The following is a 144,179-nucleotide window of genomic DNA, read 5'->3' as shown; positions in this document are numbered from 1 at the left end:
TTTTATTCAATCCATCAATTACTTGTGCAGCTCGCTGTGGCACACACACCGAGATATCACTCACAACAACTTAATGTGTAACACCAGACCATGATTATAGAGGTCATACGATGTCGCGGTATGATATTGAAATGCGGCTTCATAAAGTGACACTTGCTAGTGCCTCCTATGGTATTAAAAAGTCGGACCATCATTCGTGCAAAAGCCGCTAGAAAATTCGCAGACCTGTTAAGCGTTACTGTGTAGCCAAGATGGGGTGTGCTAAAAGCGGTTAAGATAAACACACCGCTGATTATTCCGCATCCACTCGCTCAAGCCAACACGCCGCCAAAGACTTCAAACTTGTGTCACCGTCCTAGCGCCCGCACAAGGAAACAGACATACTGAGCCGGTGAGACCATGGGCAGTCATTTCTTACCTATCCGTCGGTACTTCAGAATCGGCGTCCGAGCCGATCGGGGAGGTACCGGCGGATGGGAAGTCTGTGGATTATATCGTGTAGCGCGAGTGGCCGGAACGCAGTCACCTGACACAATAATGTCACTCAGATGTTCCATTACTTCTGATAGGCTACAAAAAAACACACCAGCCAATCAGAACGATATGTTCGTATGACGATACTGTGTCTTTTGTGTTGTTTTGAAATCATTACGTGCCGAAAACTTTATTTGGCGATTGTTCCACAAGCATATTACATCAAAGGGGGAGCGGACAGAATATGTCCTATTAAGCCCCATACGAACAAGATGTTCATCAAACAATCGTGTACCAGATGTATGGAATGTATAAAATAGATCTATCATCCAGTTAGTCACGGTTCTCCACCAGTAGTCACAGCCATTACGTAACTTAACCTGATTGGCTTATTGGTGTGTTTCGCGCACGGATTGGCTGGTTTTGCAGATCAACTAGGAAACATTTACGATCATTCTGAATTAAGCGGATTTGATTAAAAACATGAGTTATTTCTGCAAGAAAGAAGAAAAGAAGCTTACATGGTTTCAGAAATTGAAAAATATATTTTCACCTGATAAGAAAATTGAAACACGAGGTGGAAAGTTACTTCATAAGTACAAAACACCTGCAGCCTATATGGAAGGAGAATATGGTCATCATACTTGCTTTTGGTTTGATAATTGGACGGATTATACCAAAAATGATGGTGTGTTAGCATGGCCAGAAGATGGTTCATTTAATATGAGGGTTTTGAAAAATTTGAGAGAAAAAATGATGGCTCTTGTGCCAAAGCCTAGACCTACTCAATTTGAGGCTTTAGTTGAATGGGAGGATGAAATGTTTGAACTTCAACGCGAAACAATGAGAGGTGTGTCAAGAGCTCCAAAATCAAATGCTTATGGAGAAACCCATGAGGATAGAATTCGTCGATGGAGACAGGCAGACAGGTATGATGATTTATATCCAGTAAGAGTGATGGTTACTGAAATACCAGGTCAAAAGAATACCCAAAAGAAAAATAATATTGAAGAAAATGAATTAGAAGATCTAGTGTTAGAGGAGATTTGTTTGACAAATAAGAAGCAGACTCCTTTAAAACCAGCTTGTTCATGGTCTACCCCGATGGTTTCTCCAGGCACCACAGCAAGTACACCTCCAATTGATGAGGAATCACCCAGATTTTATCCGAATAATCCAGAATCTCCTGAAAGAGTAGAAACGAGAACTAATTCTAGTGCATATAATTTTCCTGAAACCCAAAACTTGGGAAATGAGGCTTCTAAAAATTCAGTGGGAGCAGGAAGAGTTGAAGGAACTCCAAGTACATCAGAATATTTACGATCAAAAGAAGAATTAATTTGACAGTTAACTAAAGGCATGGAAGCAGTGACAGTACCAGTAACGATTGGTCCTGTTCAACCAGTATTCGATCAGGGAGAAATTAGCAATCCAGGATTGACTATTCCATTAAATGCAGAAATTCAGAAAGTGGCTGAAAAATTTTACTCAGATTTAACTGAAATTCACAGAGAGAAAACAATGATGCCTGATTTAACTTTTAATCAAAATTCATCATCCAGAACTCCAACAGGTGCAGAGTCAGATACTGAATCGCCAGAAAAGAGTATTGAGAAAACAAATTCAACCCCAAAGCTTGATGTTGCGAGACTAAAAGCAGATTTAGAGGAATTAATCATTGGCACAATCGGTCCTGACAGTTTGAAGCATTATCAAGATGATGAATTGTTATTCATTTGCAAAAGTGTACAGTGGAAAACGAAAAATAAATATGAACAATTAGAAGAATTAGCTGCAGAATTAGAAATTGATTTAAGCAGACAGAAACATTTGGGAAAACATTACAGATTAGACTTTACTGAAAAAGATATTGAGAATTTTAATACAATGGGAAGAGTTGTGCCTTTTAAAGATTTGATTGTGTACATTAAATAATTGGGTGACTTTAGAAAATGGAGGGTGAAGTGGACTAAGAAAAGAGAGGAAGAAAAAAGAGAAAGAATGGCTAATCAGTACCCAATAAGAGAAATAACAGGAGGTGGTTATGTTCATGTTCCTTGGTCTAGACAAGACATTTTGTTGTTCACAAATGATTTTCCTCGGCTGAGAGAAAAGCCCGTAGAATGGTATCGGCAGGTGGACAGATTTATAAAAGTTTCGAAAGTTCTGTGGATTGATCTTGATGGATTCTTTGACATTGTTGTCCCATCAGATCTTTGGACAGAATGTAAAGTTGCTGTAAGTTGGCCAAAAGTAGAACCTGCTCGAGATACAGTAAGAAGTGCTCCATCATCAGAAGTCATGGGACTGTATGACAAAGTGATTTACTGGTTGAAAAATAAGATTCCTCCAAAAGAAGTTGATTGGGTCAAAATAGAACAAATCAGGAGCCAAAAGAATCAGTTCATTGATTCTATGAAAGATTACTGTTGGTTTTTAAACAGTACAGTGGCTATGAAAAATTAAGTGAAAAGGACATGAGCCATTTTATTTACAGATTTGTTTATGGCTTGAGAAATTGGAGAAATGATTAGAAATGGCATTGTCGGATGGCAATCACTCTCAGTTGATGATATATTGAGAAAAGCTAAATATTGCAGTGATGAGATAGATGCGAGGAAAAAGAAACTTAAGGAAAAGGCAATGTGGGCACAGGTGAAAGTAGCTGAACAACAGATTGCAAATCTAGAGAACAAAAATTTCAACATTAGTCAGAATCAGAGTCAAGGAAAATGTAAGGGTAATTTTAATAAACCAAAATTTTATGTTAATATTGAAGAGCTAAAACAAAAGTTACCTTGTTTTAATTGCGGCGAAATTGGACACTGGAAGCGTGAATGTAAAAATCCGCCCAGAAATTTAAAACATGCATCATTAAATCCACAGATGCAGAATGATATAAATCTGCAGCAACAGCTACAGCGACAATTAAATGAGCTAAATCTACAGCAACAGCTACAGCGACAGTTAGTGAATCAGCAGAGTCAGATTCCACAACCAACCCTTCCTAACTGTGTGAATGGTCAGAGATACAATTCGGAAACAGGATTCTGTGGAGGTGATCAGGTAATAAGACCGCAAAGAGTGATAGTGCCAAATGTTTCTCAACAATATTTGATGACAGAAAATGGTGGAAGTGATTCTGAGGATTATTTATGACGGTGCCTGAGAGAGGGGGAAGAGTGTATGCTTGGAGCCACTCTCGAGGTTGACCAGTCCGATCCATATGCAAATGGTAAAATGAATGATGTGGAAATCACTTTTCTTTTGGACACTGGCGCTACCCGTTCTACTGTTAGATCAGTGGAAATTGAAAACCTGCCTCTCTCTGGTGATAGCATCCAAGTAGTTGGCGTAGCTAATCAAAAATTAAAACAGATTTGACAGAGCCTGTAAAGGTAGAAATTGGCAAATTTAAAAACAAACACAGATTTGCAGTTTGTAACAGCAGTCCTGTAAACTTGCTGGGAAGAGACATCTTATGCAAGATGAATTGCAAAATATATTGCTCACTGGAGGGTATTGAGCTTCAGACACTAGAGGAAGATAGGCTGTACAAATTAACAATGTTGATGGTTGAAGCAGAGGAAAGTAAATTATTTCCTGCATTTGATAAAGACAATTTACCTGAAGAATTAAAAAAGACAGTCAAAGCTGAAATTTGGGATTTAACAGGAAATGAGATGGGTTTTGTGAAAAATGTAGACCCAGTTAAAATCACAGTGAAACAGGGAATAGATTTTACAAACATTCCTCAGTACAAAATGAAAGCAGCAACAATTGAAGGTGTCATTCCTGTAATTGAGAAATTCATAAAACAAGGTATTCTAAAAGAAATTGAAAGCAGTCCTTGTAATTCACCGATTATGGGGATCAAAAAGCCAAACGGAACGTACAGGATAGTTCAAGACCTGAGAAAGGTTAATCAGATAGTTGTTCCATGTTGTCCAGCTGTTCCAAACCCAGCAGTGATTCTTTACCGAATTCCGCATTATGCAGAATGGTATACAGTCATTGATCTTTGCAATGCGCTCTTTACTGTTTCATTGCATCCAGACAGCCAGCACATTTTTGCGTTCAGGTTCCAGGATCGCATTCTAGCATGGTTTTGCATCCCTCAAGGGTATACAGAGAGTCCATCTATCTTTAATCAGTTGCTAAAGAAATCTTTGGAGAATCTAGAGTTACCTGGAAAATCGACATTGGTCCAGTATATAGATGACCTGCTAGTAGCAGCAAAAACTCGAGATAACTGTGTTACAGATACAATTACTCTTTTGAATCACTTAGCAGATGAGGGACATAAAGTGTCACCTGCAAAATTACAGTTTTGCAAACAAGAAGTAAAATACCTTGGTCACAGAATTGCAAAAGGAATTAGACAAGTTACAATTGAGAGAATAAAAATGATTCAGGGAATGCAACCTCCAAAAACACAGAGACAGGTCAGAATGTTTCTAGGAATGGTTGGCTATTGTCGCCAATGGATTAGTGGATTTTCAGTAATTGCAAAACCACTGCAGAGACTAACAAAATCTGATATAAAGGACCCAATTGTTCTCACAGAAATTGAGATGCAAGCTTTTGAAAAGCTAAAAAGAAGTTTGTGTGAAGCTCCAGCTTTAGGCATGCCAGATTACGAAAAAGATTTTGAGTTGTATTGCAGTGAAAGAGAAGGATGTGCATTGTCAGTTCTAATTCAGAGACACGGAAAACTGAGAAAGCCTATAGCATATTTCTCAGCAGTGCTTGATCCTGTTGCAAAAGCATTACCAGGCTGCTTAAAAGCAGTAGCTGCAACTAGTGTGAGTCTTGAGCAAAGTGAAGGAATTATTATGGGATTTCCTGTAAACGTTTATGTACCACACTCTGTGGAAATTCTCCTTTGCAGAAGCAAAACTCAGCATTTAACCAGTAACAGGCTTACAAAATACGAGAAAGTTATTCTGGGATCAAATAATGTCTCGATAGCAAGGTGTGTGAATTTAAATCCTTCCACATTGTTGCCTGATGGTACTGTAACAGAAATCAGAAATGAAAATGACATTGACCATGAGTGCTTAGATGTTTTGGAATATTGTACCAAGCCTAAGGCAGGACATTAAAGATGTTCCTTTGCCTGTGTCAGATTTTGTTTACTTTGTTGATGGTTCTTGTATAAGAACAGAGGAGGGTTTTCTGAGAGCAGCATATTCTGTTTGCACCTTTGCTACTGTGATCGAAGCATCATGTCTCGAAGGAATTCGTTCAGCTCAAGTAGCAGAATTGATTGCTTTGATTCGTGCATGTGAAAGAACAAAAGAGTTAAAAATTACTATAATAACTGACAGCCAATACGGATACGGAGTTGTTCATGATTATGGTCAGCTCTGGTCTCAAAGGGGTTATTTAACAACTGCAGGAACACCAATCAGAAATGCAAAATTGATCAAGAGATTGATCGATGGCATTCAGTTACCAGAGAAAATCGCTGTCGTGAAATGTACAGCTCATACAAAAGGTGAAGATTTTGTTACGAAAGGAAATGCTTATGCAGACGAGATAGCCAAGTATTGTGCGAGAAACAATTGTTCAACTAATCGGGAAAAGGATGATGAACATATTTTGAGCTCACTTATGCTAACATCTGTAGTTGAAACATGGCAAGGGGTAAAGGATTTACAAGATGAGGCAGACGATGAGGAAAAAGACACTTGGTTAAAAGCAGGTTGCAGACAGCGAGAGGAGGATGGAATTTGGTTGTATAAAGATGACAGACCTGTTTTGCCAAATAGCATGATTGCTGACATGGCAAGGATGTATCATGGTCAGGGTCATATTGGAAGAGATTCTATGATTAGGCTAGTCAGACAAACTTGGTATTACCCAAAGTTCAGGATAATTGCAGAGTCTCTTTGCCAACGGTGCTTGATTTGCCAACAAATGAACCCCAACAGAAAAACAGTTGTAAGCATGGGAACCATAGGACGGGAGGGTGGTCCTTTTACCAGGTTACAAATGGATTTCATTGAAATGCCACAACATAATAAGCTACGCTATGCATTAGTGATAGTTTGTTTGTTTTCAAGGTGGGTTGAAGCGTTCCCCACTCGACATAATGACTCAGTTACTGTTGCAAAATTACTTTTAAGAGACATTATACCTAGGTACCTAGGTACGGATTCCCGGTAACTGTGGAAACTGATCGAGGAAGACATTTTGAAAACAGATTATTACAAATGGTTTGTGAAGCTTTAAGTATAGAACAGAAACTGCATTGAGCATACAGACCAGAAGCATCAGGTGTTGTTGAGCAAGTGAACGGTACTATTAAAAATAGGATCGGAAAAATGTGTTTAGCTACAGGTATGAAGTGGACAGATGCATTTCCTCTTGTTTTGATGACACTAAGAAGTACTCCTGATAAAAAGACAGGTCTAAGCCCACATGACATTATCATGGGCAGAGTCATGAGACAAGCATTTATTACAGTAGGAAAGCTGATGACTATAAATGATAGCGTCATTTTGGCTATTGCAAAAATCTATCTGACGTCATGACTTCTGTGTTCCATCAGGTGGGAACTAAAGTGCAAACAAGAGAAAAAGACCAAGCACATCATCTGTAACCAGGTGACTGGGTAAGAACAAAAGTCCATCGAAGAAGAAACTGTCTAGTACCCAGGTGGCAAAAGGCAAGGCAAGTCATTCTTGTTACAACTAATGCAGTAAAGTGCAAGGGTTTGAAGAGGTGGATTCACGCAAGCCATACCATTCGGGTACCTCCACCTGAAAATCCTGACGAAGAAAGTGACACCACTACTGATTCTGATTCTGAAGAAGAACCTGAGAAAAATCCAGATCCTGAAGCTCGACAAGAAAGTCGACATCTGGAGAGTTCAAATGAGAATGAAGCATTGAATGAAAAAGATTTGGAAATTGTGATACTAGACTCTGAAAATTATGAAGAAGTGCTAGAAAGAGAAGCAGAAAAAGAGTCTGCTCAAGTTGTGGTTGATGACCAGGAGAGTATTGAAAAGCAGAAAAGTAGCTCTGAAAGCAGGAATAGAAAATCTGAAACTGGGAAGTTGAAGGTAATTGAAGAAGAAGAAGAAGACGAATTACCGAGTACCAGCTATAAAGATAATGTTCCTAACGGAGTGAAGCTGCCGAGTAAAGAAATTCCTAAGTACAAGTTTCAAGTATCAGATACAGAATCTGAAGAGAGTGATGAAGAATCTGATATGAGAAAATTCAGAAAAAGAGCTTGGAGAATGGAGTGTAATGTAACTGAGCCAAAGAAGAAATTATTGAGAAAAGGTGATAACTGGCCAAGAGAAAATGAAGGTCTGAAATTCAAATTGATAAACAGATCAAAGGAGCAAGTTAACGAAATAACAAGTCAAAAAAGTGATTCAGAAAAGAAAACTGAAACAGGAAAGAAAATAGAAGTCATTAGTATTAAGACAAAAAGAATTGTGAAACCAAACCAGAAATACAAGTCACCTGAATGGACCTATATTATTATTCTGCATGTAGTGGAAATTAGTAGCAGTAGTCAGGAGGAAATTGAGGACAATAGTGACAAAGATTGAAGTGTCTTCAGTAACATTTTAGGGTTTTTGTTTTTGGCATAGGGCTGAAGAAATTGTGTTAGGTGACACAAGGTCGAAGAAATTGTGTTAGCTGGAAAAACACATTGTTGTAAGACGAAAGGTCGAAGAAAAGTTGTTAGAAAGTGGAATTTTATTAAAAAATTTTTTTTTAAAAAGGCTGGTGTTAGAAATTAGAAATTTTAAATTTTTTAATTTTGTTTTCTTTGCAAGGCTTTGATAATAGAGTGAAAATGCCTTACATTTTTCTAAATAACAATTCAAGATGTTCCATTTTTAGAAGATGCTGCAAAATGTCTTTAATTTGTGTGGTCCTGATAATCTTGCTTTGGTTAGTTTTAGCTGTCATTTTCCCTTTTGGAATTGACAAGGAGATATATAAGGCTAATATGAAAAGCAAAGCTTCAGTTAAGCAAGATAAACATAGTGCAATAGGCAAAACTAACAGAGTTATTGATCATAATCCAGAGATTCGCCAAGATAGATCTGTTGGTGATTTTTCTAGCAATACTTTTTCAAGACTCCTGGCTGAATATGTAAAGGTCATGGAAGTCAAAGATTGTTACATTTGTGTGAAGTTGCCTGCTTCTGTTTCGGAGGGAGTTACCTATAACATGCTTCCTCTTACTTATGGCATAACCTGTAGTGTAATAGCTAGCTTATTTTATCAAACTGGTGGTTTAGAATATTATTATTCAAATTACGACGAGATCTTTGCAAATTTGAAGATTGAAAAAAAGCCTAAATGAGCACAAACAAGCCAAACAGATGAGGGAATTTTTCATTGTGACAAATAAACTCACCTATGAGTATGCTTTTAAGAACAATTTAACATGTAAATTGAGATCTGAGGAAAAGTCTTTCCTGAATTTAGTTGAGGAGAGAAGAGCAATTTATAAAAGAAATGAGATTCTCAAACAGACCAAATCGAAATTTTGGCAGACAGAGGACGAAAAACGTAATGGTAAAACTTTTGAAAATGTTGCAATCCACATTGACAAACCAATTAGTGGCAAATTCTGTATCAGGAGAGATAACACCTTGTTTGATCATTATTTTGTGGGTGCGAGTCATTGTGAGGACACTTATCAAATCATGGGGGTTTGGGGATTCAAAGGTGGCAAGGATCCAATCTTCCCTGTTATTTATTTTGTATGTGGAGACAAAGCTTATTACAATCTCCCAGACCATTGGTATGGGACGTGCTTTGTTGGAAATGCAGAAGGTTCATTTGAAATCAGCAATCACCTAAATAGATTCAAAAGAGTGAGTTTCACAGAAATTTTGGGAGACATCTTTCAAGCAGTAATACCTTTAGTGGGTATAACCCTGAATGCAGGAAGAATCAGAAAATTGTCCACAATTGTTGACAGGTTGCCAACTGATACAGCAAGTGGCTTTCAATTAGTGGATACAGAGCTTATTGCTATACGGTCCATGGTAATGCAGAACCGTCTTGCTTTAGACATACTGCTAGCAAAAGAGGAATGAGTTTCTGGCATCTTGCATGTCCAACACTGCTGTACCTATATTCCTGACCAGAGTCAGGATATTGAGATGTATATTAAAAATATTACTGAGTTGCAATCAGAAATTGTTCCCTTAGAAGAGGATGATTTTTCAGAACGCCTGAGCAAGAGATTTGAAACAATTAAAACCTAGTTTCAAGAGATTGGTGGTTCAATTCTTGGCAAAATTCTGACACCTTTATTAGTTATAGTCTTTGTGATACTGTTGTTGAAGATCAGTTGCATGCTACACAAGAGAAAGAAATACTTGAGAGAGAAGAAGAGATTTTATAAGCTCAGAAAGGAACAGGAGAAAGGAATAAAACTGGAAGAGTATCGTATAACTCAATATGAGAGTTGCAGACAAACAGCTGAGACAAGACTTTAGAAATACTAACTCAGTGAAATTCAAAGCATGTTCATCTTTGGGATAACATTTTGCAAAATGTTTGGGTATGGTTTGGTGATTTTGAAATCACCAGATGAGGGAGTTGATAGAGCGAGATTTTGTTTTGGCTCGCAAAGTTAAACTCTCGTAATAAAAATTAATTGTATTAACGTGTGTGGAATGAATATTATGAATCAACTTAGATTAAAATTGCAAATCACGATACATGGGGATTAACATGTGTGCTCATATATGTGCTTTATGTTGCAAATGATTGTTTGTGGAAAATAATAAGTTAATCTTGTCTATTGTTATGTCAGAATTAATTGCGGCTGTTTTAATTAATGGCATGTGCTTATTTTCACGTGCTTATGTTTTGTCTTTTCGTCTTTGTGTAGCTTGTTCTGTTTGTTAATAAAATGCTTTTGGCTAGGTAACATTTATTAATGGGCTAATAATTAGCAAAGATGGGTGGGTAAAAGAACGAACTTTATTTCTTTCATTAATTGATGTTTTGTGTTTGTTTATGTATTAGTTTTACGAGTGGGCCAAAAGAAAATGGCTGATGGTCCTGCAGTCCATGAAAGCTTGACCAGAGTAAAGTATTTACTCACGTGCCAACGAAAGAGTCTTCTGTTTTGCTGAACAAACAACATTTAACGCAGAAACAAATATGGTCGAGTCAAAAGTGTTCTTGGAGACTTTGCCAAGGACAGGATGCTGTATGGCCTGCTAAGAAAAGGAAGTGAAAGTTTCTCCTCGAGGAAAAGTAACTTTTTGAGGAAGCAAAGAGGATGGTGAAACTAAGAACAATAAGGGCTATGATGAGGCCCCGGACTTGGTCAGGAGCAATGACCTAATAGTGGACTGACATGGCTCAGCCAATCATGAGTTTGGATGACAGAAAAAATGTCCGATATAGATACTTTAGTTAGTCAGAAAAGGTATAAAAACGGTCCCCATGGGAGGGAGGGGGCTCTTGGCTCTTCTCGCTTCCCAAATCCAGTTGGGTGTGACGTGCTGACGGACGTCTTGGATCACGTAAGGATCAATAGGGTTAAATGACTTTTACCTTTTATTCCTTTAGGCAAAGTGAGTTTTAGACAGGGAAAATAGGGTTTAGGTGATGAAAAACTGTTTATTCTTCATTTAATATGTTATTTGATTTTGCCCGAAACTGACAGACTAATTTGCAAATCCTCAAACAATGCTGCTTGAATAAAGAGATTCAAAATATAATGCGCTCTTCTTTGAATAAATAGTTAATAACAAGATTTTTGAAAAGACAAGCTGGCCTTGTTATTTCACAATCTAGTTACCATCAGTTGATCAATTTGCCTAAGTGACTTAATTAAATGCAAAGTTTTATAAAACCATGATAAATCCATTATACTGCAGTTGTATATAAATTTATATATTTTGTGAATAGATTTATTAATTAGGTCACATGATTCAGTTGCCCAAAGATATGTCCTGTTAGTTTATGGGCCTTGTAAGTGTTTTATGATTAATGGTGAGTATTGTGGAGTTGGATTACATAGTTATGACATATTTTCTATAGGGGCGCTGGATCAGGGGCATGGGCGCCCTCAACTTATAATGGTGCTGTCATCCCGCCAAACTCTAAGGGGCATATTTATTCCTTTTTTGCACAGCAAGGCACCTTGATGGGCTGTGCTGCATCACAGGCAAAGGGCAGGAATGCACAGTACTTACTCAAATACTTGGCATTCCTCTCCTTTCCCCTGCGCTAGCACACAATGGGATGACTAGCGCCAACGCAGGCACCTTTGCACCATAGGGCCGGGGTGCCTCTATTGCATTAAGGATATTCATTTTTCTATGTGTGCTGCAGTATGTAGCACTCATAGAAAGAGGAAGTAACATGGAGAAATAAAGATATTTCATCTTGTTATGCCTCCCTTGAGAAGGTGTTTCTTTTTGCCGCATTTCAGGATCTACCAGTTCTGGTAAATCTGGGAATGCATTAACCACTTCAGCGCGGTGCGAATTTTCGCGCTGTGCTGAAGGTTCTATTGAGCGGGCGGGGCCATGACGAAGTGGTTCCGCCATTAGCACAGCCCAACCGGCGCTCATGACAGAACCACTCCCTCATGTGCACCGAAAGGGTTAAAATATATGGGAGTAGCAAGGGAACACCCATGAAATGTTTTCGTAGGGCAGAGTAACACAATGCAGAGATTTGAGCGACGCTGTGGTACTCCTGATTTATGAAGCCACCCAGGGCCATACAAAGTGGCCTTGCATGGCTTCATAAACAGCATTTTTGGGTTGAGTTGCACATCTACCATATTGTGTGCTGCAAGCGCAAAAAAGTGGACCTAACCATTTGAGGATATCCAGAGTCCTACTTTCATTTCATTCAAACATATACGAGCGTCAAATAAGAGTAACTGTGGTATTAGTATGGGAAAACGATACTCGGACCCCTTTCTTCTCATAGCTGAACAGTAAGGGGTGTCAAAAACATTTCCGAGTGAAAAAAAGAGGACAAAGTAACAGTGCAATGGTGCTATTTACCAGAACACTTTGCCACGTGTATGAATTGTGCTAAGAGCTGTTTTCAATGTAGTATGCCTGGGGTAGTTTGCATTACCCAAAAGGGGCAAACAGACCTTAGATGTATTTCAGGTGTCCTAATGACTTCCCTATTCCTTGTGAATCAGAACCCATGTACTTATCAAAGTTATTGACGCTTGGAGGTGTGGTTACTTTTCCAGCCTGGGTAATTATTTCGCATTCACTGCACTCATTTCTATGCAAGGACATTCGGCATTAAGCTGAAGCGTCATTTCTAAATTTGAGAAGTGTGTTTGCATTTATGAATATATTGTAATTATAAATCTATTTTTTTTTTATCTGGCAGAGTTATGGCTTTTATTACACATGTTAAAATGTCATGATCATTTATTATCCAAATTCATTTTAATGTGAATCTCAAAAGTGCAATTTTCTTAAAGGGAAGAAAACATATGGGCAAAAGAAACAATACATGTATTATCGGTAAACACAGAAAACAGTTTCGGGACATTTGCCAGGTTTTCTTTCGTAATGCTTTTCTAAAGAAAGCAAAGAAAATAATGAGCACACATACGTAGTTGGTAAAATATTGCTCTAAATATTCACATCACCCTCTATATTTCCATATGTGACCATGCTTTCATCTAACTATACCATATGCCTCCCTCTACTATGACGCCCAACTCTTACTCTAACTCCACTTTAACTCTTTTTTTCAGCTTTGCTCATTTCTAATAATTTCACATTACACGTTGAAAAGGTTAACATGGTTTATTTTTTACTCGTCATCACTAAAGCAGTCTTCATATCATTTGGCTTTCATTTTGGGAGAATTATTAATGTAATATTTCTTCATTATACTTCCTTAACTTTCAAATAATGTGAAGGGAGAATTAGTCTGAATCTGAAATCGGGTAATAGAGAAATGAATACGATTTTGTATGTAGAGATTCCTAAGGAATGTAGAAAGCAGGTGTAACTGCAGGACCCATCCTTTAGTTAGTACTACAATGGAGAGGGATGAGAAAACTGCAGTTGGAGCTATATAGATCATATTGTACAGCCAAAATGTACTAGGAATGGAGCATTGTGAAACAGTGTGTGGCCATGCCACCTGTCTATTGGTTATGAGAAAGTGCAATGGCTGGGTCCAGGGAAGGGAACAGATCAACACTTTTGAGTTTGACCCTTCCTGCAGGGTCACCCCCAAACCTTTTGCCTTCACCCTCCTATTTTTGCAGAATTTACTTTTGTTAGACTTAGGAATCTGCATACTTTACCACTGCTAACCAGTGTGAAGTGATTTTGATCTCCCCTTTAAACATGGTGAAATTACCTACACCTAATTGGCACAGTTCATTCACTTGAAAGTCCCTTGCTTGCAAAGTGGTACAACATATACCAAAGGTATGTAAATTAAAAGCCAGTAGAGGGCTTGCAGCACTACTTGCACCACCCACTTAAGTAGGCTTTTCAAACATGCCTTAGGCCTGCCATTGCAGCCTGTGTGCAGTTTTAAACTGCTACTTCGGTCTGCCAAAATAAACCTTTTGCCAGGACTTAACTTTCCTTTTTAATACATAGCAGGGACCCCTAAGTTGTGCCCTAGACCGTCCATATGACAGGGTGCACTGTAATAAAAAGGTTGCACATGTCATTTTAAGTCTTACATGTCCTGGTAGAAACTCCTATATATGTTTTTCACTTCAATGAGGCCACCTCTCCCATAGGATAACATTGCGATAACGTATTACAATTAATAAGTGATCACTTTCAATTGGGAGCTGATACCAATTTAGAGTTTGGTGTCTATTGAACTGCAATTTAAAAACCACTTTCATGGTAAAGTCAGATTTTAAGTCACGTTTCTGAAAATGGCACTTTTGGAAAGCTGACATTTTCTTGTCCCAACCATTTAGTGTCTGCAGTCTGTATTATGGGTCACATCAATAGGTGTAACGGACAACTTGTTTTTTATATTGCTTCCAGACAGTGAGGCAAAGGAGGAATAGGTGTTATAGAGGGTGGGTCATTTTTGACTTGATGAGAGGGAGGACATGTCACTTACCACCCTTGCACATCACAAAGCCTCTGCCAGAGCACAATCACAAAGGGTTTGACACTAGTCTTTTGTGTCTCCATACAAGCTGTGGCCAGGGCATGGAGGCAGGAAATTCCAAACGCCTCCGGAGGGTGGAACATTCCAGAACCTTCTCCTACTTCAGAGTGGGCACCAGGCATACATAATGGACCCTCAGACCAAACTCTACAGTACACATCTGGGCCTGTGGAATACCCAATAGGACTGCTGTGATGCTCAGCTAGAAGGACTGCTAAACTGCTGCACTGCTGCTTGAGTGAGAAGGACTGGACCTGTATTCTAAACCCATGGCCACCAGAGCGACTCCAAGGGCTAGTAGGTTGGCCTTCTGCTCAGAGCCTCAGCGACAGAAGAGGCTCCAACCACCTTGAAACCAGCACCTTGACTCAGCCTGCAGGGAGTCTTGCAACCCAAGTGGTGCACCCCGTCCTGGATCCTTGAAAGTGGGCCTAAAGGTTCTCTGCCAGTCCAGCTATGGTCCTGTGAGCAGAACTGCCACAGCACAACACATCCTAAACTCAGGACCTCACACCACAGTCCTGCAGCTCCCTCTGTACCACCAGTGCATGATGCATCCTCGATGCAGGCTTTGCATATTAAGCCCCTCATTGACTCAATTCTTGACGATGACGCAGGATTTAGCATTTCGGCCCACAGTTATCTCAGACCACTGATGCGGGACGCATCCTCGACTCAGTACTTCTATTCTCAAGCCTTTTCTCAATGGGACCCCAAATGATGATATGAGACCCTTCATCCCACCCAAACAGCTTCCTCGGACCTACCGCTGCACGGTGCATCCCCGACGCGGGATCTTCCAGTACACGCCAACCACGATTTAAGGTACGTTGTTCAATAGACCAACTTGGTCCCTGAATCAAGCCTATGATCCATGGCTGTCGCCTGTCGGTCTGAACCTGGGACTTTGTCCCGTTCCAGTGCAATCATAACAAAAGTTGGTGCTTTGAGCTTCTAAACACTGTTTTAACTTAAATCTTTAGAATGGCATATTCCAGTTCCACTGATTGGAATTTTGTCTATTTGGTCCACATACTTTATTTACATCTTACTCTACCGTTCTAAATTGATGTGGGTTTTTTCTTGTGTTGGCTTTTCACTTTATTACTGCTTGAACTGCTGCATAAATACTTGTTATATTGTCTATAAGTTCAGCCTCTCTGATTTGTGCTAGGCTTCCAGAAGGTTGAGCCCAGGGTATTTTGGGGTTTTCTTGTGTTTCACCCTAACATAGATTATGGTTGCTGTTTGAGTAGGATTACCCCACCCTACTGGTAATTTAGGTGAGATTAGGACATCTGTTTGTGCAGGACAATGCAGTGTTTTATTGTTGCACTTTAATTCCAAATACATATTTTTATACCAATTAAAGTTTTTCTTTTTTTTCCAATGATTGACCCTTTTGCTTTCCCAAGTGCACTCTCATTCTGCCTCACCATATCTACAGCAATGGGATCTGAACTGGCCAACCTGGATGGCTACACTATTGTGGACCTCTTGCAGTTCTGTAAGGAAAGGGGACTGCCAACCATGAAAGGCACCAAGAAGGTAGGGCTTCAGAAAGCCTTGAGGGCCTGGCCAGAGGTTCATCAGTTGCTGGCAGCAACATATCATAGAGATGCGGAGGATGACATGGAGGGGCAGGAAGAGGGCCTGGATGCAAGCCCTGAGATGCTGCACTCAGGGAAGAGGGGTGACTTGTCTTACTGAGTTGGAACTCCCTGCCAGAGGGTAAGCAGAGTGTCTTGATAGGCCTCGCCCGAAAGGACCTATCAGACAGAAAGGTTGAAAGGGAGTTTAGCTGCTGATTGACATGTTCAAAATGGAGGAAAAGAAAGGTGAGGCAGAGATAGCCTTGACTGAGAAGAAACTGGCCATGTAGGAAAGGAGAATAGCCCATAAGCTAAGACTCATACAGTTGGACATAAGCGGTAGGAAAGCAAAGCCCAACAATAATGTTGGCAGCATACCCATAGTGCCCTCTGGAGACAAGAGGGTGCATATTTCCAAGGATCTGGTGTCTAATTTTGCTGTGAGGGGGGGACATTGATATGTGGTTTGAAGCCCATGAGGTTGCTCAGGAGATTCATAAAGCCCAAGAAAAGGGTTAGGGGACCAGTCTTTGGAGGTGCATACCAAATGAAGGAAGGAATACCCTACTGGGTTGGGATCAGAGGACAGGATGAACTACCCCTCCATGAAGGACACCTTCATCAAGATGTAGTGCCTCACTGTAAAGAAGTCCAAAGGTAAATTGAAGGGTAAATTAAGTATTTAGTATAGTATAGGATCCCATCCACAGGATAGCTGTCATCAGTAGAAAGGTCCAGGCTTAACTGCCTACATACTCTAAACTAAACAATGTCAGAACCTGTACAAAGCATTCTAATGCATGTGACAACCTGCCAACAAGCTGCATTAGCAGGATGCCACACATCTCCCTTCCTATAACAAATAGCAAAATACAGAAAAACAATTATTTTACAAAATCATTTAAATGAGTGGGTACACATGTAATCCTTGAAGATCTCCTGGCGATGACAGGATCAATGTCAGCCCGATGTGACGAGGTACCTGCAGATGAAGAACTTGACACAGGAAACTTAGAGTTGTCATTAAATTCCTTTTTGATCACCACAACCCTGTTCAAGTTCCAAATGCGATGATCAGCTGTTTTGATCGCATTACCTAAAACTTTGATAACTTGTATAGGTTTCAAGAATGAAGCAGATAACATTTTGTTTTTCTTATAAGGATTTCTTATGAGAACCCAATCACCCACATGCACCACCGTTTTTTTAACAGAATGCCTCAAATCATGAATTCTCTTCCTAGCTTGAAGCTTTCTTTCCTGACCTACCTTCCACTCGTCATTTCCAGTTGATCCTTTCAAATGTAAATCATTTACCCAAGGCGGAGTAACCATAGTGTTGGCATGCCTACATCTGAAGAGCTCAAATGGTGTTCTACCCATTGTGGCATGTGGTGATAACCTATAAAGCGTAACCTTTTTAAACACATCTGACCTCCAATCTGAACCTGCAGATTTAGACATTTTTGCACACGGTTAAACCTTTCCACAGTGCCATTCGTCTCTGGGTGGTACAGAGAAGATTTTTTATGCTTTATACCATGTTTAGACAAAAATAATTCCATCTCCCTAGAGACAAGTTGACTCCCATTGTCCGTTAAAATTATGTTAGGAATACCTTCTCTAGCAAAAAGTTTCTCCAAAAAACTTATCACATGCTTAGACTCTATTCCACGAGTGATGGCAATCTCTGGCCATCTAGAAAAGAAATCTATTAAAACTAGAACATACCATTCAGACCCTGCTGAGTAAATAGGCCCAAGAATGTCTTAGCCAACTTCTTCCCATGGCTTGTCTGGTAGTGTTCTAATAACCATGGGCTGGATTTTGGGTTTCGCCACCTTCTCACTTAAAGCACACTCCATGCAATCTCTAATTTTCCTCTCCACTTCCAAATCCATGCTAGGCCACCAGTACGACATCCTCAAATTCTCCTTTGTCTTTGAAATGCCCATATGCCCACTATGAGCCAGTGAAATAAGCTCACTCCTAATAGTCATTGTAGGAACCAACCTAGTACCTCTGACAAGTAAGCCATCAAGGTCAGACAGTTGGTATTTAACATGCCAAAACTTCTCTAACATGTCATCATCTTTTGGCTTGACCTTCCATCCAACCTTGTAAAAAGGCAGAACCGAAGTTGACCAAGAACCCTTCAGTATTTGCCCAGCGTTAGCCGCTTCTCATACCATTCAATATTACCAAACAAAGAGGCAGGCGCTGGAGGCTGAAGGCAGGAAACAGGAGTTTATTCCGACGGAATCAGAACACGTCAAATCAGACAACAGGGTATCTTCTCGAGGTGCTCTAACCGCATCTCTGAGGCCTGGCCTCTTATACACAAGTTTATGGCTTTATTACATTTATGACATCCGTGGTATTGCTTTGAAGTACGAAAAAGGCATCTTTGGAATCCCCGGTTCAGGCCCATTCTCACACATATCTACAGTAGGGGTCCCCACCCAAATCTCAGCATGATGGCTATCGCGCAGCTGGACATTCCGCTGGGAACAGGAATGCGGACGATCGGTCGGATCTAGGGGTGTGAAGGCATTGATTAATCCCCGCTCCTTTGATGTGAGGTGAGGTCCTACTGTAGGGGGCAATAAACTGCATCTGTTGGGCTAGGTGATGGCCTGGGATCAGGCCGGACAATCGGGCAGGGAGGAAGAAGTTATCAAAGGGCCTGTTCTATGAATGAGATGAAAGAGTGGAGGGGTTCAGCACGGGATGTGGCTCGGAGACAGTGTCGCGCTAGAGGCGCGTTTATGGCCCAAACAGGAGAGACCGGGGGCTGTCGGGTCGCCGGGAGATGCTTGCGAGGCCGGGGAGTGAGGGGGAGAGACGCGCGGGCTATTGGCAGTGGGAAGAGAGGCTATGGCACACAAAATGGCTGCCACTTACGTGTATGAAGGGGCCTACAAAGGGACAAGAAGGCGTGGCCACTGTTTCACGATTTTCACTTTACTTTCAACAGTGGCTGTGGTGAACATAAATGAACGCCGCTTATGTATACCTAATTTAGGGGCATATTATCAAGGGGCTTTATCTCCGCTTTTTTGGCTTTAAAAGCCAAGAAAGCGGAGATAAAATTATCTCCCTATTACCAAGCTGTCGCTAACACCAGTTAGCGACAGCTAATAGGAGATAGTGACCATCTTGGGCCCCGCTTTGCATGTCAGTGATATTTATCACTAATGACATGCAAAGTGGGCGTGCCAAGATGTTAGCGACTGAAAACAGTTGCTAACATCGCTATCTCCTATTACCAACTTTTGGAGATATTCGCGCTAAGCGCGAATATCTCCAAAAGCTAACACCTGCCCTGAGCAGTTCTTAGCCATGTTATCCAATGGGAGGTGGATAACATGGCTAAGAGCATTTGCTCGATAATGCATGAATATCGCTGACTTTTCAGTGATATTCATGCATTGCGGCCGTTTTTTATCGCATTTGCGATAAACCTTGCTAATAGCAAGGTTTATCTGCGATAAAAATCGCCGATTTGCGGCGATAATTTTTGTCTCTAAACAAGTTAGAGAACAAAAATTATCTCTATTGATTGGTAATATGCCCCCTAGTCATTTTCCACAGTCCCCAGTTTTTATCATAAGTTAGTTCATTTCTGTTCATGTCACAGATGAGGATGTACAAGCTGACATTAGTTATACAATTTGCTTTGGTAGCACATATGCATTACGGGCAGATGGAAATAATTCTGCTATCAATGCTGACAGACTCGTACATAACCATATGTAGTCAAGGTGATAGGCGAGGAGGCAGTGCATACAAAATTAAATTAGCTGTGTCATACATTAGACCTGGAAATGGGGACATTACTTAGATGATGTAGGGAACTCGTTCGAATACAAACATGATGTTATACAAAAAAATGTTCTGGCAAAATAAGGGCTATTAAGTACATCACTTGAGGCCTGGACTCCGTGGGGATCAAACTAGACAGCATGTTCATGTGTATGACTGGTGTTCTATAATCATCATGATACAGAGTTGACGCTTTCTTAGTTATCCATGCACAGTTGAAAGTGACCAATGTAAGGTTTCGAAAGCTCAATTGGGTGATAATCAATACAAAGTGGTTGGGAGAGGAATTCAACTTAATACAAGTGACAGTCAAGGGGTGGTAATGTTCAAAAAAGGTTCTTCTTTCCAGTGTCTTATTACAGCGAGCCATCACTGGTAGGCTCTCATTGTTCTTCCTCTTTTTTCGTTGGCACTGTTGAGCACCGGCGGTGGAGCTATGCGTCCAGCTCTAATCCAGATTTCGTGTTGCAGGGTGTGGCCATTCTTTGCTCTCGGACCACAGTCCTGATTGTCTTGCTCCTAACTGATCTATCATAGGTACTTTAGGCGGAGTACCCGCATTCCGTTCTTCTTTCGTGACAAACCCTATTCTACCTTTGTGCTGTGTTTCTTCTTGAAGTCAAGTTAAAAAAAATCTGCATATGGAAAGAGGGGGGGGGGAATGGGGGCGTGCTTTGGGAGGCCGAGGGAAGAGAGGGTGGAGCGGGATCAGATCTGAAACGGACCAAGGAGGGCAGAAATCTCAAGCAAGTGGGCCCATCAATCGGGCTCAATTGGGCTGGGACTTTCGGCACGAGCTGGTCAACATGCAGGGGCTTCTGGACAGCCCTTCTTTCTTTCATTTTCCATGTTGAGAATGGTGCCTTGTCCCGCATCTCTTTGCTCTGTGGCTCCGCCTTGGTCGAGGTCATAGATGTTCCCAGATCTACAGCCAGGCTGTGCGTCACGTCCGGCCCCTCTCCTCCGACGACTGCATGTTATCTTTAAATAAGTACAAAAACAAGTCTTAGAGAACTGGCAGGGGAAGACGTTCACATACTTCAATTTCTCTCCCAACCCCAAGTAGTTGGGGAAACGTTTATCGGTCACGATAGGGTGGATGTTTATTATCGGGGTATGCTATTAACTCATGAATCATTGCTGCGGTGCAGGTTTGCAGGCATTTTTACTATTTTCCATCATCATGTCTGTTTGGTGTTTATTCCTGTTACATTCGCTAACGTGATTTATCTTTAAAAACAAGGTCATCAGCTACACTCTTTAAGGTTTTCTGGGATGGCTGGTACAGAACTGGGACCATTCTGAAAAAACGGGGACGTTTCGGACACTCTACTTTTGTGCAATGGGCGGTGGTAATCTGAATGATGAAGGCGGTGTTACTAAAGCACTAAAAACCACTGACATATAGTTCCCTTTTAAGGGCCAGATTAGGGGACATCAGTCGTCTTACCTGTCCTTTCTTTCTCAGCCAATTAAGTTCCATCATTTTACAGAAAGGAGAGGTAGTAATATGGCAAGATACGATCGTTTTGTTTCTGTCAATTTGTTCAAACACTGTCGTGTTCAAAGCCAATTATTCATGTACCAGCGAGGTAAAGTGTCGACAGTTATTCAAAAGGGAGCAAGGGAGCCCTCAGAGGGAGAGAGCGTCGTGCGAACCAAATAGGCTATTAGTACACGTACAACATAAAGAGAAAGAGAGAGGAGAAACGTGCATAATAATAGGCTATTCAGTGCACACACACACATAGAACAGTACGGGTCAGTTTTACGTGTAAAAAACACAAGCTGAGGGAAAACATAAATTCCTAGTTTACGTACACACAAATACCAGATAGGGCGCGACAGTACATACGTGAAGTACGAAAACCTAAGACAAGACACAGAGCTATTTTGGGCAAAAGGACTTTGTCATGCGTGTTGCGTATTCTCAGTATTCCCTTTAATTCATTTGGGGGTCGAGCTCTTTTTATTCTCCTCCCTTCCTAATAGTAGACAATTTTTGTTGGTAACCTCGCTTCAAAAATACTTACTCCTTTTTAATTGGTCGGACACTAGTCCAGACGTGCTTATACTCACGGTGGGGTCTTCCAACATCTAGCAAATGATGATGATAATGGTACAATTCCGTTTTTTCTATGAGGATGGAAGAAGAAGGGGTAAATCTAAAACATGACAATGTCCCTAATTTCTGGGCTGAGTGGGATTTTGGATGAACCCCGACCCGGGGTACTCTTAACTTCTCTTATTTAGTCAGCGCATAAATTAACTCACTGGTGCGCATTATTTTGGGTATACATTTGGGATATCGGTTGGGGTCGGGTTCGTTGTACTGTAGTAACCCTTCAAGTTTCTGGTGTAGGCCACTCTCCCATTTACTAGCTCCGGAGAGAGAGTCGTCTCTAATTAAGGAATGTGCTATACTCTTATTCGTCTTTCACATGCAGGTACCATGTTCGGGCTTAATTTTCCTAGCCCATTAACCGTTCGATCAACACCTCAGTCATACAAAAAGCATTCTTTTGTCAATCCAGACGTGTGCCACACATAAGCATTCATACGGCACAATTCAGGGCCCATGCACACATTCATACTATACAAATTTTTTCACGCTCCCAGAGGTAGCTCCTGTATACAATGTACCATCTCGCAGATCTAGCCTATTTTTCTTTTTGCGTGGAACACGGTGCGTTTTAGGTCTTCTCCATACTTCGGCTGAAATTCCGATATTAACCTGCAGAAAAAGAAAAGAGGGAGAGGGGTCAGCGTTCAAAGCACATCAGCGCGCATAAACACGAAAATGTTTTTACCTACCACGTACCTGACTTATCTCTTTGGGATGCAGTACCTTGCATCTCGGCATTGAAGCCCAGAGGAACTGGTAGTGCGGCAAAGACAACCGATGATAGGCTGTTTATTACATAGATCGCTCGAGGGTGGTAGTACAGACCGCATGTAGGAAAGGGTCAAAAGCCAGGGGTATTCAGTATAAGGTGAGGGGGGGTGACGGAGTCATGTTTTCATTTGAAGGAAAGAAATGGTCTACAGTGGTATAGGGTCGCTCCTAGTCGCAGAGTATGGAAACTATTGGGGGTGGCAAGTTTCACTAAGGGCTTTCGTGCCTTCAATAGCATGCGTTTTGCCTAACGTTAGACTAGAGGGTATTCCTCTGGTGAGTTTCAGGAGCGTTTAAGAACTCCTCTGATACACGGGGTGGGTAAAACAAGGATTATGATGTTTAGGATTCCGAGGACCAGAATGCGCTTGGGGTTCATCACTAACAATACTTTGGGTCAATGTACTTCTTCGGGGAATTTACAACTGTAGTGTAATTAAAGATTCCTAGTTTGAAAAAGGCGCGCTTTCGATCCACAAGGGGGCTGTGAGGTAAAAGAGGTGTGGTCTACTGTCCTATTCATAGATATATCTAAATATCAGGATCTCTACCTATTGCTTATGCTGCAGGAATGTAAAATATGACAGATCTTGACTATTCTTTTCGCATTATTTCTGTGTACTATGTCCTTTTAATTTTTCATAATCAAAATTGCTTCATTTTACTTGCCCTTTATTTATTTGAGGATAGTAGCCTTTATTCAAAAACTTACCAATCTAAGTGACTGTTATGATGCTAGTTCCATATATTTAAAACAACCTTATTTGTGAAGATGTCAGCATTCAAATACGGGCCTCCAACCATATAGGCCGGTCACGGAGCAGACAGGAAACGTATGAGGTAAGGAGAGATTACACTGTAGTATAGAAGTACATAACGGGCGAGCCATTTAATTAAAAAAAAAACTAAACGTGATTAACGGTTGCAGGATCAGTGAAGGTTTAATTTTATAATTGGAAGTATAACAGGATCAGTTACAATAAAATCGTCCATACGCACACCATGGGCGAATATCATGAGTAACATTACTTCGAAGCTTTAATAATACAATAATCAATAATTAATAAAAACCCACATCAATAGGGTTGTCCACATGCCCAGTCAGTACCCTTCCCCGCCCGCCGTGTGCACAAAGACTGCATACATATCCCATAACATCAAGGCTAAGAAACTAGAATGTCATAAGGGGTTGCAAGTCCCGCCTATACTGGCGCCATTTTGGTTGAGGCCGGGCAGGTCCAGAGTATAGTCCCAATGCCTCCAATAACTAGCGGTCAGACCAGAATCCCTTTCGGCAGTTCAAAAAAATTCCGTTAACGTCAACGGAAAGGACAGGCGGCATGAACCGTGACTTAAAGGTGAGGAAGGCAGAATCTTCCCTACCGGGCCATGTTGAGGTCCCACCGGAACTGATCGAGTTGGTAGTCTACAGTATCTCTTAGTAATTTAGGACAAAAGCTGGCGTTAGCATGAGAGCACCACCATCTCGTGACAACATCGTGGCCACTCCGGAGAGCGGGACAGCAGGCGTATCCCTCCGTCGATGCACTGAATCGTCCTCCCTCACGGCACCAGTTGAGGGTAAGGCAGCGGTCACCCCCACCGGAAGCCCGCGGGAGTCGGGGGCCAACGACTTCCGTAGAATCTCTAGAGCTGAGAGAACGTCTTCAAGAGTGGGGTTCATGCCTGAGCAGGCAAGCATCCAAGTTCCATGGTAGCCCAGAGCCATCTTAGTGGACCAGGCCCAAATCCGGGGAGCCGGCCGCCATCTTGATAGTCCAACAGCAGCTGCCCTTCACCACAGCCACCGGAGCGGCCCTCCCCCCTGTCAGCCAGCCACGGGGGACCCGCAAGTGGAACGCGAATGGCAGTCTTGGTGCAGGAGAGGAACCTCCATCTGGAGGGGAGGGGGCCGTCCGCGCCGCCTCTCCGCGGGCGCCCCACGCCATCTGCGGGCGCCCCACGCCATCTCCTGGCGCAGGTATACAAAATGGCTGGACCAGGCAACAAAGGGGGGAGCCATCAGCAAGACATCCCCCGCACACAACTTGCTGGACATCACCTCTGGACGATCCAGGGACGGGCCTCGGCGCGTTGGCTTGCCTCCGGCTTATTCGCACAACGGTCCCTTTTGGTCGGCCTCCATCCTCCACCCCGGGCCGCCACCGATGTCGCCTCGCCGGCTGATGACTGCAGGCAAGGCCCCGGTCTCCACGTGCCGGAGGCCTCATTTTCCGGACGAGCGTAGCTGCGGATCTGCTGCACTCCGGAGCCCCCAGGACGGATGGTAGGTATTAAGGTTGTCGTTATTGGGCAGGGTGGGCGGCAGGATAGACACGTTTGGGCAGCGGGGTCGGCGGAGCCGAGCTACCTTGCGGCCATCGCGGTGTCGAGCTCGGCTCCTCCGACTAGTTTCAAATTTCTCATGAAGGGCTGTTCCTAGTGTTTCTTTTTTAGCGGGGTCAAAAAGATCCCATCAGTGGCCTACTGACTTTGCTTGATTCCTTTTGTTTTTCGTAGCGATTTTTATGTCATAGTTTGTTGAAAAGATACAACGGCTAATCCGTATTTTATATACATGTCCTTTTTATTAGGTGTGCCCTCCGGTGGAGCCGGATGATCTACTTCTAATAAATGGTCCGGGCTGAACCAACTAGTGAACAATGGGGAGAAGATAGGCATGACGGGTTACAATGGGGACAAAAGTCTGCACTACCTATCCTTCACTACTTTGCGAAGACTAGGCAGAATATTTCTATTCTACAGTATTCGCAAATAGGGAATACCCAAAGAGAGAACTAATTCCAAACAGTCAATGTTCGGACAAACAATCAATCAATCAAATGAGGAATAAAATAGGCGCGACGGGTTACAACGGGGGCAAAAGCCTGCGCTACCTACCCTTCACTATCTGCAAAGAGAGAGGGAAATTCCTGTTCCTCCTCGTTTGTAGGCAGAGAAGATCCTTTCAGAGAACCAATTTCGAACAGTTAATGCTCGAACAAACAATCAATCAATGGAGAGGGAAGTAGGCGTGACGGGTTACAACGGGGGCAAAAGCCTGCGCTACCTACCCTTCACTATCTGCAAATGGAGAATACTCCTATCCTTCCCCGTTTGTAGACAGAGAATCTCTCAGAACCAAACAATCAAATGCGTAATACTAGTATTTTCCAAGACAATCAAACAATCAATTCGCAATTCGTCGTGTTACCCGACCTTACCCGGACCGCGTGGACAGTTTCTCGTCTTCCGCTTCCAGCGCCTGATCGTCCTCTATTCTCCGTAATTGCTGTGGCACTCCTGATGGTTCCCAGTCAGGACCGTAGATCACTCGAGAGAGGTCTGCTCGGAACCGGTGAAGTTCGGATGATCGGCTGCCAGACGAGGGTCTATCGGGCAGGTGCACTTCCCGATCGTTGCAGTCATTCACCCTGTCGTTGGGACCTCTCCCACTGGATCCACGTGTCGCTGATGGGCCCCACGTTTGGGACGCCAATTGTAAAAAGGCAGAACTGAAGTCGACCAAGAACCCTTCAGTATTTGCCCGGCGTTAGCCGCTTCTCATACCATTCAATATTACCAAACAAAGAGGCAGGCGCTGGAGGCTGAAAGCAGGAAACAGGAGTTTATTCCGACGGAATCAGAACACGTCAAATCAGACAACAGGGTATCTTCTCGAGGTGCTCTAACCGCATCTCTGAGGCCTGGCCTCTTATACACAAGTTTATGGCTTTATTACATTTATGACATCCGTGGTATTGCTTTGAAGTACGAAAAAGGCATCTTTGGAATCCCCGGTTCAGGCCCGTTCTCACACATATCTACAGTAGGGGTCCCCACCCAAATCTCAGCATGATGGCTATCGCGCAGCTGGACATTCCGCTGGGAACAGGAATGCGGACGATCGGTCGGATCTAGGGGTGTGAAGGCATTGATTAATCCTATCCCTGCTCCTTTGATGTGAGGTGAGGTCCTACAGTAGGGGGCAATAAACTGCATCTGTTGGGCTAGGTGATGGCCTGGGATCTGGCCGGACAATCGGGCAGGGAGGAAGAAGTTATCAAAGGGCCTGTTCTATGAATGAAATGAAAGAGTGGAGGGGTTCAGCACGGGATGTGGCTCGGAAACAGTGTCGCGCTAGAGGCGCGTTTATGGCCCAAACAGGAGAGACCGGGGAGATGCTTGCGAGGCCGGGGAGTGAGGGGGAGAGACGCGCGGGCTATTGGCAGTGGGCAGAGAGGCTATGGCACACAAAATGGCTGCCACTTACGTGTATGAAGGGGCCTAAAAAGGGACAAGATGGCGTGGCCACTGTTTCACGATTTTCACTTTACTTTCAACAGTGGCTGTGGTGAACATAAATGAACGCCGCTTATGTATACCTAATTTAGTCATTTTCCACAACCTTGATCAACCTCAAGATCTCCATAAGACTCAAATCTTCTTGTGAATCTTCCAACCACTTACACTTATCAATGACACTCTCACCTACTGCACAAACCATCTCATCTTCACCTTCCCAATCATCCTCCAGATCTAATTCTTCTTGAGAAACAAGGCGAGATAAGGCATCTGCTACTTTATTCTCAACACCTGGTAGATACTTGACCTCAAAGTTATAATCTTGTAATCCTACAACCCATCTTGTGATTCTACTAGAAACAGCATCAATCCCTTTGGTTTTTAAAATCTCACATAACAGTTTGTGATCAGTTCTCACTTCAAAAGTACTTCCTCATAAGAAGTTTTTTAACTTCTTCACAGCCCAGTAGACTGCTAACGCTTCACGTTCCACTACGGAATACCTCATCTCTGCGCCCCTTAAACTTCTTGATAAAAACAAGATGACTACCTCATGTCCTTCAATTACCTGTGTAAAAACTGCCCCTAACCCTTTTAAGCTTGCATCTGTTATCAGAATAGATTTCCTCTCTCGATCGAAACTATTCAATTTGGGGGCATTGTTCAACTTTTCTTTTAGAAAGATTAACTCTTTTTCACACTCATCACTCCACACAAACTCACATCCTTTCTTCAACAATGATCTCATGCTAACACACAAAGAAGCAAAACCATATATAAACTTACTACAGTACTCCGCCATACCTAGAAAGCTAACCAATTCTTCCTTGTTCTTTGGAGAAGACATCTTCATCATGGTATTGATCAAGCTAGCTTTTGGCGAAATACCACCTTTCGAGATCGTGTGACCAAGGTAATCAATAGAGTTCTTTTTAAATTTACATTTTTCCATCTTTACCGTCAGACCAGATTCATACAAACGTTTCAAAACATCACCAAGTCTAAGATCATGCTCCTCATCACAACTTCCAAAAATAAGAATATCATCCTGATATACCCTCACACCTTTTAAACCTTTTAAAACACCTTCCAGAGCTGTTTGAAAAACTGAAGCAGCTGACACCAGCCCAAACAGAAGTCTCACAAAGCGAAATGTGCCAAATGGTGTTACAAACGCAGTTAGAATCTTAGAGTCCTCATCAAGTCTTATCTAGTGATAGGCGGACCTCAAATCCACCGTGCTAAAGACTTTTGCCCCCTTTAATAACATTAACATGTCCGCAATTTTAGGTAAAGGGTAGTGATCTACCACTATGCTTTTATTCAACTCCCTAAGGTCTATGCACAAACGAAGAGAGCCATCCGATTTCTTGGCAGCTACAATCGGAGCAACCCATTGAGTTGCTTCAACCTCCTCTATGATGCCCTCCTTGACCAATTTTTCCAACTCTGCTTTAACTTGATCTCTAATAGCAATGGGAACACTACGTACCTTACAACAAATAGGTACGGCATCCTTCTTCAACTTAATATGGTGATTATAGTTCTTCAAACAACCCAACCTTTCAGTAAAAACATTAGGAAAATCCTTTTTCAATTTATCTGAAAAAGACTCATCACAGTTTTGATTTACATTGACGGCACTGGCGTTAACAAAGGGAAGATCCTTCAAGATGATGGGGGAGAGGAATTGGGATCTAACATTACTCCCAAATCTTTTTGATCAAACCAACTCAAAATGTTGTCTCCTTTTTGTGAAATATAAACTTTCGAGCTGGTAAGTCTCCCTTTGTAATCAATGTTTCCTAGAAAGTACCCTAAAAGCTCTATTGGTTTCCTGCCGTATGCAAGTGGTCTTATATTAGGATGAAACATTTTAATTTTCCCCTGTAGATTTTTGAGATAAAATTCTTTTGCCACAATGGTGATTTTGGCACCTGAATCAAATAACACCCTAATAGAATGACCATTAACCAAAATTTAATCAGTAGGACAGTTCTTTGGTTGAGGACCAAAAACTACTTGGACTAAAACTTGACTACAGTCAACATTTTTATCACATTCACTTGTCTCATCAAAATCATAATAAATCTCATTAACCTTGCCTTTGTACTCCCTCCCCTTGCAAGCGACAGAGAAATGTCCCTTCCTCTTGCACTTGCTACAAGTGGCCTTCCACCCAGGACATTGCCTGTCGTTCGCAAAATGTCCCATTTTGCCACATCTAAAGCATTTCACTTGCGCAAAATCAAACTTTTTATCTGGTTTACCATTGAGAAGATTGTTACTGGTTATATCTCTCATACTACTTCTCTGACTAGCATTCTCTTTTACTACATTCGAAGTTTTAACAAGATTAACAGTACTTTTGTCTTTGCTTTCAACATTCTTTTTTATGACCTCCACACATTTAATAGAATGTTCAATGCTTTTTGATATGGTAATCACATCATCTAAGTCAGGCTCATCTTTCTGCCATAATTCTTCTCTAACACGTTCAATGCTGCATCCCAGCATGAACTGATCCCTTATTCTTTCGTCAATAGAGGCAGCAAATTTGCAAGATGATGCTAACTTTCTCAGCGCAGTTATATAGTTCTCTATACTTTCTTCTTCAAGTTGTAATCTGCGACCAAAATGATATCTCTCTAAAATAGTAGATACCTTTGGGAGGTAATGCTTGTCAAGCATTGCTATACAAATTTCATATTCATTTAAATTCCTATCTTGTAGTTCCGGAAGGTGATCAAACACCTCCTGGCCCTCTGATCCCAAACAGTGCAGTAACAAAGCTGTTTTCCTTTCCGCACTTAAGTTGGCCCCACAAACTTTTGTATACCTTTCAAAGACCTTACGCCACTTTTTCCATCTAATAGGAGGATCCCCAGGAGATTGTAAGAAGAACGGAGGCACTGTTACGTTCTGCATTATATAAACTTCACACAAAATGTATTAACAACAATAGATGCAGTAAAAGAAAAATAAGGAAAAATTATGTGACACAAAGTAATAATAAAAATCCCTTTCTGGAACAGCAATAACGTTTGACCAAGTGTAGAGATGTAAATAAAATCGTTTTCCAATATAGTCTTAGTGTCTTTTTCCCTTAATTTTTAAAACTCAAAGTAAGTTACACAGTTGGATACCTGTTGCTCTGCCATGCTCAGTTCACCCAGCCGATATTTTAAAGAAATAAATACAGAGTAATCGAATTTACTACAGAGAGATCAGAATGTTTGTTTCCTCGTCACGCAGAAACGTCTCATCTCTCAGGGGTATATCTGTGTTTATTTATTTATTGATTTAAAACATTTATATAGCGCGGCTGTCACCTTGCAGGTATCCTGGCGCTGAACAGAGAATTACTCCTCAGAAGGAAAATAGGGAGACTGAGGGGGTAGACTAGAGTAAATGGTTAGGGGAGGGGTTAGGGGAAGAGACTAAAGTGAAATGGTTAGGGGAAGAGCCAGGTCTTGATGCGTTTTCTGAAAGGAAGGAGTTGCTGTGTTTGGCGGATGTCCAGGGGCAAACTATTCCATAATTTTGCCGCTGCAACTATAAAGGATCTTCCCCCAGTCCTGACCTTGTTGAATCTTGGGACTGTGACAAGGTAGGCTGATGCTATCGTCTCTCTTTTTCGTAGTGTATCTGTGTATCGTCTCTCTTGGGTAATCGTAGTCACGAAAGTGCTCCCGTGAAAAAAACAGAAAAAAATGGTGTCTACGTCGTCGCGAATGCGTCAAGACGCTCCTGCGTGATGAGAATTACCCAGAATGCATTCGCGAGTCAGTCAAACACAGTCCGTAATGAAGAACGCTGTGGCGCCGCGCTGGAGTTTCTCCGTCAGTGAGGAAGAACGTTATGACGCTGGTGAGAGCTCGAGCAGAAGAAACGGTGAGGTTTCAAAAGATGCCGAAGTCAAGGCTGAGATGTTAACCTCCCGCTCTTTACTGCTAGTTACAGAGCACTTAAAACAGGAACTGTAGGCAAACGAGCGCCGTGTACAGAGACTGCCAAAAGGGTGAAACAAATTGTCATGAAATAGCATCACCACAGCGGCTCGAGCCACACAATGCGTTCACAATGCGTTTAAAATGCCTGCGTTCAAAATCAGGATTGTCATGAAAAGTCAGGCAAAATATCAGAGCGTTAAATTTGCTGAACAAAAAGTGTAAAAAAAATAACAGTACCTTTTGTGAATTTCCAAAATAAAGAACAAGATATTCTTGTTGAGATCCTTTCTTCTTTTCTTCCTTCATAAATCCCGTCCTGTCGCCAATGTAAAGAAGTCCAAAGGTAAATTGAAGGGTAAATTAAGTATTTATTATAGTATAGGATCCCATTCACAGGATAGTTGTCATCAGTAGAAAGGTCCAGGCTTAACTGCCTACATACTCTAAATTAAACAATGTCAGAACCTGTACAAAGCATTCTAATGCATGTGACACCCTGGCAACAAGCTGCATTAGCAGGATGCCACACTCACCCCAGAAAGAGGGGAGGTTTACAGATAGCAAGAAGCTCACCATCAGTCCTGGGTGGATTGTGAATTACTTTTGCAAGGCACCGAATGGTTGTGTGAAAGGCAGTGATGTGCAGGATCCCCAAGGGCTTTATATTTTGATGTCAAAAGGGTACATGTTCAGTCTTCATTGTGCAGAGTTGCACCAACACCTAGTTTATAGTAATCTCTATGACCCCAGGGAGCTTACTAAGGAGGCGACTGCTGGCTCAGAAGCAGAGTTCGCAAGAAGATACCTGGGAATTACCCCAAGAAGGGTGTTTTATGTTCCCCCAAGCAGAGTTAGGAGGGGGTCAAGGAAGGTACAGACAAGTCCCAGAGTAAGGTGGGGGAAGGGTTCCCATGCCCCTTCTGAGAAACAGGGGGGAGGTTCAGGTGGGCTATAGTGTAGGGCACCCCATTTCCAACTGTGCTGCTTTTAGTGTTCCCAGCTAGGACCCAGGCAGGGGGACTCTATCTGCCCTAAGGGGTGGCCAATGTGGCCTTAGAAGTAAGTAGTTCCCAGGGGTAGGAGGTGGACAATACCCTAATCTCCCTTAAAGGAAGGTGATCTCAGAGGGTAGGCTTGTAATCCATGAAGGTAGAAGTCGTAATTTCCACAGGCCAAGGTGAAAAGGATCCCTGACACTGCTTTGAGATTCCAGGGCCACCCAGACCATGGTGGTGGAGGCTGATTTCCCCAGGGCAGTCAACCAGACAGGTGTATAGGTTGACACAGACGAAGGGACAGGGGTTTTCCTGCAGCATGGTTCTGGTATTCTTGAATTAGGGTGGGAAGGTGACCAAGAGTTAGTTAGTTCTCAGATACCCAATGAATCCTTTCTGGGGTTGGAAGAGCTGGAAGGGGCTGCTGTCGAGGGTGGGCTGAACGCTTTGAATTCTAGAAGTGCCACTCTCAAACGGAGAGTATAGAGGCCCAGGTGGCAGGACGGGGAGGAAGGACTCACTCTGACCCCTCTTCTGCCTCAGGCTAGATACCCTGGGCTGAGTGGCCAGTCTCTGGCTACCACCCCATGACTGGTGGGAGGGAGAGTGGAAGAAGGGAGAGTGGAAGAAGGGTACCTAACACCAGGGGCTGTTGCCCTCCACTCTGAGAAACCTCAGAGGGAAGTGAACTCTGGATTGCCTGTGGCCTGGGTCCTTGCTCTTGACTCTGACAGCTGTCATTGGCTGCTGTTGGTTGCTGCCCTTATGGGCAGTGCTCTCTTTGGGTTGGGGACAGAAGTCAGATCATAGGAGTGGAATGGGCCACCTCACTTTGTTGGCAATGTCAGTACTGCCTACCTACTAAGATGAACATGTGAACAAGATAAACTTAGGTGCTGCACAGATGGGATCCACAGGTGGGGAGGAGGGTTCCCAATGGAGCAATTCAGTGGCTCAGGAGAGGGTAGATAGAGGGATCCAACTGAGTTCAGAGGGACATAGACTGGCAAACGACTCTGCAGTAGAGGGCCATAGCCCATGTTCTGTCACCTAAGCAGAGAAACCTATCAAGGAATTGGTTAGTCTAGCCTTGCTTTCGACTGGAAGGGGGCATTCTGATTGACATGGCCCTCTTTGCAGGGTCATCTTCAATATTTTTGCCTTCATCTCTACTATTTTTGCTTAATTTGTTTCTGTTGGCCTTAGGACTCCAGGACTCTGTACATGTTACCACAGCTAACCAGTGCTAAAGTGCTCATGCACTCTCTTTTAAACATAGTGACATTTTCTCATTACCAATTAAGACATTTAATTTACTTGTAAGTCCCTAGTTAAGTGGTACAACATGTACCCAGGGCATATAAATTAAATGCTAGTAGTTGGCCTGCAGCGCTGCTGGTGCCACCCAAATAAGTAGTCTTTTGGACATGTCTCAGGCCTGCTATTGCAGCCTGTGTATGCAGTTTTAAACTGCCATATAAACCTGGCAAAATAACCTTCTGTCGGGCCTAAACCTTCCTTTTTAATACATAACAGTCACCCCTAAGGTAGGCCCTAGACTGCCCATAGGGCTGGGTTGATTGTAATTAAAAGGTTAGACATGTAATGCTAAGTTTTAGATATCCTGGAAGTGAAAACCACTACGTTTGTTTTTCGCTACTGTAAGGCCTACCTCTCCCATAGGATAACATTGTGATAACTTATTACAATTAATTAATGAAAGCTTTCAATTAGGAGCAGATAGGAATGTAGACTTTGGTGCCTATGGAATTTTAATTTAAACTGTCTGATTTTATGTCACAATTCTGAAAATGGCACTTTTGGAAATTGGGCATTTTCTTGTCCCAACCATTTGGTACCTGCAGCCTGTATCATGGGTCACATTACCAGGTCTGAGTGGCAGTCAGCCTTTGTATAATCCTCCCAGATAGGCCCACAATAGAGAGTTTAAATGTCCCTGGAGGAGCTATCTCAGGTAGGATGGGCCATCTCAGGCAGGATGGATGAGGAGCTAGGCACGGCCACACTTGCAATTCAATAGGTTGTGCTCTGCTCACACACAAACGATTTCACACAAGCCTACTTTGCCAGTAGCCAGTCTGGAGCCAGAGCAGGGAGGCAGGACAGTCCAAGCACTTTTGATAGAGGGACCTCTAGAAATATCTCTTACTTTACAGAAGGCACCAGCTATAAAAAAGGACCTTTAGACCCACTCTTCCGATTACTTCTGGACCTGTGGACTCCGTTAGGAAAAGTGACAGCCCAGCTGTGAAGTCGGCTCTGCTGACCTGTTTGCTGACCATGGACTGCTTTTCTCCAAGAAATCACAAAGGATCAGTATGCTGGCCCCCTTTTATAGCCACAGGGTCACAACAGGCTAACTGGAAGTCAACACAACTATTTGCCCAGCGCACGCTGCTCATTCTTGATGGTGGCAAATTTCAGTGCAATTCCTCGCAAGCCCCAAAAGCTTCTTCGAAGCATATGCAGCCTGACACTGACACTGGCAGTGACTTAGGTGGATGCATCTCATCATCAGCACCAATAACTGCAGTGCAAGTTTTTACAAGCCCCACTGACTTGCCAGATAATGGCGCAAGATCTCGCACCCTCAAACTCCCATCGATGGCTGCAGCACAACAAAGTTCCAGTTATGGCTAAAATTTCACCTGCACACCGTTTGTCCCTGACATTTCTAAAAGTGCTCACTCTTTTGGGTCAACTGAAAAAAACAAATTTCTACATACAATTTCACAATTTTGAGGAACACAATAATGTTGTATTAAAAAAAAAAGTCCAGAAAGATCTCTTACAATTCACAATGCTTGAAACTCACCTATATTTAGGATAAATGACAGCAAAAGACATACTAGTCATACTACACACAAGTTAAATTCACATCTGAATTGTTTTTCATCATCTTTATTTTCCCAAATTTTGTGATAAAACAAGAAGACAATTCCAAGATGGAAGCAGCCTAAGCGTTTCATTCCTATTCATATGGGACTTCTTCAGGGAAACACTCAAACTTGTGGGAAGTCTTATCTTTAATCAACAGTAGGATGCTGAGCGCTCCTAATACACTATTGGAACCTCGTATATCTCCTCTGTAGATCCAATGTTTGTTAAACACATCTACAGCACAGTCAAATTTGAGTAGGGTATCTTGTTTCTTTTCACACTCGCCTTCCAATTCCTTATTAAGTAATCCAAAGAGGAAAGGATATATAAATGTTCACTCAAAAAACATCTTCTTATCGGGCATCAACTTCTATCAGCCCATTCCGCACTTTCCTTTGACCAGCAGGGCGTGTAGTGCCACCTGGTTCTCGCAGGAGTCTGCTGTCACCAGTATTCCTGATGGTGACAAATTTCAGTGCAATTCCTCGCAAGCCCCAAAAGCTTCTTTGAAGCGAATGCAGCCCGACACTGACACTGGCACTGACTTAGCCCGATGCATCTCATCCTCAGCACTGATAACTGCAGCCCAAGTTTTTGCAAGCCCCACTGGCTTGCCAGACAATGGTGCAGGATCTCACTCCCTCAAACTCCCATCGATGGCTCATTGACTCTGCCAACATCTGCCTCATCTTGATGTAAGACCTCGCACCTCACCACCTTGTCGATGACTCCTCAACTCTGGCACATGTTGCTCAACGCATGGACTTTGCATCTGAATGCCCAAGCCTCAAAGTACATTTTAGCTGATTGAACTGCGTCCTGTAGCCTAGCCCCCGAGCCAGCCCCCGCTCCATCATGGTCGACCTGAACTCGTGACTTGGACCCGGCTTACTGCAACCAGATGATTGCGGTTGGCACTTTTTGGTTATTAGTGCTTAAATTCTATAAAGCCTTTAAAATTCCATCTCATGGTGCTTCTGATAGGATTCAGCCGCAGCCAGTAGTGGGAGTACCGGCTGGGCGGTGACTTGGGGAGGGGGAGGGGGAGTGGCACGGTGGGGGGTAGTAATGTATGGATTACAGAGTTTAACAGATAAGTAAACATATAAATAAATAAAACGAATTTTGTTGCACGCACTGCATCACATTTGGTGATGCAGTGCACACAACAAAATTTGTTTTATTTATTTATATGTTTACTTACCTGTTAAAGTCCGTAATCCATACATTACTACCCCCCACCCTGCCCCTCCCCCTCCCCACTCCCACTACCGGCCGCGGCTGATAGGATTGTTCATTGGAGTCAAATCTTTTAGTAAATATTACTCTCTTTTTGTAAATTGTGTGAGATTTTTCTGGTGATGTTTTTTTTACTTTATTAAAGTTTGAAGTTCTGTGTAAACACTGCACACATTGCCTCTAAGTTAAGCCTGGCTGCTTTTGTGCCAATCTATTAGAGGGTTAGGCACAGGTTAGTTTGGGGGTTCCTTGTGTTTCACCCTGTGACTGGTGCTTGAGTAGGTTTGACCACACCTAAACCTGTAACCCAATTTCTCACAAACACGCAATGGAAATAAGTACTGTAGGTATAAAACCCAATATGAGATGAAGATTGCTCTCCCTAAAGTAAACCACAAACACTAGAACGTTCTACTCACAGAAAAGAACAGATTTGCAACTGTTGTTTACTAAACATAAACAGTTAAAAAAACATTAGGCCAGTTAATGAAATGCACTAGTAACTATTGACACCCCAGGCTCATAACAGAAACATTAGAACATATGCAATAAAAATACCAATTGAACTGAACTAGAAGCACTGGGTCACTGTGGTTGGAACACCTGTTTCTGTGCTTTCATAGTAAACCACAACTGGCAACCATGAAAATACATTGTATAGACTTGCTGTCTACAGATCAATACATTTGTATTACCATTCATAGTGGCACAGGAATCAAAATGGAATATGAGGCAGTTTGACAGCTGACCTTGGAAATGTTAATTTCTGCTCTTCTGGTGATTAGTAGAGACTGTGAAACACTTGCCAGGAAATAATATATGTTTATTGCTCGAAGTGACTTTGATGAACAGTAGAAATTACAAATTTGAAGACAACAGGCCCGCTTCAAAAAAATAATCTGAGACAAAAGTTTAAATTTACGACTTTTGGTACTATTCACAGAAGACACTTACGATTTTTGGTATTCACAGACATCACGTACGACTCATATCTTTACGTCCGCACTCCAGCCGGAATTCCCACAACCGGGACGGAATTTCCACACCCTGGCCGGAAATTCCGCACTCGGGCCGGAATTTATGCACCTGGGGCGAAATCTCTACATCTGGGCCAGATTACCTGCATTCTGGCTGGATGATCATTTTCTTCAATGCTAAACACCTGTGCAAGTGCTTACCATCCCCCAGTCAATTAACACCAACTGCAAGACCAACATCACAAATCACATAAAAGCAGCCCACATTCAAGAAACAGGTTTGGCCACAGAATGTTTCTGTGTTCCTTCTTTGTGCATTACTACTGGAAAATGTCCCAACTGAGGAGGAAGAAAAACTTCACAGATGAGGAGACCACCATGAGTTCATCGTGAGGCACTACAAACGGCTACATGATCTCCCCCCTTACTGCACCAGTGACACAGAGGGCAGCTCTATGGCAGCATTTAGCCACTATTGTCACAGCATTGGGGGAGGATGTCCGCCCAGTCCATGACATCAAGAAGAAGTGGCAGGACAAAAAGAGGCAGGTAAAGGGGAAGAATGCCAGGATGGAGTTGACCAGAATTCTCCCTGGCCCACAATCCAGAACCCGCATTCATCTCACCACATTTAATGCGGATGTCCTCACTACAATCAACCCCCACATTCTCCATGGGCTTCCTGTGAGTGATGTCCGCAACATGGTACCAGGTAAATGTGATGACAAACACAATTATATAAAACTAGCTGACCCGTCGCGCGTTGCTGCGATATCAGAAGAAAGGAAATTTAAGGAAACTTGTTATGATAACATTCAATTTACATTGTGTCATTTTTATGGAAACTTATTCATTTTAATATGGAAATCATTTTAAAGTGTTGTTTTAATTCTGTTTATTTATTCGAGTGCTTGTGGATACATGGTATTTTTTGTTTTTCCATCTGGTGAGTACACAAATAAATCAGAAGGTTTTCCGACGCGTGAGCTGGCCACTTACAGTTGTCCATGTGAGAAGCACGGATTCTCCAAATCTAGTCCACACACTTGCAGTAATTGCCCTTGTGCTTTGTTGATGGTCATTGCAAAAGGGAGTCGCACCGTAAGGTGTAAACGTTCAGTATTGGACTGTGAGGGTCCTGGGTGGCCGGGGGGGCGATATTTAAGAAATGGTTATTTTTTCGTTTTTTTTGCCGGAAACCTTCGTGGGAGTGTACTCAACAACTTCCCAAAGTTTCATGCCAATCGGATGAATGGTGTAGTAATGCAGAAAGGACAAGCTGACATACTTTGTTTTTTATATATATAGATGACTGTGTTGCACCTCCATTGTGATTGAGGAAGTTGTCCAAAGTTTATATTGATTTATAGTCAGTCGGAGGCTCATTTGTTTTTCTCTGTATGTTGCACCACAAGTCCCAGAATCTTTTGTATTAGAAATGGCAAATCCCATTCCCACTATTGAAAACATGGGCCCAGTACTGCTGTCGTTTATACCTAACACTGTTAAGTAGCAATTGACAAAGTGCCCCTTCCACTTATCCAGACGCAGCCGGGTCAGTTAAAATGTGTGGGGGGGGGGGTGCAGTGCAGAGGAAAATCAACAGACAACGGAATATGGAAAATGTAACATAATTGGCAAAAAATAATTTATCTTGTGCTTGCCGCATCACAGAGCACAAGGTGAGAGAATCCCTATTTTAAGACATTTATTTCACCTATTCCTTTGTCTATTTCCCACCCTGCCCCACCATTACACTTCCAATGCCCCACTGTTCCTACCTGCACCGGCTGCAGCAGTACTTCACAATACTGTTTGCATGCCAAAGATATGAGGAAATGTCTGACAAGTTTCACATGTACATTTATGATTTTGTGACTTTTCTCTCTTCTTACCATGGATGAACGCCTCCTCAGCGCCCGACATCGCCATCGCCATCCCGGACGGATACAAGATCACCCGGAGGGACCGTGTCAACCAGACAGGAGGAGGCATCGCCATCGTCCACAAGAACACCATCCGCATCACGACCAACTCCGACGACACCTTCACAGCCGCGGAACATCTCCACTTCCAGATACACACCGACCCCAAGACCACACTCAGAGGCACCCTCATCTACAGACCCCCAGGACCTCGCACACAATTCAGCGAAGACATCGCAGACTTCATCGGCCCGCACGCCCTCTCCTCCGCTGACTACATCCTCCTAGGGGACCTCAACTTCCACCTAGAGAACAACAAGGACAGCAACACCACCACCCTGCTGGACAACCTCGCCAACCTCGGACTCAAGCAACTGGTGAACACCCCCACCCACTTCGCCGGACACACGTTTGACCCCATCTTCTCCGCCAGCAAGGACGTCTCCTTCAGCCACTCCGCCGGACTCCACCGGACAGACCACAGCTGCGTCCACTTCAGCTTCAGAAGGACAACGACCCACCACCACCCGCAACAGGTTCCCCGCAGGAGCTGGAACAAGTTCACCTCCGACCAGCTCTCCACATCCCTGAACCTGAATCCTCCTGCCAGCTCAACGGACACCAACCAGGCAGCCAACAACCTCACACAGTGGATCACCAACTGCGCTGACGACCTCGCACCCCTGAAAAACCATCCCAGCAGACCCGGCAGCAAGAAGGCTTCCTGGTTCAACGACGATCTCATGAACTCCAAGAAGAACTGCCGCACCCTCGAGAAAGCCTGGCGCAAAGACCCGACTACAGACAACATGACTGCCCTCAAGCACACCACCCGCAAACACCACCAGCTGATCCATGCCACCAAGAAGACAGCATTCAAGGAACGACTAGACTACAACGCACACAACAGCAAAGAACTCTTCAGCATCATCAGAGAGCTCTTGAACCCCTGCGCCGGAACCAACGACATCACCCCCTCGCAAGAACTCTGTGACTCACTCACCTCGTTCTTCCACTGCAAGATCGCCGACATACACAACAGCTTCGGCACACAGCCCACGCACCCAACCACCGAACCGATGCCCCCCACCACCACCCTCCGCGCCTGAACTCCGGTCAGAACCGAAGACACCATCCACACAATGAGCACCATCCACGCCGGATCAGCAACAGACCCATGCCCCCACCACGTCTTCAACAAGGCCGCCTCCGTCATCGCACCCCAACTTCGAGACGTCATCAACTGCTCCTTCAACACCGCCACCTTCCCGGAGAGCTGGAAGCATGCCGAACTCAGCGCCCTCCTGAAGAAATCATCAGCAGACCCCACCGACCTCAAGAACTACCGCCCCATCTCGCTCCTCCCGTTTCCTGCTAAAGTCATCGAGAAGACCGTCAACCGACAGCTTGCCGCCTTCCTCGAGACGAACGGAGCCCTCGACCCCTCGCAGTCCGGCTTCCGAGCCAACCACAGCACCGAGACCGCCCTCATCGCAGCCACTGACGATATCCGAGCCCTGCTCCACAACGGGGAAACAGCGGTCCTCATCCTCCTGGACCTCTCCGCAGCGTTCGACACTGTCTGCCACCGCACCCTAGTACAACGCCTCAGCAACATCGGAATCCAAGAAAAGGCACTGGAGTGGATCATCTCGTTCCTCGACGGAAGAACCCAGAGAGTCTGCCTGCCTCTGTTCAGATCCGAGGCCACCGAAGTCATTTGCGGCGTACCACAAGGATCATCACTCAGCCCCACCCTCTTCAACATCTACATGAGCCCCCTCGCGGCCATCGCACGCCAACACAACCTCAACATCATCTCCTACGCCGACGACACTCAGCTGATCCTCTCCCTAACCAACGACCCAGCCACCGCCAGAACCAACCTTCATGAAGGGATGAAAGAAGTAGCCGAGTGGATGAAGAACAGCCGTTTGAAACTCAACTCAGACAAGACGGAAGTCCTAATCCTGGGAGCATCTTCCTCCGCCTGGGACGACTCCTGGTGGCCCCCTGCCCTGGGCAGCGCACCCAAACCAACGGACCACGCACGCAACCTGGGCTTCTTCCTGGACTCCTCCCTCTCGATGACCAGACAAGTCAACGCCGTCTCGTCCTCGTGCTTCAACATCCTACGCATGCTCCGGAAGATCTTCAGATGGATCCCCACCGAAACCAGGAAGACGGTCACACAGGCACTCGTCACCAGCCGACTGGACTACGGAAACACCCTCTATACCGGAACCACAGCCAAACTACAGAAGAGACTCCAACGCATCCAGAACGCCTCCGCACGACTCATCCTGGACATCCCCCGTCACAGCCACATCTCCGGACACCTGAGAGACCTGCACTGGCTCCCCGTCAACAAGAGAATCACGTTCCGACTCCTCACCCACGCACACAAGGCCCTCCACGACCTGGGCCCCAGGCACCTCAACAACCGCCTGACCTTCTACACTCCCACCCGCCAACTTAGTTCGACCAGCCACGCCCTCGCCGCCGTTCCACGCATCCGAAGAGCCACCATGGGAGGAAGATCCTTCTCCTACCTGGCAGCCAAGACATAGAACTCCCTCCCGATCCACCTCCGTCAGACCCAAAACCACCTCTCCTTCAGGAAGAAACTAAAGACCTGGCTATTCGAGCAGTAGCAGACCCCCCTCCCCCAAGCACCTTGAGACCCTCCGGGTGAGTAGCGCGCTATATAAATTTCTTGATTGATTGATTGATTGACACATTCAACCAGAGTACAGACAACCAAAGTAGCAGAGGTCCCTGCATCTTCTGGGAAGAAACAACAACATCCAGATCAAGGCATACCACCATCACTAACTGGTAGGTCAAACCAGTCTAAGGGAGGATCAAAATGCATACATTGTCGGCAGACAACAGAGGGACATGTAGGGCCTGAATCTCAAAAGTAACCAGAGATGAAAATCTAACTTTACAACTATTGGAAATCTTAAAGTACATTTACCTTTAGCAAATGACACTTGTGAATAGCGAAAGACCAAAAATAAGATATCTAGGCTCATCATACCTGTGTGATTTGGAAACATTACATGTATTTCATACACAGTTTCAGAACTGTGAACTCAATCCTGGAATTGAGTGCCACAGGAAGTCAAAAAGGAGTCTCCACTATATTGTAATTGTTTTTGTAGACAAAATCTAGAAATACAATGTTAACAAATATCACAATGATGAGATTCAATTGACAGGTGTATTGAGAATGTGTCTAGTGGCCAACTTATATATTTTTTCAATACATGAAATATTTCAGTCAACCAAGCTTGTTATATTATTCAACATCGGATGCCATGTTTTTTGGCCATAAACAAAACACGATAGTGGACCTTCCAATAGGAATTGTTGTGGTGTCAATTTGATAGACGTTGCTTCTAGGCACTGGAGCCAATAAGTTGAATGTGGGATCACTCATGATATTTAGTTCTACACACTGCTGCAACGGTAGTGCCCACACTGCTTGTGCTTATCCTTTGTGCCTGAAATGTAAAGTTGCATACACACTCATTATTGTAGGTCCAATGATGTCCCATATTCCAGTAACACCATTGACTTCTGCTACAAGGTTGGCTGTGACATCTGGTCGGGGACCACACACTGGCATGTGCGGGGCCATGGTAAGTAAACCCAGGAATAATACACCTGAATGCTCATGCTCATGAAACGTGCCTTTAACCTCCGCTGTGTGTTGTATGTGATCTACATCACTGTTGTCTTGTATCACAATATGCCTACATATGGCATTTACCACATACCAGATGACACAATGGTGGCTAGTGAAAGGATGACACAAAATGTATGCCAAGTGAGTGCAGAAAAGTCATATAGTATATAGTGTCACCTGAAGTGTACTAGATATAACTGGATTGTAATTCAATGATATGATAACTCTCTTGCAAAATCTCAATGGAAAAAACCCTACTGAAATTGGTGTGGATGAGGGTCGCACTGATGCCAGTTGTGTGCTTTTGTGATGGATGCATGGGCTTCTAAGGTGAATCTTGAAGAAGTAACATTTTCACATCTCTTGGCTGAAAAGCACAATGCAAATCCAGTGAAGGCATCCAACATCAAAGCTTCTCAACTTACCCAGAATGTGGGATCCTAGTCACATGTTGCATTCTGCTTGCCTCCTCTTCAACTGTATTCACCTACATAAGTGAGTGTAAGTAAGTAGCAAGTAAACAAGCTTTATTTGATTTCCATTTGAAAAAATCATAAAAGCTCATCATAAAAATACATGATTATTCAAATTTCCACAAACACCAGCTCCTCCCCCATAAAAAGAGAATAGTAATGCAGATATTCCATGACAATATTATCAACTTTCTAAATTTTATCATGCTTTTCAAAACGTTTGTTAAAAACCATATCATAAGTTCATTTTCTAAAAGTTGTAAAGCTAAAAACGTTCGGCATCTTCTAAAAGCAAATTTCTTTAAAAGCGGCACTAACCATTTTTACCTTTGCAGGTTATAAAATTTACAACAAAAAAAAAGCTACATGAATTGGTGTTTGCTCAGAGCTGTTGTCACAGGGGCATAATTGCATCACCCTTGCCCATTCATTCATTATAGGGAAGCTGGCAATACGATGGAATATGTTTAGTCTAAATCTTGTTAACAACAACCTCTCATAGGAGCCACGCACTAAAATGAGGTAAGGTTGGATACTGTAGGTCATTACTATCATCTGATGATGCACTATGCGGGCTTAGCAATTTCTTCTGATAGTCGATATGATTCAAGTAATGATAAACATTTCGCTTTCAGCTCCTTTCTTGACATCGCACTGATTGTGCTTGGCTCGTAGTAAAACTCTGGGTACCCTAGATCACACAAAAAGTCCCGAACATATTTTAACCATTTCATTTTTAAAACACCAGTCATTCCCAAAACATCAGTTAAAATCTCCTGATTCAAGTGGGTTCCGCACAGCTCCATATCCTATACCAGAGCATGATTGGTTCAGTTTTAATTAGATCTGTTAAGAATGGAACCCCCAATTCCGTGTGACAGACATGCGATGATGCGCTACTCAGGAGAGCCAGAATATATCTTAGGAACTGATTTTCGACCGCTTGTAAGGGATGGATGTTACAATGTCCCCACATTCCCACACCATACAGGGCTATCGATACACATTTATCCCTATATATTTGTAGTAGGACTTGTGGGGGCCTCCTTCCTAATTCTTTTGAAAAATTGACTAGGGCTGCAGTAGTTGTCATAAAAGCAAGTTTTCTCCTCTGCACAGCCAGAACCCATGTAGCTTCATGTTTGAATAATATTTATTCTTTGTTTGTCAATGAGCTAGTCTCTGGATTTGTTACTACCTGTGCCACACCTCATAATAAACGTTCATAAGTGAGTGTAGAATAGGTGAGGTTAGGATGTCTTCTGTACAAGACATCATCCGTTGTCAGCTAAGTTCTGCCATGATGTTGTAAATGGATTATGGGAACAGAGAACACTCAAAGGATGGACATAACAAATATGTAATCTCTCAGTCCAAAATGAGCTTCGTGACTTCATGGTTAGGGAAGCATAAATGAGCCACAAAAATGTACCTGACTATTGTACATCTCACACATGAACTCTGCATTGCACTGTTTGATCTGAAACTGATCAGCCTGGTGATGTACTCTCCTTTCATCTTGTCAACATACAACATTATACTCATGAGACATGATGGTGTTAACAGTGAAGGGGTAATCAATGCAATGCAGAGGCGTCCTGATTATTTATCCCCTTCCTTCAAATATCAGTAACCTTGTCATACAAGTTTGTCTGTTGATGTGTCATCTCATTGATGTCAGCGCTGTGTGGAGGTAACGGCTGACAACTGATACATATAAGCAGGGGCCTACATGTAAATTCCCTGAAGTAAACATGCTGCACATTGGCCAGGAATATCACATCAAGGGCCATTGCGAATGACACATACATGTTTGTTCATAGCTACCATCTGGTGTACTGAAATATGTATATGTATGTCTCTTCACAGCTGCTGACAGGATGACACCAGTGCAGCGGACAACCCCATCCTGGGGACTGCAAGACATCCTGGCTGCAGCACTAAAACGCTCTTGCACCTGTTCATCAGGTAAGTGTGGCGTGAAGTGTTTCCCTATCATAGGGGCCGATTATGATGGCTGGTAATCCGCGACCGCCGGGCCGGAGGTGAGGACTGCCGGCGGTCGCAGATTTCCCGCCTTTACCCTGAATATTCCCATTGCCAAATTAGGATGGCGGTGGGAATGGGAAAGGTACCGCGGCGGACGGAAAGACCGTCCGCAAGGTGTTCCCTTTCCTCCCGCCTTGCGGTCCCGGTACTACGGGGCTATGGAGGCGATGCTGTGCAGGCACCGCCGTGGGCGTTATGATGCCTGTCTTTTGCGGCGGAGTTCCCGCCGCAAAAAGACAGGCAGGAAATGCCTTTGGGGGCCCACTGCGGGTCCCCAGGGGGTTGGTGGGGTGGGGTGCTGCATGTGGGGGTACCTATGGTACCCCCATACATTTGCAAGTACAAGGTGTCAGGCACCGCACGGTGCCTGCCACTTTGTACATGCAAATGTAAAACATGTATTTTTACATTGTGGAGTGTGCTGCCACCCGCCACAATGTGAACATACAGGACGCGCCTGCCAGTGTGGTGGGCGTATCCTAATAAATTTTGCGGGACCGCGCACCTATGGCGGCAGGTCCCTTTTCCAGCAGCGATGGCGGGCGGACATCGTAATCAGCCCCTTAGATTCCAAAACCATTACAAAGATCCAAATCCCCTTCCGCATGGAATCTAGTCGGTGTTTACAAAGTTACATACATACCCTTTCATTATTATAAGTGTCACATGTGCCTGTTTGTAAATTAGTAATGCATATAATTGAGTATGGTGTCACTTCCCTCTTTAGATGCTGGATCGGGACCACTTCCTCAGCTTCACCTATGAGGTGCCAGGTTAAGCAGTTGACATCAGGGAGAATCGCAAAGGGACACAAAGCTGCGGATGGAGCTGGTGAGTTTGCTTGTGCATTGTACATGTCCGTTCAACACCTCAGTGCTATGGTGTGAGCTGCCATGTGCAGGGTTACCCAAACCAGGACACATGTGCTTCATCTGTTGATGCAAAGTACAGTAGAACCAACCCTTGTGTTGCACCAGATCTTCTACTAGGTCAATTACTTATCCTGTTTCAACCTCCATGTTCCAAGTGATTATGACGATGATGAGGATGGACCTTCCACCAGTGTTGGGCGACAGGCAATCAAAGGCAAACATCCACTGCTCCTGCAGGCAGTAATGTCGGCTGTAAGTACTGCGCAAGAGGAGGAGGATGAAGAACCTGAGGAGGCTAAAGAATTTGACGATGATGAAGACTATCTGTCCGTCCTCTCAGAGGATGACAATTCAGATGCCATGGCCAGAAAATGTCCCACATCAGCCAAATTTAGCGAGGCCTCACACCCTCAGCCTCCAAAAAGAATGATTGCCTGTCCTCAGCATAGAGATAACCAGTCACAGCTCACACACTCCCCAACACAGACATCACTCCCTCACAGCCCTCACATCCAGTACAGACGTGATGGTACCCCTTCAAACTCCTCCCTATACAGTGTATCTCACATAATCTCTCCACCATCTGAGGGAAGTGCCAACCCTTTTGTGGTGCAGGTATACCCTGGGCACCATTCTCCAGTCCACAGGCTTCCACCTGCAACCCTACCCCCTGCTATTGGACCTGGCAGTCTCATCCATGGTCGACCCTGCAGAGAGGGCCTGCACCTGGCCATGGTGGCCAGTGGGAGGAAGACTTCTTGCAATAGCAGGCAGATGTGAGACAGGACATGTGTGCCTTGGAGCTACCCTGTCACACATGTCTGAGGCCTTGCAGGACATGCATTAAGTCCCTCAGGTGGTACACAGACTGATCCAAGTTTTGGATAGAATGGATAGATATTAGCAAGACATGTCTAAGAATATGAGAGACAAGATAAAGGGAAGACAGTGCACAACATCATTCCTTGGCCATGAAGATAATGGAGGGCATGCTGAAAGTGATCCAAAGTCTCCCTTCATGGTCAACACAGGGAGGGGAGCCATCACATCTGCCTGCAGCACATCACACACACACACCTGTTCTACAAACTGCACAGGACTACAGCAAGGGTAAACACCAACCACTGCCCCCTATCCAGGCACTCCCCCTACCTGGCGATACAAAAGGGGATGATGGACGGAGCGTTTGAACAAATCAAACACTCACCCCCAGTCAACCGATCTGGGTTTAATCCATCACCATTCTTTAGTTCACTCAGCCACCCCAGTTCAGACATGGCTATATGCAAATCAGTCTGACCCTGTGCCTTATGGGAACAGTCCAGCCCGAACTGCCAAGCCATGTCTTCCCTGGACCGGAAACAAGCATCCTGGGACCGGTTTCGGATTCATAATCCTCATCAGCCAGGCTATCTTGAATCCAGTGGCCAAGTGAACAAGGGACTCACGTCTGAGCATACCCTGCCACACTTAGGGCGAACAAAGCGATACAAAAGGGGATGATGGACGGAGCGTTTGAACAAATCAAACACTCACCCCCAAGTCAACCGATCTGGGTTTAATCCATCACCATTCTTTAGTTCACTCAGCCACCCCAGTTCAGACATGGCTATATGCAAATCAGTCTGACCCTGTGCCTTATGGGAACCGTCCAGCCCGAACTGCCAAGCCATGTCTTCCCTGGACCGGAATCAAGCAACCTGGGACCGGTTTCGGATTCATAATCCTCATCAGCCAGGCTATCTTGAATCCAGTGGCCAAGTGAACAAGGGACTCACGTCTGAGCATACCCTGCCACACTTAGGGCGAACAAAGCGATACAAAAGGGGATGATGGACGGAGCGTTTGAACAAATCAAACACTCACCCCCAGTCAACCGATCTGGGTTTAATCCATCACCATTCTTTAGTTCACTCAGCCACCCCAGTTCAGACATGGCTATATGCAAATCAGTCTGACCCTGTGCCTTATGGGAACAGTCCAGCCCGAACTGCCAAGCCATGTCTTCCCTGGACCGGAAACAAGCATCCTGGGACCGGTTTCGAATTCATAATCCTCATCAGCCAGGCTATCTTGAATCCAGTGGCCAAGTGAACAAGGGACTCACGTCTGAGCATACCCTGCCACACTTAAGGCGAACAAAGCAATACAAAAGGGGATGATGGACGGAGCGTTTGAACAAATCAAACACTCACCCCCAGTCAACCGATCTGGGTTTAATCCATCACCATTTTTTAGTTCACTCTGCCACCCCAGTTCAGACATAGCTATATGCAAATCAGTCTGACCCTGTGCCTTATGGGAACAGTCCAGCCCAAACTGCCAAGCCATGTCTTCCCTGGACCGGAAACAAGCAGCCTGGGACCTGTTTCGGATTCATAATCCTCATCAGCCAGGCTATCTTGAATCCAGTGGCCAAGTGAACAAGCGACTCACGTCTGAGCATACCCTGCCACACTTAGGGCGAACAAAGCGATACAAAAGGGGATGATGGACGGAGCGTTTGAACAAATCAAACACTCACCCCCACTCAACCGATCTGGGTTTAATCCATCACCATTCTTTAGTTCACTCAGCCACCCCAGTTCAGACATGGCTATATGCAAATCAGTCTGACCCTGTGCCTTATGGGAACAGTCCAGCCCGAACTGCCAAGCCATGTCTTCCCTGGACCGTAAACAAGCATCCTGGGACCGGTTTCGGATTCATAATCCTTATCAGCCAGGCTATCTTGAATCCAGTGGCCAAGTGAACAAGGGACTCACGTCTGAGCATACCCTGCCACACTTAGGGCGAACAAAGCGATACAAAAGGGGATGATGGACGGAGCGTTTGAACAAATCAAACACTCACCCCCAGTCAACCGATCTGGGTTTAATCCATCACCATTCTTTAGTTCACTCAGCCACCCCAGTTCAGACATGGCTATATGCAAATCAGTCTGACCCTGTGCCTTATGGGAACAGTCCAGCCCGAACTGCCAAGCCATGTCTTCCCTGGACCGTTCAACAAGCATCCTGGGACCGGTTTCGGATTCATAATCCTCATCAGCCAGGCTATCTTGAATCCAGTGGCCAAGTGAACAAGGGACTCACGTCTGAGCATACCCTGCCACACTTAGGGCGAACAAAGCGATACAAAAGGGGATGATGGACGGAGCGTTTGAACAAATCAAACACTCACCCCCAGTCAACCGATCTGGGTTTAATCCATCACCATTCTTTAGTTCACTCAGCCACCCCAGTTCAGACATGGCTATATGCAAATCAGTCTGACCCTGTGCCTTATGGGAACAGTCCAGCCTGAACTGCCAAGCCATGTCTTCCCTGGACCGGAAACAAGCATCCTGGGACCGGTTTCGGATTCATAATCCTCATCAGCCAGGCTATCTTGAATCCAGTGGCCAAGTGAACAAGGGACTCACGTCTGAGCATACCCTGCCACACTTAGGGCGAACAAAGCGATACAAAAGGGGATGATGGACGAAGCGTTTGAACAAATCAAACACTCACCCCCAGTCAACCGATCTGGTTTTAATCCATCACCATTCTTTAGTTCACTCAGCCACCCCAGTTCAGACATGGATATATGCAAATCAGTCTGACCCTGTGCCTTATGGGAACAGTCCAGCCCGAACTGCCAAGCCATGTCTTCCCTGGACCGGAAACAAGCATCCTGGGACCGGTTTCGGATTCATAATCCTCATCAGCCAGGCTATCTTGAATCCAGTGGCCAAGTGAACAAGGGACTCACGTCTGAGCATACCCTGCCACACTTAGGGCGAACTAAGCTATACAAAAGGGGATGATGGACGGAGCGTTTGAACAAATCAAACACTCACCCCCAGTCAACCGATCTGGGTTTAATCCATCACCATTCTTTAGTTCACTCAGCCACCCCTGTTCAGACATGGCTATATGCAAATCAGTCTGACCCTGTGCCTTATGGGAACAGTCCAGCCCGAACTGCCAATCCATGTCTTCCTTGGACCGGAAACAAGCATCCTGGGACCGGTTTCGGATTCATAATCCTCATCAGCCAGGCTATCTTGAATCCAGTGGCCAAGTGAACAAGGGACTCACGTCTGAGCATACCCTGCCACACTTAGGGCGAACAAAGCGATACAAAAGGGGATGATGGACAGAGCGTTTGAACAAATCAAACACTCACCCCCAGTCAACTGATCTGGGTTTAATTCTTCACCATTCTTTAGCTCACTCCGCCACCCCAGTTCAGACATGGTCATATGCAAATCAGTCTGACCCTGTGCCTCATGGGAACAGTCCAGCCCGAACTGCCAAAGCCATGTCTTCCCTGGACCGGAAACAAGCATCCTGGGACCGGTTTCTGGCATTGCAGCTGCCATCAGCCAGGCTAGCTTGAATCCAGTGGCAAAGTGAGCAAGGGACTCACGTCTGAGCATATCCTGCGAACTCCCCAATGGTGGCTCATAGTCTGGCCAGGGCTGCATTGCTCAGCTGGTCCACTGGCACCCATATAGCTGGGGATATTTGGTAAGCACCCCTTCTGCTAAAATGTCAATTCCCTTTCTGTGAAAGGGGGTGCTTTCCCCTCATAACCTTTCAGCCATTTTAGGTATAATTAGGTTGAACTGAGCAGCAGGATGGCCGAGGATCTGATCTGTGATAGAGCATGACTCAGAATGAACACAAAATGGCTGTCAACAACTTCCTAATGTATTTCCTGTATCAAAGAATGGGCTCTGATCTGTTTTCAGAGCTTCCAGCCCGAATACGGACTCTCCGGCTGCAGAGTGTAGGTTTCGAAAGTGGCACATCGGGTCTGCATACGAGGTATACGCTCCACAGACGGAGAACATGCTTTGTGCCAGAAGTTGCAAAAGCAGACCAGAACCCATTCTTTCATACAGGAAATGAGATATAGGAAGTGGTAGACAAGAAATACATCACAGTGTGTTGTTGACAGTCATTCTGATTCATCTACCATCACAGATAAAATATTCAGCCATCTTGTTGCTCTGTAGTGGAGAAACTTGAAATGACAGTGTAAGCGAAAATCATAGACATGAAACAAAAGGTAGAACAGACCATTAAATTAAATTTGGACTGGGACTAGGGTGGGGGGTTGGCAAAACAACATTACATTCCAGGATCCAGTTTTTTCCTCCCTTGCATCATGGTTCATGTTGTGCATATATAATGCTCAACACAAGAGTTGTGTTAAGCTAAATTTGGGGGAAGCAGTGCTGTGTATCCCAGGCACATAGTGCCAGATTTACCCAGAACATTATCACACATGTTGGGGGCCCAATATTTGTGAGGGAGTCAAATCTGTTGCAGTCAAAAACCTAACAATGCAATAGTTAGGCACTTTTGTGATTCAGACACCCATTCTCAAAAGGTCCGGGAAAGTCTCTCAGAACATATACATCTAATCCTCTCTTTCAATAGATTCATTAGGGACATCCACTACACTGATTGCTGACCGGCACATGACCTGATGCACGGTCAATCTTTTGACTCCTATCAACAGCTGTGATTTACATACAGTTAGTGTGGCTTGCATTTTAGCCTCAAGATGGAATTTTTAGACAGAGTTGTAATCATACAACTTTCTTCATTGACAACAGACTGCAAACCCCATTTGGTCCATGATACAACAGGTTTCTCAAGTGAAAAAAGTGGCAAACGGCTGATCACAAATTTGCATACCCTAACCTCTGTTATGTGCAATGGCCCGGTTGCCCGGATTCAGAGCTAGCTGAGGTACAAGAGGTATGAATAACGCATGACGAAGCTATGTTGTGCAAAACACAACAGGCTAAAATGATCTTGCACATGACTTTAGGGGAGTCACCACCTGTACGGTCAAGGCATCTGAATCACGACTTCAACAGACCAAAAGTGCGCTCTATGATGGCTCAAGTTCGTATGTGTGCCCTATTGTACCTACGCTGAGGTACAGTGGTTAGACGTCTGTAAGGTGTGAGAAGTTGAGGGGAGAGTGCATACCCAGCATTACCTGAGGAAGAAAGGGCAATAGGTTACATTTCCCTCTTAAGTTTAATCAGAACATGATATAAACTTTGGTACATGCAGTGTCTGTTGAGACCGTGTATGTGGCTTGATAATTCCTATTGTACAATGGTTGTTAATGTGAGGAGGCATTCAAACATTTCATTTACACATATCCCTCATTTTAAGTGCTTGGTACTTACCCAGTAGCCACATGTTGCCAAATTCTTCTGCAACCATCCACCAGGGAAGAGGTGACAAACGGAATACAAAGCTGTCATGAGTACTGCCTGGAAACTCTGCATGCACATCAATGCATCTCCCACTGGCATCACAGACAGCCTGCACATTGATGGAATGCCATCAGGTCCCCTCAATTGGGAAACTCCCCTCTTTGCTTTCAAGAAGAGCAAAAATCTCAAGGATCAATTAGTCAGGGCAGCATTACCACCAGCAATTGGTAGAAATACCACACTACATGATCATTGGTCATTACCACCCCTGCGTGGTCATTCCAAATGTGGCTCTTGTGTGGTTTGTGATTTTTCGATTGACAGTAAAGAATTTGTATTTAAAAATGTGAAAAATGAATTGCATACTTTTACAAATTGTAACAGCTGTAATCTCATTTATGCAATCTTCTGTCCGTGCAACCTTATATATGTTGGCCAGACAAAGCAGAAAATTAAGCTGCGAATATCCCAACATCGCAGTCGCATTAGGTGCAAAACACCGAACGCACCTCTGGTTGAAAATTTTTTAAGCAAAGGGCATACTGAAAATGAGATCCGTTGGACGGTTATCACACAAATCATCATACCACCAAGAAGAGGCGACCTACCCCGTATGCTAAACAAAGAAGAATTGAAATGGATTCTGAAGACAGACAGCTTGAATTCAGGTTTGAACCTGCAGGAGGAGTGGACTGCCTTAATCTGATTTCCCACAATAATGCTGTAGAGACTCTGAGCAAAGCGCCAAGCATTTAATTGTTCGAAAAAGAAAACAATTTCTGAAACGTTTTGTTTGATGTTTTTTATAATTGTCACCTTGCACGTAATATCACCATAGACACGCATCACCCAAGATGGCCACCACAACCTGACCCCTCGTTTATGTCCATGCCCAAAACCTCGCGTGCACTGTCCAATCACTGCACAACCGCCCCCTCTTCACTTCCTGGTTCGATTGCACGAGCACGCCAGGGAATATCTCCATGACCGTGTATACTGGTGAGTAAGCCAGCAGTACATGTTTACATGCCTTGGTAGAAACGCTGCGATCAAGGTCCATTAATTACCCTTCTGTCTTAACAGGCTTACCCTGGCATCGCCCGTTTACGATTTAGTAACACGGCAACCTACGTCCTAACTGGGTAAGCATTTTTGCATGGCACGAATCGCGCAGTGTCACTGGGATGTTATTCATCCTCTAATCTTTAGATTGTCTTCTTATATAGGGCTGCTGGTCCGGGCTATTCTGAGTATCAATTCGATCAGACAATATCCAAGCGCTGCCTCGGTAAGCAGATTGATTTCTTTAGCTAGACACCAAGCCGCGATAGAGGCATGTATAATTCCACTTCACAAACTATTGCCGATTTCAAACAGGCACCACCACTACAAGGAAAATAGCGTCCGCTTTGATCGATAACTCGTGGACTTGTACGTACACCCTGTTCAATTGACGAGGTTAATTAGGCACTATCGTGATAGGCACCAGTTAACAATCTTGACACAAGCCTTAATACGCCAACTAGCTTGTCCCTCTGCCACCACTTCCTCACTCGTGGGATCCATGCATTTGCCGAGGTTAATTATGCATTATCGCAATAGGCACCAGTCAACAATTTTGACACAAGCCCTAACACGCCTACTAGCCTGTCCCTCCGCGCTGCCATCACTTCTTCACTCATGGAAACCGTGCAACATCCTCACCTCGGTAACGTTTGGAAGCACTCTGCACAAAGAGTCACTTGTTTTTTCATTATTGGTGCTCTGTTCTTAAAGTGTGTATATATTTTTCTCCTTCCTTTTAGGCATTTTGAGGTTTAGCGATAAAGGCAATTATTTGTTTGTCCTGATGATGGTCCCCATGCTCCTTTAGGGGGACCGAAACGCCGTCGACTTGCTTAAGCACCTTATACGAATATTTGATTGCTAAATTGATGTAATGGTGCTACCTGATAATTTCTGTGTAATGAACATGTAAACAGAAGAACGCTTGTTTGCCTTAAAACCTTTCCTATCTACCGCCAACTGTAAACACCCCGCAAGTGTTGGGCACAGGCTTGTGTACCACACAGGGTTTTGTGGAAGGTATCCTTGTTTTATTCTGGAATTTTGTTTATTAAGTAAACGTGAAGGACCTCTGTCCGGCTGGACATGTCATTCTAAAATATAGAATTGATTCTGTCTATATTTATTGATGTTGTAGTGGTACTTACCCAGTAGCCACATGTTGCCAAATTCTTCTGCAACCATCCACCAGGGAAGAGGTGACAAACGGAATACAAAGCTGTCATGAGTACTGCCTGGAAACTCTGCATGCACATCAATGCATCTCCCACTGGCATCACAGACAGCCTGCACATTGATGGAATGCCATCGGTGTCTGTTGCAGAATGTGTATGCAATGTGGTGGGGTGGCCGAAGGGCCACATAGGTACAATCAATTTCAGCCAGCACATGTGGGAAGTGAGAAATTAGATAGAAATCTCTAGCTGCCCTTTGTCTCCTGTCCAGTGTATTGGGCGTTCGTATGTGGACGTGTGCTCTTGAATTGATGCAGCTCAGTACCTGATGTAAGCACCGCAACTGGCTTGTCTGAGAGATGTCCACAAGGTCACTAGAGAGCCTTTGGAAAGACTCCGTCTCAAAGAAATGGAGAGCAGAAAGTATCTTGAGATATGCTGGAATGGCATGGGAGCAGCAGCTCACAGAGTCAAGTTGCTGCTCTCACTCACATACCATCTCCAGGAGGACTTCTGGAGGGAAACAGTATCTGGCCCTGACACCTTGGCTGGACATCCCACATAGGTTGATCCTTTGTCTGAATATAATCTCTACTCTCCTCCTCTTCTTCCTGATGGAGCAAGGACTCATAGAAAAGAGACTTGCTTGGAAGCAATCCTCGCATTTAACTTCTAACCTTGTATTAACTATGTATTGTGTAAACCAATATGCACCACATTTGCCATAAAAGACAGAGAGGCTTGCCTACGTGTCTTACTAATAAGTAACTCAAGAGAAATTCTAAAATGCCCGCTAACGGGAAATCTTTATTGCGCATGCATCTACGCTGTATGACGAGCTGTTGCTTGGAGGGAATGTCTTGTGCCTGTGCAGACGCTATTAAAATGGCTGCTTGAAAGCTCACATGCTTAGCATCTGCTTTGCCGAAACTAAACCAAGCTATTTTTCTAATGCTAACGCAGAGAAAGCAATATTGATTAAAGGGGTTTAGAGTAGAGATAAGTGGTATACAGTGAAACCATTTTCTTTGGGAATTATTATTTGCCTTTCTGACTTTCCTATTATTATGCATTTGGGCCTCTCATACGAATCCAGAGTCTGTAACCCACCTGACCTCTGCACATGCATGGTGTGATTGAGCTGGAAGAAGTGATGTGACTCTTGAACACAGTCCAAGGACGCAAAAGATACATACCCTGGGAACCAGCACCACAGTCCTCTGAATGAATGGGAATACATGAAAATGATAATTTTGTGTCTCATAAGATGTGAATACAGGTGGGAATAAAGATTTGAGAATAAAAAGTAAGGGTGGGATCTTTGAACAATAGACTGATAGACTAAGATGAAAAATAAGCATGGTGTAATGATCATCCCCCTTGCCTGTCCAATCAGAGTTAATATTTTTATGATATTGAAACATTAATGGGTGGTACATGAATACCAAAGAGTATAATTGAGGTAGCTTTAGCTAGTTAGATAGCATGAGACCGGGATGCTGTCCGAGTGAACCAGAGATGGAGATTTGCTGAATGCTGCAGAGCTCGGGATGCTGTCGGAGTGACGAGAGATGCTAATGAAGAATCAAATGCAGAACCATTTATCTTAATTAATTGATTTAGAAGAAGATCGCGGAAGAATTTCGAGGAGGAAGAGAGTGTCAGAGAGGGGTGCTACGCATGCGTCGGTGTTAGAGAGGTTATCTATCCTGTCCTGATTCCTGTCCTGAAGCCTTTGTTGCCTGATCTTTCCCGGCTGATCCTTTCCAGCTACTTGGCCAGGGGATTGGCTTTCACACCATCCTAGGTAAATATACTTTCATGAATGTGCAGATGTACTTTTCTCGCTATCCTCTCCTTTCTGAGCAACATCATTGCAGAGTATGATATATATATATATATATATATATATATATACATATAGATTTGATTGATTGATTAATTGAATCTTCCTTCCTATGAATGACGGAGACTGTACTGTACTTTGAGAAATGGTTCACATGAAATTAATTCAGATAAAAATTTAAACGTTTCCCCGAGTCTGTGGTTATTTCATCATAACAGAAAATTCATTTATGTCATTTCAACATCAACGCCTCCTAGTCTGGATTACACAGCAACCACAGCACAGAGACCGCCCTCCTCGCCACCACTGACAACATCCGCATGGTACTCAACCAGGGACACACAGCGACCCTCATCTTTCTGGACCTCTCCGCAGCCTTCAACACTGTCTCACAACGCACTCTCACAGGCAGACTTCACAACTCAGGGATCCAGGGAACCGCGCTCGACTGGATCCAATCCTTTCTATCCGGCCGAACCCAGAGGGTCAGACTCCCTCCCTTCCTGTCCGAAACACCGACATCAACTGTGGAGTACCCTAGGGATCATTGCTCAGCCCCACACTCTTCAACGTCTACATGGCCCCCTTCGACACAATTGTCAGACAGCATGTGCTCAACATTGTATCCTACACCGACAACCCCCAGCTCAGCCTCTCACTCATGAAGAACCCCGAAGACACCAGACTCTGCTTCCAGGTAGGAATAAAGAACGTGGCAGCCTGGATGAAGGACAGCTGTTTGAAGCTCACCGCCGAGAAGACCGAGGTCCTCCTCCTCAGACCCTGCACCTCCGCCTGGTACAACGCCTGGTGGCCCACCGCCCTTGGGAGCCAGCCCACCCCCACAGACCACACACGGGACCTTAGCATCATCCTCGACGCCTCCCTACCCATGAACCGACAGATAAATGCCATTGCCTCCACCAGCTTTAACTGCTTGCGCATCCTCCGAAAGATCTTCAAATGGATCCCTCCCGACTGCAGGAACACCATCACCCGCTCTCTCATAACCAGCAGACTGGACTACGGCAACGCCCTACACGCCGGTATCACCAGGACCCTTCTACACGAACTCCAAACCATTTAGAACACCGCAGCCAGACTCATCCTGGGGACACAACGTCACAAACACATGTCTCAGCACCTACGAGACCTCCGTTGGCTCCCCGTCGAGAAGAGGGTCACCTTCAAACTCCTAATCCACGCCTACAAATCACTCAACAGCATCAGACCCAAATACCTCAACAAAAGATTATTCTGCCACGTACCCAAGAGAAACCTCTGCTCTGCCGACCTCATCCTGGCAGAAGTCCCCCACATCCGCAGAAACGTGCTCCCCGTAAACATCAGACGCTCCCTGAACCTGCACACATTCAGGAAGGATCTCAAGACCTGGCTCTTCGATTGATCTATAGCCCCCCCTGCACCTTGCGACCCTCACAGGTGAGTAGTGTGCTCCACAAACCCCTGACTGATTGAGTGAACTAGTTCCACTAATGGTCCATTGTCCAGAGGAAAGAACTTTTTGATCAGTGAAAGATTAGTTGAGAACGAGTGGAGACTGATCTTGGAATGGTAAAATCACAAAATCTTGACTCCTGCGCTTAGCACCAGGCTGTGTGTGAATTGTGTGGTTTATGGGCCCTGTTGAGTATATGGCATTGGAGTATTTGTTGCTGGTTCACCGCTATATCTGTTTTCTGGTAGCAGAGCTATGGTTATTATTGGCTAGTTTGGTGATAAGTATTGATTTTTGATTATTGATTTATGTTTAACAAAAAGAGTTAGTGTCCCGATTTTTGTTACCAGGAAAAAATTCCCTGGGGGTATGAATAGCGGTTGGTGATAGAAGCCTTACTGCAGGGAGGTTACTCATCTGTTGGAATAGCACTGAGAAGCTACGCAGGGCTGGCAGTGTTAAACTAGGGACTATTTCATATGTAATTTCAGTGTGAGTGAAAGTAAAAGGGTTCGCTGGAGAAACTTTGGTCTCATATCACCTACAAATGGTAACACTGAAGGAGTAACAGGTTCTCTTGAGCTTGAACGAAGGGTCAACAGAGTTTTTACTCACAGTAGAAGAGGAGACATTCTGAGTCTCCAGAATAAGTCGGAAATCTATCCTTTGGTTTAGTGGAACAGGCAGAGTAGCGAATGTTTTTATGTTGCTATTATCAAAGAATTAATGCTGGGTATTTAGAAATAGGAAATAAAGTTTCGTATCACCTTGTAAAGGGAGGGTTAGTCCCCGGAGTTGTACTGATGTCACAGAGAGCCGAGCTGGGACATGTTGAAACAGCGGGCGTGTGACTGACACGGAATTGTAAAGGAGGGGTCAGTTTCAAAAAGCAGAACTGACTACATCGAAAAATGCTGTGCTGGCATTGGTCAGACAATGAGCAGGAGCCGCAGTCTGATTGGGTGATTGGATGAAAGCTGTATTCAGATTGGTTGGTGAAAATTTCTATGTTTGATTCTCATTTGACTTTTGGTGCGAGTCGCCCTGACAGAAAACCTTGAGGTTTTGCAAATTATTGTTTTATGTATTCAGGGTATATAATGTATGGTGAAAAGTGAAAAATGCCGCTAATAAAGAGAATTAAGAATTTCTTTAAGAAGGATAAGCCAGTATTAGCTAGAGAGGGAATTCCTATACCTCCTGAAATGCCTGCTTCATTTATGATGATGGAAGGAGGATATCATACGTGTGTATGGATGGAGAATTGGATAGAGTACATGAAGGATGATGGTGTTTTAGCTTTTCCAGAATATGGTATGTTTAATGATAGAATTCTTCAGAATTTGAGAATGTGGATGAATGACTTAGATCCAAGACCCAGCATGACACTGAATGAGGCACTAGAAGAATGGGAGACTGAATCATATGAGCGAGAAAAGAAAAGGAGTGGAAGATACATTGCCCGTTTTCCTAGGTATTCGCGTCAGACTCGTGAGGGTCAGATGAAACAATGGAGAAAAGCAATGGTATCGGAAAGTTTATATCCAGTTTAGTGGCTGAGGAACAATCAGGAGGCAAGTGTAAAGAGAAAACAAAACACATGAAAGTGACAGGTTATGGTGACTCGGATGATGAATTTATGGAGGACATTTTAACTAAAAACCCTCCACCGTATCAAGAAGGACTAAGTAGAGTTACCCCATGTGCACCTGTATTGGGAACACCATTGATTCCACGGATTTTACATGATACATCAGTTAATAAGGTACTTCATGATAAAGAAAAGGAAGCAATGAATAAAACAGAGATGAATTAATAAAGAAAATAAGAAAAATTAAATGAAAACCCTGAAGCATTGACAATACCCGTAACTATAGGTCCTGTTGTTCCATTATATGGAGACAAGGTAAACTGTCCAAAACCACAAGCTGTAACAACTCCTTTGAATAATCCTAGAAAAGAAATTATGATAACTGATGACCAAGTCAGTGAGTGTGATTCAGTAATTTCATTACTGGATCTACCGATAAGAGAATCCGTAAATGATGGGAGAGGTGTGGCGCCGCTGCCAGGGCGACTGACGCTGGAATCTGGGGATCACGGTTCGATCCCTGGCTCCGGCAGCAGGTTAGCCCATCACCATGTGACTCTGGGCAATAGCTTGCTTAATCTTCCCGACGTCCCTCAGCGCCTAGAAAGCCTTACGGGTGATTGTTCACGCTTTACAAATGTGGATTATTATAAACCCTGAAAAGAGTTACACCCAGTAGTTCAAAAAAAGGAAGGTCAGGAGCATCCTCAGGAGTCAGAAGTGCAACAGAGGTAACTCCTGATGATTTAGAGAGATGGTTACAGGGAATAGAAAAACAAAGTTAACCCCCTAAGATGTTAGATATTTACAAACTGAAAATAGAATTTGAAGAGATGATAGCTGGAAATGTGGGATTAGACAAAGTAAACACTTAAAATGAGGAAGAGTTGTTGATCATTTGTAGGAGTAGAACCAGAAATGCAAAATGATTTCATGAGAAACTGACAAAACTTGCCCCTGAGATGGGAATAGAAGTAGGGAGATAAAAAGTGCTACAGAAACCATATAGAGTGGAGTTACTGACAAAGATTTAGAAAACATGAATGTGTCTGGAAAGAAGTTACAGCTTAAAGAGTTAATGAATATCCTGCAAAAATGGGGAGATATTTACAAGTGGTGGAAAGGTGGATAAAGAAGAGGGAGGGAGCACAGGCAAAAGAACCGTCTACTGCATATCTGTTAAAAGAGACAGGAAAAGTAGAAAGATTGTACCGCATGAGAGAGGTACTTGGTGGTGGATATGTTCATGTTTCATGGATTTGACAAGATATTTTGTAATTTACAAACAACTTTCCTAAATTGAGAGAAAAACCAGTTGAATGGTACAAACAGGTTGAAAGTTTTGAGAAGGTTTTTTAACATAGTGGTACCTGCTGATTTATGGACAGAATGTAAGATCACAGTTGATTGGTCGAGAGACGAGTATCCAAGAGACTCGAAAACAGGAGTACCCTCAGATGATGTAATGAAGAAATATCACCAAGTAATTACTTTCTTGAAAGGGAAAATTCCTCCTAAAGAAACAGATTGGGTAAAGATAGATAGAACAACTCAAGAGCCAAATGAATCTGTCCATGCATATTATGAACGATTGCTGCAAGTGTTTAAACAGTACAGTGGCTTTGAGAATATTGGAGACAAGGATATGGGTCATTTTGTGTATCGGTTTGTGTACGGTCTGAAATCAAAAATTAGTCAGATGCTTCAACAGCATATGTTGTGTTGGCAAGGAAAGCCCATAGATGATATTCTAAAATACGTGTAGTATTGTGGCTACGATATTGAGGCAAGACATAAAAAGCTAAAAGAGAAGATGATGTGGGCACAAGTGAAACTAGCAGAACAACAGGAACTTAAATTAAATAGTCAGACTGATGGTCAGATGAAAGAACAGAATCAGAGTGATAATGTAGCGAGTGGTGACAAATCAAGAAGACGAATGAGTAGAGAGGATGCAAAGAAGAAGTTTCCTTGTCATGGGTAGGGAAAGCTTGCACATTGGAAAAACAAGTGTAAGAATATTCAGAATATTAATTGGCCAAACCAAAAATGAAATCCACGGACGCAAAATGAGGTGCTTATGAATCAACCACAGCAGGTAGTTAATCAGCAGTTTCAGGTGCCACCTGCCTCTATGCCAAATTTTGCGGACAAGCCAAAGTACAGTGCGGACGCTAGATTCCAAGGAAGTGGTGAGAAATGTTTTGTGATTTCACAATACCTTTTGCATAATGACTATGAAAGTGGGAATGAACAATGACGGTGCCTGAGGGGGGAGGAAGAGGAGTGCGTACTTGGTGCAACCTTGCCGGTAGATCAGTCAGGTCCATTCATTGATGGAAAGTGGAAGGTAATGATATCACTTTTCTATTGGATACTGGTGCTACCTGTTTTACTGTGAGAACAGCAGGCATACCAAACCTACCCCTCTAGGGAGAAGCGATCCAAGTAGTTGGAGTGTCGAATCAACAGATTAGAACCCCTAATTACAGAATCTATGGAGTTTTATATTGGAAATGTTAAAGACATGTACAGATTTGTGGTCTGTTATTCAAGTCAGAGAATTTGCTAGGAAGAAATCTGCTGTGCAAAATGAACTGCACAATTTATTGCACACCGGATGGTGTTGCTCTTCAAACTTCTGATGAGGATATTGTATACAAGATAATGCTTGCAAAACAAGGCACAGAGGTAGATGAGATGTATTCTTTAATGACTAAAGATAATTTACCAGAAGAACTAAAAAGCACTGTGAACCCAATGGAATGGGATTTAACTGGAAAAGAAAAAGGGCTAATGGCAAATGTAGACCAAGTAAAAGTGACTGTGAAGGAAGGTGTGGTATATCCCAATACTCGACAACACAAAATGAGTCCAGAAGTAAAAGCAGGAGTAGCTTCAGAGATTGATCGCATGATTAAACAGGGTATTTTAAAAGAGATAATGAGCAGTCCTTGTAATTCACCTATAATAGAACTTAAAAAGCCTAGCCGAAGGTACCGGATATTACAGTATTTGAGAAAGATCAATAAAATTGTAGTGCCTTGTTGTCCTATAGTGCCAAATCCAGCGGTAATTCTGCATTAGATACCCTGGAATGTGTGCTGGTTTACAGTAATTGATTTATGCCAAGCATTTTTCTCCATTCATTTACATCCAGATAGTCAGTGTCTATTTGCATTTGAATTTGAGGATCGTATCTTGGCATTGAACCATGTTCCTCAAGGGTATACAGAAATTCCTGCAATTTTTAATCAAATACTAAAACAGTGTCTAGAGAAGTTCATTATGCAGAGAAATTCAGTTCTAGTGCAGTATACCGATGACTTACTTGTGGCATCGAAATCCCTAGATGATTGTGTTACTGATTCAATAGCATTGCTGAATCATTTGGCAGATGGAGGACACAAAGGGCCATATGTATCATTCCAAATTGCGATCGCAATTAGGCTTAGTGGTATGTATGAGAGAAAAACTGCCTCGCAAAATAAGGAATTGCAAAATTTGTGATTCCATATTTTGCGATTGCATTTAAGGATTCCCAAATTGCGATTCCTTAAATGCAATGTAAGAAGCACAGAAATGTGCAATTTGGCCTTAAGGAATCGCAAGTTGGTGGTAATTTACGATTTCTTTGAAAAATGCACTTTTTTGCATTTTTCAAAGTGCCATGTGGCGCACATACATGCCCTTAGGGCATGTATGTGTGCCACATAAGCACACATGCATATTTCAGGGGTGCAAGAGAATGTCCTTTTGACACCCTGGCTCCCTTGGAATTGCATTCTCAATTTGCGATTCTCTAATTGAGAATCACAAATTGAGAATGTCTTCCCATTCATTCCTATGGGCCTCTAGGCAATAATTAAGGAATATGTAGGATTCGCATATTATATATGCAAATCCTACATACATAGCGTTTTGTGATTCTCAAATAGCGATTCGCAAAAAATCGCTATTTGAGAATCGCAAAAGACCATTGTGATACATATGGCCCAATGTATCTCCAGAGAAATTGCAATTTTGTCGAACAGGAGTTAAGTACTTGGGTCACTAGATAGAAAGGGGAGTGAGAAAAGTGACCACAGAGAGATTTAAAATAATGAAGCAGATGCAGTTACTGCAGACACCAAGAGAGATCAGAATGTTGCTCGGAGTGGTGGGATACTGTAGACAGTGGATTGTAGGTATTTCTTTACTAGCAAAACCCTTGATTCAGATGACACGAAAAAGAGTGAAAGATCCAATAGTCTGGGATGCTGAAAGTGTGGAAGCATTTGAAAAATTGTGAAATTATCAATGTGAGGCCCCTGCTCTAGGTGTGCCTGATTTGATTAAATAATTTGCACTGTTCTGTTGTGAGCGTGAGCGAGAAGGTTGTGTGCTTTCAGTCCTAACCCAGAGACACGGATTAAGTCGACGTCCAGTCGCATATTTCTATGCTACTTTGGATCCTGTGGCTTCAGCATTACCTGGCTGCTTAAAAGCAGTAGCTGCTACCTGTATGAGTCTGGAGCAAAGTGAGTCAATTGTGATGGTACATCTAGTTAATGTCTATGTTCCACACTCAGTTGATATTCTGTTAACTAGAACTCAAACATAGCATATTACCCCTAGTCGAATGACTAAGTATGAAAGAATAATTCTGGGAGCAGGGAATGTGACAGTAATCAGGTGCACAATGGTGAATCCAGCTACCTTATTACCAGATTCACGTTGTGAAGAAGTGAGGGATGAGGTAGAGCATGATTGTTTGGAAGTGAGTGAAATGTGTACTAAGCCCCATCCTGACATTCAGAAAGAGCCTCTGGAAGAGCCTCTGAAAGAGCCCGACCATTAATTATTTGTCGATGGTTCTTGTTTAAGACTTGAAGGAGGAGGATTAAGTGCAGCTTATGCTGTGTGCAAAATATCTGGGGTCATTGATGCATCCTGTTTACCGGAAGTCAAGTCTGCACAAGTAGCCAAATTGATAGCTTTAATAAAGCGTGCAAAATTGGGAAAAATTGGAAGGGGACCATATTTACTGATAGCCAATACGGTTACGGGGTTGTGCATAACTTTGGCCAGCTTTGGATGCAGAGGGTAGTTCTGACTTCTTCAGGATCTCCCTTTCGAAATGGGAAGTTTGTAAAGGAACTATTGGAAGCAATACAATTGCTAAAAGAAATGGTAGTGGTCAAATGTGCTGCTCATCAGTCAGGAAATTACTACGTAGCAGCTGGTAATTGATACGCTGACCAGATTGCTCAATACTGTGCAAGAAAAAATATGGCACTAAACAAAAAGGTTAAAACATGTTGAATCAGCTGTCAACTTTTGCTATTCTCAATTTTCGAAACATTGGACAAGGTGAGACAATTACAGGATGAGGTGGAAGTAAGTGAAAAGGAAAACTGGATTAAATCAGGCTGTGAAAGGAGGACAGAAGATGACGTGTGGGTATATCCTCATGGCAGACCAGTCATGCCAGACTGCTTGCTCTCACAAATGGCAAGAATGTACCATGGAGACACTTATGTAGGCAGGGACGCCTTTATTAAACTATTTAGACAAATTGGTATAACCCGAGGTTTAGGGTAGTCGTAGAGAGTCTTTGCCAGAGATGCTTAGTTTGTCAACAAATAAACCCAGGCAGGAAGACAGTGGTCCATTGGGAAAAAATCGTAAAGGCAGAAGGACCTTTAATTAGATCACAGGTTGACTCTATACAGTTACCACCTGCAGGGGAATGAAGTACGCCCTTGTCATGGTGTATTCGTTTTCACGATGGGTAGAGACATACCCCACTAGGAGAAATGACAGTATACCAGTTGCCAAGTTATTGTTAAGGTAGTTAATTCCGCGCTTTGGTTTTCCAGTAACTTTGGAATCAGATAGAGGACCTCATTTTAATAATGAAATAATTTGAATAATCTGTGAAGCATTTAAAATGTAACAGAAACTGCACTGTGCATACCGCCCAGAGGCTTCTGGAGTGGTGGAGCAATTGAATGGCACAATCAAGTCAAGACTGGCAAAAGTGTGTGCATCCACATCACTGAGTTGGCCAGACGCATTGCCTCTTGTACTGATGAGACTCAGAAGTATTACTGACAGAAACACAGGACTGAGTCCTCATGAGATTCTCATGGGAAGAGCAATGAGACAAACATTTATACCAGGAAATAAATTGCTGAATATATCGGATGATCTGGTATTAGACCATTGCAAAGGATCAGCTGACCTAGTGAGTTCTGTCTCTCACCAGGTTGGAGAAGACGCAGTTGCCAGGCAGCCAGATCAAGCACATGATTTGAATCCTGGAGACTGGGTGGTAGTAAAGAAGCACACCAGAGAGTTGTGACTAGCACCCAGCTAGGATGATCCACAGCAAGTCATACTGGTCACTACTACAGCAGTGAAGTGTGCAGGTTTGCCCAATTAGATCCATACCAGGCACACAAAATATGTACCATCCCCTGCTGGAAGAAGACTACAACTGACTGAAACAGTTGAGGCTGCTGAAGGTTGTGCAATCGAAGAATCAAGAAAAACAGATTCTGAAGTGGCTGACAACGATCAACTGAGCATGACTCAGGACAACTGGCTACTAGTGGTTGACACACCAGAAGTGATTATTCATACAAGAATCAGAACGAGATTAAAAAGACAAGAAACAAGTGAGGACCAGATAGGCACAAAAGAACACACTCAGGAAGAAGGGAACAGAGCAACTAGAGACCCTGAGCAGGTCCAGACAGGGAGAGGAGAACATACTCAGGTAAGCAGATCAACCAAAAGGCCTGTGCAGGGACAAACAGGTATAGAAGAACACGTTCAGGCAGCAGAAGGACCAATTGTAGTAAGTCCTGAACAGGACCAGTTAGGAAAAGAAGAACAAGTTTGGGTGGAAGAAGAACAGTATGAGAGAAGACCCGGCAGGAACAGATAGAAGAAGAAGAACAAGTTCAGGCAGATAAAGCTACAATAACAAGACCTGAACAAGGACAGGTAGAGAGTGTACCTGAAGAAGGGGAAGAAAAGATTGTGCCACAACATAACGAGAATAAGAGAGCTCTTGAAAAAGACGAAGAAAGTGAAAGTGCAGAGCAAGTTAAGAGGGCCAGGAAAGGTGATAACTGGCCAGGTGGAGTCAAAAGGTTAAAATATCATTTGAGGAAAACAAGTGAAAATCCTGAACAAGTGAATGAAGTTACAAGTCAGTCCGAGCAGTCAATAGTGAATTTTTTTTAAAGAAGTCTGAGACTAAGAGTCTTGAACAATAAGTTCAAATGTCCTGAATGGACCTACGTGATTCTAGAAGAATTTGAGAATCTAGATTTAAATGAAGAGACATATGAATAAGTAAATGCAGAACTGATTGACAAAGGGGAAGTGAGGCCTCCTTGAAGTACTAAAGAATCTGATTCATAAATAAAGAAAAGAAAAGAAGAGGAATCTTGGTCAAAATGATAAAAGAGGGAGTTGCTGAAAGACCAAAATGAAGTTGTATAAACAAATGCAGTAGGGCTTGCATATGTAGTATTTTATTAGTGATCCTAGTATTGTTATTTCTAACAATAGCAGTTCCTTACCTCATGATAACATGCAAGAATATTGACACAGACACTAATAAAAAAACAGCTACAATGAAAGAAGATAGAGTAGAATTAGAAGCAACAGATGACATAGATTTACATCACACAGTAACAGATAATAACACATCTTTAAATATATTCACAAATTTGTTGTTTCAGTATGTAGATACAATTGAGATTAGTGATTGTTATGTTTGTATGAAATTACCAGCTTCACTAACAGAAGGAGTAAGATATCATCATTTGCCTTTAACATATGGTATTTCATGTAGCATATTGTCAAGTTTATTTTATTGAACAGGAAAACTTCAATATTATTATTGTAATCTATATGTAGTATTTTCAGAAATTCCTATTCAAAATAATATGAATCCAGTGCTTAGTAGTCCAGATGCACAGATTATGGGTTAATTTTTCTTAGCAATGAAGTCAATAGATATAGTGAAGGCACATAAGAATAACCTAACATGCTCATTACGTGAAGAAGAGAAAGTGTTTTTGAATCTAGTTGAAGAAAGGAGACAGGATTTCCAAAGAAAAGCTACTGAACAGAAAACCCATATACCACCATGGGCTGAGAAAGAGGAAATTTATACAGCTGGAAAAGCTCATGCTGCCCTGTCCCTAGACTTTGTAAAGACAGGGAAAATCCACCCCCATAGATTAAAGACAGACTATAACAATGTATTTATTGGTTCCAGTTACTGTGAACATATCTTCCTAATTCTGGGAGGTTGGGGACTAAAAGGGGGAACAGATCCAGTATTTCCTGGTGTTTACTAAATGTGTGGGAATAATGCTTATTATTAGCTGTCTGCATGGTGGTACCGGAGTTGCTACTTTGGAAAAATATTTCCGAAGATATATCATGTAAAAAGAATCACTGGAAACAATGGAAACACTAATGAATTAACACGAAGAAAGAGAGCTAGTTTTTCAGAAATAATAGGTGACATATTTGGTGCATTGATACCTTCAGTGGGAGTCATTCTGAATTTGCATAGAATCTGTCAATTGTCAACAGTAGTTGATTGTCTATTGACTGATACTGCTGGAGGTTTCTTGATGATTAATATAGAAATAGTTGCAATTAGGGCTATGGTTTTACAAAATCAACTTGCGCTTGATATATTATTAGCAAAAGAAGGTGGAGTCTGTAAAATGTTGAAAGTGTAACATTGTTGCAGTTACATACCGGAAAAAAGCACAGAAATTCGAGGATATATTAAGAATATTACAAAACTTCAAGAAGAATTGAAGCCACTGGAGGTTGACAGTGTAAGGGAAAGACTAACAACAAGTATTTCTTCAATAGTGACTTGGTTTACAAATCTGGTGAAAGGTATTATTGGTCAAAAAGTGTTTCCATTAGTTGGTATAACAATAATAGTTCTAACAATAATAATATGGTGCAAATGTTGCAGAAAAGGAAGGAAATATAAGATAAATGGAAAGGGAAGGAAGAAAATATTTGAAGAGATTCAGTTAGAAGAAATGAACCGAGAATTATACAAAAAGATGAAAGATTTGAGAAACAAAGATGAAGACAAGAATGAAAAGCGTGGAAAGGGAATTGAGATGTGCTAAATTTGGCATCTGGTAAGGATGTATGATTTTATGATGGCTGAAAAACGCCATCAGAGAGGGGATTGATGGAGCACGGACTCGTAGAAAAGAGACTTGCTCGGAAGCAATCCTCTCATTTAACTTCTAACCTTGTATTAACTATGTATTGTGTAAATTAATACACACCACATTTGACATAAAAGACAGAGAAGCTTGCCTATGTGTCTTACTAATAAGTAACTCGAGCAAAATTCTAAAATGGCCGCTAATGGGAAATCTTTATTGCGCGTGCGCCAACTGCATCTACGCAGTCTGACGAGGTGTCGCTTGGAGGGAATCTCTTGTGCCTGCGCAGACGCTACTAAAATCGCTTCTTGAAAGCTCACATGCTTGGCATCTGCTTTGCCGAAACTAAATGAAGCTATTTTTCTAATGCTAATGCAGAGAAAGAAATAATGATTAAAGGGGTTTAGAGTAGAGATAAGTGGTATACAGTGAAACCATTTTCTTTTGAAATTAATATTTATCTCTCTGACCTTCCTATTAGTATGCATTTGGGCCTCTCGTACGAATCCAGAGTCTGTATCCCACCTAACCTCAGCACATGCACGATATGATTGAGCTGAAAGAAGTGATGTGACTCTTGAACACAATCCAAGGACCTAAACGATACATACCCTGGGAACTAGCACCACAGTCCTCTGAATGAATGGGAATACATGAAAATTATACTTTTGTGTCTAATAAGATGTGAATACGGGTGGGAATGAAGATTTGTGAATAAAAATGAAGGGGTGGGATCTTTGAACAACAGATCGATAGACTAAGCATAGTGTGATGATTATCCCCCTTGCCTGTCCAATCAGAGTTAATGATTTAGAAAAAGTTGGCTGAAGAATCTCGAGGAGGAAGAGAGTGTCAGAGAGGTGTCCTACGCAAGCGTCGGTGTTAGAGAGGTTATCTATCATGTCCTGATTCCTTTCCTGAAGCCTTTGTCATCTGATCTTTCCCGGGGGACCCTTCCCAGCTCCTTAGCTAGGGGGTTGGTTTTCACACCATACTAGGTAAATATACTTTCATGAATGTGTAGATGTACTTTTCTCTCTATCCTCTCCTTTGTGAGTAACGTCATGGCAGAGTATGATATATATATAGATACATAGATTTGATTGATTAATTAATTGAATCTTCCTTCCTATGAATGATGGAGACTGTATTGTACTTTGAGAAATGGTTCACTTGAAATTAATTCAGCTAAAGATTTAAACTTTTCCCTGAGTCAGTGGTTATTTCATCATTATATAAAATTATTGTATATATTTTCACCATCAACTAGTTCAACTAATGGTCCATTGACCAGAGGAAATAACTTTCTGATCAGTGAAAGATTAGTTGAGAACAAAAGGAAACTAATCTTGGAATGGTAAAATCACAAAATCTTGACTCCAGCGGTTAGCGCCAGGCTGTGTGTGAATTGTGTGGTTCATTGGCCCAGGTGAGTATATGGTATTGGAGTACCTGCTGCTGGTTCGCCGCTGGATCACTCCTCCTCCTTAAGTCCTCTTGCCACATGTCAAGGGGCAGTGCAACAAGCACATTAAGTGACATGTTGGAAGGTTTGTGTGTGGCTGCTCTGATTTCATATGTGTTGCATGGCTGGGATTGGCTGTTGTGCTGCTGTGTTTCAGCGGAGCATGATGGAGGTGGTAGGCACTTGGACAGGTGTTTAGCACTGAAACAAAATTATCATCTGGCCCGAATGCAGGTATTACAGCCCAGAAGGAGATATTCGGCCCCAGGTGTGAATATTCTGGCCCTGAGTGCGGGATTTGTGGCCCAGGTGCGGAAATTCTGCCTTGGGTGCGAAAATTCCAACCTCAGTGCAGACGTAAAGATAGGAGTCTTAATTAATGTCTGTGAATACCAAAAATTGTTAGTTCCTTCTGTGAATACCAAAAGTTGTACATTTTGACATTTGTCTCAGAATACTTTTGTGAATCGGGCCAAACATGTTCCAGAATATACCAGTGTCACATCTGGGCCAATACCTGGGAATCATTTGAGTAGTGACGTGGAGAGTACAGCCAACCACAATCAGATCAGAAGGAAGACAATCAGTAAGCAAAGTGGTTTTACTTGGCATTGTTCATGGTGGCAATGCATGAATTGAATATATATATATATATATATATATTCACTGAAAAAACCATAGGTTATAGACCATATATAGTTAGGAATTAGCATTTAGAAAACCTTATTTTACTCACACAAAACCATTGAAATTCCATATATAGTTAGTTGCACTAACTATATATCGCGCACCCGCAATCCACTGCTGATGATGTCACATATTACATCATTCATGACATGGTCAGTGACATCACTGATGACATCACTGATGACATCTCAAATGACATCACTGATGACATCACTGATGACGTCTCATTTGGCATCATTCTTGTGCTAATACGATAAACTTCTTCAGACTCTAATATAACCTTAGATACACTCAGTGTATACAGACACTCACACACTGCCACTCATCCATGGAGTTACTCACACACCCAGTCAGTAATGCAAAGAAACAATCTCACCTCCATTTCTTCAACTATACAGTTATACACACCTTACTTATTGAAACATATACTAACACATATTTACTCTCTTATACAATCCCTGATACAAGTTCACAATGATCGATACAACCACTCACTCAGTGGCTCTCATGCACAGTTATTTATATATGCCAACTCTCACATGTACTGTGTTTGACATATGTACTTACTATGACATGTAGCATTGAGATATCCATTCACTCATCAATACACTCATGCACACAGTCAACTGCCCATGTAGCTGTTTCCACATGCACTCTTGAACTCATACACCTAGTGAATAAACTGCTCACACATCTATGCACAGAGTCACACACCTTCCAGCCACCCCCACACAAACTCAATCTCCCATAGAAATACTTGGGCAACCAATTAATAACACATATAGCCTCTCGTATAGCTAATGATCAACACATGCAGCAGTTTACATCACAACAGACATAATGATGCACAAATTAAGACAGTTTAGTCACTAACCCGTGCATTCAGTAAGACGCATTTAATCACTCACTCATACAGTCAATCACGCACCTACTAAAACCTTCATTCAGACACTTATACATCCACTCATTCTTCAATATGTAAAACATATTTAAACTTTACAGAAACACATAATCACTGGATGTTGTCATCAGTGATGTCATCAGTGATGTCACTGACCATGTCATGAATGATGTAATATGTGACATCATCAGCAGTGGATTGCGGGTGCGCGATATATAGTTAGTGCAACTAACTATATATGGAATTTCAATGGTTTTGTGTGAGTAAAATAAGGTTTTCTAAATGCTAATTCCTAACTATATATGGTCTATAACCTATGGTTTTTTCAGTGAATTTTCAAGGTTTTGTAAATGCTAATTCCTAACTATATATGGTCTATAACCTATGGTTTTTTCTGTGAATTTCATTGTTTTTTTAACAGCTAATATCTGTAGCTGTAAAATGTATTCTTCTTTAAATCCAAAAATATATTTTATATGTTTATGAATAATTTTTTTTTAAAATATTTTTTTTTCTTCGTTCCCGCTTCGCGAATCGGGAAGCTTCCCGTTAGCTGACCTTGATGCCGCGAAATAGACCGCGAGCCGGTAAACGTTTCTTTACCGCAAGTGCCGCGTTAGAAAACAACATCGTGACGCCTCCCGTCCGCATGACGTTCCACGTTGTCGCGTGATACGTCATATGACGTGCTACGTTAGCGAACTGGTACGCGAAGCGAGTGCCAAAGCGCAGGTTTCTGGAAGCAAACCGGGAGGCCCTGCAAAGCGCTTAACGTAAACACAGCAAGTCATGTGACTTGGTAATAACACTTTTCATTGGTTCATTTCACTTTTGGTTTCCTAATGATGTAAGACTAGGTCATATAATCTAAAATGAACACTTTTGATTGGTTGAGAACTCTTGTTTTTCCCAAATGATGAAAATCCCTCCTTCTTTCCTCACTCTGACTTTCATCATTGTGAGAGAAAGACCCTTTGTGATCACTGAGCAATGGCTTCTTTAGTAGCTTCAGCTGGTGCTTCCCCACCACCTCCACCACATCCAAGGAAGAGTGGACCACCTGCTCAAGTTGTAATTCAACAAGAAGAAGAAGAAGAGGAACAGGAGGACGAGCACGAAGAGAGGCAGTTTTTGCCTGAGCAGCCCAAGACGTCTCACCGGAAAGAAAACTTCATTTGGCAATTTTTTAAAATTCCCAAAGGTCAGAAAAAAGTAAATGCAAGATACGTAACTTGCCTTATATGTCAAGATAGACTGTCCAGAGGGACCGACAAAAAATACAGTTTCGGAAACTACACAATGCATCGCCATATGACTAGGTGGCATCCTAACAACTACAGTGCTGCACAGTTTCGGAACGACCTAGATAATCTCCCTATTATGGCCAGAAGATCTGTTGTACCGGAAGTAACGGGACCAGAGGGCAGGGAGATGGTGCCAAATATACAAATGAGATTTGGTGAAGTAAAACACACCTGCGTATTTTGCGATGGATTCATTTCCTACGGAGAAAGAAGCATCACTCTGATCAACAGAGCTATTGACTATCATATGCAAGTTTGTCCGAAACGCCCAAAATAATAAATACTTCTTTTTTTTGTTTTGTTGCTCCTGTTGAGCCCTTTACAATGAATCGTTTTCATTGCCCCCTCCAAGAAAAACCCAAAAAAATATAAAACTGTTCCGAAAAATTCAAAAACATTAAAAAAATGTTCAGAAAAATAAAAAAAAAAGTTCTTTTCAGAACTACCTCCCCGTTATTAAAAAATTGGTACAATATTTGGAACTGTGCCAACCTCTATTTCTCTTAGTTCGCTTCCTAGTTCGCTCGCTGGTACGCGAACTGGAAGCGAACCAAAAACAGTAAGTATAAGGGAAGGAAACACACACTTATGTTAAAAGAAAGACAGCTATAGGGGAGTAAACTAGAGATACTATTACCCATAATCCACTACTGATGATGTCACATATTACATCATTCATGACATGCTCAGTGACATCATCAGCAGAGGATTGCGGGTTTTTTGGCAACATGCCTTATCCACGGTTTAATAACGCTGCCTTTTGCTTTATATAAGTTTTCAAATTGTATGAAATATATACCAATAGGTCTTTATGAACCTTTAGGTAGTGCTTTTGTTCATGAGGTCTGGTCGCTTCCATACACATACAGATGTTTCAAAGATGATCAAGAAGTTTATCTGAATGGAGAGGAATGCACTGAGACGCCAGATCATTCACTAATGTGTAGGCACATACAGTTACACGATTCATGCAACAAACACCGACCAAATATGGCTTGCGTGTTGCAAGGCACGCCAGTTCCTGCTATCATCCCCACGTTCAAGTTGTTGGAAAATGGTAGTTATTTGATGCTCAATAATGAAGATTGTTCTGAGTTAATTAAAAGTATTCCTTTTATCGTAACAGTAAGTGAACGGGTTATTTGCTGCAGAAATGTTCTATTTCCTCCCACACATGAACATAGGGAGTTTTCAATCTGGCCACAAATACCAACCTTGGGACACGTTTCAACGGCATGACAAGAATAAGAGCTCTTTTGTCTCAGAGAGAGGTGGCCTTGAGTTCGGCCCGTGAAACTTTCGTACTTCACATAGCGAACACCCGTACACAGGTTTGCCTTTCAATTTCAGCAACATGTTTCCGACTATCTTTAACGCATCCTCCACAAAATCCCTGGCACACTTTTTTAAAGTTGTTACCAGTGGTCTCGTGACTTCATTTGAGAAAATCTTTGGAGTCATCCCTGCTCCCTTTCATTCCATTTTCTCCACTCTGGTTCGTGGATTGCATTTTTACTTGCATTACCAGCGGACGCTCTTGTGCTTTTTTACATTTTTAAATATGGATGTCCCTCCTATGCAACCTCCGACCCTGCAGCTGCTGACACTGTTCCGCAATCGCATGCTAGAATATTATGGCACAATGCCGTTGGCGATATTAAGCACGGCATATGGATTATCTTTTCGGTTCTCCTACTTCACCTGTGTCCAGCCTGTATTTCACTGCCTGACCTGTGATTTCGATTGGGCCATTGATTTGTGTCTCTGCGGACCGGTTTCTCCTGACGTCGACTTTAATCAGCTGATGACTCCTATCATTACTCACGAGTTGATTTGTCCTGGCGAAAGGATTATGGCTGTGGCATTGATGCATGGACTACTTGGTCCCTGGAATTTACTGGCGGCAGCACAGTCTTTCTTGGAACACAGCTTTCTTGAAAACCCACCGAGCTGTCCTCTGATGGTGATAGAGGATCCGGTGCTGGGAGAGCACGTATGTTCTTTTCCGCTTTTAAATTGGATGGCTGAACTGTTTTCGGATGAAGACGGTGACTTCCTGTTGGAGGCTGTTGCAGCTTATTTTGCATACACAGTTATGTCATAGACCTTTTTCATGTTTCATATGCTGAGTACTAGCATTTCATTGACAATTCATTGACTTAATTGTCAAGTTTTTATTATTTACCTTGCCTATTGGCTTAAGACTCGATAAAGTACTTGGCTGTTTTATTTTTCTTTAGCATTGAATTTTCCTAGTTTTTAATGCTTTACCTTGCGGACCGTCCACATATAAACTTGCAATCTGCTCTCATGAGATGGCACTTCTATTATCTTATTCAGTTCGTTTCCGGATCATGAGGAGGTGTCATCTAGGTCCTGGATATCTTTACACCGTGTTAAGTTAGCATAGGCTCATTACCGGTTTAAACGCCATTTTTCCTTTTTTGCAACTTCTGCACACGACATTTAGTTGTTGCTTTAGCTTTCCACCTAGTAGTTCATCGTGGTTTACATGAGAATAATATGTTATTGGTCTACTATCTGCTTTACTTGTTAAACTATATCTGTACAGCGAGTGCTAAAGTTTCAAGAACAACACGATACAGAATTGTTATGAGGTCTGATCTCCACGACTTCATACTCATAACATAAGTGCAACTTCTGCCAATTCTGGGCATGAGGCGGGTTTTATATTGCTTTGCCGAACACACATACACAACAGTTGATGCGGTTCACATGAAGAGAGAGCTGGTGTATGCTGATGTGATTCCTTCAAATCTAAGACACTAAAGTATGGGCACGCCCTAAACCAACACAAAGAGACCTTCTTAGCAAATAATATAATATGTGTATTAGGGAGGGTGAGATATAAGCAGCCGCGGGCCGTGGAGGGAGTTACGGTGAGGCAGGGAGGCGGGGAGGGGGAGAAGCAGGGTGGAGCCCTCTCTACCTTGCCCCTCCCCCTCCCCGCCTCCCTGCCCCACCGTAACTCCCTCCACGGCCCGCGGCTGCTTATAAGTGTTGCTAACTCTTATTCATTTACAGCATGTTAACATACTATCACCATTCACTTTTTATGTACTAGTAACTATGCTGGTAATTTTGCTACTGATAATATGTGTACTTGTATTCTCCACCCTGCTTCTCCCCCTCCCCGCCTCCCTGCCTCACCGTAACTCCCTCCACGGCCCGCGGCTGCTTATAAGTGTTGCTAACTCTTATTCATTTACAGCATGTTAACATACTATCACCATTCACTTTTTATGTACTAGTAACTATGCTGGTAATTTTGCTACTGATAATATGTGTACTTTTATTATCTAAGGTACTACGCCTGAGAAGACGGCATTAGTAAATAAACATTTCAAATACACATGTGTTCTTCTTAACTCCATGTTCTGGTTTCTAAGAAATATATAACGACCGACTGTTCATGAGTTCCACGTATCCTGAGGTACTATAAGTTAATATTCTGGATTGTCTAAACATTGAGAGTTTGTTATATCCAATGTGACACTGTACCTAGCTTGCTAAATAGTTTTTGATTACTAACGTGAGTTTTGGGACACCCTAATTCGCCGAGGTTCCAATCCTCTGTCCACAGTTCTGTGTGAGAACAGAAACCCTGCGACAGGGGCACCCCCGACCCTTGCTGGACCTTCATCACACTTGCGATACAACTCCAGCAATGCGCCACCTTTACGGCACAGATACATCACGCATCTGTGCTGTTTTTGCCCCGTGATGCGCCGCATTGTAAATGCAGCACACCATAGGTGACGGAACAGCGGCACAGAATGACTAACACATCCCTGGTGATGCGCCAGTCATCATAAATCTATCCCTATGCTTCTTATCTTGTTAGAGATGAACCGCCATATGTATCATCAAAGTTATTTGCATTTCCTAAATAGCGAACTTTAAGGAATAAATAGCGATTCTTTACCATTCCTAGTTTGCGATGAGCTATTTGCTAATTAGCCGAATGTAGCCCAATGAAGCCCAATGTAGCCCAATGTAGCCCAAAGATGGCCGCCAGACACACAAAAAAACAAATGTAGCCCAAATATCAGCCAGATGTAGCCCAACTATAGCCCAGTGACAGAATGACCAATCAGCTTCGCAAACCTCCGTTACGCGAAGCGGAGCGCTGTTACAGATATATATCTTTTTTTGAACGTTAATTTCTCAAAATCCACTGGAGCACATATATTGAGACCTAGCAAAGGCACATCGGGCTACCTGTCCCTAATATTTTGCCAAGTTTCGTGCAAATCCATTCAGCCGTTCAATTATTATTTTTATTATTTTTTTTTGCCCCGCGGGGCCCTTTTAAAACCTCCACATCAAACCTAGGGGGTCAGCGAGGATCTACTATGCCCCCTTATAGTTATTTCCCCCTTTGTTTTGACCTCCTCTTGTCTCTCGATCCTACCGAGAGACAAGATGGCGGCCGCTACGGACTGTTTGGAATGTTGACAGACGCCGGAGAACCAATCAGCTTCGCTTCACAAAGCTCCGTTGCGCGAAAAGTCCGCGAACCAGAGCGCTAACCGGTCCGCTGTTACAGATATATATCTTTTTTAAAACGTTAATTTCTCAAAATCCACTGGAGCACATATATTGAGACCTACAAAAGGCACATCGGGCTACCAGTCCCTACAATTTTGCCAAGTTTCGTGCAAATCCATTCAGCCGTTCGGGCTAAAAGTGAGGCCAACCGCCCTATGGAAAACTCAATGTTAAAAACACGTTTTGGGACCCCCCTTTTTTCTCGGCCCCCACTGGACGAACCCCCCCCAAATTTTCAAGGGCTGCTCAGAAACAAAATGTGCCATTTTCCTGAAAATTTCAGCCAATTCCGTCCACAAACGCCAAAGTTATTAGACATAGAATTTTCAAAAAACCCATAGAGAAAAAATCCTAACTATATATACCTACTGGCGACCGCCAGTAGGTAATATATATTACCTACTGGCGGTCGCCAGTAGGTATATATAGTTAGGATTTTTTCTCTATGGGATTTTTGAAAATTCTATGTCTAATAACTTTGGCGTTTGTGGACAGAATTGGCTGAAATTTTCAGGAAAATGGCACATTTTGTTTCTGAGCAGCCCTTGAAAATTTGGGGGGGGGTTCGTCAAGGGGGGGCCGAGAAAAAAGGGGGGTCCCAAAACGTGTTTTTAACATTGAGTTTTCCATAGGGCGGTTGGCCTCACTTTTAGCCCGAACGGCTGAATGGATTTGCACGAAACTTGGCAAAATTGTAGGGACTGGTAGCCCGATGTGCCTTTTGTAGGTCTCAATATATGTGCTCCAGTGGATTTTGAGAAATTAACGTTTAAAAAAAGATATATATCTGTAACAGCGGACCTGGCAGCGTCCCAGGACGCGTACTTTACGCGCAACGGAGCTTTGTGAAGCGAAGCTGATTGGTTCTCCGGCGTCTGTCAACATTCCAAAAAGTCCGTAGCGGCCGCCATCTTGTCTCTCGGTAGGATCGAGAGACAAGAGGAGGTCAAAACAAAGGGGGAAATAACTATAAGGGGGCATAGTAGATCCTCGCTGACCCCCTAGGTTTGATGTGGAGGTTTTAAAAGGGCCCCGCGGGGCAAAAAAAAATAATAATAATAATAATCGAACGGCTGAATGGATTTGCACGAAACTTGGCAAAATATTAGGGACTGGTAGCCCGATGTGCCTTTGCTAGGTCTCAATATATGTGCTCCAGTGGATTTTGAGAAATTAACGTTCAAAAAAAGATATATATCTGTAACAGCGCTCCGCTTCGCGTAACGGAGGTTTGCGAAGCTGATTGGTCATTCTGTCACTGGGCTATAGTTGGGCTACATCTGGCTGATATTTGGGCTACATTTGTTTTTTTGTGTGTCTGGCGGCCATCTTTGGGCTACATTGGGCTTCATTGGGCTACATTGGGCTACATTTGGGCTCCAACATATATATAGGCCAATGTAGCCCAATATATATTTTTCAAAGTTAATTTTCGTAAAAACCACTGGAGCATATATCTTGAGACATAGCAAAGGCACATCGGGCTACCAGTCCCTACAATTTTGCCAAGTTTCGTGGAAATCCATTCAGCCGTTCGAGCTAAAAGTGAGTCCAACCGCCCTATGGAAATGAAGGAAATGAATGGGTAATTTGTAATTAGCAAATAGCTAATCGCAAACTAGGAATGGTAAAGAATCGCTATTTATTCCTTAAAGTTCGCTATTTAGGAAATGCAAAAAACTTTGATGATACATATGGCGGTTCATCTCTAACAAGATAAGAAGCATAGGGATACATTTATGATGACTGGCGCATCACCAGGGATGTGTTAGTCATTCTGTGCCGCTGTTCCGTCACCTATGGTGTGCTGCATTTACAATGCGGCGCATCATGGGGCAAAAACAGCACAGATGCGTGATGTATCTGTGCCGTAAAGGTGGCGCATTGCTGGAGTTGTATCGCAAGTGTGATGAAGCTCCAGCAAGGGTCGGGGGTGCCCCTGTCGCAGGGTTTCTGTTCTCACACAGAACTGTGGACAGAGGATTGGAACCTCGGCGAATTAGGGTGTCCCAAAACTCACGTTAGTAATCAAAAACTCCTTAGCAAGCTAGGTACAGTGTCACATTGGATATAACAAACTCTCAATGTTTAGACAATCCAGAATATGAACTTATAGTACCTCAGGATACGTGGAACTCATGAACAGTCGGTCGTTATATATTTCTTAGAAACCAGAACATGGAGTTAAGAAGAACACATGTGTATTTGAAATGTTTATTTACTAATGCCGTCTTCTCAGGCGTAGTATCTTAGATAATAGAAGTACACATATTATCAGTAGCAAAATTACCAGCATAGTTACTAGTACATAAAAAGCGAATGGTGACAGTATGTTAACATGCTGTAAATGAATAAGAGTTAGCAACACTTATAAGCAGCCGCGGGCCGTGGAGGGAGTTACGGTGGGGCAGGGAGGCGGGGAGGGGGAGGGGCAAGGTAGTGAGGGCTCCACCCTGCTTCTCCCCCTCCCCGCCTCCCTGCCTCACCGTAACTCCCTCCACGGCCCGCGGCTGCTTATATCTCACCCTCCCTAATACACATATTATATTATTTGCTAAGAAGGTCTCTTTGTGTTGGTTTAGGGCGTGCCCATACTTTAGTGTCTTAGATTTGAAGGAATCACATCAGCATACACCAGCTGTCTCTTCATGTGAACCGCATCAACTGTTGTGTATGTGTGTTCGGCAAAGCAATATAAAACCCGCCTCATGCCCAGAATTGGCAGAAGTTGCACTTATGTTATGAGTATGAAGTCGTGGAGATCAGACCTCATAACAATTCTGTATCGTGTTGTTCTTGAAACTTTAGCACTCGCTGTACAGATATAGTTTAACAAGCAAAGCAGATAGTAGAGCAATAACATATTATTCTCATGTAAACCACGATGAACTACTAGGTGGAAAGCTAAAGCAACAACTAAGTGTCGTGTGCAGAAGTTGCAAAAAAGGAAAAATGGCGTTTAAACCGGTAATGAGCCCATGCTAACTTAACACGGTGTAAAGATATCCAGGACCTAGATGACACCTCCCCATGATCCGGAAACGAACTGAATAAGATAATAGAAGTGCCATCTCATGAGAGCAGATTGCAAGTTTATATGTGGACGGTCCGCAAGGTAAAGCATTAAAAACTAGGAAAATTTAATGCTAAAGAAAAATAAAACAGCCAAGTACTTTATCGAGTCTTAAGCCAATAGGCAAGGTAAATAATAAAAACTTGACAAATAAGTCAATGAAATGCTAGTACTCAGCATATCAAACATGAAAAAGGTCTATGACATAACTGTGTATGCAAAATAAGCTGCAACAGCCTCCAATAGGAAGTCACCGTCTTCATCCGAAAACAGTTCAGCCATCCAATTTAAAAGCGGAAAAGAACATACGTGCTCTCCCAGCACCGGATCCTCTATCACCATCAGAGGACAGCTCGGTGGGTTTTCAAGAAAGCTCTGTTCCAAGAAAGACTGTGCTGCCGCCAGTAAATTCCAGGGACCAAGTAGTCCATGCATCAATGCCACAGCCATAATCCTTTCGCCAGGACAAACCAACTCGTGAGTAATGATAGGAGTCATCAGCTGATTAAAGTCGACGTCAGGAGAAACCGGTCCGCAGAGACACAAATCAATGGCCCAATCGAAATCACAGGTCAGGCAGTGAAATACAGGCTGGACACAGGTGAAGTAGGAGAATCGAAAAGATAATCCATATGCCGTGCTTAATATCGCCAACGGCATTGTGCCATAATATTCTAGCATGCGATTGCGGAACAGTGTCAGCAGCTGCAGGGTGGGAGGTTGCATAGGAGGGACATCCATATTTAAAAATGTAAAAAAGCACAAGAGCGTCCGCTGGTAATGCAAGTAAAAATGCCAATCCACGAACCAGAGTGGAGAAAATAGAATGAAAGGAAGCAGGGATGACTCCAAAGATTTTCTCAAATGAAGTCACGAGACCACTGGTAACAACTTTAAAAAAGTGCGCCAGGGTCTTTGTGGAGGATGCGTTAAAGATAGTCGGAACCATCTTGCTGAAATTGAAAGGCAAATCTGAATTAAAAGTATTCCTTTTATCGTAACAGTAAGTGAACGGGTTATTTGCTGCAGAAATGTTCTATTTCCTCCCACACATGAACATAGGGAGTTTTCAATCTGGCCACAAATACCAACCTTGGGACAGATTTCAACGGCATGGCAAGAATAAGAGCTCTTTTGTCTCAGAGAGAGGTGGCCTTGAGTTCGGCCCGTGAAACTTTCGTGCTTCACATAGCGAACACCCGTACAGAGGTGCAGACCCTTTTCAATTAACTCAGAACAATCTTCATTATTGAGCATCAAATAACTACCATTTTCCAACAACTTGAACGTGGGGATGATAGCAGGAACTGGCGTGCCTTGCAACACGCAAGCCATATTTGGTCGGTGTTTGTTGCATGAACCGTGTAACTGTATGTGCCTACACATTAGTGAATGATCTGGCGTCTCAGTGCATTCCTCTCCATTCAGATAAACTTCTTGATCATCTTTGAAACATCTGTATGTGTATGGAAGCGACCAGACCTCATGAAGAAAAGCACTACCTAAAGGTTCATAACGACCTATTGGTGTATATTTCATACAATTTGAAAACTTATATAAAGCAAAAGGCAGCGTTATTAAACCGTGGATAAGGCACGTTGCCAAAAAACCCGCAATCCTCTGCTGATGATGTCACTGAGCATGTCATGAATGATGTAATATGTGACATCATCAGCAGTGGATTACGGGTAATAGTATCTCTAGTTTACTCCCCTATAGCTGTCTTTCTTTTAACATAAGTGTCTGTTTCCTTCCCTTATACTTACTGTTTTTGGTTCGCTTCTAGTTCGCGTACCGGCGAGCGAACTGGGAAGCGAACTAAGAGAAATAGAGGTTGGCACAGTTCCAAATATTGTACCAATTTTTTAATAACGGGGAGGTAGTTCTGAAAAGAACTTTTTTTTTATTGTTTTTGTTTTATATTTTTTTTATTATTTTTCGGAACATTTTTTTACTTTTTTTGAATTTTTCTGAAGTTTTATATTTTTTGGGGGTTTTCTTGGAGGGGGCAATGAAAACGATTCATTGTAAAGGGCTCAACAGGAGCAACAAAACAAAAAAAGAAGTATTTATTATTTTGGGCGTTTCATACAAACTTGCATATGATAGTCAATAGCTCTGTTGATCAGAGTGATGCTTTTTTCTCCGTAGGAAATGAATCCATCGCAAAATACGCAGGTGTGTTTTACTTCACCAAATTTCATTTGTATATTTGGCACCATCTCCCTGCCCTCTGGTCCCGTTACTTCCGGTACAACAGATCTTCTGGCCATAATAGGGAGATTATCTAGGTCGTTCCGAAACTGTGCAGCACTGTAGTTGTTAGGATGCCACCTAGTCATATGGCGATGCATTGTGTAGTTTCCGAAACTGTATTTTTTCTCGGTTCCTCTGGACAGTCTATCTTGACATATAAGGCAAGTTACGTATCTTGCATTTACTTTTTTCTGACCTTTGGGAATTTTAAAAAATTGCCATATGAAGTTTTCTTTCCGGTGAGACGTCCTGGGCTGCTCAGGCAAAAACTGCCTCTCTTCGTGCTCGTCGTCCTGTTCCTCTTCTTCTTCTTCTTGTTGAATTATAACTTGAGCAGGTGGTCCACTCTTCCTTGGATGTGGTGGAGGTGGTGGGGAAGCACCAGCTGAAGCTACTAAAGAAGCCATTGCTCAGTGATCACAAAGGGTCTTTCTCTCACAATGATGAAAGTCAGAGTGAGGAAAGAAGGAGGGATTTTCATCATTTGGGAAAAACAAGAGTTCTCAACCAATCAAAAGTGTTCATTTTAGATTATATGACCTAGTCTTACATCATTAGGAAACCAAAAGTGAAATGAACCAATGAAAAGTGTTATTACCAAGTCACATGACTTGCTGTGTTTACGTTAAGCGCTTTGCAGGGCCTCCCGGTTTGCTTCCAGAAACCTGCGCTTTGCGACTCGCTTCGCGTACCAGTTCGCTAACGTAGCACGTCATATGACGTATCACGCGACAACGTGAAACGTCATGCGGACGGGAGGCGTCACGATGTTGTTTTTTAACGCGGCACTTGCGGTAAAGAAACGTTTACCGGCTCGCGGTCTATTTCGCGGCATCAAGGTCAGCTAACGGGAAGCTTCCCGATTCGCGAAGCGGGAACGAAGAAAAAAAAATATTTAAAAAAAAAATTATTCATAAACATATAAAATATATTTTTGGATTTAAAGAAGAATACATTTTACAGCTACAGATATTAGCTGTTAAAAAAACCAATGAAATTCACAGAAAAAACCATAGGTTATAGACCATATATAGTTAGGAATTAGCATTTACAAAACCTTGAAAATTCACTGAAAAAACCATAGGTTATAGACCATATATAGTTAGGAATTAGCATTTAGAAAACCTTATTTTACTCACACAAAACCATTGAAATTCCATATATAGTTAGTTGCACTAACTATATATCGCGCATCCGCAATCCACTGCTGATGATGTCACATATTACATCATTCATGACATGGTCAGTGACATCACTGATGACATCACTGATGACATCTCAAATGACATCACTGATGACATCTCATTTGACATCAATGACCACATCACTGATGATATCATTCATGTGACAATACAATGCATCTCCTCACATTTTAATATAACCTCTGTTACAACCAGTGTTAAATACAGAGTATAATTTTTGAAACCATTGACACACCAATACTAGTTACTACATACGCACTCACTGATTCCTACGTCTACACACACATTCACTCATTCATCCATACAATCATTCATACATACAATCACTCATCTTTACAACACTATCATATGCACTCATACACCTATACAGACATTTACACTCTGTTGCTCATCCATGGAGTTACTCACACACCTAGTCAGTCATGCAAAGAATCAATCACACCTCCATTTTCTAATCTATACAGTTAAACATAGAGCACCTTACATTTTCAAACATATACTAACACATACTTACTCTCTTATACAATCACTGATACAAGTACACATTGATCTGCACAGAGTCACACACCTCCCAACCAGTCACACACACACTCAGTCTCCCATACAAATACTTGGCCAACCAATCAATAACCCATATAGCCACTCATATAGCTACTGATCAACACATGCAGCAGCTTGCACAACAACAGACATACTGATGCAAAGTTTCACACAGTTTAGTCACTAACCTATGCATTCAGTAGGACGCATTTAATCACTCACTCATACAGTCAACCACGCACCTACTAAAACCTTCATTCAGACACTTATACATCTACTCATTCTTCAATATGTAAAACATATTTTAACTTTACAGAAACATACAGTCACTGGATGTTGTCATCAGTGATGTCATTTGAGATGTCATCAGTGATGTCATCAGTGATGTCACTGACCATGTCATGAATGATGTAATATGTGACATCATCAGCAGTGGATTGCGGATGCGCGATATATAGTTAGTGCAACTAACTATATATGGAATTTCAATGGTTTTGTGTGAGTAAAATAAGGTTTTCTAAATGCTAATTCCTAACTATATATGGTCTATAACCTATGGTTTTTTCAGTGAATTTTCAAGGTTTTGGAAATGCTAATTCCTAACTATATATGGTCTATAACCTATGGTTTTTTCTGTGAATATATATATATATATATATATAAATATATATATATATGTTGTAGACTTCATTGTGGACAAGGAATTCCACCAAATTCTCTAAAAATCATTGAATGTCACAGGTTATCAATGCACAACAGCAACCAATTTGAACCCAAATATACTTGCAACAAATGGCTGAGTCTGTTCTAGGCTCCAACATGGCTGTTCATGCCTTCCAATTTGTTGCCTCCTGGGCACCGCCTAGTGGATGGGGCTGCCTGTGTTTTCATTGCTTTAATGCGATAAGCCCGGAGAGAAGTAGTCAACTTGAAGGAGCAAATGAGGAGATAAATGCTACTTCTGGAACTGATGTGGCATCCTAGAAGAGAGGTGGATGGGGAGACTGACTCAGAGAGCAGGTGACTAAATGTGAACTATGGAACCGAGAGACCCGAGTGTAAGGCAGAGACCCCAGCCAATGGAAGACAGCAGAGAGGATATTTTATACCTCAACTCAGAGTTTGCGTACTTGGACAACACTTGGGAAGGTGCGGGCAGTGGATATCATGGCATCGCAACAGAGAGCCCCCACAGTGACAGCTGAGTGACTGTAGCAGACCACAGCCAGTGGATATTTGAAAAATGGAAAAAGCAACTGCATAATGCAGCTTTCTCCCTTCTTTCTCCTTCTTTGACTGCCAACTGAGGTTGTACATGAAGAAGACACAACCTTTGGTCACTGCAGCTCACATAGCAAGATGAAAATACCTCAGGGGATTATTTTTTGTGCAGGAAGGGGCCCCTTTCTTATAGATATGCCCCTCAGTGGATTTTTTAATTATGCCCTGAAGCACAGGTCTCCTCAACACCTCTTATACCTCCCAATCTCACTAAATGTGTACCTTCAACAGAGCTCTGTGATGCTGGATGTAAGTGTAATCCCAGGAGGCCAATGTATATAGTACTCAGCCCCTCACCCTATATTCCCCCACATTGATTACTTCTTCATAGAACTAGCAGGAATTATGGGTGCAACAATACTTTCAGATCATACGTCTTTGGAGATGTATTTATACCTCCACGTAGAGAAATAAAGTTGGACTGCTAACAGCTGTTTTTCTTCTGTTTCCAACAGGCAAAAATGGACGATGACAAATTTCATACAATAAAAATTAAAGCTTCAGAAGGTTGTTTTTTATTGCCTTCAATTTTTATCTTCTTTTGAAAGTGAACTAGTTACATCAGGGTATGGAGTGACCCACACCTTAAATAGATTTACACAGTACATAAACAAATTCCATAGAAATATAAACTCGATTCTCTCACTTTAAGTGTTTCTCAGAGTATTAAAGTGCATTCTTGTGATACACTTGATTGATTTCCTTGAATGGCCGAACACGTTTACTTGCAATTGCTGATTTAAGGGCCTGCTAAGTATACCGAAGATTCAGGTGAAACGGTTATGAGTGTTTTTGAAATGTGCATGATGTCTGCTATTCCCGTGAGAGGGAAAGCAAGATTTTGATGAGGAAAGCACTATGTTTTTAAACACAAAGACGTGCAAAATGCTGCTGGATTTAAAACGCGGAAGGCAAGAATTAATCAAAATGTCTCAAAATGTCACTTTGGTTTTATGAGCCTTTTGTGTTGTAAAGGTAATGTCAACAGATTTATGTCTGCTGCACAGTATGGATGTTTGGGAAATTCTCAGAAGATACAAACAATATTAAAATAAACAAAGCATATTCGTTATTGTAATCTCATAATTGTATCCCTGTAACATGCCAATACGAGCAAGGTGCAGAGTTTAGAGAAATCGGGTCGGCAGAATCAGGTAGACCATTGCCAAATGTGTAACTACAGGGTCCTCCCGCCTCTAAGAGTCTATGGGCTCATTTTGGTTTGCATGTAATGCATGAATGAATGTAAATGCAATTATATTGTTGCTAGCACAAATAGTGTCCTATTATTACTTGCATGACATCACACTGTGTTTTTAACCTTGCTACAGGATACCATAATGAATTAATGGACTTTCAGTGGTCTACCTGTATACCTATAAGGAATTTTATTAATTGTTTCCTCACTCTGAAAAATCAAAAGAGCTACCTTGAGGTTTAAGGAAGAGCCCACCAAGATACAGCCAGTATCTGGGTGAAGACTTCACGAGGAAGTATACCACCAGGAATAGTAGTGGGTGAGAGCCCTTTTCAACAACCAAAGGGTATACTCCTAAACCTGTGTAGCAGGATAGAGACAATTTTTGCATCAATCACTGAATGAGTTCTATCTCTTGTGGGTTGGTTACCCAGGAACGTATGCCAGATACTTGTAAAGAAAACCTGTGAACATTAACAAGCTGGCTGGAGTGTGTACTAACTGTGATTATTGACTCCGTGGTGAAGCTAGAGCTAAAAATGGCCAAAGTGGCTGTGTACTTGAAGCTCTCTATATCTGATCAGATAAAATCAAATTGTGGGAGAGGATCAAGGATATCCAGGAAAATGTGGTCTACTTTCAGGAGAGGATCAGAATCTTAGACTACAAGAACAAGTATTCAAAGAGGCACTCCTGGAGAATCAATATCTGAATGATAGGCTTTCCAGAAAGAATAGAAAGCCGGTAGCACAGAACTCTACTTGGAGGACTGGGAAATTATCTTAGTAGCACAAAGGGACCTCTCCAGATTCTTCTTTTGGAATGCTCATATAGAGTACTAACAGGGTCCACTAGGCCAGGTCCCAGTCCCTGCCTGTTGATTGCACATCTCCTTAATTACAGGGACCATGCCAACCTTCTTCAGTTGGTGAGGAGAAATGGTCTGGGTAAGTAGGAAAACACAACTGTCTCTGAATATACAGCAGCTTTCCAACAGCAAAGGATTCAGTTATCCCCCTCCTGAAAGATGGGCATGGGCAGAGGAAGAGGGCCTATAAGGCATGAACCCAAGAACTCCACATGCAATTAGCCTTCTATTTTTTTAGTTCAAAGAAAAGTTTATTAAGATAAACAAGTAGTGGCATTACAATAAACAAAGAGAAAACAGCAGGAATAGTGTGAATAATAACTGAGCACATCATAAAAAGTGTGATAAGTTAAAATGGGGGAAAGGGCAAAAAAGAAAGGAAGGATAGGGAAAAGAAAAGGGGAAGGGAGATATCTATGAGGCTAAAACTTTAAAAATTACAATCATTGAGGCTATACAACATTAGAAGCAATGCGCAAATATGCAGGTAAATAAACAGTAATGAATAAGAAGGAACAAAAGGTTATTCAAGGGGGTTTCGAAACTTCTTGTTGAATTGGGGATAGAGGAAAGGAGCGTTTGGCACAAGCATCTAGGTAAAGGGTGATGGGGAGCCATAACGCAAGTCTTTTCGGTGCTAGGGAAGTGGGATAAACAAATGCAGTATCTAGTCTGTGATTGTAACATACATTGAACCACCAAGCTTTAAAGGTAATGCCCTTGGAGTCTTTCCAGTTAACAGTAATCTGCTGAAACGCAACAGCCAATAACAAATCAACGATATGAACATTTGCTTCAACATCAATCCAAGAAGAGGAAAGTGAACCAAGGAAAATGTCAGTGATAGAAAAGGGGATGGAGGTTTGGAAAATAGAATTGATTTGATTCCAGACTTGAGTCCAGAAAGCATGCGTGAGAGGACATGTGAAAAGCATATGAAAAAGTGTGGCATTAGGGGTGGAGCAAGACCAGCAGAGGTCCGGAGTCAGGGGAAAACATTGGTGAAGGAGAGATGGTGTGTAAAGAAGTCGATTGTAAAGGAAAAAAAGTGTTTGCGTGAGAGAGGCTGCTCTGGAAGATTTGCGAATTTTAGTCCATATCTTGTCCCACAAAGACGTGGACCAGGAGACATTGAGATCAGATTCCCATTGCTCCTCAACTTTGGATTTAGGCCTAGGTGGTGGAGGATTGTAAAAGGAATGGTATATGGAAGACGCTGATGGATTGGAGCGTAGACGGGTGTGCAGAGAAGAGACGGGAGTAGTAGTGGTCACAATCGAATTAGAGGTTGAGAGAGAATCATAGGCAGACATAACTGCATTTTTGAGTAGGGTGTACTTGTGAGCAAAGGAGGCAGGAAGAGAGAAGAGCCGACTAAGAATTGGAAAGGGTATGAAGGCAGATCCAGTGAAAAGTTGGGAGACCCAGATTAAGCCACGCTGCCGCCAAGTTTTCCAATAAAAGGGTTTCAATTTAATAAGAATGCTGGTATTATACCAAATCGTGGTAGCGAGAAGCTCTGGAATAGAAGAGGGAGGAGCCGGAGTAATGGCTAAAAGTAATTTCGCAGTATATTTGTGAATTGGACTGGACAGGAATTGGGGCTTGCGAGAGAAGGATAAGTACTCAGCAAAGGTGAAAGGAGAAAGAGAAAGACGCTCGAGTTCAGCCCACAGAGGAAGAGGGTCAACAGGATCTGTAAGCCAAATGGCTGCTTGCTGCAGGAGGAAGGCTTTATGATAAGCAGGAAAATTTGGGAAGTTAACCCCGCCCTCCGATTTGGGGAGGCGGAGGCGTGATATGGACATACGCGGTTTCTTTCCAGACCATAAAAATACGGAAAGTATGGAATTAATTTTAGTGAAAAATTTGGTAGGGATGGAAATCGGTAAATTAGAAATTGTGTAAAGGACGATTGGGGAGAGCATCATCTTAATGGTGTCGAGACGGCCCCACCAAGAAAGGTATAGGGGGTGCCATCTAGAAGTAAGGTCAGACAGTTTTTGAGAGCATTTAGTAAGGCATAACGAGATAGTATCTGAAACGGAAGGAGTAATGTATAAACCGAGATATTTGATATGAACCGGACTCCAAGTGAAATTGGATGCAGCAAAATCGGGTTTAAAGGTGAATTTGGTGAGAGGTAGGATTTCGCATTTATCGCTATTAAGCTTATAACCAGAGAGGTGGGAATAGGTATGAACTTCAGCGAGGAAAGCGGGAATGGAGTCAGACGGATTTGAAAGGAAAAGTAAAATGTCATCTGCATAGGCAGCGACTTTAATTTGCGAGTGAGCAAGAGGGAAGCCATGAATGCTCGGGTTTTGGCGTATTCTGGATAAGAAAGGTTCCAGGGCAAGATTAAAGAGAAATGGGGAGAGAGGACAGCCTTGTCGGACGCCTCTACCGAGGCGAAAAAATGAAGAAATGAGACCATTAGCACAAACCGCTGCTCTAGGATTTGCATAAAGGAGGGATATGAGGGAGATGAAATTAGGGCCAAATCCAAACCATTTTAACACGGAAAAAAGAAATGGCCATTCTACCCTGTCGAATGCCTTCTCGGCGTCCAAGGCAATGGCAGCCAAGGAGCTATTGAATCGTGAGGACTTAGATAGAACATTAAAGAGGAGTCTGGTATTGTCGGAGATGAAACGACCCTTAACAAATCCAGATTGTTCGGGGCCAAGGAGATCTGGGAGAAAAGGATCAAGCCTAATGGCTAAGGATTTAGCATATATTTTATAGTCAATGTTGACAAGGGAAATTGGTCTGTAGTTCTTGCAATGTTGAGGATCCTTGCCTTCTTTCGGTATGATGCAAATGTAAGCATCCGAAAAAGTACCTAAGGAGGCATCGCTGGTCTGGAAGGAATCAAGAAGGCGGAATAATTTGGGTAGTAAAAGGTTGGCAAAGTGTTGGTAAAATTCGACGGTGAAGCCATCTGGACCGGGAGCCTTATCTTTTTTAAGTGAATGGAGTGCAGTGCGGAGTTCGTGAATGGTAAGGGGAGTCTCAAGGGAGGCCAAATCAACAGGAAAGGAGGGAGGAGGATGTATGCTGGATAAGAAAGTGGAAATAGAGTGATCAGAAGGGTGAGTGCCAGAAGAGTAAAGTGTAGAGTAGAAGTGAGAAAATACCTCCAGGATATCAGCATCTCTATGTTGCAATATTGAATTGACATCAAAAACAGACTCAACATTCAACTTGTTTTGTTTGACTTTTAAATAATTGGCAAGAATTTTCCCCACCTTATTTTTCCCATCATAAAATTTCGAACTGGATTTCAGGAGGTATAGGGAGGCATCATCAGTGGATTGTTTATTATAGTTCATTTTCGCAGTAATAAGAGCTGTCAAAGTCTCCTGAGTATGAGAGGTATAGTAGGAGTGCTCTAGGAGTTTAATCTGAGACAAAAGATCATGAGTGCGTTGACGAGCAAGTGTACGTTTTGCCGCAACATGTCTGAGGATAAAGTCTCTGGCTGCCGCTTTGAAAGCGTCCCAGACAGTGTGAGTGGGCATGGATGGAGTCTCATTAACAACAAAAAATTCATTAGTAAATTCAATAAAGGAGGTGGTAAATTTGGGATCAGTGAGGAGGGTATTGTTGAAGCGCCACCTTTTAGGACCATTGGATTTAGGTAAAAAATCAACGTTGATGAGGACAGGGGCGTGATCGGAGAATACAATGGGACCAATCTCCGCTTGGGTAAGGGATTGGGAAATATGGTGAGAGAGAAATATGTAGTCAAGACGGGATTGGGAGTGATGGACCGGGGAATAGAACGTAAATTCTTTGTCAGTTGGGTGACAAAGTCGCCATGCATCAATTAATTTGTGTTGGGAGATGGCGTGAGTAAAAAGCTTATGGGATTTATTAGGAACAAATGAAGATTTGGAGCGTCTATCCAAAAAGGGGTCTAATGGAAGGTTACAGTCACCTGCTAAAATGAAATTATCATCAATACAATCAGTGATACGAGAGGCAAACGCATTCCAAAAAATAGGACTACCACCTGCAGGGGCATAGACATTAAGCAAAGAAAAAGGGACACCTTTAGAAGAAAGTTTGACAAATAACCATCTGCCCTCAGGATCGAAGTCAGAATGTAGCACTGAATGAGTGAAAGATTTCCGAATTAACAAAACAACACCATTTCTTTTGTCATCACCAGGGGCGGAAAAAACCTTACCCACCCAACCTCTTTGGAGCTTAGCAGCCTCACTATCAGATAGATGGGTTTCCTGTAAAAAGGCAATGTCAACATTGAATTTAGCTAAATGAGAAAGTATCTTTTGCCTCTTAATGGGCGAATGTAAACCTTTAACGTTCCAAGAAACAATACGGACTGACATCAAGAAGAAAGGAAAGGGGATAGCGCAGAACAAAGGTGAAAGTAAGCCTCATAAAATTCGAGAGGGGAAAAATGAAAAAAGGAGTAGAAGGAGGATGGTGTAAGGAAGAAAATAGTCAGAGAGGTGCTAAAAAGGGGTAGCATGAGATAGAAAAATTCAATGAAGAGAGAAGAAAATCGCATTGGGAAAGCAAGAGGAGATTGTGCAAGAGAGGAAACAGTAAAGGGAGGATTTGATATAATAGAAGTTAAAGATAGTATGTAGAAATGGCCTAAAAAGGAGCATAAAGTAAATAGAGATGGTGTCTGAAGGAAAATGAGAAAGGAGGATAGAAAAAGAAGAAGAATGATAAAAGACAGTCGGCTAATAGGAAAGGAAACTGAGAAGAAAAATGAAAAGCAAAGCAGGAGCGATCTAAAGAAGATTGATCTCATAAGAACCGGTAATAACAGGTAAACAGTGAAGACAAAAACTAGCGGAAAAGTAGGGATCATGTTAACAATGGAGAAAGAAAACATGGGGTAGTACTTACAAAAAATGATGAGGGATGGGTGTGTTCAAAGAGCAGGAAACAGAAGGGAAGGAGTGGAGACGAGAGGAGGGGGGAAAGGCCAACCAACGGAGGACAAGCAAACGGGGTCACGGGACGTCCCACCGGAGAGACACGACGGTACACAATGAGATGATCTGTGAGAAAAAGAAAAACAATGAGATTAGAACATGCAAACGACTAAATAACAGGAAAAAAGCGTAAGATTAAACAATTGGAGAACAAGAATAAGCCAGCACGGGCTGAGACCGATAAGGTCATGCAATACCTGAGGAATCTGTGGAAAAAAGAACATAACGTTATAGGAACAACAGAATATCATAAATCAACAGGATATCATAAATAGCAGGAAAGACAGGAAATACTAGCAACAGAGTCATGGTGGAAAGGAAGAAGAAGGGCCAGAGAATTCCATATCAGCTGGACCACAGGAATTGAGGAAACTGCGGAGTCTGAGAGGATCTTCAAAAGTCATTGTCTTGTGGTTATAAGTGACTTTGAATAAACAAGGGTGAAAAAGTCCATATTTGGCTCCAATGGACCGCAGTTCTGCTCTCATGTCAAGAAATGCTTTGCGGCGAGCGGCAGTAGCTTTGGCGTAATCCTGGGCAATAAACAAGGTGGAATCCGACCATTTCAAATGAGGTATTGCTTTAGCCGCGAAAAGAACCTTCAGCAGATCTGTATACTCAAGAAAGTACATTATGACGCCTCTTGGCTTTGTCTCAGGAGAAGTGTTGGAAGGAGCTCTACCAAGCCTGTGTGCGCGTTGTATGTTAAGAGAGGTGCCTTCAGGAAGATGGAGGAGCTTGGGCAAAAAGGACTTGAAAAAGGCGATGGCATCATTCCCCTCGCAACCTTCCTTCAGGCCGTAAAGACGTAGGTTATTGCGCCTATTCCTGTTTTCAAGGTCCTCCACCTGCTTCTGGAGGGTGGAGAGCCTCACATCCATATGTACTGACTTGGTAGCGGCTTCCTGGAGAGAGGACACAGTCTTTTCCACATTAGAGACCCTGGTATCCATTAACGACCAGTTGTCAGTTAGAATTTGCAGCTTTGAATTGGTCTCCTCCATAAATGGGCGTAGTGCTCGTATTTCCTCAAGAAGAAGTTCCATGGAGATAGCTGACGGTGACTTTGGGGGAGACGGAGGATTATGTTTCAACCTCTTAGGAGTGGTTTTCGCTCCCGGCAGGGGGAGGGTGTCCATATTGAGAGAAGATTCGCAACTGGAGGGGCCTGCAGAGGCTTCTAATTGAGCCAACGCAGTAAATAGCTTTGAGTTTTTAACGAAGTTGCGTTTAGGGGTTTTGCCAGGACCCTCCGCCATGGAAGCGACAATGAAAGGCAATCCCCAATAATGGATAGAGCAGATATACACCACAGGAATGAGGAAAAACCAGCAAAGTCAGTTATAGGAGGAGGTGAAGTGAAGTCCAGTACGAGCCAGGAACAAATGAGAAAGAAACGGTCGCAGGCTGAGCAATATCAAGTGAATTTCAGAGGTGGTAAATCAACAAAATTAGTGGAAAGTTCAAAATGGCCGCCAAAGCTGAGGAGAGTGCTAGAAGTCGAATAAAAAGGAAAAAAAATGATTCCAGAAGATAAATAAAGTCACCTTTCGATGTATTCACGAAGCGCCGTCATTTCCTGCATTTGTAGGCTATTTTCGTGAATTGTGCTCGTTGCTGCAGGCGACAGACGCATCAGGCGCGCTCCTCAGCCAAGCACCGGCTGAGGCATCAAGATGGCGGTCGCGGCAGTGGCAGAGCCGCGACCGAAGCAAAACGGAAACTGCCGGGCAGGGATGAGGAGCCGGGTAACTGCGGGTGACTTCCCAGGTGACCGGAGTATTCCGCTATCGTTTGCTGTTAAGCATGTCGGCAGGGGAAGGCTGGAACCGCCGAATATCCCCGGTGGAGACGGAGCCTCACCCCGATGCGACCATCCGTCACGGGCGCTTAGCCACGCCCCTGCAATTAGCCTTCTAAAGCCGTCTAAGGGTACTTGACATGAACAGTTCAGTTACAATGGTATTCAATGCACTAGGGAGTATCAATACTTCACCCACAGGTGTGGTTGTTGACAATGGAATTACTTACTGTTTTATGACATGTTGATGTTTAATGGCTTCATTTGTATATACAGACAATGATAAATAGAGCATTTCTCTTTCAGAGTCCTCGATATCTGTTCCTGAGCAAGCATATTAAACATTTGAAAGTAGTGAGAATATGCAAATTTCACTTGCTTTCGTGATCTGGAATGTGCATGGGATGGGTACCTGGTAAAGAAGTATAACATTGATGCTTTTTACATAGGCACGTTGTTGATATAGCCTGTCTGCCTGAAACACATTTAGCTCAGTTGGAAGCCTCAAGGAATTCAAATGAAGTTTAGGAGACAAATTATTCGGACGTAATATTATTTATATGCTTGGGAAATGCTGACAATGATATGGGTCAGTGTTCTGTTTGTGGCATACCAAGTTATAACTGTTCAAGAAGGGAGTTTTGTAATAGCGGAAAGGTTGTTAGATGGCAGACCAGTAGTGTTATTCAGAATATACAATCCTAATACATCACAACGGTATTTTCTGGATGTCTTGTAGGTTCATGTACTTGCCCTTTCTCAGACAATGGCCATGTGTGGGTGGCTCTATTTTCAGACTAGATGTAGGTATTGGTAGGTCATTTCATCCCCCAGCACACACAAATACAGTCACAACATCAGCTGCTTTCACAAACAGGCTGAAACATTTGCAATTAACCAATGTGTGGCATTCATTGCTCACTGATGTGGCAGAGTAGTCATTTTACTCAGCTTTGCATGATCTGCAGTCCATACCAAACTTAGTTTTGCATTCAGAACAAATACAAGGCAGGATAACCACAGCAAAAACAATCGCAGGCGAAGAGTGTCCAAGGGAAAACCTTTAAGGACCAGCGAGTGCTAATTCCCCAGTGGTTCCTGTGCAGTCTGCCCTCAGACAGAAGATTCAAGTTCGGTGGATATAGGTACAGACAGACCATAGTCTCTAGTCCGCCACACAAATTGCGACAGTGAGAGGCTTATTTATTTGATAACATGTCCATGTGGAATTCGGTATGTGGGTATGAAGACTCGCAGAGTGAAATTAAGGATCTTTCAGCCTGATTCATCATTCTCCCGTTTTGCGAGCCCCTAATAGCGATTCATAAGGAATCGCTATTAAGGACTTGCAAAACGGGATTCATGTATGAGTTGCTAAATAAATAGCGATTCCTACACATTCCTTATTTGCGAGTAGCAAATTGCTAATCGCAAATAAGGAATAACTCCCCATTCATTCCTATGGGCCAAAAGGCCAAAAGGCCCATAGGAATGAATGGGGAGTATTCCTTATTTGCGATTAGCAATTAGCTAATCGCAAATAAGATAGCGATTTAAAGGGTGCCAGGGGTGTCCAAAGGACACCCTGTAGCACCCCTTAAATGCAAATTGAAACAGGTGTTGCGCACACACATGTCCAAAGGACATGTGTGTGTGCAACATGCAACTTAGAAAAATGCTTTTAAAAGCATTTTTCTAAGTTTTTGCTATTTACCGAGAGGTCTGACCTCTCGGTAAATAGCGGCCCAAAATTGCAATTTCGCAATTTTAAAATGCTTCATGAATTGCATTTAAGGAATCTCAAATAGAGATTCCTTAAATTCAATTCTTCGCAAATGTGCGAATTCTTAAGTAGCGAATTTTGCATTTGGGATGATGAATCCCAAATGCAAAAATTGCACTCGCAAAAGGCAAGATTCTTAGAATCCTGCCCTTTGCGAGTGCAATTTAGCTTGATGAATCAGGCGGTTTGAGCATAACAGCACCATTCGGTGCAAAAAAACAGGCTACCAAATTAACCAATCACTTTTTCGAGTTCAACCACACAGCAGAAGAACTACGTTGGACTGTCCTGGAACAACCTTTTATCCCTATACACATTTCAGATGTTTCAGGATTCTTTTTCATCAAGGAGCAGAAATAGTTATATAAATTACAGTGAGACAGTAAGGGTCTGAATGACGATATACCTTGGACCTCACTATAGATGCAGGGCTCTGCATCTCTTTAGGTCGTAATTATAATCTGTCGTCCATTGGATCTTACAATGTTCCATTTCTGTTTCGGTGTATGTGCAGTTCTTTTTACTCATTTACACTGATCTGCCCTTAATGGATTACACATTGAGCATCGCGATGAAGATGAGTTCCCTGGTCTACTCGACTGACAGGTTGCTGAATGAATATTGCATGAATGTATAAAAACATGGCGTAGTGTCAGCTCAGTGTCTGTGGCTAAAGTAGCCACTGACACACTTAGCTTAAGCAGACTTCCTGCAGACATTAATATCCTACATAATCCAAATGATAGTTTTTATTTTTATTTTGCAAGTTACGGACGAGATCAGTGATTCTTTGCTCTTTCACTGTGTTCCAAAAGATACAATCTGGTATTCTGTGACTGCAGTTAACACTAGATGATTTAATGCAGATTAGAGTTTATCAGTACTTTTTATTACAATTTCTATGCGCACCTGTGTTCAGGCATAGCTGTGCGCTACTATATAGGTGCTTTAGGTTGGACTACATTTCCCATGAGCCTTTGCCTGGTCTGGCTATGATGATGACCACCTAGCTCCACAGTGCATAAAATCACCGACGTCATGGCCGCCGTATACCTTCGGTTGCAGTTCTTGAAAATGCCTGGGGTACCGACAGACAAGTAAGCAGCTTGCACAATGCGGGATTCATTCCCTTGATACTTCTATTGACTTTAATTGGTGACTTTGGTTCTGCTACTTTTTGACTGGGCTTGTACAACTGGGTCTATACGCCATTTAACACCACAGGAATGGGCCGATTAAACCTTTACCTAAACCTGCCGTGTTTTTTAACAATAGTTGTGATTATCTAATGATGTGGATGCAATACGATATACCGGGCACCACTTTAACATCTATTGACTATTGCCAGTATAATAGATTAGGCACGATGGCAAATACTCAACATGATACGCACATAGATTGACGAGACAGCTGGATCTGCATCTCACTATTTTAATTTACTTACATCAGTATTATTAGTATAGACGCATGATATCTAATCCTTTCCAATAGTGATTTAAAGCCTGCCCTGGCACAGACAAGCCAACACTATTTTACTCTTTTGGCTTGTCTTTACTTTAAAGATGGGTTATTGATACCCCAGGGTCACATTATCGAATCTTTTTGTTGTAAAGACTATTTACACCAGTTTGTGTACACGACTCTTATTAATTTTGAAAGTCATCTCCTCACTTTATATCTGTAGTGACTTTTGCTATGAACAGCCTGTTTTTATCTTCTCTAACATTGTAGCAGTGTCTGACTAGATACTAGTGCTAATTTTGACATTGGCGCACGTTTTTTTTCCAGAGCGGTGCCTTCCGTCCTGAGCTGTTCCCAGGTGAGGTGAGGTTTTTACTCGTAAATTACGGATAAGAACAATATGTATTTTGTTGGATTTTGTACTTTTGAAGACACTATACTGATGAGTACTTATGACTCCCTATATTGAAATATTAATGTTCTTTACACACAAGCTTTTGATTTTTCGCTATGTCACTTTGTTTTTTTCAGGCTCAAACCAGTAAATCACATTCTCTACAAAGAACTACTGGTTTTGTATTACTATTTTTATTTATTATTTGTTGCACATATTTTACGCAGTAGGACCCTTATCCTGAGGTCCTGAAGAAGGCTGGGACACCTATATGGGCCTATTTGGCCGAAACATGTAGACCTGTTCTTCTTTTTGTGACATGCAATTAAAAACATTTTTTTACTGGGTGTGTACTGTTTTTAATCCTGACACACAGAGGAAGCCCATAAAGTTTTTTTCACTCTTTGTAGTTAGTTTCAGCATCACACACTTACCGTTATTTTCATTTGCGCTACGCCCATCACCCTACCAGTCTAAGGTTTCATCTCTGATGGATTTTAGTATATTCTTTTCAGTATCGGAATCAAAAACATCCCTGAGCTCCTCCCTCTCAGTGAGGGGGTTGTAGCCCTTGCCGGAGCTAGGTGTCCCCGCCAAGAGAAGAATACCAGATGATGAAGCATGCCGCCTTGGTGGGCGATTGGATTACGTCGTAATTAATAGGACCTTTTTCACTAGTGACTAGTTACTTTGGCTTCTGTTGTATATATTGTTCTCTTATAACATATTAGACCCGAGTACTTTCTACGTTTTTGCTGAATAACTACAGCACCTAGCTCTGACATTGTCTGGTTATTTTCCTTTAGTAGTACATCTAACTTGGGGGAGGCAACTCGCAAGTATTTCCCCATCAAAATTGCAGACTACCTCATTAATCAACCTGCCCATTGAAGACATTCATGTGTAGACACATTCAGGGTACACAGACAACAAAATTGTGAGACAACATCAGCTCCACAGTGACACCTTCAAGGTATAAGTAAATGAAATGTGCTTCATAGTAATGAAAGACATCCTCAGGTTGTATGGCATGATTAGAGAATTAAACCTGTATGTGATGCTCAGTCACAAGCGGATCTTATACGTACCAAGAAGGAGCATGCAAGATGTGCAAGCCACCTAGGGTTGTTTAACTATAGGGAGTACACTGTTTATCAGTGTGATGAAGGTAACCAGTCTGGTTTTCTCTTGGTCTGGCTTTTCTGCAATAATAAATCTCTGAATTTTATAGCTGGTTGAGATCTCTAGATGACCACGTTGTTAATGCACAAATGGGGATCAATGCTAACATTTGATTGCATCACACAAACCTTTGTGGCATCTCACTGTCCTCCTTGAGAGAAGCCCACACTAAAAATGTTCAATGAATGTCCTTAATTTACTCAAGCCATTGCAATCGATAGAAATGGAGGCAAATAGGCTCAAGGAGGCCCAGCAGGTAATCAAAGAACTGTTGTCAGGTAAGTCTCTGGGGAGTAATGGATTCTCATTCAAATTTTCCATGACATTTGGTACCACTCTGGTTCTAGACTACTGCCTATGTAATTAGACATGCATGACATTTGCACACTGCCCTCTCAATGAGGGAAACCATTAAATTGACCCTGTCTAAGCAGTCTGAGACCATTCAGCTTTAGGGCGTTATTTAGAGTTTAGTGGTGAGGATACTCGATCATAACAGTGACAGAGTACCCTGTCTACCAAAATCAGAGTCCACCCACCCAATTTAGATGTATGCAGACTGGCAGCATGTGAATGACAGAGTCTACTCGAGCCCTGTCTCAGGCATACTCCTCCAAAGGATCGAAAGAGCATTGGCCATCGGTTATTAGTCATCTGACTGTCTACCCAATTTAGAATGTTTTTTTTATTGTCCATTACCCAATGACAGCAACAACAAAAAAATGTCCTCCAGATTGTGAGAGAAAACTTCCATAGCATGGGGTTCATTAAATTTGCTTTCTTCAGAAATATAATCTTGCTTTGGAGTTTCTTTTTTTTTTAAAGTAATCTTTGTTAAATTTTGAAGGTCGTCCATCATGTTTGTTTTTTAAGTTTAAAGTTTATAGAAAGAGAATTCATAATAGACATATGAAGAATAATAACATACATTATGTAACTAAACTACATGTAATCAATAATAAAAAAGGGGGGGAAGAGTGAGAGAGGGAGAGGGTATCTCAATAAAACAGTGTGAGCAGAAAAATTACCTGAATCATAAAACGTAATACATCAACAAGAAACAGTGGAGAGTAAACTGTAAGGCATACATTGTAAAACTGCAATAATTGAAAAAAGTTTTTGCATGTATCTTTTATGGCTAAAACGTGCCGAAATAAAGATCAAATGAATGAATGAAAAAAGTAAAAGGAGTAAGAACAAGGAATACATCTGAAAATTAAAATAAAAAGACAACTGAGGATTCATGGAGGTTCATCCCGGGGTAGTAATTAAATGGGCGAAGATGAAGCAATAGCCGTTAGGTAGGAGGATAAGGGGAGCCATAAAAGATCTCTTTTGATGGACAAAGATATAGGAGTAACATAGTTTGTGTCTAATCTATGATGGACACAAACAGCATTCCACCATGTTCTAAAAGTAACTTTATCAGCTTGTTTCCAATTTGAAATGATAGAATAAGGGCTATTTCTAGTAGCAAGTCAATTAATGAGGGGTTGGGAGTTGAGTGTGGCCAGGAAGGTGATAAGGATCCTAAAAAGATATTGGAAACAGGGAAAGGAATTTGAGTGTTAACATTTTTATTGATTTGGGACCAATCTAATAACCAAAAACGAGAGAGAGAGAGGGGCAATCAAAAAGCATATGTTTTAGATCTGCTGAGGGATTTTTACAAGACCAGCAAGCAGGGGAAAGTCTGAGGAAAAAGAGGCTAATTTCTTTGGGGTGAAGAGGAGGCGTTTGTAGATAAAATAGAGAGTCTGAGAAGTATTAGCTGCTTTTGATGTTTTATTAATTTTTAACCATAATTTGTCCCAAAAAGGGGTGGGCCAACATTCAGAAAGATCCATTTCCCAGGCCAATTCAGACTTCACTTTAACCCTGTCAGAGGAGAAAATCAAAGTTCTATATAGTGAAGAAGCCGATGTATTAATAGATAATAAAGGGAAAAGATTAGAACATCTAGGAAGTACATTAGGGTCAGGTGATAAGGGAAGGAGATATTGTGAAAGAGGAGGAAGGTGTGAGTCATACTGAGATTTATAAGAAGAGGGTAAAGAGAATTGTAATTGAAGATCTGAAAAGGATAGAGGGATATTGTTAAAAAACAGTTTTGAAATCCAGAGTAAACCCTTGAGTCTCCAAGTTTTCCAATAGATAGTCCGACCTTTAATACGTAGTAAGTGATTGTGCCAGATAGGTTGTTGATCTAACGAGATAGAAGAAGGATAAGAGGACGGAAGAAGAGGAATCAATAATTTACGAGTATGGGAGATCACAAGGGGACGGAAACAAGAGATATTATTAATAAAGGAAAGAGCTTCCTTGAACTGGAAAGGAGCTATAAAATGTTCTTCCATTTTCAACCAAAGAGGAGGGTGAACACATTGATCCAGAGAAAGCCATCTAGAGGACTGTCTCAGAGAAAAAGCACAATGATATGATTTGAAATCAGGAAATTTGAGGCCACCAGAGATTTTATCTGCTTTAAGAGCACTAAGAGCTATTCGGGGAGGTTTATTCTTCCAAAGGAATTTGTTCAATATTGAATCAATTTTTTCTAAATAAAAACCTGGAATGTGTATTGGGATCATAGATAAAAGATATAGAATAAGGGGGGAGAGCATTATCTTAATTAAGCATGGGCGTAAAATCCGTTCCGCTCGCGGATTTTGCGGATTTTCGGTAAATTCGCAATCCGCGAACTCTCGCGAACTTGTCGAAAATTCGTAAAATCCGTGCGAAGCGGATTTTTTGCTTGGTCGCACTTGCCAACTAGAATACTATACAATTTCGCGGGAGAAAACACTTGCTAACACGTAGATGCGGCGGGCAGCGACAATCTCGCAATTGCGAGATTGCAAAATTTGCAATTTAGCACAAGAAATCCACCAGCAGGCAGCATAAACCTTGAAAATTATGATTTTTATCAGAATAACTCCTCAGGTTGACATTTGCCTGCACTTTTTCTTTGCAAGGAGTCCATTTTGGGGGGTGGGGGTGGGAGGAAGGAAGTGCCCCACAGTCTCCAACTTCCTGTTCCTGTCCACCAGGCTCCTCCCAGTGCTTTCTTCATATGCTGGTCACTTTGATTTGGATCTTGACCTGGAAGGATTACTTTTTGTGGATGCTGCTGGATATTTGGATTTTTGCAAAAATGAAAGCACTCAGCAGGTGCAAAAGTTCAATCTTATCATTAGTAACCATTCCCTGTAGTGCTTCCTGAGGGGCCCCTTCAGAGGTCATTTGCCTACTTGCAACTATTCTATGACCCTGCTCTGACCCTCACAGCAGGCTCAGAGAATAGCTACAAGTATACAACAAAGGTCCTGTTAAAAAAATTACACTGCAACAGAAAGCAATTACAGACCAAACTGAAAGCACTCAGCAGGTGCAAAAGTTCAATCTTATCATTAGTAACCATTCCCTGTAGTGCTTCCTGAGGGGCCCTTTCAGAGTTCAGTTGCCTACTTGCAACTATAGGCCACAAAGGTCCTGTGAAAAAAAAGTGCACTGCAACAGAAAGCAAATTACAGATAAGGAAGCAGGTGCCAGCCAGACTGGAAGTTTAAATTCAGTGACACATTAATCAACCCCAAATTAATTCATGTCAGTTGAAGCAGGGCAGGTGTGCTTGCTTTTTTTCACCCCCATAATCTACAGTGATAAACCAACCAGAGGGTGGCAGTGATGTACCTGAGGGTGGCATGGGTGTACCAGAGGGTGGCAGTGGTGAAACAGAGGGTGCTGTGAACCTGTGATGATGAACCAGATGTAGAAACAACATAGTCGTGGCCGTTGCGAGCCGACAAGTAAGTTCGCAATTGCGAACTGGTACAGAATCCTCGCGAACTGGCAGAAATCCTTGCGAACACAAAAAAAAAGAAAATCTGCAAATTTGCGAGAGTTCGCGGATTTTGCGGATTGCGAATCCGTAAATACGCAAGTTCACGGATTGCCAATTCGCAAAATCCGCCCATGCTTAATCTTAATTGAGTCTAGGCGACCCCACCTGGAGAGAAAAAGTGGATGCCATCGGTCAATAGATGTAGAGAGAGATTTGGAGAGATTATCAAAGTTCTCTTTTAATGTATCTGGACTAGTGGAGAAAACCATAATCCTAAATATTTAATTTTAGAGGTTTTCCAAGAGAAGCCAGTAGAGATAAAATCTTGTTTCAAACAAAGAAGATTTAAAGGGAGAACATCACATTTATCCGAATTAAGACGATATCCAGATAATTGAGAGTAAGCATGAGCACAAAATCCGTTCCGCTCGCGGATTTTGCAGATTTTGGTAAATTCGCGATCCGCGAACTCCCGCAAATTTACCAAAAATCCGCAAATCCGCGAGCGGCGGATCGGGGGGCAAAAGTTCAAGCCTTCAAGCTCGAGCACCTGCTTTATTTTATCTATTAGTGCATCCTGTTGAAGCTAACTTAGTAAGTATTTTAGGATGGCGCTGGCAGCTTGCCGGCGCCATCCTAAAATAGTTACAGGATGATGGACAGCTCACTCAAGGGACCCCTGCGCACATCGGTGATATGAAGGGCAGGGTTCATTCTGGCACGATGGTCCTGTCACAAAAATTAAACCTCAACAGGAAGCACTTACAGATATCAATAAAGCATGTGCCCTAGTTGAAGCTCAAATTCAGTGACGCAGTTATCAGCCCAAAAACAATAGTGAGCGTTGTCGAGGCTGGGCAGGTGTGCTTTCTTCCCAAATCTACCATCGAAAATCAGCTGTGATGCTGGATAAAGGCCTTTGTATCCTTGACTTTCACGAGCGCAATCCTCGTGCTGTTCCTGTGACCAGGAGCTTCTTTCTCTTCATCTGCTGCTCTGATCGGTCTCTGACCATTTATACACACAAGAGGCACTTGAACTCGCACAGAAGACCCCCCATTTAAAAAATTCACAAATCCGCGAATCCGCAAATTCGCGAATTTTGCGGATCCGTGAATACGCAAATCCGCAAATTTGCGAATCACAAATTCGTAAAATTTGCCCATGCTTAATTGAGAGAAAGTATCAACTTGAGAAAGGAAAGCTGGAAGAGAAGTAGTGGGATTCAAACAATATAGAAGGACGTCATCAGCATAGACAGACATTTTGACATGGGCATTATCAATATTAAAACTAGTAATCCTGTCGTCCAATCTAATTTTCGTTAAAAAAGGCTCCAAAGCAATTATAAATAAAAGAGGAGATAAGGGACAATCTTGATGGACTCCTCTGAACAGAGGAAAATAATCAGAGGATTTCCCATTAACAAAAATTGAGGCCTTAGGACGAGAATATAATAGTGAAATAAGAGATATTAATTTAGCAGGAAACCCAATCCATTGAAGCACGTGAAACATAAAATCCCAACCAATCCTGTCAAAAGCTTTCTCAGCATCTAATGCAATTGCAGCAATAGGATAATCTAGGGAGGAAGCTTTACTTAAGATATTAAAGAAAATTCTGGAATTATCTGAGGATAGGCGACCTTTGACAAATCCTGATTGTTCCGGGCCAATGATATTGGGTAAAATGGGGTCAATACGGAGAGCAAGGATCTTTGCAAAAATCTTATGATCTAAATTAACTAGGGAGATAGGACGGTAATTTTTACAAAAAGAGGGATCTTTATCATCTTTGGGAATTAAATAGATTACGGCGTCTTGAAAAGATCTTGAGGAAGAACCTTCTGTAATAAAAATTTTTGTAGAGTAATAAGAGATGGGGGAGTAATAGAGACGTGAAATGTGTATAGAATTCAATGGTAAAACCGTCCGGACTGTGCACTTTACCCCTTTTCAAAAACCAATACTGCATGTTTAATTTCGGATAGAGTAATATCTAATTCTAGTGGGGCAAAATCAGTATCATGAGTAGGAGGAGAATTTATTGATTGAAAGAAAGAGGAGAGTTCAACAGAGGATGGTTGTTGCTCCGTTGTATACAAATGTTTATAGAAAGAAACACATTTGTTTAAAATATCAGTATCTTTAAAGAGTGAACCCCCAGCAGTGATACGAATGAATTCAATTTTAGTCTGTTCCTGACTAATTTGTAAGTAATTTGCAAGTAGTTTGACCATCTTATTCTGGCCTCCATAATAACGGGCACTATGTTTTAAAAGATAAGAGGACGCAGCCTCTGTAGAAGATTTATTAAAAGACAGTTTAGCCTCAATAAGACTTTTTAAGGAAATTTCAGAATTTGAGCGATAGTAATAATAGTCAAGTTTCTTAATTTTTGCTAATAATTGAGCATTTTCGATGATAAAACCTCTAGCTGCCGCCTTAAAAGAGTCCCAAATCATTACTGGAGAGGAGTCTGGAGTGGAGTTATTAGAAAAGAATTCAGAAGCAAAAGAGGTGAATTGGCCAGTGAAATTGGGATCTGATAACAAAGTATTATTGAAACGCCATCTACCGGCATTGGGGGAAAAAGGTAGCAGACCAAAATCAACAAAAACTGGAGCATGATCTGATATTAGGATGGAACCAATCTCGGCCTGCGAGACAAGTTGAGACATGGGTTTACTGAGAAAAAGATAATCTATTCTGGATTGAGAGTTATGAGGGGGAGAATAAAAGGTATATTCCTGTAAATCTGGGTTACAGAGTCTCCAAATGTCAATTAAAGCTTTGCGTCATATAGCAGAGGTAAACTGTGAGTGCATCTTGGTATTAGAGCATATCACAGAGGAATGTCTATCTAAAATAGGGTCTATGATCTGGGTACAATCACTCCCAAAAATAACATAATCCTCGTCAAACATACAAAGTTTATCAGAGATTTGAATCCAAAACTTATTGTCGATATTAACTGGTGCATAAACATTTCTTTGCAAGGAGTCCATTTTGGGGGGTGGGGGTGGGAGGAAGGAAGTGCCCCACAGTCTCCAACTTCCTGTTCCTGTCCACCAGGCTCCTCCAAGTGCTTTCTTCATGTGCTGGTCACTTTGATTTGGATCTTGACCTGGAAGGATTACTTTTTGTGGATGCTGCTGGATATTTGGATTTTTGCAAAAATGAAAGCACTCAGCAGGTGCAAAAGTTCAATCTTATCATTAGTAACCATTCCCTGTAGTGCTTCCTGAGGGGCCCCTTCAGAGGTCATTTGCCTACTTGCAACTATTCTATGACCCTGCTCTGACCCTCACAGCAGGCTCAGAGAATAGCTACAAGTATACAACAAAGGTCCTGTTAAAAAAATTACACTGCAACAGAAAGCAATTACAGACCAAACTGAAAGCACTCAGCAGGTGCAAAAGTTCAATCTTATCATTAGTAACCATTCCCTGTAGTGCTTCCTGAGGGGCCCTTTCAGAGTTCAGTTGCCTACTTGCAACTATAGGCCACAAAGGTCCTGTGAAAAAAAGTGCACTGCAACAGAAAGCAAATTACAGATAAGGAAGCAGGTGCCAGCCAGACTGGAAGTTTAAATTCAGTGACACATTAATCAACCCCAAATTAATTCATGTCAGTTGAAGCAGGGCAGGTGTGCTTGCTTTTTTTCACCCCCATAATCTACAGTGATAAACCAACCAGAGGGTGGCAGTGATGTACCTGAGGGTGGCATGGGTGTACCAGAGGGTGGCAGTGGTGAAACAGAGGGTGCTGTGAACCTGTGATGATGAACCAGATGTAGAAACAACATAGTCGTGGCCGTTGCGAGCCGACAAGTAAGTTCACAATTGCGAACTGGTACAGAATCCTCGCGAACTGGCAGAAATCCTTGCGAACACACAAAAAAAAAAGATCTGCAAATTTGCGAGAGTTCGCGGATTTTGCGGATTGCGAATCCGTAAATACGCATGTTCGCGGATTGCCAATTCGCAAAATCCGCCCATGCTTAATCTTAATTGAGTCTAGGCGACCCCACCTGGAGAGAAAAAGTGGATGCCATCGGTCAATAGATGTAGAGAGAGATTTGGAGAGATTATCAAAGTTCTCTTTTAATGTATCTGGACTAGTGGAGAAAACCATAATCCTAAATATTTAATTTTAGAGGTTTTCCAAGAGAAGCCAGTAGAGATAAAATCTTGTTTCAAACAAAGAAGATTTAAAGGGAGAACATCGCATTTATCCGAATTAAGACGATATCCAGATAATTGAGAGTAAGCATGAGCACAAAATCCGTTCCGCTCACGGATTTTGCAGATTTTGGTAAATTCGCGATCCGCGAACTCCCGCAAATTTACCAAAAATCCGCAAATCCGCGAGTGGCGGATCGGGGGGCAAAAGTTCAAGCCTTCAAGCTCGAGCACCTGCTTTATTTTATCTATTAGTGCATCCTGTTGAAGCTAACTTCGTAACTATTTTAGGATGGCGCTGGCAGCTTGCCGGCGCCATCCTAAAATAGTTACAGGATGATGGACAGCTCACTCAAGGGACCCCTGCGCACATCGGTGATATGAAGGGCAGGGTTCATTCTGGCACGATGGTCCTGTCACAAAAATTAAACCTCAACAGGAAGCACTTACAGATATCAATAAAGCATGTGCCCTAGTTGAAGCTCAAATTCAGTGACGCAGTTATCAGCCCAAAAACAATAGTGAGCGTTGTCGAGGCTGGGCAGGTGTGCTTTCTTCCCAAATCTACCATCGAAAATCAGCTGTGATGCTGGATAGAGGCCTTTGTATCCTTGACTTTCACGAGCGCAATCCTCGTGCTGTTCCTGTGACCAGGAGCTTCTTTCTCTTCATCTGCTGCTCTGATCGGTCTCTGACCATTTATACACACAAGAGGCACTTGAACTCACACAGAAGACCCCCCCATTTAAAAAATTCACAAATCCGCGAATCCGCAAATTCGCGAATTTTGCGGATCCGTGAATACGCAAATCCGCAGATTTGCGAATCACAAATTCGCAAAATTCGCCCATGCTTAATTGAGAGAAAGTATCAACTTGAGAAAGGAAAGCTGGAAGAGAAGTAGTGGGATTCAAACAATATAGAAGGATGTCATCAGCATAGACAGACATTTTGACATGGGCATTATCAATATTAAAACTAGTAATCCTGTCGTCCAATCTAATTTTCGTTAAAAAAGGCTCCAAAGCAATTATAAATAAAAGAGGAGATAAGGGACAATCTTGATGGACTCCTCTGAACAGAGGAAAATAATCAGAGGAGTCCCATTAACAAAAATTGAGGCCTTAGGACGAGAATATAATAGTGAAATAAGAGATATTAATTTAGCAGGAAACCCAATCCATTGAAGCACGTGAAACATAAAATCCCAACCAATCCTGTCAAATGCTTTCTTAGCATGTAATGCAATTGCAGCAATAGGATAATCTAGGGAGGAAGCTTTACTTAAGATATTAAAGAAAATTCTGGAATTATCTGAGGATAGGCGACCTTTGACAAATCCTGATTGTTCCGGGCCAATGATATTGGGTAAAATGGGGTCAATACGGAGAGCAAGGATCTTTGCAAAAATCTTATGATCTAAATTAACTAGGGAGATAGGACGGTAATTTTTACAAAAAGAGGGATCTTTATCATCTTTGGGAATTAAACAGATTACGGCGTCTTGAAAAGATCTTGAGGAAGAACCTTCTGTAATAAAAAATTTGTAGAGTAATAAGAGATGGGGGAGTAATAGAGACGTGAAATGTGTATAGAATTCAATGGTAAAACCGTCCGGACTGTGCACTTTACCCCTTTTGAAAACCAATACTGCATGTTTATTTTCGGATAGAGTAATATCTAATTCTAGTGGGGCAAAATCAGTATCATGAGTAGGAGGAGAATTTATTGATTGAAAGAAAGAGGAGAGTTCAACAGAGGATGGTTGTTGCTCCGTTGTATACAAATGTTTATAGAAAGAAACACATTTGTTTAAAATATCAGTATCTTTAAAGAGTGAACCCCCAGCAGTGATACAAATGAATTCAATTTTAGTCTGTTCCTGACTAATTTGTAAGTAATTTGCAAGTAGTTTGACCATCTTATTCTGGCCTCCATAATAACGGGCACTATGTTTTAAAAGATAAGAGGACGCAGCCTCTGTAGAAGATTTATTAAAAGACAGTTTAGCCTCAATAAGACTTTTTAAGGAAATTTCAGAATTTGAGCGATAGTAATAATAGTCAAGTTTCTTAATTTTTGCTAATAATTGAGCATTTTCGATGATAAAACCTCTAGCTGCCGCCTTAAAAGAGTCCCAAATCATTACTGGAGAGGAGTCTGGAGTGGAGTTATTAGAAAAGAATTCAGAAACAAAAGAGGTGAATTGGCCAGTGAAATTGGGATTTGATAACAAAGTATTATTGAAACGCCATCTACCGGCATTGGGGGAAAAAGGTAGCAGACCAAAATCAACAAAAACTGGAGCATGATCTGATATTAGGATGGAACCAATCTCGGCCTGCGAGACAAGTTGAGACATGGGTTTACTGAGAAAAAGATAATCTATTCTGGATTGAGAGTTATGAGGGGGAGAATAAAAGGTATATTCCTGTAAATCTGGGTTACAGAGTCTCCAAATGTCAATTAAAGCTTTGCGTCATATAGCAGAGGTAAACTGTGAGTGCATCTTGGTATTAGAGAATATCACAGAGGAATGTCTATCTAAAATAGGGTCTATGATCTGGTTACAATCACTCCCAAAAATAACATAATCCTCGTCAAACATACGAAGTTTATCAGAGATTTGAATCCAAAACTTATTGTCGATATTAACTGGTGCATAAACATTTCTTTGCAAGGAGTCCATTTTGGGGGGTGGGGGTGGGAGGAAGGAAGTGCCCCACAGTCTCCAACTTCCTGTTCCTGCCCACCAGGCTCCTCTCAGTGCTTTCTTCATGTGCTGGTCACTTTGATTTGGATCTTGACCTGGAAGGATTACTTTTTGTGGATGCTGCTGGATATTTGGATTTTTGCAAAAATGAAAGCACTCAGCAGGTGCAAAAGTTCAATCTTATCATTAGTAACCATTCCCTGTAGTGCTTCCTGAGGGGCCCCTTCAGAGGTCATTTGCCTACTTGCAACTATTCTATGACCCTGCTCTGACCCTCACAGCAGGCTCAGAGAATAGCTACAAGTATACAACAAAGGTCCCGTTAAAAAAATTACACTGCAACAGAAAGCAATTACAGACCAAACTGAAAGCACTCAGCAGGTGCAAAAGTTCAATCTTATCATTAGTAACCATTCCCTGTAGTGCTTCCTGAGGGGCCCTTTCAGAGTTCAGTTGCCTACTTGGAACTATAGGCCACAAAGGTCCTGTGAAAAAAAAGTGCACTGCAACAGAAAGCAAATTACAGATAAGGAAGCAGGTGCCAGCCAGACTGGAAGTTTAAATTCAGTGACACATTAATCAACCCCAAATTAATTCATGTCAGTTGAAGCAGGGCAGGTGTGCTTGCTTTTTTTCACCCCCATAATCTACAGTGATAAACCAACCAGAGGGTGGCAGTGATGTACCTGAGGGTGGCATGGGTGTACCAGAGGGTGGCAGTGGTGAAACAGAGGGTGCTGTGAACCTGTGATGATGAACCAGATGTAGAAACAACATAGTCGTGGCCGTTGCGAGCCGACAAGTAAGTTCGCAATTGCGAACTGGTACACAATCCTCGCGAACTGGCAGAAATCCTTGCGAACACACAAAAAAAAAAAAATCTGCAAATTTGCGAGAGTTCGCGGATTTTGCGGATTGCGAATCCGTAAATACGCAAGTTCGCGGATTGCCAATTCGCAAAATCCGCCCATGCTTAATCTTAATTGAGTCTAGGCGACCCCACCTGGAGAGAAAAAGTGGATGCCATCGGTCAATAGATGTAGAGAGAGATTTGGAGAGATTATCAAAGTTCTCTTTTAATGTATCTGGACTAGTGGAGAAAACCATAATCCTAAATATTTAATTTTAGAGGTTTTCCAAGAGAAGCCAGTAGAGATAAAATCTTGTTTCAAACAAAGAAGATTTAAAGGGAGAACATCGCATTTATCCGAATTAAGACGATATCCAGATAATTGAGAGTAAGCATGAGCACAAAATCCGTTCCGCTCGCGGATTTTGCAGATTTTGGTAAATTCGCGATCCGCGAACTCCCGCAAATTTACCAAAAATCCGCAAATCCGCGAGCGGCGGATCGGGGGGCAAAAGTCCAAGCCTTCAAGCTCGAGCACCTGCTTTATTTTATCTATTAGTGCATCCTGTTGAAGCTAACTTAGTAACTATTTTAGGATGGCGCTGGCAGCTTGCCGGCGCCATCCTCAAATAGTTACAGGATGATGGACAGCTCACTCAAGGGACCCCTGCGCACATCGGTGATATGAAGGGCAGGGTTCATTCTGGCACGATGGTCCTGTCACAAAAATTAAACCTCAACAGGAAGCACTTACAGATATCAATAAAGCATGTGCCCTAGTTGAAGCTCAAATTCAGTGACGCAGTTATCAGCCCAAAAACAATAGTGAGCGTTGTCGAGGCTGGGCAGGTGTGCTTTCTTCCCAAATCTACCATCGAAAATCAGCTGTGATGCTGGATAGAGGCCTTTGTATCCTTGACTTTCACGAGCGCAATCCTCGTGCTGTTCCTGTGACCAGGAGCTTCTTTCTCTTCATCTGCTGCTCTGATCGGTCTCTGACCATTTATACACACAAGAGGCACTTGAACTCGCACAGAAGACCCCCCCATTTAAAAAATTCACAAATCCGTGAATTCGCAAATTCGCGAATTTTGCGGATCCGTGAATACGCAAATCCGCAAATTTGCGTAATCACAAATTCTCAAAATTCGCCCATGCTTAATTGAGAGAAAGTATCAACTTGAGAAAGGAAAGCTGGAAGAGAAGTAGTGGGATTCAAACAATATAGAAGGATGTCATCAGCATAGACAGACATTTTGACATGGGCATTATCAATATTAAAACTAGTAATTCTGTCGTCCAATCTAATTTTCGTTAAAAAAGGCTCCAAAGCAATTATAAATAAAAGAGGAGATAAGGGACAATCTTGATGGACTCCTCTGAACAGAGGAAAATAATCAGAGGATTTCCCATTAACAAAAATTGAGGCCTTAGGACGAGAATATAATAGTGAAATAAGAGATATTAATTTAGCAGGAAACCCAATCCATTGAAGCACGTGAAACATAAAATCCCAACCAATCCTGTCAAATGCTTTCTCAGCATCTAATGCAATTGCAGCAATAGGATAATCTAGGGAGGAAGCTTTACTTAAGATATTAAAGAAAATTCTGGAATTATCTGAGGATAGGCGACCTTTCACAAATCCTGATTGTTCCAGGCCAATAATATTGGGTAAAATGGGGTCAATACAGAGAGCAAGGATCTTTGCAAAAATCTTATGATCTAAATTAACTAGGGAGATAGGACGGTCATTTTTACAAAAAGAGGGATCTTTATCATCTTTGGGAATTAAACAGATTACGGCGTCTTGAAAAGATCTTAAGGAAGAACCTTCTGTAATAAAAAATTTGTAAAGTAATAAGAGATGGGGGAGTAATAGAGACGTGAAATGTGTATAGAATTCAATGGTAAAACCGTCCGGACTGTGCACTTTACCCCTTTTCAAAACCAATACTGCATGTTTAATTTCGGATAGAGTAATATCTAATTCTAGTGGGGCAAAATCAGTATCATGAGTAGGAGGAGAATTTATTGATTGAAAGAAAGAGGAGAGTTCAACAGAGGATGGTTGTTGCTCCGTTGTATACAAATGTTTATAGAAAGAAACACATTTGTTTAAAATATCAGTATCTTTAAAGAGTGAACCCCCAGCAGTGATACGAATGAATTCAATTTTAGTCTGTTCCTGACTAATTTGTAAGTAATTTGCAAGTAGTTTGACCATCTTATTCTGGCCTCCATAATAACGGGCACTATGTTTTAAAAGATAAGAGGACGCAGCCTCTGTAGAAGATTTATTAAAAGACAGTTTAGCCTCAATAAGACTTTTTAAGGAAATTTCAGAATTTGAGCGATAGTAATAATAGTCAAGTTTCTTAATTTTTGCTAATAATTGAGCATTTTCAATGATAAAACCTCTCGCTGCCGCCTTAAAAGAGTCCCAAATCATTACTGGAGAGGAGTCTGGAGTGGAGTTATTAGAAAAGAATTCAGAAGCAAAAGAGGTGAATTGGCCAGTGAAATTGGGATCTGATAACAAAGTATTATTGAAACGCCATCTACCGGCATTGGGGGAAAAAGGTAGCAGACCAAAATCAACAAAAACTGGAGCATGATCTGATATTAGGATGGAACCAATCTCGGCCTGCGAGACAAGTTGAGACATGGGTTTACTGAGAAAAAGATAATCTATTCTGGATTGAGAGTTATGAGGGGGAGAATAAAAGGTATATTCCTGTAAATCTGGGTTACAGAGTCTCCAAATGTCAATTAAAGCTTTGCGTCATATAGCAGAGGTAAACTGTGAGTGCATTTTGGTATTAGAGAATATCACAGAGGAATGTCTATCTAAAATAGGGTCTATGATCTGGTTACAATCACTCCCAAAAATAACATAATCCTCGTCAAACATACGAAGTTTATCAGAGATTTGAATCCAAAACTTATTGTCGATATTAACTGGTGCATAAACATTGAATAATACTAAGGGATATGATTAATAAGCAATTTAGTAATCACCCAGCGACCATCAGAGTCATTTTCTTGATATACTACTGAAGGTTGACGTTTTTTATGACACAATATAGAAGAGCCATTTTTCTTTCCTAAAGCGGAGGAAGAAAAAACATGACCAACCCAACTTCTTTTCAGTTTGGCTGATTCAGCTTCAGATAGATGAGTTTCTTGAATAAAAGCAATATCAGTATGTAATCTAGCTAAGTGGGTTAATACGCGTTGTCTTTTTATTGGGTTGGTAACTCCTTTAACATGCCAGGTTACAACTCTAAATATGAACCATTAAAACAAACATGAGCAATTACTATAAAAGTAATAAAGCAAGTATCTATCAATTAAAACAGAAACTATGGCTATACAAACAGTACAACAGTTCAGAAACCTTATATCTGAGAGAAAGAAAATAGAGAGGAAAAGCTTATGTGAGAGATTCAGGAGTGAGAAGATAAGAGAAAGAAGAAAGAGAAAAGTACTGTGAAGAAGAAAGAGATGGAGAAAGAAAGATAAAAGTGAGAGGGACAGGAAGGGAAAGAGCTGTTAGACATAGAAGCAAAAAACAAGAGTACAATTGAAAACGAAAGGAGATGTCAAAAAGACATACCACAGAGAAACAATGAAACTGGGGATGGCAAAACCACATAAGGAAGGAAGCACACAAGACCAAAGACTCCATGAGAACGCGGCAAGGGAAGAAGAACCTCCAGATATACCAGGAAGAACACATAGATCATTCAAGGGACCACAAAACCTGCACCTAAAATAAAGAATCCAAAAAGAAAAATGAATTAATGACCAACAACACAACAAAAACACAACTTAGAAAACAATTTACAGCAGGGAAAATAAAAACAGAAACAGCTTTGACAAAGCAGTACAACATTAAGCAGTAAGCAGAGCGTTTGCGCTCAATAGTTATGCGCGAGGAATGTCCATGGAATCATTCCTGCAAGAGTCTAGAATGTGTTGAAGAAGCTCCGGATCCTCATAATTCGGCGTCCTGTTGTTGTAAGTCACTTTAAAGAGGCAAGGGTGAAATAAGCCATAACGAACATTCAAGGAACGTAGAGCAGGTCTCATCTCCAGAAACTTCTTGCGACGATCTGCAGTGATCTTGGCATAATCTTGAACAAAGAAAAGATGAGAACCATTCCAGATAATCTTCCCTTTTTGCTTGGCAGCATGAAGGACTTTAAGTAGATGGGGGCGGAGCTTGCCGGCAGCTAAAATGGCTGCTTGAACCCGGAGTTCCGTGCTGCACTGCCCATTATCCTCCATAATCCTGCCAAAGTGCTAATATTAATATCCCAAACCCACCCCCCCTGAAGCGTGAACCCACCGGGGCCCCAGCGATCCCAAATTCGCGGTGATTTGGTGTTCCGGTGCCCGGCTGAGACTGTGAGCGGAGCCACCGAAAACTAGGCCGAGAAGCCGCGACCTCCGGTGCTCGCTCCGCCGGCTGACGTGCCCTTGCGTGGGGCGAGGGTGAGCGCGTTTGGCCTGACCGCCTGTGGAGGTGCCCTATCGGCCGCTGTGCCCCCACCGCGGATACCGCCTGGAATACCTGTGGGGCGCGGAGCTTGTGGGGGGTGACCTTCCCCTGCCAGCGTCATTGAGATCTGAACCAGGAGAGAAAGAGCAACACTGACTGCGTCACGTGGAGGCAACTCGGAGTGGCGGAGATCCTACGGCCTGGGCACCTTGGTGCCGGATTCCGAACATTGGTGATCTGTGCAGGCAAGCGGGAGACACCCTACGAGCGCGTGGGGAGTGCCCCCCCCCTCCTCCGGGAAAACAATGAAGACTCGCGACGCTGCAACCCTGTGAAACGACGGTGGAGCACATGAGACATCAGTGGTGAGGGGGTCCCAGGGAAGTGACTTTGGAGCCCAACTGAGACCTCTTAGGAGTGGCGCTGGTCCCGGACTGGAGAAGGGTTCCCCCCTAGTACTTACCACCCTGCTGAGTGTTGATCCGAGTGAGTGTGCAAGGGAGGCCTTTGCCGGCTGGTGAGGGCAGTTCTCATAGAGCGGATTGGGAGTTTCAAGGTAGCTGAGCCTGGCGGCGGAGCGGCCCCAGTAACACCGTCACCCCATCGCTCCTGTATGCTGGACACTGGCTGACAAACTGCGGCGCTGGGGCAGACGTGTGCGGACCTGCGCGGGCAGCTGGTGGTATTTGCAACCCCTCAACTTGGAACTGCATAGAGCCTGCACACTACAACAGGATCTCCTGGGTAAATACTTGGTGCACTCACCTGCTGTGGTACGGAGGTACGGCTGCGACGATGGGGAAGGGGGACAAAACACAAAGCAGACTTCCATTTGCACAGAGGCGATTACAAACACAAAGCCCCCCAGCGGAGCACAGAGAGCCCAGGCCCCCGTGGATGAGCGGGCACCTGACAACGACATTAAGAGTATGCTGCGCTCCATGGAATAAAGCCTACAAACCAGCATATCGGCGCTGGGTGCTAAGATGGACGGCATGACCTACAGAATGGACCGGATGGCTGAGCGCCTAGACAAACATGCTGAGAAACACAACATGGCCGAGAGGAGGATAACAGAAGTTGAGGAGGCGCAAACCGAGTTAGACACAGCGCACAGGAAGATTGAACACCTGATGCGTTCCCTTCAGGACAAGTCGGAGGACTTGGAAGCGCGCTCGCGACGCTGCAACCTTCGCATAACGGGGCTTCCGGAGACCACGCAAACAGGCAAGATGGAACTCTTCGTGGAAAAGTTACTCATTACACTTTTGGGAGATGGAGTGTTCTCTTCGATGTTTGTGGTGGAGCGGGCGCATTGGTCCTTGGGCTCCCGCCCGAAGCCGGGAGCGCCTCCCCACCCGATTATAGCTAAGTTACTTAATTACCGGGATAGGGATACGGCCCTCAGACTTGCTAGATCACAGACCTCACTTCAATTTGAAGGGTCGGCAATATCAATATATCCTGACTTTACTGCGAAAGTACAGGAAGCGCGCAAACACTTCCTCCCCCACAAGAAGCGGCTCAGAGAACTAGGCCTGGACTACGCGATGCTGTACCCTGCCAAGCTGCGTGTCAACCATCAGGGTCACTCACACATATTCACAGACCCAAAAGAACTGATGCAGGCAATGAAGAGATGGTCAAGGGACCAGAGAAACGATGGTGCGGATAAGCCAGCTGAAGAAAATAGCCACCTGGATGAACAGGAATGACTGGGTCGCTAGTGCAATACGGGGCTCTACCCCTGTGAAGCCGGTGGAAAGACTGTGAACAGTTGCACGCTGATCGCGCTGAAGTGGTCGGCGCCCGAGCCCGCTCTTCGGACGGAGAAACACTGTAAAGATAAGTAGAGGGGATGGAGGAGAAATGTGGGGGACGTTTGGTTTATATAACAGTATAAGCATGTCTTCTGCAGCGGCCTGCGTTGACATATATTGAACTGAATGTGATGGGGGGTGTGGGGAGGGATAGACGGACAACGGGGGAATGGTGTGGACATCATTGGACAGTCTGACGCACTGGTAGGATGCACTATTTACAATTAAGGTGGTGCATAGCGGAGGGAGGGGGAAAGCCCGACATAGTGCCTTGAGAACATTGGAAGTCACGGGCTGTTAGACAACCTCGACCCCCGAGCGCAAGGCACTACTGACGTTCTGGTTGCTGAGTTGAGGGAGTTGGTATTGGGGTGGCGAGGGTGGGAAAGGGATCTGCATGGCCGAGTTGGGGGGGTCTGCTGTGGGAGGGGGTGGAGGGGTGGGGAAATATTTGGTTGTGTTATGGTTTGCTCTGCCTGATTGCTCTGTCTTCATTGGTTTTTGAGATTGCAACTGTCTTACACCACTAATACGATGGCTGGCTCAGACAGTATAGCAGCGGACAGGGAGGCTGGGACGCTTAATGCGTTAACGTGGAACGTGCGGGGTCTGAATGATCATCGGAAACTCAGGAAAGTCCTGAATTATTTACAGCGACATAGAGTTGACCTGGCCCTGATACAGGAGACGCACCTTCCGCTCACGACCAGAATGCTTCTTAGCAGGGGTCTGGCGGGCAACTGCACCGCCCTGGGATTCACAACCCATTCTAGAGGGGTCTTGACATGGGTTAACCCTAAGTCGAAACTGACACTGTCTTTACTGAGGGCAGACCCCAAGGGCCGATTTCTAATCACAAGATGTGTAGGGAAGGGTCATGATTTAATGGTGGTTAACGTTTATGGTCCCAACTACGATTCCCCGGAATTTTATGATGCCCTTGCAAAGCACGGTCACGCATATTCTACTACACAAATAATATGGGGAGGTGACTTGAACTTGGTGTTGGACCCAGTGCTAGACAGGTCTACAGGCCCTGCACGCAGACCTACAGCGGCAGCATTAAAAAACACTCGGAACTAATTAAACTGGACTTAGTGGACGTGTGGAGAAGTAGGCACACTGCTAGAGGGGGGTTCACTCATTACTCAGCATTTCACGACATACACACCAGAATCGACTACTGGCTGGCGTCATCCTCAGTTATAAGATACATAAAATCCTGCGCTGTGCTGCCACGCACCCTCTCAGATCACTCGCCGCTTCTCTTGGTCCTCGAGGCGCCAGTGAAGAGGATCCCGCCATTCACGTGGCGTTTCCCTCCATACTCACTACTTGATGAGCACTTTTGGGGTGAAATTGCGGTGGAAATCGAACAATTCTTTGACACTAATGTGGGCTCGGTGGAAAGCTTCCAAACAGTGTGGGAAACCTTTAAGGTTTACATACGAGGTATTGCCATGGCAAAGCACTCGAGTGTCCTCAAGGCTATACGCCAAATGTTATTACATTTGGAGTCCAGGCTTGCTGAGCTGGAGGAATCCCAACTGGTGAGCTCTAGTTCGGAGGTAGCGGAAGACATTAAGAACCTCATAGCAGAATACAACGAGGAAGCTGACAGAGAAGTTCAGCACATGGGGAAGTATGCGACGGCCCAGTCTTATGGGGAGGGAGAGCACCCGGGCTCCCACCTGGCCAGGATAATGCGTAACTCTAGACGCCCGCAAGTCATATCAGAGCTGGAGGCAACTGATGGTCACCTCCTCACAGAAGAATCAGAGATTGTAGAGGCGTTCAGGCATTATTACTCCGTTCTCTACTGTTCACGCACCGCGAATAATGAGGAAGCTATGGATGATTACCTGGACCATATACAGCTGCCTTTCCTTGAAGGGCTCTGCCAGGGAATTCTTGATGCAGCCCATACACAAGGACGAGATCGCGGACGCCCTGGCTAGCATGCGATCGGTCAGTGCCCCCGGAGCGGATGGGCTCACAGTGGGCTTTTATAAGGCATTTAAAGAAGTATTGATTCCCCATTTATCCACACTATTCGACGACATCTGTGTGGAGGGAAGCATGCCACGGACTATGCGGGAAGCCCTGATAGTAACTATTCTTAAACCAGGCAAACCCGCAAATGCTTGTAGCTCCTACAGACCGCTGTCTCTCATAAATGTTGACGCCAAGATCTATGCCAAGGTCTTGGCAACGTGCTTGGCGTTACTAGCCCCGGAGCTGGTGGCACCGGAGCAGGCTGGATTCATCCCCGACAGGAATCTCACCTATAATATTTGAACCGTATTAGGGACTATGCAGCATGTCCGGCAGAACACCAAGGCCATGGCTGTCTTCCTGGACATGGAAAAAGCCTTTGATTCTGTTGAGTGGCCCTTTATGCTCCATGTGCTGAGGCGCCTGGGACTGGGCGAACCGTTTTTACAACTGGTGGGAGCGCTATATTATCACCCCACTGCCAGGGTACGCGTGGGAGACCGGGTCTCGGAGTCCTTTGCGATTGGCAGAGGCACTAGGCAGGGCTGCCCACTTTCGCCACTGCTCTATGCGCTGGTGGCCGAACTGCTGGCATGTGCTCTCCGGGAGTATCATGGTAATGAGGGGGTGAACTTCCCCACATACAAAATTGTCATATCAACATACGCGGATGACACCTTGTTGTACGTACGCGACCCTGAGTCGAATCTCACCTCAGTATTACGGGAGGTGGTACGTTATGGAGCGCTCTCTGGCCTCCGAGTCAACTGGTCGAAATCAGTGGCCTTCCCCCTGACTCCGAAGACTACTCAGTTTGATATGGATTACCCGTTGCATTGGACGATGGAGCCGATCAGGTATTTAGGGATTATGCTCCACTCTGACCTGGAACTCCTAATCCGCGAAAACTATGGAGTTGCGTACAGCAGGCTGGAGGATGACGTAGAAAAGTGGATCAACCTACCGCTGTCCCTGATGGGACGTATAGCAATCATGAAGATGGTGATCCTACCTAAATTCTTGTTTCTCTTTAATAACATCCCGATTGTTCTGTCAAAGTCCTTTTTTAATAGCCTGACACAGCTCCTTATTAAACTCGCTTGGGGGGGTAAACAGCCGAGAGTTAAATGGACAACCCTAATACAGCCGTATGAAATGGGGGGATTGAATGCCCCAGACATCGAAAAGTACTACAGAGTAGCACAAGCATCACATATGCACACGTGGATACACGGGAAAGCGACGATACCACATGTCCGGTTGGAACGACTATTCGCAGCTCCGCTCCCGCTCCCTGCAACGGTATTTGGCCCGACTGACCGCAGAATTGGCATATTGGACTCGATCAAGTCCACTAACCACACCTGGAATACGCTACTGCGAATGCAACAGGGCGCCATATTGTACTCCCCCCTAATGCCCATTGAATGGACACTATGGCTGTCTCCAGTGGCGGAAGGTGGAGTGCTCCAGGCTTTACGAAAACTAGGTATCATTAAGACGGGAGACCTCTTCCTGAACGGCGTAGTGAAAACTTGGGAGCGGGCTGCAGAGGCCCCGGCCGAGGCCGCACTAATCATACGGTTTTTTATAATATCATAGGATTCGTGGCGCCTTGCAGGCTCTCCTGGGTCCTGAACTGGCGAAACCGCCGGAAGTGCCGGAACTCACCTACGTTATTAAATCTCCCTCCCCCCACAAATTAGTCACAAACTTATACCGGATGAACAGAGAGTGTGACGAGCTACATCACTTCAAGGCCAGGACGGCCTGGCAAAATGATCTCCGCATTACAATGGACGACGGCATGTGGACATATTGCTGTCAAAACACCAGAAAACTTTCATTAAACGGCAGACATAGACTGATCCATTTCAAATTCCTCCAGCAAGTATATTACACCCCGGAGAGGCTGCATAGGTATGGGCTCCGTCAGTCTGCCGAATGCGAACGCTGCCATGCCCCTATCGCGGACTTCATTCACTTGTCGTGGCAGTGCCCGGGAATCCAGAACTTCTGGGACAGGATATTCACTGCAATGAGCAGAATCCTAGGAATAGAGTTGCCGATCGACCCGGCCCTGGCGCACTTAGGTCACTCCAGGGGCCTTCCTGTTGCGGTACGGCGACTAACTGATATGGGTATGCTGATGGCTAGGCGAGTGGTAGCAATGTGCTGGATGAGGGGTCCATTGCCGACCACCACGAGGTGGGAGCGGGACATGCAATATTGCTGCACGCAGATTTAATGCTACAGTGAATTACTCCCTCCCACGAGTCGCCCAAATAATTTCTGGAGCCTTTACCGAGATTACCTCAGGGTTAAGGATGCTGAGAAGACATTGCCCACGGAAGTCCCGGAGGGACAGGAGAGTTTAAGTGGCGAGACCCTTGAACACAGAACGCCCGATGCACTGTGAGGGTAAAACGCCGTGATCTGGTGTGAGGCGGCGCAGCGGTTCTGGATAGCGGATGTTGCACGTAGTAGTGGCACAGCAGAAGGTACATGATTCACCATAGGAGTGATGACCCAGCCAACCAGCAGAACAGTTGCATGATCTAGAGCTTAGGCTTACACCATACTACATTTCACCACAGATGTGGGGAGGCGAACAGCGGAGCTACATTTTAGATAGGTAGAGTAGGGGGGGGTTTCTGGAATAGGAGTAATGGGGTGTTGGGGAATTATGTTTTTTGGGAACCTTATAGGTACCATAGCCGTCTATGTAGCGGCTGAGTGACCCTGGGGACGTGTGCGGTGGGGTGCGGAGGACACTCCTACCTTAATGGTACAGCGCATAGTGCGCAGTAGATCTTACACAGATGCCCAAAGGTGCAAACATGATATTACTTAAGGTGCCGCCGGACCCCCAGGTTGTCGGCTTACAGGCTGTGTATCATTGATGTTGAACGCGATTCCACACCTATTCCCGCTGCCGGCCTCCGGGTTGTGGCTACATGCTGTGTATATCAACTCTGCATAATAAAGGTTTTTCAACAAAAAAAAAATAAGGACTTTAAGTAGATCCGTGTACTCCAAAAAATACAGGATAACACCTCTAGGCTTTACAGAAGAGGATGCTGATGCACACATACAAGAATTAGAACCCAAGCGATGAGCTTGTTGAATATTTAACAAAGGAGAAGTAGGAAGACCAAGAAGGGTTGGCAGGAAGGATTGGAAAAAGGAGTTGGGATTTGATCCCTCAAGGCCTTCTGCCAGTCCGTAAATCCGTAGGTTATTACACCTGTTTCGGTTTTCCAAATGTTCAACTTGCTGTTTAAGATTTGCAATCTCCTTATGCATAAAGGGAACTTGATCAATAACTGGTTGAGCTGAAGCAAATCTGTCTTCAAGAGTCTCCATCCTCCGCTCAGTGTGAGACCAGTTATCCTCGAGGCTTTGAAGATGAGAATTTGTTTCCGTCATGTAAGGTTTGAGTGAGCGGATCTCATCTAGTAGAAGTTCCATAGAAATAGAGGAAGACACGTTGGTGGGAGAAGGAGGATTTGTTTTAACTCTTTTTCCTTGAGTGGAAGCCGAAGTAGAGGGGGTTTTAGCAGAAGGTTTTGCATTTGGACGGGAAGTATGAGGAGAAGTACATTTGGCAGCAATAGTGTCTTTGGTGGTGTCATCCATAGTATCTTGCAGAACACTGAATGGGTTAATGTCCTCTAAAGGTAAGCTGAGTACATTTTTTTGCTGAGAGTAATTTCGATGAGCACATGGCGTCGCTATTGAGAACTTGAAGTAGAAGATAAATATAAGTTTATAAACTGAGAACGACGATATTTGAAAAGAACAGCAAGAACTCCAAGGGTTGCAGCCGAAGAGGAAAAGAGGAAGATGACGAACCAGTATTTGAGAAATCACTGCAGAGAGGCAATTATATTTCAACAACTTACTGCAAAAAATGTGAAAAATGCTAAAAATGAAGGAATTCTCATTGCCTGCCAGATGGGATTATTACTTTTCCAGGATTGAAGTATTCTCTGAGAACAAAATAATGCATCTCACAATATAATGAAGAAAAAAGGAGGCGTTCTGATGGTTGATAATAACAAAAGTCTCAAAAAAGATATGCATTCAAAGTGGTGTCTGCTAATGAGCAGAGTGTGGAAGGCAGCATACTACTGTAATGCAGCATAAACGCCAAATGGTACAAATATTAAATTCAGTTAATTGTGAGGAGCACACAGTTGTTGAAGTGAGGTGAGATAAAGCCTTAAAGAAAAGATATTGTGCACAGAAATGCGCTATGCGATAATACAACTTGAAGTAGGAAAAAGGTGACAAGATGTGCGGGAGCTGCAAGAGTTACTTAAAATCGTGTCATCACAAGGTAACTCACCTCTTCATTCCACTCTGCACATTTAGAAACTGTCACACAAATTGTCAGACGTCCGCTTAAAAAGGACACTTCTAGGGCGACATATGATGATAAAAAACGCCTTTTGAGGTGGAGATATATGCGTCACAAAGCGGGAGGGCAGCGAAGGCGGGAAAATTGCAGGCACGTCTCAAACGCGATCTGCCGATGCAGGCATGAAGAGAAAAAAGGCACGCATCTCACCCTGCACGCTCAAGAAGTCATCCTCTGAAACCGCCAATGTTCCGCCGTACAGACACACGGTCTTGAGGACCGGAGAAGCATCAGAAGACCTGGGAAGTCTCCCGACCCATCACGCTCCGACGGAGCTCCCCGGAGTTGCGGCCATCTTCCCTGGTGCCGTAGCCATGCCCCCGTTCATCATGTTTGACAATGTCACCCATCAGGATTTTACAACATTGACAGAAACCACTATGACAGCAGGTCCGGCCAGTGTTCAGATATGTATGTGGAACTGACAGTCATGTCTTAATTTGGGGATGGCATGTCTATCAAGGTGACAGAGTAATTTAGGTGACGGTGTAACTTACTCTGTCACATTACAGAATTAGTATGTCCTTTAAACTCTAAATCAGGCCCTTAGTGTCATGCCTTCCTTTGCCAATGCTCAACCTAGAGATTTTAAGCACGATTTTGGCCATTGTTATTTACCCTCTCTTACTCTCACTAGTCAATGCATACCAAACAGGCAATTTTTACCAGCAAGGACGACGGCAATAAATATTATAGGGATAGTGCACATCCTTAAAGAATGTGTGTTGGTCATATAGAGGCCGGTAAGGGTCGCTATAGATGTTTAGAAAGCATTTTATATCCTGGATTGGAAATATTTGTTCACCAAACTACAAGAAATGAGCTTTGGCAGACAAATATTAGGATGGAATAAACTTGTGTTCATGCTTCTTATAGTCAGAATCAGAACTGGGAAAATCTTATCTGGAATCTATACTATACACAAGGACGCACTCATGGGCTGTGCTCACTTGCCCCCTTTGTTCACCTTGGCTATGTAATTGTTAGCTGTGTTGCTTCAAGAAGAGAAGCAGGCAATGGGGAATCTAGATACAGGGCTATGTGTACCTTAATGATGTTGGGGGAATCTACAACATGGTTCTATGGGTGTTAGAGATTACTGGGTGCCAATTTGAACTAAAGGTTAGCAGGTACAAATTCTGTATGCTCTCTTTGACATCTATGACAGCACACATGGATGCAAATCTGCCCACCTATCCAATATCATTGAATATTCTCGTGTTCAGCTACTTCGGTGTACAGACTTATCATACGGAGGAGGATCTCCTGTTGGGCAACATGCCCAAATCATAATGAATATCTGTAAATGCTCCGAAGTTTGGAAACATTTACATCTATCACCAGTGGGTAGGATAAACTTAAATAAAATGATCATCCTGCCACATATACTTTACTTCTTTATTGTTCTTGTAGTAGTGGCAATGCTTATAATAGATGTGGAGGCACCTGCCCTCCTCCTTTCCCCATTCCCTCAGTATAAACAGTAGACCCTTCAGGTGAAGCTCAATTAAAATGTTGAGCGTCTACCAGATTTGAGAAGTGAAGGAGGAAAGTGCAAGACTGGAGATGTCCATGAGTTTCTGTTTGAATAAAGACTCAACCTTATTCTGCTTCAGACTCGTCCACTCGAATGGGGATGAGGATGGGATGCTAAGTGTGAGAGGTCACTCTTTATCCAGTGCAGTGACTGAGGACCTGCCAGTGTCCTGCAGGACTCACCCCAGCTACTTGATAAGAAATGTAGCTGCTACAAATATAAGCACCATTATTTATTTGAAATTGGCTACCCGCTCCTAGCACCTTTATCTTCTGCTCATCTGAACATGTTTACATTCACTGGTCGCATGTTTGGGAACCTGATTTGCTATTGCTTCTAACCTGCCTCATTATACTTATACTGTGTCGGGAAGGCTAAAAATATTATGTTTGGCAGGGTTTTCATGAAATCAAATGTTGGTGTAATAGGATCATAGTTCTAAACAGCATTAGAACTGTGATTAAGTAAGTGCTCTCCCATATTGAGCGCTACTATTATTCAAATGAGGTCACCCACCCCGCTCAACCTCAATAACAAAGTTGTTGACAGCTGCCCATGCCATCTAAAGCGTCTTGGTGAGATAAGGTTTGCGAAGCACAAGTAGTTAACCAGTGCTGCTTACGAACTCTCCCGCCCCACCCCTTACACTCATGGCATTAGGCTAGTTGTTGTTTGGAGGTCTCAGCGTCACCTGTTCTGAGAGGGGGCTGTGGGAGCAAGCTTCATTGGTGGTAAGGAAAGGCGTCTTGGGACGTGATTAGAGCTACTGTTCAGGTCTCCTGCCCCGCTCCATAAGACTGCATAAGTGAAGGCAGACTTAGCGGATTCAGGCCTACTGGGAGTTGATTAGCTCTACTGTTCAGGTCTTCTGGCCCGCTCCATTAGATGGCATAGTCAGAGGCAGACTCAACAATTCAGGAACACTTGCTCACAATTGAAAGGCTCCATTGTTCCCATTTTAGCTTACTGTAAACATGGCTGAGGTAAAAACAAGGCAGCCCCTTGTGCTATGTGCAGTGAATTTGGTTTCAGACAATTTGCACTTCTGAAATGTTTCTCAAGGAACTTATAGGAGACTTACCAGGAAGTGCAGGAGGGGCACAAGGACAATCTTTTCTTCATTCTCTTGCAGCAGCAGTCAGTTCCACTTGAAGACTCCTTCCTTATTTTCCCTTGAACATAGGTACTGAAAGAGGACCATATACTGGGAACAGTATATTTCCTGCAAAGTTTTAGTGACAGACCCAAAGACTGGTTTGGCTGTAGGTAATGTGTCAGGAGCTGTAGTTAATATGTCACAATGATGAGTGCATACTTATTACACTAATTTAGGAACGTATGCAGCAACCTGTTAGTTAACATGCAGTTTTATTTACAACAAAAGTGTATTCTTTAGTGTCAAAGATAGCTCAGTCTCATTCCTACTTCAACATGGCAGCAGGCAGTATGAATCAACCTCCACCCTTCCTAAGTGATGCAGGGGAACCAGATATTCAGTGGGACAGATGTTTGAAAATGTTCATCTCATATTTAATAGCCATTGGTGGTGAGGAATTTTCTTCAATACCCAAACAGCATATTTTATTACATAATTTAGGGTTGTAAAGTAGAACTGGGTATGAAATGTAATGGAAAAGAATCAAATGAAGCCAGTGGATACGAAGGCATTGAGGAAGATGTTTTTCAGTTCGTATTAAGAAGTTAGATTCTCACTTAAAAGAAAGGATTAACATGGTTCTTGAAAGTCATAAATTATTTAATAGAGTTCAGAGAAAAGGAGAAAAGGAGAAAAAGCATTCATGTATGTTGGTGTCCTTATAGGTTTATCTACCACATGCAATTCTGGGTCTCTCACAGACGTATTGATCAGAATAAGTTTGATGCACCAATGACCACAAAATTAAAGAATAACGGCTTACTCAAAACCCAGATCTATCAGGGGCAATAAATGCAGCAAAGGATATTGAGCGTACTGCAGTATTTATAAAAGAAATAAAATTATCCAACATAATGCATAAAGAATATGAGAAAGTAAAAATGCTCAGCAATGAGAAGACAGTATGCAAAATTAACGATGAAGCTAATATGAAACCCAAAGTAAAAGACGGAAGTCTGAAATTTTATAGATGCGGAAATTACAATCAAATGGGCAAGCATACCAAGTGTTCTGCAAGGGGTGTTATATGTAGGAAATGCAACATGGTGGGGCATTTTTCTGTTAGCATTAAAACTTAGGCAGACTCCTGTTTTCCAAACACTCCAATTTTCTTTTTAAGTAAATGAAAATGTATTGTTTTTGATTGAATAAAACCATTACAAAAATACATTCTAATAAAACAGGAATGGATCTGGAATGGGGACTCGGGACAATTGATTGATTTTCACACGTGGTTGAATAACAGGACCAAAGAGTTTAAATTCACGGTTTCTAGTGATCCGTTGAAAATAAATTTTTGGGATGTATACATCGAACACGAAGAGGGTAAATTGATTGTCAGTTTATATACGAAACCGACAGATCGTAACACCCTACTTCATTTTAGCAGTGGACATCCTAGGTCACTTAAAGAAAATTTGCCTTATGGGCAATTTCTTCGTATTCGAAGAAATTGCAGTAATAAAGATCAATACTTTTTACATGCCAACCACCTGAGAGATAAATTGATTTCGAGAGGATACCCCAAGAGATTAACTAAAGTGGCACTCAAAAGAGCATGGTTCACGCCCCGGGAGACCCTGTTGATACCGAAAGCTAAAGAGCAAAATGAAACTCCTCTTACGTGTGTGCTGACCTATGACCCGAGAGCAAATAAGGTGAAAAAGATAATTCAAAACAACTGGAAACTACTTGGGGATGTTGAAATACCTAAACCACTGTTCGCTTTTAAGAAAGGCTCAAATGTGCGCAATCAATTGGTAAGAGCTAAAAGTAATCCAACTAAACCTGCATCTACTACTACCAGGGATTTACTTAAATTACCCCCACTCGTGGGTCATTTCAGATGCCACAATTGTGTGGCTTGTGAAATGACAAATGACTCTAAAGAGGTCAGGATCAATGGACACTCACACATCCAGAAGTATTTTTCTAACTGCAATACGAAAAATCTTATTTATTGCATTATGTGTCCATGTAATCGCTTTTACATTGGACAGACAACCCAAGCTGTTAAGGCGAGGATCTTACAGCATAAATCCAGAATCAAATGCTTGACCCTAGGGGCTCCTTTGGTCAACCATTATCAGACACATAACCACTCATTCAATGAGATACTATGGTCAGTATTATGTGTGGTGACAAACAGAAACAAACCAGACACTGAAGCGAAACTTAACCAATTAGAGGCAAGACTCATTGAGAAATATCAAACCTCTAAAACTGGACTAAATGATAGAGATGAAATATGGTCCCTAATAGGTTGAAAGCTCTACAGGTATAATATAAGTTACTCTTCCTTTCACCAATGTAGGTGGAATAGTGCTTTGAGGTGTTGTTGTGTACAGCCTAAATGATAATAAATATCTTGTTGATTGATTGTAATTTGTATGTTATGTACATTTTTAAAGATATGCCACAGTCAATTTTTTGCCGGTTCCATAAATTAAAATATAGAATGTACGAGGGGCAAGGTCTCACACGGGTGATTATTTATTTATTGATTATTTTTTAATACACACATTTTTGTTTTTGTTTTTATTTTTTCAATACAATTATGGGTGATACAGAATTTGGTGATTAAAGGTGGCCTTTCGATTGCGTGCCTTTGATTGGCATCGTGGTTTGATAGAAGTCCGGTTTACAATCAGATGGGGACCCGGAGCTAACTCGTTCATACACGTGACTTTGAGGCTGAGTGGTGGCCATTTTTGCTTGGGTTTGCCTTCCTAGATAGTTGGTCCCACTTCGATTTCGTTTACTTGAAAGAGGCGCGGATATCCGCGGTAGGCTGTTGTGTTGGGACGTCCTTTCCGGTGAAATCTTGAGTAACTGTTGGAGAGTTGGACTTGGCGTGATTTGTAGACGCTTTCCGTGATAAGTGACTCGCGTGTGGACCATGTGACTTGGATAGGTCACGCACTTTGGATATAAGGTATAATAGGTCTTTTAAATGCAGTACGACATGTCTTGTAGAGTGTACGTTGCATACAGTGTCCTCAATAACTAATAACATGCTCGGACACTTCGACTAAAATAGCGGCAAGGTTTGTTTATATAGTGTCTATATATTGAGTACATGTTATGATATTTAAGATCTATGTAGAACTGGTTTTATTGTACAGTTCGTAAGAAGTGGTGAATCATTATCCACTGACAATATGATATTTAGAAGTGGTGGTCTATTATGCCACATTGGACTTGTCAGAATTTATGAGATGGGATATTTTGACACAATACAGATATGTCTGCATACAAATAGATTTTAGCTTCTATGACTGGATTTAGTTAGATATAGTCTCTTTAATGTGCACATTATATTGCAGGTTGTACCGCCTAAATGGATAATGGCCATACAATACCTTTGGTATAACATATAGCTGTACATACGATCTTGAAATTAGGCTGGTACTTCCATCAGTTGTGTATGCGGTAGGTAATGTATTGAGTTCCCATATAGGGTGTCTTGGTGTGGAAAATGGTTTGGATGTTGGATAATAGGGTATCCTTAGGTGTTTAGATTGATACAAGTAATCTGGTTTCTATTCTCTTGAATATATTTACTTGGTGGTGGTTTTTACTGTATTCACTTTTCACTCAGGTGTGATAATGATTAAGAGACCCCAACCTCAAGGAATCTCTTTCTCGAGATTGGCAGTGGCACCCTAGGGTACCTGTGTCCGTGAATTCATTTGTCATGATATTGTGATTATTTATAATGAATATTTATTGTATTTTTTGATTTTTTGTCTTAGGTAAAATATGTCGTGTTTTGTTTGTCCATTGTCCTGATGAGGCCTGAAACTGCTTGACAGGCCGAAACGCGTCGACAGTTTATCATTGATTTCGACACCTTTTGTTTGATTTAGAAGCAATAATGGATATATTCCTTAGGAGTTCAGATTGACTTTGGGAGCCACAAAAACGTTTAGTGGTGCTTCACTGACTCCTACATATAATTTATGGTGTTCGAAAAAGGAATTAAGGTTGCAAAAAGAAATTACCAAAATTTCCTTGTGTTACTAACTTTTGGGCTTCAGACATAACCCATGGAGCAAGGGACAACGATTGTTTAACTTGATTTGTTATTTTTCTTGTATGTCCTGTTGAAAATTAATTGATACAAGAATATATAGTGTGTGTTTCTTTTGATGTGTATGATCGAAATATTGAAGATCTTAAAACGTTTCTTTATGGATTAATACATAAAGACTACATATCATTTATGTGTTTGGTTTTTACTTCAATTTTTTCTTTATTTAGAAAAATTTGCCATGAGATGAACATAGAAATGGGACATTTGATTGAATCAGTATAAACATGTATGTTGGAGCTTGAAGACCTGTCGAGCATACTACTGTCTGACCCAGTTCTAAGGAGTCAAGAACCTTCTCCGGTTCAACACCCACCCATTCCACCCATTTACACGCATGTTTTTCCAAATCATCTTGTTTGAGCACTACTAGTTCAGCATATATTGACTTCCTACCATCTCTAATAACATTGATAACTTTAATTTTACCAAACCCATTAAGCCCCCCCACCTTTTTACTAAAAAAAGCTTCACAGCTGCAGAAATTTAAAGAAATTGCTGCTTTCGAGCCCAAACTCAATCTGAATATCACTAAAGTGACGGAAACCATCCATTCGTATTAGAACCCCAATATTCCGAACACCCCACCCCGCCCACTCTGCCATGATCACATCAGAAAATATTCCAGGAAACAGGGTTTTTATAGAGCATATAATAGTTGATCCTCCCAAGACCAGTCTTCTTTTTAAGTGCAGCCCAGATTTTGAAGGCTGCCAGCAAAGTCTTAAATTTGTTTGTCTTATAATAGCTGGGCTCTCTAAATTTCATAAAGCAATTCATTAAATGTAAATGTAAATGTACAGGAATTTATATAGCGCAAATCACCGAGCGGTTTCTAAGCGCTTGCTTAGGGAACCCGTCCTGGTATTCCCCTGTGAGATAACCCCGGCAGGGTATCCGCAAGGTGAAAGCCAGGCATCCCACCGCGAGGGGCCGTTGTGGAGATTAAGCAAGCTATTGCCCAGAGTCGCAGAGTGTGAACCCGTGAATCGAGTAGGCACCGGAGCGAGAATTGTCGAGTCCATGGACATTTTAGGACTCAAGACCCCGCCGAGCCGGGAATTGAACCCTGGTCCCGGGCTGACCTCTGCTTCCAGATCTGCCTCCTCTAACCAGTGAGCCACACTTCTCCACCGAGCTATTACTTGTACACATCAGGGAGCCCTGCTTCATCCCCGAGGTCAGTAAAGCATGTACCAATTAAGATGCTCATATATTGGAGAGCCGTCGCCCAGTAATTAGTTTTAAAATCAGGAACAGCAGACCACCCTCTTTCCCTGGGTTGTGACATGAACCTAAGAGCCCTAGCAGTTTTCCCTTGCGCACAGATAAACCGGTTTACTATATTCTCCAATGCTGCAATCTAATGTTTTTCAAGTTCTAGCGGTACTGCCCTAAACAAATAAAATATTTTAGGTGAAAACACCATTTTTACCACATTACAGCGGCCCACTAATGACATATGCAAATTATTAAATCTGTCAAAATCACGTTTCGCCTTCCTCATTTCAGGCTCAATGTTCCTTGCCACTAGGTGCCCCAGTTCCGACGTGATAACAATACCAAGATACACAGCTGAATCAATTACTCTCGGATCAGCCATAACAGCATGCCTGTTCTTAATTATCTGAGTTTTTAGTTTATTCAATGCGTACCCAGATAATCTGCCAAAGTCCTGTACTACTGCCTCCACCATAGCTAGCCCAGTTGAGGGATTCACAGTAATGATGGCAACGTCGTCCGTGTAGGCCAATACTTTAGTTTCCAGACCCTGGCACACAATAGGCTTAACTCCATTATTGACCTCCAGAAGTCATATTAGGGAATCTATATCCATGACAAAAAGGAGAGGGGAACACAGGCAGCCCTGTCTTGTCCCTCGCTCAATAAAAAAAGGTGCGGTGTGGCCCCTGTTCAATCTTAGCCGAGCTGTGGGTGCTCTATACAAAACCTGGATGGCTTTAAAAAAATCCTCCCCAAGACCAAACCATTTCAAAGTCTCCCACAAGAAGTCCCAGGAGACCCTATCAAATGTCTTTTCGGCGTCCAAAAGCATGTCAGCCATAGGGTCTCCTGAGACCTCAGCTACATCAAAGAGTGTTATTACTTGGCGGATATGCTGCGTTTTTCCCCTCCCAGGTATAAACCTGTGTTGGCAGGGGTGAATTATTTTCCTAATAATATAGTTTAGTCTTGTCGCCATATCTTTAAAGACAATTTCAACATCGCTATTCAAAAGAGTTATTGGACTATATGAGCATGGCTCCCTGGGTGGTTTGTCCTTTTTGAAAAAAAAAAATATACAATATCTGCCCCTGCCCATGACTGAGGAGCAGAGCCACCCTTTTGAGCTTGGCAAATAACATCAACCAAGTCAGGTCCAATTATATCCGCAAACGTTTTATAAAACTCTAGTGGGATCTGATCTGGACCAGCAGCCTTACTAGTTGGTAAACTTCGCAATGTACCCATTATCTCATCCTGAGTCAGCACGGCCTCGAGAGTCTCCTGGTCTATAGAGTCAACCCTCTGCATGGGGATTTTATTAAATACTTCTGAATTCAACTCTGCGCCTTCTGGGGTTCCTTGCTATATAACTGTTGATAAAATTGATGGAACACCTCCTGAATTCCAGATGAATCAGCCGTTATACTCCCATTGTTATTCAACATTTCAGATATCTCCCCTGCGATGCTCGTTTGCCTCAATCTTACTGCTAGGGTATGCCCCACCCGCTCGCTAAACTCATAGCAGTGCTCTCTTTTTGCCAAGAAGGTTTCCACAGCCTTAACAGCAATCCGTTCTCCGACATCAGCCTTGACTGAGGCCAACCAAAGCAATATTTCCTTGGTTGGTCTACTCATATTATTAGCTATATCAAGATCCTCCTCTATCCTGATCAATGTTTTTCTAGATGCTTCCTCTTGCTGTGCCGCCTTCTTCTGCTGATGCAGACTATAACTCATTGTCTCACCTCTAACTCCACTTTAAAAGCACCCCAAACTATTCCTGTACATGCGCTCCTCCTATTAAAATCCCAAAATTCTTATAATCCACCCCCTCATATGAAGGTCCAACCCTGTACTTGCCTTACCCTCTAGTGAGGGCAACTGTAAGAACTAAAGGCTTATGATCCAAGAGTATCCAGTGGTATTTTTCTAGCCTAGGCTTTGAAATAAAAAAAGTGACACAAAAAAATAATCAAGTCGTGAAACAGCCTTATGAGGTGTCGAAAAAAACATGCTGTGGGGATCTTTGGGTTTTAGATAAGCCCATGCATCAGTAAGTCCATTATTCCTAACTAAATTCGTAAGAGCTTTAGAAAACCTTCTTTTCCTACTGGAATATCCACCTCCCAAGTTACCCCAGAGCACACCCATCCCGTTAATATTAAGATCCCCACAGACTATTATGGGAGTGGGCCAAGTTGCAAGTTCAGTATCCAAAAATTCAAGAGTCTCAGGGTCATCACCAGTTGATCCGTAAACAGAGCAAATTGTGAATATTTCACCGCCCACTGAACCTTCAACCATAGCTCAGCGGCCCCATCTATCAGCTAATTTTCTTTTAACCTTTAGGTCCATCCTTTGAGTAGGAATAGCAACCCCTCTTGTACGGGTACCTTTCTTGGTGTTTGCTAGGCCTGGCAGATAATTCCGTTCCACTCGCGGAATTTGCAGAATGTGGGAAATTTCGCGTTCCGCGGAGAACGCGAAATTGCCCGAAATTCTGTGTTCCGCGACCTCGCGAAATTTTTTGCTTGTTTGCGTTCTCAAAATGCGTGTTCACAAGATATTTCCCCCGAGCATGCAAACAGCAATTGCGAACAGGAAAAAAGCATCGCAAACAAGCAATTCTGCGTGTTTGCAAAATTTCTGCGTGTTTGCGGAGATTTTTTACAGTTTCGCGAAGATTTGCGTAACGCGATTACGCAAATTCCGCCCACCCCTAGTGTTTACCATAAGCTTATATACAAGCTGTTCCAGGACAATGCCTTTAATACCCTCTATGTGAGTTTTTTTTAACACAGAGTATATCAATTCGTAACGTTTTAAACAGAATCAAAGCCTTTTGCCTTTTGCCTTGATCATTTAACCCGCAGACATTTGTTGAAGCAGTTTGCAGGCTCATAATGCTATATATAAACAATTCCTACGGGCAGCCACCATAATTTCCAATATAGGTACAGTTTTAATTCAGCAGAGAGTGGTCTTGCAAAACTCTTTTTTTCCCATTCCCGTAGCTCTTCGATGAGATTTTCCTCACGTGATGTACTGTGCAATATTGTGCTGTGCCCTTTCCCACCCCCTCTTGCCCCCCTCCCTACACAAAAAAAACACCTCCCACCCCCACCCCCCCACAACCCTTACAGGCAGATAGGTCAAGCATGACCTATGTATGACAGCCGATCTCACATCCCGAGTAGCAGCAGTCCCCCTCCCCCCGCAGCCCTCTGACACCATGTAGACCCACCCCCATTTGCCATCTAGACCTAAAACCTAAAAGTATAAGAAAAAAGAGAGATAGGGAGTTAAACCTGCACAGATATAAGTATCAGGCCACCACAACACAGAAATCTAATTCTAAATCAATATCAATAATTATTCAGCAGTCGGACCCCCCTGCAGTATGCGGCCCATTCCGCTCCTCCTCCTTGCATCCTTCAGCTCAGTAATATTCCTGTGCTTTGGCGGGGAATAAAAAGAATGCCTCACAGCCCATCCCCTGAAGGTGAGTTATCAGCTTCCGGAATCTCCATCTCTGCTCGACCGTGGTGTGGCAAAAGTCAGGCCGAGAGAAGAAAGTATGACCCTCATAAGACTGTTTCGAGTCTGGTCTGTCTCGCTCGATCTACTATGGCCTATCTTAGAAGCAAGTTCCCGATATAGATTAAGATTGCTCTGGGTCGCTCCCCTTGACTGGCAACATTGGTCCTCCGAGTCATTGGAAAGCGATGTGCTCGCTGAACCTCCATCTCTCAGTTCCAGTGGGCAAGATCGGGAAAGGCACTTTTCAACAAAGAAACAACAAAAGACATAATGTTTTCCCCTTCCACGTTTTCTGCCAGACCTAATAACCTTATGTCATTTTGGCATTGCCTATTTTCAAAGTCTTCGAGCTTCTAGAACATATCCAGGGATTGCTTTTCCTGTGATTCCTTGAATACCTGAAGCTTGCCAACTTCCAACTCCAAGGCGACTGCTCTCTTCCACATGCCATATCAGTGCACAACGTGTTAACTTTGCGGATGGAGCCCTGCAGTGTTTTAGTAGCTTGGAGTGACTTTCTGCTCTCCAGCCTGGACTCCCCCTGCATCTGCTTATGGGAGGCATACAATAGCTCTAGTGTGGGTGGAGCAGCCACTGATTCAGGGCCATTAGAGCCGCCTTGCACGGTGTTCAATGAGTCAGAACCACAGGCTATACTTGTGGTCATAGTTGTAGCAGAGTAATCCCATTCAAGCTTGCGAGCTATGGCTGAATCTGATTTAGAGAGACTAGCTCTGGACCTTGCCTGTCGCTTTGAATTAGCGATGCATTTTTTGTGTAGACTCCCCCGAATCTGTCTCGTCAGAAGTATTAAGGTAGCTGGGCCCAGACGATTCGGAGTCGTCGTTTAATGAGTAGAACTTATCCCCCTCTGGGGACACCAAGGGTGCTTTAGACCACAGTCGGGTCGAAATCTGGCCAGTGACATTGTAGTGTGTTATCTAGGAAACCTGAATCGATATTCCCATTTCATGCCCTTGTCCGGCTATAATCAATAATATCCATACAACGGCATAATAATCGTATCCATAATTCAGTCGTAGCGCATGCTGTCACATTAAGCAAGGCTACTTCTCCGGCCCCCTAGTAAGCACACCGAGTTCTTTAAACAAAACCAAGCCTCCAGCAACCTGGGAAATCCCCCTTGCCTTTGTTTTGATTTCGTCCTAGAACTCCAGTAAAGCACTGTAAGAACGGCTAGTTCTTAGTGACATCTTTATTGACGTCTTATGTCCAACCTTACGTCAAACCCAGGCACCTTTCAGGTATAAATATACCAACGTTGCCCTAAGCAAACACACGGTGGTGAATCTGGAGCAGAGCAGCTATCCACTTCCGAGAGCTCAGCTAATGCGAGAGCCCAAGGACGCTGCCCCTCCCTTTGACGCGCTGAGACAGACGCTGTCTTTTCTCTTGCCGAGAAATCCAGCTCCGGCGTTTCCAGCCTACCCTTGCGGGTTGCTTGGATATTGAGTCCTGAGAGAGAGATACCAGACCTCCTGCTTTCTATTACCCAGGTACGGAACTGACTAAACCCTTACAGAGAATTCTTGAGTCAGATTCTTGGCAAAACAAACTTAACTTAAACTGCTACTTAATTACTCCCTCCCACGTATTAGGCTTAGGTCAGGTACACCGGGGTAGGCGTATTTAGAAGCACCAGTTGAGTACGATTAGCCAATGTATATATGTATGTATCTATTTTATCTATTTTAAAGTATCATATGGCTAAGAAACCATATCAATGCTTTTACAGTATTATTTTATAATCCTGCTTTTACTGTACACACTTTACTTTACTATAAGTATTGCAATTGTAGCAATTCATTTCTCTTGTATGAGGAAGAAGACTGCTCAATAAATAACACCTTTTATTGAAAACGCCCGTCTCTCTTTTCTCTGCATTCTTGTGAAACTAAGTACGCACCTTTGACTGAGTGAAATAGCTGTCTTTTGTTTTCACACGACTCTAGAGATATACTCTTAATCAGGGAGAGCAAAGTTGTCATGTTTTATGGTTGTCAGAAGCGAATCCCTTCTTGTCTATCCAGGGAGGTTAAACTCCTTCTCGTTTATTCGAGAAAGTTTCTAGTGACCTATGAGCTAGCTGGCAAACACTTAAGTCTAATATAGTCAGTAGAGACCTAGTTAACCTCAGTCCTACGTCTACACTGCTGAATATATTATTCCAATGCGCAGAGCCTATTGGGACTATAGGAACTACACTACAACATTGCAAGCAACATTTCCCACAGAGACAGCCAAGAACATAGGCAGATCATCCGGTAAGGTGACAGGGCAGACATTGCCATTGAAGCCTCCAGCCATTGTGGTTACAGACTCACCACCAGCTGTCCCACTAACAAGTGCATTGACATTAACCTGGGAGGGCCATTCCCCAGATTCCTCAGGGCTTCCCTCTCCACTCGTAATCTCACCCGATTCCCCAGGTAACGGCTGTACTTGTAATTGTACACCCTCCCCTGCATTCTCAGCATTCTCGGCATTTTCGGTCTCCCGATTCACGGGAGAATCTGGCTCTGGTCTCGGTTGTACAGCCAGCCCTGGTGCACACTGGAATGGGGGAGTAAGCTGAATTGGGCTCTCAGCCCCGGCCGCCTCAGTCATGTCATGTCCGATGCTGCAATCTCCATGAAGCTGGGAAATTTCTGCCTCCGTGGAGCAGCAGAAGGGGTGTAAGAGGCCGTTGCTAACATGAAAGCCTCCACAATGGCCGGCTGCCGACGAGAGCCCTCCACAGCCGCCGCCACCACTCAGAGGTGGGTACCACCTGCCACACCGTTTTCTTTTGCCTTTATCATGTTGATGGTCCCATTCCTCGGTTGGACCCCTCGCCGAACTTGGCTCTGTCCCCGCACAAAATCCACTGTGGCGTCCTTAGCAGCCCTTTTGGTCATCTTGTTTGTTTTGGGAGCCATGGCTTGCCAGCGATACCAGCAACACCTCCGGTGAAACAGTGAGAGCATCCAGAGGGTCATACCAAATGCCTTGACCACAGCAGCAGGTGTCCACCGCTACCGGGTCCTAGCAATTGAGCCACCGAACAAAGCTGGTGGGTGTGCAATACCATATTATGCCATCAGTTTAAACATCCTTGGGTGCCTCAAAAGTCTAACTGAGACCAAACGTCTAACTGTACTTCAACTAAGGTTAGACTTTTGGTCCAAAGTTAGAGCAAACCTCTAACGTTACTAGCAGTAAAGTTAGACTTTAGGTCTAAACTTAGACTTCAGGTCTAAACTTAAATTTTTTGTCTAGATTTACCTTTGTGAATCAGGCACATAGTAGGAAACATTCACATCATTCAACAGGGGTCTAATCTACTGGGATAGAAACAACAAAAGGATTTAGAAATACATTTACATCCTAACAATGAGGGAAAAGTGCTCTTACGTGACTGCTCTTTAGTAGGAACACACATATATGAAGCATTTCCAGACTTTTTTAGGTTGGGTTTGCTAAATTGACACATGCACAAAATAATAATAAAAACAGATGCAGTTCCAATAGTTCACAAGACAAGGTCTGTGCCTTTGCTAATGAGAGAACCTTTGAAGAAAGAGTTAGAGGTTAGTAAGGCAAGGAGTCATGAAGGAAATAGACAGTACTGAATGGTTGACCCACCAATGTCATCACAGCTAAGAATGAAAAACAAATCAGCCTTTGTGTGGATTTAAGAGATTTGAATGCCAACCTATGGGTAGATCGACATTCACTGCCCAAGAAACATGACATTTTAAGTACCATACAGAAAGTAATAAACTTTAGCAATAGAGTAATAGAAGGCTGGCCCACAAACAAAATTAACTTCCCAACAATTTACAACCATTTTAGAATGTTAGAGATGAATTATCCCTCAAAGGAAATCTTACTTGAAGAGCGGGTGAAATCATACCCTCAGCAGGTTTGAGTGAATGCATGGCTAACACTGCACACGAATGCCATTGAGGAAGAAATCTCACCAAAGCCAAAGTGAGAGCTCATCACTGGTTCCCCTACATGGATTCTATGATTGAATACAGAGTAAAGTTTTGTCATGCTTGTAGCCTGAGCGATACATTCAAGAACTGGATATTGTTGGTCCTACTCAATACAAGGTTTACAAGACAAATATATTCTTTTGCTCATAGATTAATTTTCTCAATAGATTTATTTGAAATTTGTAAATACTATTAATACTAACATCATGTTCAAATTCTTTACAGAGGCATTCAGTTCAGAAGGTAGCCCAAGCTCTTAAATTATTGACAGTGGCGTTCAATTTCTATGTGAAGAGATGAGGGATTTGCTAAATGAGCTGTCCATAAAACATATAAAGACTCTTTTGTACTGTCCAAAAGCTAAGAGAATGGTGGAAAGGGCTAATAGAATGTTCAAAGAAGCAATACAATTAGCACTAGCTTCATCTAAGCCCATCATTCAAATTATTGAAGAGATGATTTGGTCTTACCATACCAGACCCAATAGTGCCACTTGTTTATCCCCTTTTTTGATTCTTAGAACCAGCAAACCAGGGACGAAGGTTTCTCCAATTTGGCTTTTTGCAAACAAAGATGTTTCCATAAATAAAGAGGACTGGAGGACTGGAGAGAAGAAGTGGTGAATCCTCAAATGAAGTACAAAGAATGGTATGACAAAAAGTGAGGCGCGAGGAAATGTGAATGCAAAGATGGTCAGTATGTTTAGGTCAAACAAAATATAAGAGACCAGCAAAAATCAAAGAAGTAAAAAACAATGTTATAATACTAGAAAGGGGTAACATGTGTAGTATGAACAGATTAACACCATGTCCCAGAACCAGGGTGGCACAGAGAATTTTTAGTAGACTAATGTTTAGAGTTAAATTCTGCCTTTGTGGTATATTTATTTTCCCCACATAATATGGGCTTCTTTTGGACTCAGTTATTGTAGAACCTTTCAAATATGTATTATTTCCATACAGGTGGTCTCTTCCACTGTTCTTGTTTTCTATATTATCCATATTATATTTTCAAGTTTCTCCTTTTAGGTGGTTTTGCTGCTGTAAAACTCATTGTTTCTGTTCTTTTTAAAGAAGGGAGATGTGTTATAATGTCTGTATTTATAATAGATGTGGAGGCACCTGTCCCCCTATCCTTTTCCCATTCCCTTGGTATTAACCTTAGAACCTTCAGATGAAGATTAATTAGAATGTTGAACTTCTGTCCGATTTGAGAGGTGAAGGAGCAGAGGACAAGATTGAAATTATCTCCGAGTTTATATGTAAATAAATACTCAATTTGATCCTGCTTCAGAGCCATCTTTTCAACATACATCTATCAGCAATCGGTAGGATAGACCTAACTAAAATGATCATCATGCCACATCTGCTATACTTCTTTATTACCCCCCCCCTCCCGATCGGGGAAATTAAGGTGCTGTTCCTGACCTAATTTGGAACGGACACATGGAAAGGTTTATTTTGCAATCACCCTCGGGCTGGACTCCTCTGTTTTCAAGCTGTATTAAATGGCTACCAAAGTTCACTAGCTTGCCAAATGACTGGAAGGACATGACACACTAAGATTTGATATATGACACACATGTTTTCTGCCATATCAGTGTTGATAAATTTATTTGCACCTTGTGACAAACTTGACAGATGTTCTTTGCTATTGGCAGTTACCAGATATTGTTCGTGCAAAGTTTTAAGACACACAATGCAAGTTTTGCCCATTTGGACACTTTGTCACTTGGTAAAACTATTTGATGGATACAGGTGGGAACTTAGACAGACTCAGGTGCACTGACACAGGTTGATTTGACTGATGGAGAAGGGCTGAACACATTTCACATGTCTTACACAGGAATATGATTTTCCAATTAGGTGGTATTTAGATTTAATGCACAGGTGGATGTCTTCAAACAGATTCGGAGCATAGTTTAGGTACTTCTACTTACCCACATAAGCAGACCTAAAATACAGAATCAAAGTACTAATGATAACATTGAGGATGAGGTGGCCAAAACATGTTTAGTTGAACCATCAGAGAGAAAATGATACCAGAATACCCAAAATTCATCTGAAGAAACACTAGGTTCCGGCTAATACCTTTCAACATGCAGCACTGTACTTATCTGACACCAAGTTGACTACATAGGATATTTCCAATTGTAGCAGCAGAATGACAAAGGTGACATTCTGTTGAACTCCTGCACATATTCTGGTCCTGTCCCACTGTGCATTTGTATTGGTAATATTTTTTATTTGTTATATTAAAGGTTTTTATTGCATAACAATATAAAATAATGAAACACTCAGGCATTATTGTCATTTGAGACCACAGTATGACTATATGAAATCTGGTTTATAACGTACAATACTTTGGGTAAATACACAACTGTTCTGTAATATAATGACAATTACATATTAGCAGGCTTTAAAATGTCCAGATGCAGCTGCAAAAAGTCTGTAAGGGGTGCCCAATAGTCCCTTGGTTTTTAGCCTGCGGTAAGCTCTTCTTCATAGCTTTTCAACGTGTCCTTACAATACACCATGTCTTTCAACCACATTTTACTGTTTGGACTATATTTACTATCCCAACAGATAGAGACCCATCTTTTTGCTAATAACAATGCTATAGTACATAACTTTTTCTTCACAGAGCGCAGGTGTTTCACCAAGCCTAGAAGGCAGATCTGTATTGTGCAATCCAGTGTATTTGTGAATATTTTACTTAAGATATTCATCACTTTTGCCCAATATTCCCGAACTTTGGTGCAATGCCATGCCAGATAGATAAAATCTGCATTGTCTGACCTGCATCTCCTACATCGCGCATCTTCCCTTAATCCGCATTTCTGCAGCTTCTGGGGAGTATGGTATGTTTGGTGCAAGTATTTATAATGTATAATTCTCAGGTTCCGTTATTGCACAAAAAGAGTTCCATTCAGTCTCATCTAATGGTGTTTCTAGATGTGTATTCCATCTTTCCCTAGCTTTTTCAGTATTCCCTGCATGTCTTCTTGTAGCAACTTGTATAGTTTGGAGACAAAGGGGCCGATTATGATGACAGACGGACCTAAGTCCGTCCGCCACCATAGAGCAGGAGGGAACCTCCGCATTGCCTGCGGAGTTCCCTCCTGTGCAATTAGGATGTGACCGCAACCCTGGCGGTCACATCCTCTATTTTTACCATTGCGGCGGGTGCGGCTTCAAGCTGCATCCGCCGCAATGGTAAAAATGCATACATTGCATTTGTATGCAGAAAGCGGCAGGCACCGTGCGGTGCCTGCCGATTTCTGCATACAAATGCAGGGGGGTACCATAGGTACCCCCATGTGCACCCCCCACCCCCCCTTCACCTAGGGGGCCCGCAAAGGGCCCCTGCAGTGAAGTTACACATGCTTTTCCACGGCGGAAAACCGGCCGAGGAAAAGCATGTTTTAAAGCCCTTCCTAATATGGCGGACGGTGTCTGAAAGACACCGCCACCATATTAGGGCTTTTCCGCCGCGGTTGTAAGCCAACTGCGGTGGGAAAGCTGCGGACGGAAACCAGGACCCACCAGCCATCCTAATGTGGCGGTGGGTCTTTGGTGGGTCCGCTGCGGTTTTTCAGCATCCTCCGGGCCGGCGGTGGCTTCCGCCGGCCCGGAGGATGCGGAAAAAACGCAATCATAATAGGCCCCTAAATGTGCACCATTCAGGTTGGCGATAATTATTTGGAGTGCTAGTAGTGTTGGTGGTTCCTCAGGAAAATCCGGGTATAACTGCTTAACTGCCCCTTTCATTCTATGATGGTTAAATTTAAAGAACAGCGATTGGTTGCTGATATAATTGAGATTAGTGCTATTTAAAAAGACAACATTGTTAAACAGGTCTCCCATCGTATCTATTCCCACTTGTTGTAGTAGGTTCATACCTATCTCTTCTTGTGATACCGAAATATCCGGATGATGTCTCAGTGGTAACGTCGGTGCATATTATGGTAGTTTATGTGTTAATTTACCCATCCGGTGCCATTCTGAGCTAGTCGTACATATAGTATTTATTTCATTTCTTTCTAGGTGTGGGCGACGGTGTGTAAGGATACTACTGAGCGGTATAAGGTGGGCATCTCCATCCTCCACTGCCACATGGGTCATACAGGGTACTGGGTGAAACCAATAAGGTGCATATTGCGCCTGCACGCCGAGATAGTATAGTAATAGGTCTGCAGTGAATCCCTCCCTTGGAGTAGGGCAGAGTCAGTGTCTGAAGTTCGATAGGCGCTTGTTTGCCAGCCCAAATCATTCGTTTTACAAGTGTTTTAGTTGCTGACATACTGGTGTTGGAGGTGTTATGGGAATATTGTTAAAAAGGTATAGGAATTTTGGGAGTATCACCATTTTTACTATGGCTATTCTGTCCGCCAGTGTTAGTGGTAAGCGAATCCAACGTTCTACTTGCTCTTCTAGTTTGGAGATTAC

This window comes from Lissotriton helveticus, chromosome 2_1 (genome assembly GCF_964261635.1).
Source record: "Lissotriton helveticus chromosome 2_1, aLisHel1.1, whole genome shotgun sequence".
Lineage (NCBI taxonomy): Eukaryota > Metazoa > Chordata > Amphibia > Caudata > Salamandridae > Lissotriton > Lissotriton helveticus.
Note: the sequence above shows the minus strand (reverse complement) of the source record.